Source organism: Schistocerca piceifrons, chromosome 2, assembly GCF_021461385.2.
Source record: "Schistocerca piceifrons isolate TAMUIC-IGC-003096 chromosome 2, iqSchPice1.1, whole genome shotgun sequence".
Lineage (NCBI taxonomy): Eukaryota > Metazoa > Arthropoda > Insecta > Orthoptera > Acrididae > Schistocerca > Schistocerca piceifrons.
This window is the reverse complement of record NC_060139.1, coordinates 731,544,042-731,688,220: the sequence shown is the minus strand read 5'-3', so window position 1 is coordinate 731,688,220 and position 144,179 is coordinate 731,544,042.

The window sequence follows — 144,179 nt, the reverse complement described above, 5'->3', positions numbered from 1 at the left end:
CCTCCTTCATCTGTTGTTCTTCTGCCCACTCTCTCTGCCCATCTCCTTGTCCCCCTGTCTTTGTTTATCTCCTCCTCCTGCCCCCTTTCTCTGTGCATGTCCTCCTCCTTCGTCTTATCTTCTCCTTTTCTCCACTTTCTCTGCCCATCTCCTTCTTCCCCTGTCTTTGTTCATCTCCTCCTTCTCGTGCCCCCACTCTCTGTCCATGACCTCCTCCTTCGTGTGTTGTTCTTCTCTCCCCTCTCTCTCCCCATCTCTTTCTCCCCCTGTCTTTATTCATCTCCTACTCCTCCCACCTCTCTTTATGAACTCCTCCTTCGTCTGTTGCTATCTCTGTCCATCTCCTTCTCCCCCCTGTTCTTGATCATTTCCTCCTCCTGCCCCATCTCTTTGTCTGTGACCTCCTCCTTCATCTGTTGTTCTCCTTCTCTCCTGTCTCTCTACCCATCTCCTCCTTCCCCCACTCTACGTTCGTTTCCTCTGCCTTCTCTATCCACCTCCTCTTCCCCCCCTCTCCGGCTTTGCGCCTTGTTTATTGGTGTTGCAAAGGAAACCTTGACTGGGAAGTGAAGTCACTTAAAATGAATGAGTAAATCGGTTGGGATCATTCGTATACGGAGTATGAAAGAGACGTCTCCAGCTGCTCGATCTGTAGCGACAGTAGGTTGAACGATATTATTTCGCATGGTTTTGATTTGTGAACCGGGAGAATTACAACGTTTCGGACGATTCAGCTTGCGTAGTAATATTTTCGTCATAAGCCAATAAATCATAAACACAACTTTCCTGTTTTCTGTTAAAACTGATTGTGAGGAATAAAAATAGACAGCCAATTGTTGTGCATGCAAATTTTGTTTCAAATTGTATATAAGAAGAAAGAATATATATATATATAAGAGAAAATTTGTCTTGTGATTTAAACGCACCTAATATCATAGTTAAAATTGACGGCGAAAAAGAGAACTAAATCACACGTTTTCACAGCATAGCACAGAATGCAGAAGCTTTTTTTTTTGTTTCACACTTGGTTTTAACAGAAAGCCTGTAGAGTATTTTTTGAAAAAAATATGCATAGGCTATATCTCTCTGAATGTTTAATAGAGTATTGTACAAAGCTAAGAAGTAACTTAATCAAGAACTTTTCGAGATTTTTGCCACCAACGTTGCCAATTGGTCATCCAAATTTTATTAGAGTATCGTGTGAAAATTTGAAATAAATCGCTCAAGAACTTTTTGAGGTTTCTGCCAACAACTTATCCATTTTGTATAGTTCACAGATATTTATACACCACGTATATTAAAAAATATGTGTTATATGTAAAGTGAATCGGTCGTAAATTTTCCGAGATTTTTGCGTAAAACCTTTCCCTTTTATGTAATACATATACACTGATGGGGAAAAATTCGTAACAGCAAGAAGCAGTTGTGCGACGTACACCAAAGTTGGTAGGCGTGTTTCTATATCTGAAAGACGATTAAATTGGATTCAATTTTCGTTCCACACACCCAAAAAATGAGATGATTCTCGTGGGTGTGGAACATGACAGAAAATATAACATAAAATATTTAAATATAATACTTACTACCTTGATCATTTGTCAGGAGATTGTCGAAATATGTGAATAAAAAGCCTTAAACTAGAACAGTTAATATTTACAGAATTATCACTCTGTCACAATGAACATTTTTATGCACTATTAATAAATTTATGATATACAAAATATCTAATCTTGACTGTTGTGACCAAGTGCTGTCAAAACTGAAATCTAACAGACAATTTTACTTAAGCTGGCTTAACAGTCTCTGTTAAGATATTCATATATAGAATAGAAGGAGTTGCATATCAAAAAGTCTTTCAAATTCTGTTTAAACCATGGTTTATCTGAAGCCAAATTTTGAATGGTTGCTGGCAATTTATTCAAAGTGTGTGTTCCTGAATATTGGACCCATTTGTGGACCAAGGTAAGTGATTTTAGGTCTTTACGTAGATTGTTCATATTCCTAGTATTGATACTATGTATTGAGCTATTGATTGGCAATAGAGATGTATTATTTATAACAAATTTCATTAAGGAATAAATATACTAAGAAGCAGTGGTTAGAATACAAAGTTCCTTGAACAGGTTTCTACATGATATTCTTGAATTTACACCACAAATGATTCTTATCATGCACCTTTGCACCCTAAAAACTTTTGCTCAGTCTGATGAGTTGCCCCAGAATATGATCCCATATGACATAATAGAATGAAAGTAAACAAAGTATGCAAGTAATTTTATATTTATACCCTACATCTGACACCATTCTCACTGCAAATACAGACTTGTTTCGGGGCTTGAGCAATTATGTGGTATGCCGTTCCCAACTGTATTTATTATCGAGTTGTAATCCCTGAAATTTGCCATTGTCAACCTCTTCGATCTGCATGTCTTCAAATGTTATACACATGCTGGAAGGAAATTTCTTACAGGTTCTGAACTGCATATAGTGGATCTTCTCAAAGTTTAACGACAGTGAATTATCTTTAAACCACTTTGTAATATCAGTGAAAATTTGATTAGCAGCTATTTCTAAATCTGCACTCGACTTGCTACTTATTGCAATGTTTGTATCATCTGCAAACAAAACAAACTTATCATATGCAATATAACAGATGAGAGGTCAAAAATGTACACAAGAAAAAACAGTGGACCCAAGATGGAACCTTGAGGAACACCACATGTAATTAATTCCCAGTCAGATGAAGACTGCTTACTGTGCAGCTATTTCACAATGACACTTTGTTTCCTCTTAGATAGATAAGACTGAAGCCATTTTGCAGAATTGCTGGTGACACAATAATATTCTAATTTACTTAAGAAAATACTGTGGTTCACACAGTCCAAGGCTTTTGACATGTCGTGGAAAATGCCAATAGCTTCTAATTTATTATCTAATGAATTAAGTACATTGTCACTATAAGTGTAAATATCTTTCTCTATGTCAGAGCCCTAATGAATCCAATCTCTGACTTGGACAATATATTATTAGCCATCAGATGCTTAAGGAGAAGCTTGAAGACAACCTTTTCAAATATTTTTGAAAAAGCCAGCAAAAGTGAAATTGATCGATAATTTGATTGTATCTCTTTATCCCCTGTCTTGTAAAGAGGCTTAACTTCAGTATATTTTAGCCAGTACGAAAATGTTATGCTGATAAGAGATTGTTTACACAATTAACTTAAGGTAGAACTCAACTTGCATGAACACTCTTTGATTAACTTCGTTGATATGTTATCATATCAACTGGAATACTTAGATTTTAAGGATTTTATGATGGATGCTACTTCTTTGAGAGATGTGAGTGTCATTTCCATTTTACTAAAGTTATTTTTAAAGACTGGTCTCAGATACTTCATTGCACTGTTCGCCAAACCTGATAACACCAAGCTGTCAGTAACAGAAATGAAGTACTTGTTTAAGAGGTTTCCAACAAGACATGCACTTGTTACCAAAGTCTCATCTATTTTTAGAGCTATCTGTTCCTCTTCCTTTTTCGCCCCACCTGTCTCCGTCTTCTCTATATCCCATACAGTTTTATTTTGTGGCCTGATGTAATTATCTTTATCTCATAATAAAGCTGCTTCGATTTCTAGATTACTTGCTTCAATATTTTGCCGTATTCTTAGTAATGCAGTATAATTTTAACACCAGAGTTGTTCCTAGATAGTTGGTACAGTCTCGTTTATGTCCCACATGATATATTTATTCCTTGTGTAATCCACCGTTTATTTTTTGACTTCTGTGTGATTTGAGTTACCTTTAGGGGAAAACAATTTTCGAAGTTTTTAAACTTCGTACAGTTCGCCTAAGAGTGCGCTAGTTGGGCCATTACGAGGATGCAAATCAGGTTAGCTATAAGATATATACACTGTAACAGCTGTGAGCTTTAATTACTTCCAGGTCGGATTTGATGATTTAATGTTAGTCAAGAATGCCTTTAAGGCCACAGAGACGTCATTATCAACACCCATTGCGTTTGAACAAGGTCGTGTATTGGGGCTATGAGAAGCTCTTGTCGGCCAGAATGTTTATCAGAGTAAAATTTAAAAATCTAAAGTAAATCGGTCAACAATTTTTCGAGATTTTTTGGTAAAAACGTTCAACAATGATATATATCACTGTTCCACCAAGAGCAGCAGTATCATGATTGAATTATTCCTCAGTGTTTATAAGAGCATGATGAAATCTGAGGTGTGTCTTGGGTAAAAACAAAAATGTCAGCACAATTTTCCATACGATGCAACAACAGCTTATTCTGTGGAGAAAATCACATTTGTAGCGCATCCTGTAGCTTTTTTATCATTGAGTTCCAGATATAACTATCACGATAAGGTACAAATGTATCTATATATCAAAAAGATAAATTCTTCTGTACCGATTGCCAGTTTAAATGTACGATGGGCTTTATAACAAAAAATCACTCCAATAGTAAGGACTTTGTGTTTACTCATTTCTAAAGTAGTATAAAAGGCACATGTTGTAAAGTTACTGTAATCCGTTCTGTTCTGAATTTAGTATCTGGCTGGGATGCATGAAGCAGAAATGAGAGCAGATGCTTCGATATTAATGTACCAATAGTAATTTCCGCAAAAGTTAACTATGATGAGAACAGTGGAGAGATGCCTCAGACATGAGTTAAATACAAGTTGATTCAGCAGCTACGCCTTAAGAATAAAACGGAGCTCATTTCAAATCAGTACAACTAGAAATCAACGAAGAATAAAAAACATGGTCTCACATGCCCTAGAAAAGTTTCCCCCTACAATGCACTGTACAGTGACTTGCGTGTTATTTATGTAGACACAAGTAACATACAGCAACTGCAATAAGTCTCAGTGTAGACCATATTGCAGCGGTTAGGGGCAGTGGAACTCGCAACAGCTGTTCTAGTAATTGCTTCACGATCTGTAAGCCCAATACTGTAAAATTTAAAAGCACATACTCTGATATGTGAATGTACTCTGAAACATTATATCTTTCATTCACTGAAGCGTTGTTCCGAACACTGGACATGCTATACAAACTGAATTCAGAGAAAACCATATTTGTATATCAGCTCGTTGTAAAAATTTGTATACAACGACAGGATCATCATAAATTAATGAAACCTCTAGTAGGAAAAAACGCAGCTACAGAGAAAGAAAACTATTTTATGTGCCCAAACCTAATAATAAGAGACTTTGCATGTTAGGCCATCATCTCGCGTAAAATGTTGCCGGACAAATGTTACAAGCGAGTCATCGCCCGATGAAATGGCAGAAGTGTGAAGTCAGGTGAGTGGAAGGGCCGTGGAGTAAGCTATACCTGTAACAACGAAAATAACGTTGAACACGACTTATGTGCACGAATGTTGTCTTACTGAAAAAAAAGCTATAAGAATAGGATGAAGACTGCTGTTTCGGTCTCTGCTATTACGTTTTGTAGATCGTGTTTAATTTTGAGCAACAGATTCGCTAATTATTTCCCTCTTAGTTCTACAGGAGGCTACACCTTGCATCTTGCTGTCCCATCCCCTAGTCTAGAAACAGTGAGTTGCGAGCGCGAGAAGCAGATATGAGACAGACAATTCATGTTATCGATATTGAAGAGGAAATCAGGCGAACGGCTCAGCGCTAGCTGCATCGTATTTACGACTTTACAGCCCTCTTTTTTGGCTCGGCTTGATTTACGATTCACGCCATCCCAAAGGTCAGAAGTGCTTCCACTAAACCATAAGCAATTTTTATCGTTTAGAGGGTTATAGCGCCTGTCGTAGATGGCAGTTCTTTTTCCAAGATATTTTTGCTCGGCAACATATCGAACACGTTGTCGATATCTAGGCCACGGTTCCCAAAAAAGTCAGGAGCGGGATGAGAGTGCCTATAGGCTAGTCTACAACAGTATAAGCAATTACTTCTAAATTAAGTTATATGAGTAGTTACAAGCTTTTGATTTTCACCTCGAAAAAACAAAGGCATATAATTAATTTTTTGTATGCAGGTACCTTGTGGTCATAATTAAAAAGCAGCTACTCACAGAGGTCTAGTGTGGGCTGTAATTATCTTATGGCAGCGAAACTTAGTAGGTAGGTTGATGCGTTAATGCGAAAGCGATTTTCGCTTTTTTTAAGAACATAGTATAATTTTATCCATCAGGTGCAAATCTGGCCCTCCAAAAGTAAGAAAAACGTATAGAAATGTTTCCACATGTAAAGGGTTAGGAACGGAATTGGGAAGGAAGTGGTCAAACACGTGAGAAAGGCATAATGTTGATTCTCTTATGAATCGCTACCTTTACAGTTTTTTCAATATAAGCACTGAAGACGTCGACGAGATGCTGTATCCGTAAAACGGGGTGATCAACAATTGCACGCAGCAGTTCTGGTGGAATCTGAGCTACGTGTTCTTGTATACTGACCTTCAAGTCAGACAGTGACCGATCGAGTTCCTGGTAAACGCGTTCTTTTAGGTATCCCCAGAGCGAAAAGTCAAATGGATTTAGATTAGAAGATCTTGGAGGTCATGCATCTGGAAAAGATCTGAAGATAACACGTTCGTGGAAAGTTAGACTAAGTAGATATTTCACTGCTCGAGCGACCATCTTGCACGGAAACTCTGGTACGGCGCGCCGCGGAATTTGAATCCCCGCCAGACGTCATGGACATCGAAGACCCCTAGAGGTCTCTGCACCATCGCGCCGTAAGCTGTGGCGGCGCACGCCTCGTGGCCTGCATTTAGTGTGAGGGCGCCACAATGGAACACGTGCTTCCAGCGGCCAATAGCGGCGTCCCCGATAGAGTATTTAAGCGCCTGCCACTCACTCAGCCAGCACTGCCACCTTAACCAGCAGCGCCTCCTTCCTTTTACCCAATGTGGCTTCCGGCCTTCCTTCTCTGCCGACGACCAGCTCCTGAACCTTACCAATTTTCCCTCCAACATAACTCCCGTCGCTCCGCTATTTTTGTTTCCCTTGATCTCCAGAACGCCTATGACCGTGTCTGGCATCCCAGGCTCCTCTTCAAACTCCAGACCTATGCTCTCCCCATCAACTTCGTCCGTCTCGTTGCTTCCTTCCTGTCCCATCGTCCCTCCTATGTGACTATCCACAATTCCAACTCCCGTACTTTCTATCCCTCTGCCAGCGTGCCCCAAGGTTCTGTCCTTTCCCCTCTCCTCTATCTCCTGTACACTGCTGATATGCCCAAACCTCCTGCACCTGTTCATCTTCTCCAGTTAGCTGCCTTCCTAGCCCTTTATCCTACCCTTCAACGGTCCCAACGTACCCTCCAAACCCACCTTGACCAATTCACCGCTTGGTGCAACCAGTGGTTCCTCTGTGTCAATCCCTCCAAGACCTAGGCGATCATCAAAGGCCGCACCACCCGCTCCTTCCGCCTCCATGATTTCTACCTCACTATTTATGGCCGTCCTATCCACCTCACTCCTACCCTCAAATACCTTGGCCTCACACTCGACCGCCACCTCACTTGGACTCCCCATCTCCTTACCATCCAAAACAAAGCTCACAACCACCTCTGCCTCCTGAAACTCCTGTCCAGCCGGACGTGGGCTCTGCATCCGTCCACCATCATTCACACCTACAAATGCTTGATCCGCCCCATCCTCTGTTATGCCAGTGTAGCTTGGATTTCCGCCCCTCTCCGGTTCTATAAAGCCCTCCAAATCCTCGAACGCCTTGCGCTCCGCCTCGCCTTCCGCATCCGCCTTCCGTCACCCATGCGCGTCCTCTACGACCTCATACCCTTCTCCCACGTTCTCCTTTTCCTTGAACACATCCGCACACCATATATTGTCCGCTGCCTTCATCCCCCTCACCCCATGGTGTCTCCCTTCCTCTCCACCCCCAACCAGTTGCCGCGCCTTTACCGTTGTGTCCAACCCTCTCTCCATCTCCACACCCTCCATCTCCTTTCCCAACGCAACTTCCACCATCTACCACTCCCGGATGATGAGCTTCGCCCTGACATCTACCCTTGCTACTAACTCTAACCCCATCTTCCTGCCTCCTCCTCAGAGCTCCCACTCCTCCCCCTCCCTCCTCCTGAGCGCCTTCCCCCTCCTACTCCCCCTCCATCTCTTGTGCCTCCTTTCAGTGTCTCTGCACTCCCTCCTGCCCTGTCTTCCCTCCTCATCACCCACCCCACGTGTCTTCTGCCTCTTCATGTACCCACTGATGCCCCTCCTCTCTTCATCCCAGCGCTTCCCCTGCTGCCCCTTGCTCTCCCCCCCTTTTCCATCCTCTCTGCCCTTTCCCTCGGCAGGTCCCACCTGGCAGTTTTATTCTTCGTCATGTGCTCGAAGTGGGTTTTAACTGTGTTGTTCCGGAGTGTTTTTACTACTGTGGCCGACTTTTAACCTGTGCATGTCCATTCAGTGTCTTCTCTGAGTTTTGAAGAATGGCCAACTGTGTTTTTTTAACTTTTGGTGACTTTTTTTAACTGTCCTCCATGAACGTCTCCGTGTTAGTCTATTTTTTACCTCCATTTTCTCCCATTATTCTGTTTTAAGTTCCCCTTTATCTCCTTATGTATGCGACATTTTATTCTTATTTTAAGTTGTCATGTCACTCGGCTGAAGAGCGACGGTTTGTGCTGCTGACAGCCCTCCCCTGCCCATATGGGGCAGGGGGATGAAATCACAATAAAGAAAAAAAAACTCAGCCAGCGAGTCTAATCTTGCGTATGTCTCTGGGCACATCGCCTCGCATTAGACAGCTTACGTACTTTCTTGTTCTGTGTACAAGTGGACGTGGTTATTAGGTTGCCTTCTGACTCCGTTGTTTCGATTTTGTTGTTGTTTGTTCTGTCCTTTGTTGATCATGTCCGCTGCAGGTCCCGCCACGCATTCCGTGACTTCAACCCCGCGACCGTTCCGGTCGCAGTTACAACAAAAACAGCGGTTTCCACACAGTTGTGCTACTCCAAAGGAGGAGTCACATACACCCTCTCGGTGTATTCATATCAAAGGAGAACGGACCAAATATAAAAGTACTTGTGTGTCCACATCAAAAAGTCACATACAGCGAGTGAAATGGTTCTTCAAGCACAAAACGCTATGTATTCACTGCACGCGGTAGTATAAAATGTGCCTCATCATTCCATGGAATACTGCCCGGCCACATGTCATGAACTTCAGTCTGTGCCAGAAACCGAAGAGCTAATTCAGAACGTTGCTAAGGATCATGATGTTTCAGTTCCTGCACCATCTGGATCTTCCGCAGGTGCCAGTGTAGACTAGATCGCAGAACGTCCCATACTTTGGATCAAGGGATGGACAATTCTCATGAGCCGGCCGGAGAGGCCGAGCGGTTCTAGGCGCTTCAGTCTGGAACCGCTCGACCGCTACGGTCGCAGGTTCGAATCCTGCCTCGGACATGGATGTGTGTGATGTCCTTGGGTTAGTTAAGTTTAAGTAGTTTTATGTTCTAGGGGACTGATGACCTCAGAAGTTAGGTCCCATAGTGCTCAGAGCCATTTGAACCATTTTTGAATTCTCATGACACTGCGGGAGCAGTAATATTAAACGGAGTACATGCTGCGTGCGCAACCTCGTCAATAATTTCCAACGGGATAGGACGCCTTTCTCTTCCAGGAGCCACACCAAGTTCACCCGCGTTTTATGATTTCATTATCTTTTTTAAACCATTTAATGACATCGGACCTCTCGTCAGGTCTTTCAGTCGAAGATTCTGTTAACGCGTTAGCATACCTGCAAAGTTTCTCTGCCATATGATAATTACAGTCCACAATGCACCACCGTCAATAACTGCATTTCAGTTACATTCAAGCAGTAAACGTGTGCAGTCCTGGTGCATATCGAAATGGACGCGTTACAGTACCTCAGCACGCCGCTAGAGGAACTAAAACAAAAGTGGGGCAGCCCATTGGCGGAATGGAGTATCGTGCGGCAACTCTGTTTCTCCATTTGAAGATAAACAACTCTGCAACAGTCCATGCTGACTAGCTGGGAATGTACGGCAACAATGCGCCACCATGTGACACTGTGGTGAGGTGTCGCAGACATTTCTAGTTCGATCAAGCAAGTCTAAATGACGAAGAACTAAGTGAGAGATCACCTCTCTGTGAAGAAAAATTTGTGATGAGATAGGGCTTTACAGCTGTCAAGTAATTGTGAAACTTCATTGAAGATGTCCATCAGCTGTTTACTTTTACGCTCACTGCTACCGGTTTCGATCAGTAGACCATTATCAAGCCGAAGCAAAGCGTTGTTGTGACAAGCTCGTCACTCTTTGCTTCGGCTTGATAATGGTATAATGATCGAAACTGGTAGCAATGAGCATAAAAATAAACTTATATTGGTAATCTACAATGAAGTTTCACAATTTTCTGTGAGGAACCGGCAATGACAACAGTAATGAAGTCGCTGGTGTTCGCACACCCGTGTATCAAAATCGTAGTGATACTGGATAAAGTGAAACTAGCTAAGGGTAATTTTTAAGGTGTGCTGCACAGGCTTCATGAAAGATGTTTTGATGTAAAATTAGCACGTGCTAAGAAGGCTTCTTATAATGTAGCTAGTTTCGACAGTGATATCATCGTCTCGCAGATTTAAAGTTTTATTACGGTGTACACCAAATGTTTACAATATCAAAAATTATTTTAAAAAATTAAAGTTGCTAGACGGTGACTTGAATGTCAAAATTATTGCAGAATAATAGAAAAAGTGTAGTAGCTTGTTTTGGTTTTGCGTGAAAATGTCAGTCGCGAATAACCTTGCACGACATTTTGAACATAAAGGCCGCCTCCTGCAGGGTCCTGCGACTGCTCGCATCCATTCGAAAAGCCCGCTGAACCGAGGCAGCAACGAAAATGTTTCAAATGTGACTGGCCAATCCAAGTGACTCCCTAACCGCCTGAAAACCTTGGACGAGTGCTCGGTGTATCACAGCAATCGCAAGACAAAGGAGAAAAGTAAGCAGTCGAAACAGCCAGAAAAGACAAAGTCCCAACTATCATCGAGAAAGGTTACTCTGTTTTCGGGAATACTGTGGAATATAAGTGGGTACTGTATGCAAAATGTGTTGCGAATAGAGTTAGTAGTAATGAAGTAATAGATTACAACGTCATGCCTGATACGGAAGTTTTACGGCACGTACAACTAAAATGTAGTAAGCGACATTTCGTTGTTTATGACGCGTATCTCCTGTACTGTGTGTCGTAGACTAGGTACATTTGTGGGCGTACAGAGAACAACTCATTGAAGTTTCATAGCAGTCGGATGAATGGTTTAGGAACGCATAGAGGACAAACATACAAAGAAACATTAATTTTTTTACATACCAAGTTACGTTAGGATACAGTGTGTTTGACATTTGGAAGACACTGAAAGCTGTTATAGACAAAGTGACGATATCGCTGGCCTCTGAAGCATCATTATGGATGTCCTAAGAAGAGCTGCACATTGTTCCAGCGTATGGTCGAGTGTTGTCGCAAAACATATGGTCGAGTGTTGTCGCAAAACGGATGAGTGTGCAACGATTCACAAGTTATCCGAGGTACTGGCTGCTGACTGGAATGAGTAGTTTTCGATGCTATCCAGTTGCACCTATTCTCATGAGATGCACTGACCCGAAGACATTGTTACCATCCAGGAATCGATTTTTGTGTTTAAGTAGCTTTTTCCATCATGCTGCCTGAAAAATCTTATTGGGCGACCTACAGCGTGACACTGTGGAACGCCTATGGATCCCATTGGCTAAGTCGCATTAACAATTGGTTTATATTGTGAATGAGCTCTCTACATGTCAGATTCGTATCCAACGGCGTGATTTGTCCTATTAACCATCATCCTAGAACGACAGCACAGAAACCCAGCCTTTACACCATTTTTTTCTGTAAGGGATGTGTTAGGACAGCAGTTTAACTTTCCTTCTCGTACTACCGGTTTGCCAAATACGTCGTCCACAATACACATGTGACATGTCTTTCCACGTCATCCGATGTTCGATTTGTTCCATCAGTCGATACAGACGAGCCTTGAGCCCCCATTGATTAGTCGTGGAAGGTATAGTTAAGACAAATGTCGAAAACCGTCTTTACAACCGGATGCTATAAAAGCCAGATGGTGATGTTGCCCCTCTGGTCTCCCTTACAAAATATTGGTCTTGTTGAATGAAATGTCTTTACAGGGTAGAAGTTACAAGAGAATGATACCGTAGGGCAGTCCTGGCCAATATTTGCTCTCCCGGAGGTCCTCGCGCTCCGCGAGTGCGGTCGACTCTACTCAGCACACCAACTTCCCCCACCACTACCCTTTCCGAGCAGATGTGCAAGTGAGAGGGCTGTATACCAAAGGCTGCACCTGCGGGAAACTAAGGAAGACGAATCTGCATCACAGCTCAACTACTTCTAAGAGTCGATAGCTGCAGCTTACCTTTATAAACAGCATTTTATCAATAGTGTTTATTTTTAACTGTTCCTTTCTTTTTTTTTCAAAGCAGTAACGTTTATTACTTCAGTAAATAAAATTTAGGCAGTGCTAATACTGTGAGCATAACTACAAAAAGCTTCAGTTACAGGAAACAAACATTAAGTTGCCATGCTTACACACTACCGGCCATTAAAATTGCTACACCAAGAAGAAATGCAGATGATAAACGGGTATTCATTGGATAAATGTATTATACTAGAACTGATATGTGATTACATTTTCACGCAATTTTGGTGCATAGATCCTGTGAAATCAGTACCCAGAACCACCACCTCGGGCCGTAATAACGGCCTTGATACGCCTGGGCATTGAGTCAAACAGAGCTCGGATGGCGTGTACAGGGACAGCTGCCCATGCAGCTTCAACACGATACCACAGTTCATCAAGAGTAGTGACTGGCGTATTGCGACGAGCCAGTTGCTCGGCCACCATTGACCAGACGTTTTAAATTCGTGAGAGATCTGGAGAATGTGCTGGCCAGGGCAGCAGACGAACATTTTCTGTATCCAGAAAGGCCCGTACAGGACCTGCAACATGCGGTCGTGCATTAGCCTGCTGAAATGTAGGGTTTCGCAGGGATCGAATGAAGGGTAGAGCCACGGGTCGTAACACATTTGAAATGTAACGTCCACTGTTCAAAGTGCCGTCAATGCGAACAAGAGGTGACCGAGACGTGTAATCAATGGCACCCCATACCATCACGCCGGGTGATACGCCAGTACGGCGATGACGAATAAACGCTTTCAATGCGCGTTCACCGCGATGTCACCAAACACGGATGCGACCATCATGATGCTGTACAGAGAACCCGGATTCATCCGAAAAAATGACGTTTTGCCATTCGTGCACCCAGGTTCGTCGTTGAGTACACCATCGCAGGAGCTCCTGTCTGTGATGCAGCGTCAAGGGTAACCGCAGCTATTGTCTCCGAGCTGATAGTCCATGCTGCTGGAAACGTCGTCGAACTGTTCGTGCAGGTGGTTGTTGTCTTGCAAACGTCCCCATCTGTTGAATCAGGGATCGAGACGTGGCTGCACGATCCGTTACAGCCATGCGGATAAGATGCCTGTCATCTCGACTGCTAGTGATACGAGGCCGTTGGGATCCAGGACGGCGTTCCGTATTACCCTCATGAACCCACAGATTGCATATTCTGTTAACAGTCATTGGATCTCGACCAACGCGAGCATCAATGTCGCGATACGACAAACCGCAATCGCGATAGGCTACAATCCGACCTTTATCAAAGTCGGAAACGTTATGGTACGCATTTCTCCTCCTTACACGAGGCATCACCACAACGTTTCACCAGGCAACGGCGGTCGACTGCTGTTTATGTATGAGAAATCGGTTGGAAACTTTCCTCATGTCAGCACGTTGTAGGTGTCGCCACCGGCGCCCACCTTGTGTGAATGCTCTGAAAAGCTAGTCATTTGCATATCCCAGCATCTTCTTCCTGTCGGTTAAATTTCGTGTGTGTACCACGTCATCTTCGTGGTGTAGCAATTTTAATGGCCAGTAGTGTACATTTATACACATTTCGATTTTAAAATATGTAGTATATTTGGTCCTGTGGTTCGTGATACAGTCAAAACATGGAACTATGCAGATTAAAATCTGTTAAACTCGAAATTTGGTGGAACTTCGTCAATTTCGTAACAGAAGGGAAAAACATTCTCGCACATGTCTTTAACAAAACACTGAACGAACTTTAGTGACTTGTTTGTGCAGTCGAGAATATTGCTCTTGAGGTACCATTTTAAAAAACTCTTGTAAGTTACTGGACTGGACAAACAGGTCGTCGAGCTGGATGGATCTACCAGCTCAAGTTGGAAGTAATGAGACACATTAGCAACCAAAAGCAAGAAATGCCTGACAGATAAATGGAAATCGGTGTTCATTCGTGGAATGTCGTGGAATCTCTTTGAAAACTCACAATGAAATATTTAATTACAAAAACTTAGTCCGTCATGTCTGGTCGACAAATGACTACCTTGAGTTGCAGAAAATGATCCATGTTAGCGACTTGAAGCTGATTTTTCCGTAGGATTTTCAAATAATTGGTGATGTTGGCCATAAAACATTTTTTCACTACTCTGCTTACCATTAATTCAGTTTTTTTCCCTAATGGTGAACTTAGTCCCGCCAGCATTCACTGTCGTTCGTCAGAAGACAAGCGCATCATACTGGTTTTCTGGCTGCTTTTTCGTCCGGAACCGCGCGACCGCTACGGTCGCAGGTTCGAATCCTGCCTCGGGCATGGATGTGTGTGATGTCCTTAGGTTAGTTAGGTTTAAGTAGTTCTAAGTTCTAGGGCACTGATGACCTCAGATGTTAAGTCCCATAGTGCTCTGAGCCATTTGAACCATTTGGCTGCTTTTTCAGTGACGTTCAAATGAGTGTTTTTCCAGCTCACAATAGTGTGATGACTTATTAAGCTCTTTGCATGGCGTTCAAACGATACGAAATGTAAGTGAATTTCCTTCCGGCATTAAACGATGTCACTTAAAAAAAAAGTGTAATTTAAGAGAAGCAGTGCTGTCAGCGAGCTACTTGTAATCTGATAAGGCGAATACTTTGCAGTAGTGGAGTCGTGCTATAGTTCTCATTTCCCTGTTCCTCCTCACTCTTCAGTCCCCCTGGCTGATGCGCTCAGAGCGTTAGGCAAGAGCGCCGCTGGAGCGCTATTTAGCAGTCCACTGCGGATACCTCTGATTAGTGCCTCTATCCCGTTCTATAATCTACTCAAAAGGCCACTTACCGCGGATTTTCAATAATAATACAAACTCAATCACGATTTTTTCCTCACCGTCAGTAAATTTATAGATGTGAATCATTAAAAAAAACATTTTTTTGCACTCTTTTAAAGCTGTGCTTCCCGCGCAATATAGTCAATGAAATTTCCAGAAGGTCTCAAATGCAATCCCATAAATGATATGCGTCTGGTGGTTGTCAGCCACGAGCGTTATCCTTTGGTCTTTAAATCGAATAGGTCCCTCCATTAATACTGTTCGGGTGCAGATATTCCGCGCACTCGGCGGTCTGAGAGCCGTGGGAGGCAGTGGGAGCGGCGCGTGTGAACCGGCGCGTGGCTCGCACCTCCCCCGCAGCCGGCGGCGCGCTGTGTGGCGGGCCGCGGGCATTCAGGCGCGCAGAATCGCGCCATTCCTGCTGGATATTGGCGCTGCCTAATTGTCCCGCGCTCGTCGCAGAGAGCGGAGAGGAGCTTTGCCAAATACAGTGCATACTGCCGACGGGAGCCGCGTGCATCTGTTGTTATTGTCAAATCAGCTAGATAATGTCCGCGCGGCTGATGCGCACAGCTGCTGAATTTTCCAGGTTTCACTTGTGCCGCAGTCGGGAAAGCACTTCCGAATTTCGTGCGTACACATGGCAGCAGCAGAGTGATAGCATACAGCCTGATGAAGATGAGATTCGCAATTCCGTTTTATGAAACTTCCCTATTGAAGCCCTAGATACCACATTCGTTCATAGGATACTTTAACAGTTAAAAACCTCGCTCTGTAGTGGCAGAATCGTTGACATGCGATGTATGGAATTATCGGAATAATTAACAAATATGAGAAAATCTTACCAGAGTGAGTCACACACGGCCTTAATCTGTACTTCGAGAACCATGACCTTTGGCCAGCGTCCCTTTATTTCAGAAATAACACACTTAGGTGACGAAAGTCATCGGATAGCAATATGCACATATACAGATGGCCAGTAGTGTACATTTATACACATTTCGATTTTAAAATATGTAGTATATTTGGTCCTGTGGTTCGTGATACAGTCAAAACATGGAACTATGCAGATTAAAATCTGTTAAACTCGAAATTTGGTGGAACTTCGTCAATTTCGTAACAGAAGGGAAAAACATTCTCGCACATGTCTTTAACAAAACACTGAACGAACTTTAGTGACTTGTTTGTGCAGTCGAGAATATTGCTCTTGAGGTACCATTTTAAAAAACTCTTGTAAGTTACTGGACTGGACAAACAGGTCGTCGAGCTGGATGGATCTACCAGCTCAAGTTGGAAGTAATGAGACACATTAGCAACCAAAAGCAAGAAATGCCTGACAGATAAATGGAAATCGGTGTTCATTCGTGGAATGTCGTGGAATCTCTTTGAAAACTCACAATGAAATATTTAATTACAAAAACTTAGTCCGTCATGTCTGGTCGACAAATGACTACCTTGAGTTGCAGAAAATGATCCATGTTAGCGACTTGAAGCTGATTTTTCCGTAGGATTTTCAAATAATTGGTGATGTTGGCCATAAAACATTTTTTCACTACTCTGCTTACCATTAATTCAGTTTTTTTCCCTAATGGTGAACTTAGTCCCGCCAGCATTCACTGTCGTTCGTCAGAAGACAAGCGCATCATACTGGTTTTCTGGCTGCTTTTTCGTCCGGAACCGCGCGACCGCTACGGTCGCAGGTTCGAATCCTGCCTCGGGCATGGATGTGTGTGATGTCCTTAGGTTAGTTAGGTTTAAGTAGTTCTAAGTTCTAGGGCACTGATGACCTCAGATGTTAAGTCCCATAGTGCTCTGAGCCATTTGAACCATTTGGCTGCTTTTTCAGTGACGTTCAAATGAGTGTTTTTCCAGCTCACAATAGTGTGATGACTTATTAAGCTCTTTGCATGGCGTTCAAACGATACGAAATGTAAGTGAATTTCCTTCCGGCATTAAACGATGTCACTTAAAAAAAAAGTGTAATTTAAGAGAAGCAGTGCTGTCAGCGAGCTACTTGTAATCTGATAAGGCGAATACTTTGCAGTAGTGGAGTCGTGCTATAGTTCTCATTTCCCTGTTCCTCCTCACTCTTCAGTCCCCCTGGCTGATGCGCTCAGAGCGTTAGGCAAGAGCGCCGCTGGAGCGCTATTTAGCAGTCCACTGCGGATACCTCTGATTAGTGCCTCTATCCCGTTCTATAATCTACTCAAAAGGCCACTTACCGCGGATTTTCAATAATAATACAAACTCAATCACGATTTTTTCCTCACCGTCAGTAAATTTATAGATGTGAATCATTAAAAAAAACATTTTTTTGCACTCTTTTAAAGCTGTGCTTCCCGCGCAATATAGTCAATGAAATTTCCAGAAGGTCTCAAATGCAATCCCATAAATGATATGCGTCTGGTGGTTGTCAGCCACGAGCGTTATCCTTTGGTCTTTAAATCGAATAGGTCCCTCCATTAATACTGTTCGGGTGCAGATATTCCGCGCACTCGGCGGTCTGAGAGCCGTGGGAGGCAGTGGGAGCGGCGCGTGTGAACCGGCGCGTGGCTCGCACCTCCCCCGCAGCCGGCGGCGCGCTGTGTGGCGGGCCGCGGGCATTCAGGCGCGCAGAATCGCGCCATTCCTGCTGGATATTGGCGCTGCCTAATTGTCCCGCGCTCGTCGCAGAGAGCGGAGAGGAGCTTTGCCAAATACAGTGCATACTGCCGACGGGAGCCGCGTGCATCTGTTGTTATTGTCAAATCAGCTAGATAATGTCCGCGCGGCTGATGCGCACAGCTGCTGAATTTTCCAGGTTTCACTTGTGCCGCAGTCGGGAAAGCACTTCCGAATTTCGTGCGTACACATGGCAGCAGCAGAGTGATAGCATACAGCCTGATGAAGATGAGATTCGCAATTCCGTTTTATGAAACTTCCCTATTGAAGCCCTAGATACCACATTCGTTCATAGGATACTTTAACAGTTAAAAACCTCGCTCTGTAGTGGCAGAATCGTTGACATGCGATGTATGGAATTATCGGAATAATTAACAAATATGAGAAAATCTTACCAGAGTGAGTCACACACGGCCTTAATCTGTACTTCGAGAACCATGACCTTTGGCCAGCGTCCCTTTATTTCAGAAATAACACACTTAGGTGACGAAAGTCATCGGATAGCAATATGCACATATACAGATGGCGGTAGTATCGCGTACGTAAGGTATAAATGTGTATTGCATTGGTGGATCTATCATTTGTACTCAAGGTATTTCATGCGAAAATGTTTCCAACATGATTATGGCTGCCGGCTGGGGTGGACGAGCGGTTCTAGGCGCTAAAGTCTGGAACCGCGCGACCGCTAAGGTCGCAGGTTCGAATCCTGCCTCTGGCATGGATGTGTGTGATGTCGTTAGGTTAGTTAGGTTTAAGTAGTTCTAAGTTCTAGGGGACTGATGACATCAGAAGTTAAGTCCCATAGTGCTCAGAACCATTTCGATTATGGCCACACGACGGGGATTAATAGACTTTGATTGCGGAATGGTAGTTGGAGCTAGACGCATGGGACATTCCATTTCGTAAATCGTTAGGGAATTCAATATTCGGAGATCCATAGTGTCAAAGTGTGCCGAGGATACCAAATTTCATGCATTACCGCTCACCACGGACACGCCGATGTACTTCGCTCAACGACCGAGAGCAGCGGCGTTTGCGTAGAGTTGTCAGTGATAACAGACAAGAAACACTGCGCCAAATATCGCAGAAATCAATGTGGGACGTGCGACGAACGTATAAGTTGGACAGTGCTGCGAAATTTGGCGTTAATGGAACAAGACAGCAGACGACCGACGCGAGTGCCTTTGCTAGCAAAATAACGTCGCCTGCAACGCCTCTCCTGGGCTTGTGACCATATCGGTTGCACCCTGGACGACTAGAAAATCGTTAGCTGGACAGATGAGTCCTTATTTCAGTTAGCAAGAGCCGATGATAAGTTTAGAGTGTGCAGCAGACACCACGAAGCAATGGAACTAAGTTGTCAACAGGGCATAGTGCAAGGGCTATGTTTACATGTAATGTGCTGGCACCTCTAGTCCGACCGAACCGATCATTGACTGGAAGTGGTTAATTTTAGCTACTTGGAGACCATTTTCTGCCATTGGCGGACTTCATGTTCCCAGACAACGATGGAATTTTTATGGATGACATTGCGCAATGTTACCGGGTCCTAATTGTTCGCGACTAGTTTGAAGAATATTCTGGACAGTTCAGATGAGTGATTTGGCAACGAAGATCGTCCCACATGAATTCCATCGATCGTTTATGGCACAAAATCGACAGGTCATTCGTGCATAAAATCTTATGGACGGCTATGGAGACAAATGGCTGAATATTTCTGCAAGAGGCTTCTAACGGTTTGTTGAGTCCATGTCACGACGAGTTGCTGCACTACGCCAGCCAAAAGGCGGTCTGATATAATATTAAGAGGTATCCCATGAGTTTTTTCACTTCAGCGTATGTTGTCATACTGAGATTAGTCACTGTAGATGTTGTCTTCTACTGCGGTTTTTGATCAACCACGTTCTCTGGTGACTAAGTACATAGACGTTCTAGACTTACGAACTCCACAAAAAAGAGGTCCAGAATGGTTCTCGGAATGCGGACCACGTAAAGAGTGACGCTGTGGCTCTTACAACGATTTGATTGTTGTATGGCGTCCACAGTATGTGAGCTATTGCGTGGGGTTATTGATCGTTAACGCACGGTTTCGCGCCAGCTAGAGACACGCAGTCAGGCCACTACATTTCGCTATATGATGTAAGATAGGCTTCAGCACCCTGTACCAAGGACTTCACTTCTACTGCCTCGACATCAGTAAGCAACTTCGTTTTTTCGACGGCAAGAAACCGAACCATATGGTGTAATCGTTGAAGCACTTGGTTCAGGAGATTAAAAGAGGTAGGAAGTCTTGTCTGTCTATCTATATTTAACGTTCGTCTGAATAACGTGTAGTGCTTAATGAGAATGCCAGTACTGTGCCTTTGAATAGCACACTCTCGCTTTGTAACCCCCCCCTACATCGCTGTTCTAACCAAACCCGTACGCCTTCTGTAGTGATTTAGTCGTCGAAGGCAGGTTAAACCCAAATCTTTCACAGACCGAGGTGCCGCAGTGGTAGGGCACTCGTCTCGTATTCGGAATGGCGGCGGTTCAAATCTCCTCCAGCCGTGCATCCGTCATTTTACCTAAACAGGCTCAGGTGCATTCCAAGACGGTTCCTTTGAAAGGACGTGGCCTGTTTCATACCCATCCGTCTGTGATTCATGCCAAGTGCTTCGTCTGTGACCTCCTCGTCGACTGGACGATAAATGCTAATCTTCTTACCTTAGTAATTTTTCTTCCCGGAAAAGGCAACATAAAAGTTGTTTGCAACAACATGTGAGGAGCGCACGCATTGTATCCACCGATTTAAACAATAATGGCGACCTATTACCCACCAAAGCCTCGTGATTTCATAATTTACTTTCATATGGTGTCACACTCTCGGTGAGTGATATTTCTAATCCGTTCCGACTACCAAATTGTTCTCGATTAAATTACATGAGTCAGTGCAAAGAAAGAACATTTCAGGAGGATGTACTGTACGGTAACATCGCTTTATTGTGTGTCATGTGTCAACGGCGAAGTTTGTCCAAACTCCAGTCCACCCGTGGTTTTCTACATTTCGACCGGTCCGCCAGTGTCGGCTCATTATTTGGTTCGAAAGCATGGTTTTTTGATAATTATGTCGCTCAAAAGAAACCGTCCCTTTTGCCAATGTGGTGTACTCATTTCAATACAAGAATTTTATTGCGTCTGATTTATGTTTTCGGAAGAGGGCGCTATCCGTATTTCTGTTTCAGGTCATCGTGCAATTGTGCAAAAAATACGATAAAACTTATAAGATTTTCCGGCATGTTGGTCCACTTGCATAGTTACTAAGACAAAGGCTAGACTGTCTTATATTCTCGTTGTGGCGTGAACTATTAACTACACTGTTCGCCATTAAAACTGCAACGCTATGAAATCGCCAACAAAAGCAAATTAGCACGAAATATTCTACATGCTCGAATCTTCAAATGATCAGCGTTTCAGCGCATAGTAAGGAGATGTACGCCATCGATATTCTGTATTTCTCGTCCAGAAATTGCATTCAACTGTTGCTTGTGTGCGAGAAGATTGTCATGCTCCGTATCGGAGTTCGACAGCGCCGTGATCGTGGCCTGTAGAGGCTGTGTTTTATCGTCTGGGATATCTCTGCTCAGACTGATCGGGTACACACGGCTGTGATATGCAGTACATTGGATCAGGAGGGCTTTGCAACATGTCGGCAGCCCAGTACGACCAGCTCCTGACAGGACAGACACTTGTTCGCTCCTCTGTGCGGGATCGTACAGCCGCGTCACGTACCTTGAGTTAGGTGAAGCTGTTCTTTCACAGGACAGCTCTGAAACAACCTGCTACATCTCACTAAACGTGCTTCTCATCGTGAATTGCGACCTCAGCGCTCTGCAGCGACAGTTCGCGGCTGCATAAGGCGCGTAAATCACACACTTCCTATACGAAAATGGACGGGCGTTAATGTCAGTTTGTTCGTGCGTAATACCCGTGCTGTGGATGTTGAATTGACTACTATTATTCTGAAATAACGCATTTCATAATATAGATTTCAAAATGGATATTCGTCTCCTAATTTCTTTTCAGTGGAAGAGGAGTTTCTTCCGAAGCTGCTTACCATCAGCGAAAAAGGCATTTACCGGAAAGATACAGCTATATCTACATCTACATGGATATTCTGCAAATCACATTTCATCGAACCTGCTTCACAATTCTCTATTATTCCAATCACGTAAAGCGCGCCGAAAGAACGAACTCCTGTATCTTCCCGTAAGAGCTCTGATTTCCCTTATTTTATCGTGGTGATAGTTTCTTCCTATGAAGGTCGGTGTCAACAAAATATTTTCGCATTCTGAGGAGAAAGTTGGCGATTGGAATTTCGTGAGAAGATCCCGTTGCAACGAAAAACGCCTTTCTTTTAATGATGTCCAGCCCAAATCCTGTATCATTTCAGTGACACTCTCTTCCATATTTCACGATAATACAAAATGCGCTGTCCTTCTTTGAACTTTTTCGATGAACTCCGTCGGTCCTATCTGGTAAGGATCCTCCAGAGCGCAGCAGTACTCTAAAAGAGGACGGACAACCGTAGTGTAAGCAGTCTCCTTAGTAGGTCTGTTACATTTTCTAAGTGTCCTGCCAATAAAACGCAGTCTTTGGTTAGCTTTCCCCACAACATTTCCTGTGTGTTCCTTCCAATTTAAGTTGTTCGTAATCGTAATTCCTAGGTATTTAGTTGAGTTTCCCGCCTTTAGATTCGACTGGTTTATCGTGTAACCGAAGTTTAACGAATTCCGTTCAGCACTCATGTGGATGACATCACACTTTTCGTTATTGACGGTTAACTGCCAATTTTCGCACTATTCAGATATCTTTTCTAAATCGTTTTGCAGTTTGTTTTGATGTTCTAATGACTTTATTAGTCGATAAACCACAATGTCATTTGCAAACAACCTAAGGCGGCTGCTCAGATTGTCTCTCAAATCGTTTATATAGATAAGGAACAGCAAAGGACCTATAACACTACCTTGGGGAACGCCAGAAATCACTTCTGTTTTAATCAATGACTTTCCATCAATTACTACGTACTGTGACCTGCCTGACAGGAAATCACAAATCCAGTCACATAACTGAGACGGTATTCGATAAGCACGCAATTTCACTACAAGCCACTTGTGTGGTACAGTGTCAAAAACCTTCCGGAAATCCAGAAATACGAAATCGATCTGAAATCCCTTGTCAACAGCACTCAGCACTTCGTGCGACTAAAGAGATAGTTGTGTTTCACAAGAAAGTGTTTCCTAAATCCGTGTTGACTCTGTGTCAATAGACAGTTTTCTTCGAGGTAATTTATAATGTCTGAACACAATATATGTTCCAAAATCCTGCTGCATACCGATGTTAATGAGATGGGCCTGGAATTTAGTGGATTTCTCCTACTACCTTTCTTGAATATTAGTGTGACCTGTACAACTTTCCAGTCTTTGGGTACGGATCTTTCGTCGGGCGGCTGTATATGATTGTTAACTATGGAACTAATACATCAGCATAATCTGAAAGAAACCTAATTGGTATACAGTCTGGACCAGAAGACTTGCTTTTATTAAGTGATTTAAGTTGCTTCACTAGTCCGAGGACATTTACTTTTACGTTACTCATGTTGGCAGCTGTTCTTGATTCGAATTCTGGAATATTTACTTCGGCTTCTTTTGTGAAGGCATTTAGGAAGGCTGTGTTTAGTAACTCTGCTTTAGCAGCACTATCTTCGATAGTATCTCCATTGCTACCGCGCAGAGAAAGCACCGTATGTTTCTTGCCGCTAACGTTCTTCACCTACGACCAGAATCTCTTTGGATTTTCTGCCAGGTTTCGAGACAAAGTTTCGTTATGGAAACTGTATAAGCATTTCGCATTGAAGTCCGCGCTAAATGGCGATCTTTGACAGAAGCTCGAAAATCTTGGGGATTTTGCGACTGTTTAAATTTGGCATGTTTGTTTCGTTGTTTTTACAACAGTGTTCTGAACCGTTTTGTGTAGCAAGGAGGATTACTCAATAGCTGCAGACACTATTTCTTCGAATTCAAGCTACGTCTGGTCTACACTTACATTATTAAGTTGGAAGAAGTGGGAGATTGTCTCTCAGGAAGGCTGCTTTTTTGAATAGGTATATTTTTCGTTTATTTTGGGAGGATTTAGGGGTTACAATATTCAATCTCACTACGACAACCCTGTGTTCACTAATCCCTGTATCCGTTTTGATGCTTGTTATTAACTCAGGATTATTTGTTGCTAAGAAGTCAAGTGTGTTTTCACAACCATTTACTATTTGCGTGGTCTCATGAACTAACTGCTCAAAATAATTTTCAGAGAATGGATTTAACACAATTTCGGATGATGTTTTATGCTTACCTCCGGAATTAAACATGTATTTTCGCCAATATATCGAGGGTAAATTAAAGTCACCACCAACTATAATCGTATGAGTCGGGTACGTGTTTGAAATCAAACTCAGGTTTTCTTTGAACCATTCAGCAACTTTATCATCAGAATTGGGAGGTCGGTAAAAGGTTCCAATTATTGTTTTATTCCGGTTGCCACCAATGTCCTCTGCCAATACTAACTCACAAGAAATATCTACTTCAATTTCGCACAAGATAAACTACTTCTAACAGCAACAAACACGCCACCGCCACCCGTGTTTAGCCTATCTTTTCGGAACACCGTTGGGATCTTCGCAAAAATTTCGGCTGAGCTTGTCTCCGACTTTAGCCAGCTTTCAGTTCCTATAACGATCATTGCTTTATATTAGCGCTTGGAGCCCTGGTACTTTCCCAACACAGCTACGATAATTTACAACTGTTATACCGATGGTTCCTGTATCTACATTCTTCCTGTGTTCGGCTTGCACTCTTTGTGGCTGAAGCCCTTCTCTTGTTTTCCCGAGACCCTCTAACCTAAACAGCCGCACAGTCCACGCCACACAGCCCCTGCTGCGCTTGTAGCCGCCTCCTGCGTATGGTGGACACCTGACCTATTCAGCGGAAGCCGAAACCCAACCACTCTTTGCTGGCCGTTATGGCCGAGCGGTTCTAGGCGCTTCAGTCTGGAACCGCGTGACCGCAACGGTCGCAGATTCAAATCCTGCCCCGGGCATGGCTGTGTGTGATGTCCTTAGTTAGGTTTAAGTAGCTCTAAGTTCTAGGGGACTGATGTTAAGTCCCATAGTGCTCAGAGCTATTTCATTTTTGAACCAACCACTCTTTGGCGCAAGTCGAGGAATCTGCAGCCTACACGGTCGCAGATGATTCAGGCCCTCCAGTCGGCTCTGTACCAGAGGTCCGCAATCGGTCCTGTCGACTACGCTGCAAATGGTGGGCTCTGCTTTCATCTTGCAAGCACGACTGGCAGCCTTTACCACTTCTGTTAGCCGCTCGAAACCAGAGAGAATCTCTTCTGATCCAAAGTGACACACATCATTGGTACTGACGTGGGGAACCACCTGCAGCTGACTGCACCCTGTGTCCCTCATGGCATCCGTCAGGACCCGTTCCACACCTGGAATGACTCCACCCGGTATATTCACGGAGTGCACATTGGTTTTCTTTCCCTTCTTGGCAGCCAAGTCCCTAAGGGGCCCCATAACGCGTCCATAAAACACTGTGTAATGACTGTGTCTACAAATATCGTTATTTGATTTTTAACTATCAAGAATTGTACCAAAACAAAGCAATTCTAATAGATCATCATTGTGCCGTAGCATCCAAACATTATACTTTCGTAACGCACAATTTATAACACTAAAAACATCAAATACACGAAACCTTTAACTCCCGATATGTAGTTTCTATCATCGTAGCTAAAACAATGCGTTTTCGAGAGATCCTCAATTTGCCGATGCTTTGAAACGGAGTGTATTTATATGAGACGTGTTCAGAATAAAAGATAGGAAAGAGACTGTGGGTGTAATTGTAGTATTTATTCAAAAACAATCACCAGTGGCCTGAACACGACTATCCGAATGTTTTACGTGCAGGAGGATTCCCTGTTACAGAATTCCAGTGGCCGTGACGAGAGCTAGTCCTCCATTGTGTTCTTCAGTTCGTCGTTCAAGTTGAAGCTCTCGCCTTCAAGATAATTTTTTTTAGATTACCATACACATAGAGTTGCAGGGTGACATGTCTGGGCTTTGGGACGGATGCTCGAACTGATCTCACTTCAACTTGACTAATACACTTAACGAGTATGTGACCCGGGAAGGCGTGGGGACGCGTGATATCGTCCAGCAGAATCATTCGCCCCGTCAGCGGGCTAGTCTATTTGCTCTCGATGGTGTGTCTCACAGTACACGTCACTGTTAACGATTTTTCCGTACTCGTGGAATTCTATGAGTATTGGACACTGGATGTCGAAAGAGACGGCGAGTATCACGTTGCCTGCTGGGGGAGGTGACACACGCGCACAACTATGTCGGACATTACATTCGCGTCCGTAGGTGTCTCACTACGTTATCCCAAAGCAACATACCTGAGTTTCTGCAGGTTTCGCTGTTACGACGTTTCGTACCTTTCCATTTGAACACTCCTTACACAACGTACTGTATAACAACAGAAAAAAGGAACACCACATACGTACTTCAATTGCATGCAATATGCCTGCTCTAAAGTTCTGCTCGTGACATAAAAACGATGTTGCATTTCACTGGCCACGTTCCTCTCCAGAGGGCAAAAATCAGCCGTGCGAAGTTGTTCACTTCACGCTTGGCAGTGTTCTGGAACGTGGAATTGCACCCATCTCCTCCTTTCCACTCTCTGTGTCCATTTACTCTCACCGCTCTCTTCTGCTCCTCTTCCCACCCTCCTCTCTGGCCTTGAACCTTGTTTATTGTTATTGAAAATAAGACTCTATAGTAGTATACGAGTCATATCAAGCGAGAAATATAAATTTCCTGTCTTCTGTAAAAACCGTCTGCGAGGAAGAAAACAAAACAGCACGTTGTTGTGCATACGATTTGCATTTAAATTATATCTAATGAAAAGGAATATAAACGGCAGAAACAATTTTCTAACGGTTTAAATGCCGTGCTAGCGCAGTTAAAACTGCCTGCGACAAAGGAAACAAAACTGCACATTTTTACAGCAGAGCACTTTCTTTCTCGCAGTCAGTTTTAACACAAAACCTGTACATTATTATTTTAAAAAATCATTCCGTCTATGTACGTCTGAACATTTAGGAAAGTAACGCTTGAAAGTGTATCAAGTACTTTAGTGGTTTGCTATTCAACGTTTCCCCGTTTATATTTAATGTTCATTTATACGCAAGCCAACCCCGTAAACTTCGTATGCTTCGCAATGACAGGTGTCATTTTGACTAAAATAATGGTTGGTGTGTTGATTTATACGCAAGCCAACCTCGTAAACTTCGTATGCTTCGCAATGACAGGTGTCATTTTGACTAAAATAATGGTTGGTATGAGGCCGCGTGATTGTAATAGGCCTACCCTAATGGAACTAAATTTCCGATGCTTCGTCCTACTTGCTGCGGTCCTCTTTACGGCAGTCAACCGCCCTGAAGAGCACCGCCGCAGGGCGGTCAGAACGTCGACAATGTAGTTGCTTTAGTGTTTTATAATCACAATTATTTTATTCAACGTTGTAATGCGTATGAAATAATAATGATACATAAGGCTTTAGTGCCTTGCTGCTGAAGATGAGTCATGTTGGAATGGATATAAATGTCCGTCTTAATCAATAATCGGGAATCGCATCTCGACGAACGAATTAGATTTGTAGAGAAGTCATGCAACAGCTGAAGCACGTTTGGACAGAAAATATTCCACTTAAGACTAATATAGCGCAAGAACGCGTTGCTTACGTAACTAGATGCCGCGAATGGGCCGGCCGCTGTGACCGAGCGGTTCTAGGCGCTTTAGTCTGGTACCGCGCGACCGCTACGTCTCAGGTTCGAATCCTGCCTCGGACATGGATGTGTGTGATGTCCTTAGGTTAGTTAGGTTTACGTAGTTCTAAGTTCTAGGGGACTGATGACCTCAGATGTGAAGTCCCACAGTGCTCAGAGCCATTTGAACCATTTTTGAGCCCCGAATGTCAGGCACTTCCATAAGTAACCAACAGAAGTCCAGTTAGAGGTAACAATAGCCCCGTTACGGGTAGCTTGCCGCGGCTCTGGAAGCAGGCGGCTCGCAGCCGGAAGCTGCCGGATGGTCGAGTGAGCGCAGGAAGCGCGCTCCGGAACACGCAGCGGGGAATTACTGCGGACCTCTGCCGCCTTCCGGTAGCAGCTGCACCACTCCACCGCTGCCTACTCGCTGCCCACGTCTCTGACCTAACGTCTTCTCTGGAACGCAGGTGATCCTACCCAAGTAGTATTTTGTAAACATGACTGTTACACTAATGATTCAGTAATACACTTATCAAAACTTGATTTCCTTAGAAATAGTATTGGTACATTCGTCCTGAAGTCTGAGTATGTTTCATCTGATTAACATTATCTTGCATGTCAGGTGGTAAAGGTTTGTCGTTGTTGGTTCTCCCAAATACTTAAATAATTTTGAGCAAACGTCGTCTAGTGAATGGACGTTATTTGAGTTTTGTTTATCCAGTGCTGTGTTAAATTCTTCTCACAGTATTGCACCTCTCATCTCATGTGCATCTTGTTCCTCATCCCTTTCCCTTACATTGCCCTTCTGCATATCCCTTCAACCTTTCCTTTTTGCTTGGATTTCGGCTCCATTCTCAGCTTTTAATACTGATATTGCTGGTTCTGCACTCCTAAAAAGTTTATTTAATTCTCCTGTACGCAGTATCTACCTTTCCCAAATTCTTGCACACATCTATAGTTCTTCATTACTCCACTAGCCAGTCCAGTTTTGCCATTTTGCACCTCTCATCAATCTTACTTTTTAGACGTCTGTATTCCGTTTGGCCTGCATCATTTGCTGCTTTTTTCCATTTTCTTCTTTCGCCAAACTCACTATCTCATCTGTTATCCAGGATTTTCCTTATTTTCTACCTTCAGTTTTCATCTCTCAATTCTGTTTCGAAATCCCTCAATTGTCACCGACTGCGGCGTAGAAACTTGGCAATGAAGGAAAAGCGTGGACACCCCACCCCCCTCCCCACGTTCGGCCTCAGCGACGCTTCAAATACAAGGTTTCAACATATGCGAAATAAGCGCAAGAGCTGAGAGCTGCACGGAGATGTAAAGTGGGTTAATAATGTCGTATTGTCACCTAATTTTATCACAATTCTGTCCAGCACCACCATGGACTTGTCACACGATGGGAAGCTCGTCATAGCCTCCTACCCAATTTTTTACCCTTCTTTTACCGCCTCTGCAATGGAGGTGCTCCCTGCCGCCGTTGGATAAGCAGCTGAGCAGCAAGTCGTATACTCCTAGCTCACTCATTTGTTACATAGTTTAATTCTTAATTTCTTTGCGTGTTTTTGGTACTTGCACTGTTTAATTCATAAATTTCGGGCGTATTATAGTATTTGAGAGTTGTAGCATCGCGTTTTAGTACCTGAATAGTGTATATTCGCGTAGTCGTTTGTCTACTGTTTTGTTTTGAACGGCCAGTGTCGGTTGGTCGCAGTCAGTGTGCTCCCTGCCGCCGTTGGATAAGCAGCTGAGCAGCAAGTCGTATACTCCTAGCTCACTCATTTGTTACATAGTTTAATTCTTAATTTCTTTGCGTGTTTTTGGTTCTTGCATTGTTTAATTCATAAATTTCGGGCGTGTTATAGTATTTGAGAGTTGTAGCATCGTGTTTTAGTACCTGAATAGTGTAATTTCGCTTAGTCTCCTTCCGCCGCCGAGCAGTGTCAGCAGTGCGCAAGTAGCAGCATTACTGCATTTACTAGGCAATCTTGTATTTTAATAACCGTTTAAATTTTGTCGATTTGTTTGCGCTCTCTGTAGATTAGTTCAGACGTTCTTAGCAAAACAGTTTTTAGCATGGATAGGGACTGCAACTGCTGTGTTCGGATGCAGGCTGAGTTGGCATCCCTTCGCTCCCAGCTTCAGGCAGTGTTGGCTTCGGTCACACAGCTTGAGGCTGTTGCCAATGGGCATCACTGTGGGGGTCGGGATGGGGGTTTGTCGGGGACGGCCAGCTCGTCCCACGCATCCCCTGATCGGACTACGACTGTGGTTGCCCGGGATACTGCCCGCATTGAGGCTGATCCCTCACCTGTGGTAGAGTGGGAGGTCGTTTCAAGGTGTGGCAGGGGGCGAAAGACATTCCGGAGGGCTGAACGGAAAGCCTCTCCAGTTTGTCTGACGAACCGGTTTCAGGCTCTGTCTCAGGCTGATACTGATCTTCGGCCTGACATGGCTGCTTGTCCTGTTCCAGAGGTTGCCCCTCAGTCTGCAAGATCCGGGCAGTCGCAGAGGGTGGGCTTACTGGTAGTTGGGAGCTCCAACGTCAGGCGCGTAATGGGGCCCCTTAAGGAAATGGCAGCAAGAGAGGGGAAGAAAACCAATGTGCACTCCGTGTGCATACCGGGGGGAGTCATTCCAGATGTGGAAAGGGTCCTTCCGGATGCCATGAAGGGTACAGGGTGCACCCATCTGCAGGTGGTCGCTCATGTCGGCACCAATGATGTGTGTCGCTATGGATCGGAGGAAATCCTCTCTGGCTTCCGGCGGCTATCTGATTTGGTGAAGACTGCCAGTCTCGCTAGCGGGATGAAAGCAGAGCTCACCATCTGCAGCATCGTCGACAGGACTGACTGCGGACCTTTGGTACAGAGCCGAGTGGAGGGTCTGAATCAGAGGCTGAGACGGTTCTGCGACCGTGTGGGCTGCAGATTCCTCGACTTGCGCCATAGGGTGGTGGGGTTTCGGGTTCCGCTGGATAGGTCAGGAGTCCACTACACGCAACAAGCGGCTACACGGGTAGCAGGGGTTGTGTGGCGTGGGCTGGGCGGTTTTTTAGGTTAGATGGCCTTGGGCAAGTACAGAAAGGGCAACAGCCTCAACGGGTGCGGGGCAAAGTCAGGACATGCGGGGACCAAGCAGCAATCGGTATTGTAATTGTCAACTGTCGAAGCTGCGTTGGTAAAGTACCGGAACTTCAAGCGCTGATAGAAAGCACCGAAACTGAAATCGTTATAGGTACAGAAAGCTGGCTTAAGCCAGAGATAAATTCTGCCGAAATTTTTACAAAGGTACAGACAGTGTTTAGAAAGGATAGATTGCATGCAACCGGTGGTGGAGTGTTCATCGCTGTTAGTAGTAGTTTATCCTGTAGTGAAGTAGAAGTGGATAGTTCCTGTGAATTATTATGGGTGGAGGTTACACTAAACAACCGAACTAGGTTAATAATTGGCTCCTTTTACCGACCTCCCGACTCAGCAGCATTAGTGGCAGAACAACTGAGAGAAAATTTGGAATACATTTCACATAAATTTTCTCAGCATGTTATAGTCTTAGGTGGAGATTTCAATTTACCAGATATAGACTGGGACACTCAGATGTTTAGGACGGGTGGTAGGGACAGAGCATCGAGTGACATTATACTGAGTGCACTATCCGAAAATTACCTCGAGCAATTAAACAGAGAACCGACTCGTGGAGATAACATATTGGACCTACTGATAACAAACAGACCCGAACTTTTCGAATCTGTATGTACAGAACAGGGAATCAGTGATCATAAGGCCGTTGCAGCATCCCTGAATATGGAAGTTAATAGGAATATAAAAAAAGGGAGGAAGGTTTATCTGTTTAGCAAGAGTAATAGAAGGCAGATTTCAGACTACCTAACAGATCAAAACGAAAATTTCTGTTCCGACACTGACAATGTTGAGTGTTTATGGAAAAAGTTCAAGGCAATCGTAAAATGCGTTTTAGACAGGTACGTGCCGAGTAAAACTGTGAGGGACGGGAAAAACCCACCGTGGTACAACAACAAAGTTAGGAAACTACTGCGAAAGCAAAGAGAGCTCCACTCCAAGTTTAAACGCAGCCAAAACCTCTCAGACAAACAGAAGCTAAACGATGTCAAAGTTAGCGTAAGGAGGGCTATGCGTGAAGCGTTCATTGAATTCGAAAGTAAAATTCTATGTACCGACTTGACAGAAAATCCTAGGAAGTTCTGGTCTTACGTTAAATCAGTAAGTGGCTCGAAACAGCATATCCAGACACTACGGGATGATGATGGCATTGAAACAGAGGATGACACGCGTAAAGCTGAAATACTAAACACCTTTCTCCAAAGCTGTTTCACAGAGGAAGACCGCACTGCAGTTCCTTCTCTAAATCCTCGCACAAACGAAAAAATGGCTGACATCGAAATAAGTGTCCAAGGAATAGAAAAGCAACTGGAATCACTCAATAGAGGAAAGTCCACTGGACCTGACGGGATACCAATTCGATTCTACACAGAGTACGCGAAAGAACTTGCCCCCCTTCTAACAGCCGTGTACCGCAAGTCTCTAGAGGAACGGAGGGTTCCAAATGATTGGAAAAGAGCACAGATAGTCCCAGTCTTCAAGAAGGGTCGTCGAGCAGATGCGCTAAACTATAGACCTATATCTCTTACGTCGATCTCTTGTAGAATTTTAGAACATGTTTTTTGCTCGCGTATCATGTCATTTCTGGAAACCCAGAATCTACTATGTAGGAATCAACATGGATTCCGGAAACAGCGATCGTGTGAGACCCAACTCGCCTTATTTGTTCATGAGACCCAGAAAATACTAGATACAGGCTCCCAGGTAGATGCTATTTTTCTTGACTTCCGGAAGGCGTTCGATACAGTTCCGCACTGTCGCCTGATAAACAAAGTAAGAGCCTACGGAATATCAGACCAGCTGTGTGGCTGGATTGAAGAGTTTTTAGCAAACAGAACACAGCATGTTGTTATCAATGGAGAGACGTCTACAGACGTTAAAGTAACCTCTGGCGTGCCACAGGGGAGTGTTATGGGACCATTGCTTTTCACAATATATATAAATGACTTAGTAGATAGTGTCGGAAGTTCCATGCGGCTTTTCGCGGATGATGCTGTGGTATACAGAGAAGTTGCTGCATTAGAAAATTGTAGCGAAATACAGGAAGATCTGCAGCGGATAGGCACTTGGTGCAGGGAGTGGCAACTGACCCTTAACATAGACAAATGTAATGTATTGCGAATACATAGAAAGAAGGATCCTTTATTGTATGATTATATGATAGCGGAACAAACACTGGTAGCAGTTACTTCTGTAAAATATCTGGGAGTATGCGTACGGAACGATTTGAAGTGGAATGATCATATAAAATTAATTGTTGGTAAGGCGGGTACCAGGTTGAGATTCATTGGGAGAGTGCTTAGAAAATGTAGTCCATCAACAAAGGAGGTGGCTTACAAAACACTCGTTCGACCTATACTTGAGTATTGCTCATCAGTGTGGGATCCGTACCAGGTCGGGTTGACGGAGGAGATAGAGAAGATCCAAAGAAGAGCGGCGCGTTTCGTCACTGGGTTATTTGGTAACCGTGATAGCGTTACGGAGATGTTTAATAAACTCAAGTGGCAGACTCTGCAAGAGAGGCGCTCTGCATCGCGGTGTAGCTTGCTCGCCAGGTTTCGAGAGGGTGCGTTTCTGGATGAGGTATCGAATATATTGCTTCCCCCTACTTATACTTCCCGAGGAGATCACGAATGTAAAATTAGAGAGATTAGAGCGCGCACGGAGGCTTTCAGACAGTCGTTCTTCCCGCGAACCATACGCGACTGGAACAGGAAAGGGAGGTAATGACAGTGGCACGTAAAGTGCCCTCCGCCACACACCGTTGGGTGGCTTGCGGAGTATCAATGTAGATGTAGATGTAGATGTAGAGGTACAACCACGAGGTCCACCTTTGAAATCACACGGATTTCTTCTTGGTGGACAAAGGAAACATTTCAGAAACAGCGTCGCTAGATCGATACGGAAAAAAACCCCTCAGGATATGGCATAAAGAGCGTTGACTTCCACACATTTCGCGGTCGATAACGACTGTTCGCAGCGAGATAAGCAACAGGACGACATTCTTGACATCCTTTGACGCTACTAACACCCTCCGGACGATTCACTCCGTCCCTAAGGATGTCATGGACCGGCAACCCATTGAATGTGGTCGCATCCCTTTCGACTGTAGCGCGACAGCGAGTTTTTCTCTGTTGTAGAGCCGGCCGGTGTGGCCGTGCGGTTCTAGGCGCTTCAGTCTGGAACCGCGTGACCGCTACGGTCGCAGGTTCGAATCCTGCCTCGGGTATGGATGTGTGTGATATCCTTAGGTTAGTTAGGTTTAAGTAGTTCTAAGTTCTAGGGGACTGATGACCACAGATGTTAAACCCATAGTGCTCAGAGCCATTAGAACCATTTTCTGTTGTAGAGAGCCCGTTTCAAAACCATTCGAAGAAATTTGAACGTGACCTATAGCACGGAAGGGTGTTTGTGCTGTTTCAGCTGTGCTGTTTCTGTCCCTCCTGTGATGCGATCACGGAGGAGCGCCATTGACATACGTGTGAATGAAACGGCAGTGGGTCCCGCTAAAACCATCCAGTTCGACAACACCCTCAGAGCCACCCGCTGACTTTTGTTGAGCACTTTAGAAATATATCTGAGACAATCACTCCACATTACCAGGCGCCGGGGTCGCAGGCAACCATTTCGACACCCCTCCGTTGAGAGGAGCTATGTCACTTAACTAGCGCTTGTTGGCCGCACGGGAATCTGAGAGGTGTCGAAAGTGATGCCTGCCACACCTGCACCAAATAATCAGTGCAGAGATACATTTTTAAAGTGTTCAGCAAAGATGTGCGGGTGGCACTAAGGGCGTTCCCGAACTAGGTGGCTTAGTGGGGTATTTTGTCATTTTATTCACACATGTGTCATGTCGCAGGTGCCCCCCGCCCCCGCGATCACGACACTGCACGGAGTGAAACAGGAGGGTTGTCTAATGGTTTTAAACGGTCGCTAATATTTCCACACTGTATAACAGATCAAAAACTGAAGTCGCGTTACACCCGAAAGTAGTACGATCATGTTCAGTGGGTTTGCAGGCTCACGATGTCTTTAGAGAGGGATTGAATCATTCGTGGGATGTCACCTGCGTCAAAGGTTGTCAAGAACGTTGTCTTGTTGCTCATCAGACTGCGAACTGTCATTTTCGACCACGAAATGTGCGGAAGTCAACGCCCCAAGGGAAGAGATGATTTCATTGTCGCATTTATGCCACTACCTAAGACCGCTTCGTGTCGATACTGAGCGGCGATGTGTTAGAAATGTTTCCTCGCCCCCCCCCCCCCCCCAATAAGAAAACCACGTGATTTCAACGGTGGGAGTCGCTTTTCTGTCCTCCATCGCAGAGACGTCAAAAGAATGGTGTGACGAGCTTCCCATCACGAGTCACGATCACGATGGCGTTGGGCGAAATTGTGGTGAATTTTGGTGCCGATCTAATATCATCAACCCACCTTGCATACACCTCTAACCTTTATTCGCAAGTGTCGACACCTGGCTGTTTGAAGCGACGCCGAGCCCGAGGGTGAAGTCGCAGGCCGCCACATTTGTTTTACCGTTACAGAGGAAGACTGTAGGCACCTTTGATTTAAATTTCAATCTCCTGCGTCGCGATGGGAGAAAATTGAGGGATTCCGAAATAGTGACCCTTTGTGTTGGACAGTGTATTTGTTCATTGCGACTTCAGTGGGCACGGAATCATCGAGATTAAACTGTGAATCAATGGAAACTTGTTATCTGGTCGTATGAATCACGTTTCTTGATACACTAGATCGATGGTCATGTCCAGATATACCGTTATCCAGGTGATCTGCACCAATGAACCACGCACCATGCACCACGCTAGTCTCGTGGAGACAGTATTACGTTATGGGAGGCATTCACATGATCTTCTAGGGCACCCTTTCGTAGTAATGCAAGGCACCATGGCAGCTGTGGACTACGTGAACATTACTGTGTTCCCCTAATGACAGTGGCATCTCCAATCACATTAACTGGCCTTGACACTAGGCCATATTCGTGCTACCGTGGTGTGAGAGGCATCATAGTGAACTCATTTTTATGTGTTGGCCATCAAATTTTCCTGATCCTATCCCAATATAAAAACGAGTTCACACTATCAGGTGCAGATCCGCGTCTATTAATTACATTTAGAGAACTGCGTGACCTTTGCGTAGGCGTCTGGTTGACGTACGTCTGGAATCCTACCTGATGCTTCTGGAATCAGCAGAGTGACAGTAAGTAAGTGGTCATAATATTTTAACTCACCAGCATATCCGCAACAATCTGGTGTTTCCAGATTTCCTCTATGTATACTACCTTCTTTCTAGATTTTTAACCCAAGTGTTGTCATTGAGTAAAAGATGACTTACGCTTTCATTCTTTTCCCACAGCCCAATTTCTCCTATTAGCATTTCTTGTTTTCCTCTCCTACAGTCAAATTTCAGTTCCTCATTGGAATTAAACTATCCTCTCCAATGACACCCTGAATAATTTATCTTTTCGTACATTTTTCAAAACTCTTCATCATCTGCGGACTTACTTAGCATAATTACATGTACTACAAAAATGCTCAAATGTGTGTGAAATCTTATGGGCTTAACTGCTAAGGTCATCAGTCCCTAAGCTTACACACTACTTAACCTAAATTATCCTAAGGACGAACACACACATCATGCCCGAGAGAGGACTCGAACCTCCGCCGGGACCAGCCGCATAGTCCATGACTGAAGCGTCGTAGACCGCTCAGCTAACCACGCGCGGCACATGTACTACACTGGTGTGTGTATTTTGGCTATTCTGATTTGATCACTATACTGTTTATAGTCGTTCATGCTCATTCCTATTTTCTTATTTATTGTTAGATCTACAGCTACGTTACCTCTGTTTGGTTTTTGTTAATAAACTTTCACTGACCGGACCAGCAATCCATTTGTTCCGGCAACAGCTGTTCATTAATTCTCGGCATTTCTGACTTCACCATATCCACATTTATTGTTGCATTCTCTAATCTACCTACCGGATTAAGGGTTCGAACATGCTACGCTCCGACCCGAAAAACGCTATTTTTGGCAGCATTATGTCCCCACCCGTAATCCCAATGGAAGACAGTCTTGCATCCGGACAGTTTTGTCCATGAAGATGATATTATCTCTGACCATACGGTAGATGTACGTACCCTCGAGATATGCAGCACCTATAGTTACCCCTTTATATCAACCGCTCGCAGAACCAACATAGCAAAAGCCGCATTGGGTAATGTTACAGGACCAGATCGCTCGTTGCCGCTCTCCAGAAACCATAGCGTAGTCTGTCTTCTTCACAGATGCCTCTCTGACGTAGCTCCATTGTTTATACAGCTATCTGTGTTGTAATTTCACGCAAGACATTGCACCATGGTTCTCGGACTCCTTAAAATGGACCACAGCTTCGTCGTGCAAATCCAACTGAGTGCGGTGTTGGTTGTAAACCTTACTTGTTGTTACAAGAAACTGTCTCCCGCAGTCCTTCAAAGCTTTCCAGCGATGGTGATAGCACTTGATTTTAACAACTTTAGCTTTGAAACAAATAACAATCGGTATTATACGCTGCACAACATTGTGTCGCGTAGTGTCGTACCCACTCTGCAGCTGCTAGTCGCCATGTTGTCCTTCGTGAAAAAAACCTCCCTTCCTGTTGTTCATTTATAGTTGACTGCTTGCAGGATCTTATACTAGACTGTAGCATCTTCTTCGTCCTTTTTTTGTGCAAAACGGCTGCGATAGAAATCGCCTAGGCCATGGGTGGTGAAACAATGGCACGCTTGGCATTAGTGACACGCGACCAAATAATTTGGACACGGCTTTAAATGAGTAATGCTTCACGTTTGAAGCCATGATAACAAAGTCCATCGTGTGCGGGTCATCGATGCAAAGGCGTCGTAGAAGAAAACAAATCATCGCTCATGCTCACTCGCTGTGTCACGGTGAACTCAAATGAATTAGTAATAATACACCGTCACGTGGATAAATAAAATATTTTACGATTTCTGTATAAAAGCACAGTGTAGTCATCTATGCTATACCATCAAACCATGCTTGTCTAATATTACTTAGTTCTTCATCTTATGTTTTTGCGTTTGCAACGATGTCCCTTGAGAGAGTCGCGTGAGCTATATTATGTCACCTGTGATTCATTGTCCTTCCAGTCAACACAGACTGTCAATCTAAGAAACAATGAGTCCCTTCTTGCAAGACTATCAGCAATACGGAATGGAAGGCATCATGTTGCTCTTTGAACTGCTTAGTATCACGCGTCTGTTTCATTGACGAAATAGCCTATGCTCCATGATACCTCATAAATCCATCCAGTGACATTTTTTCATATCGGTGTCTCGCAGATCATTCATCATTTTTCTAATTTTGGAGCTATTCTTAGGGAATTACTAAAACGTGATATCATTTTGAAAGTTCTGTAGCTGTTCTTTGGAAATCATAAGGGCAAGCTATACGAGAGTTTTCAATGAAAAATTCGTAATGGAGTTTCGGGATCCATATATTTTTATATGCTCTGCTATCTTGTTATTGTATATTTTTATATTGTGCTAGATCTTCCAACTAGAAGGCTGTTTGTTTGTATGCAATTCTTAGGCTAATGTATTGCTGCTGTTGATATTTGTTTGTCGAATTCACGTCAGGTGAATTTTTTTGAGCTGGATGTGGATCTGTTGGGGAGGGGGAGGAGGGGATAGGGAGGGAGGGAGGGAGAGAGAGAGAGAGAGAGAGAGAGAGAGAGAGAGAGAGAGAGAGTTGCAGATTATTTGTTTTTCCTGCTTCAGTTGCTGTACATTCCTTTTGACTTGGTCAATAATTTTTTATTAAATACATTTGTTCATTAAAACATTTTTGCATTCTTTAAACGTTGTTCGCGTTTTGAAATCCTAATCAGCTGTTAATTTATAGTAGAGGCTATTGCATGTTTCTGTATTTGTTCTGAGCGCCTCTGTTATGTCGATAAATATCGAGCAAATGTGCGTAGCGACCTTTTTTGTGCTCTTACAAGTCCGCCTTCGTAGCGTAGCTGTAGCTTTACCGCCTACCACGCAAGGGTCCCGGGTTCGATAACCGGCAGGGGACTGGGTGTTGTATGTCCATCATCATTGACTCGCAAGTCGCCGAAGTGGCGTCAATTAAAAAGGACTTGCAAAACGGCGGCCGAACTCCCCCGAATGGGGCCTCCCGGTTCAAAAAAATGGTTCAAATGGCTCTGAGCGCTATGGGACTCAACTGCTGTGGTCATAAGTCCCCTAGAACTTAGAACTACTTAAACCTAAGTAACTTAAGGACATCACACACATCCATGCCCGAGGCAGGATTCGAACCTGCGACCGTAGCAGCAGCGCGGCCCCGGACTGGAGCGCCTAGAACCGCACGACCACCGCGGCCAGCGGGCCTCCCGGTCAACAAAGCCATACGATCATTTTTATTTTGCTCTTACAGACTTTCAGAGTATTTCCTTTCGAAAAGCGTGCTGTTCTAGTCATTTCGCCAAGATGACAGGGTTGATAAATATGATCATGCGCGCTACGAGGTTGGTTGTTGTTTCTTCTCCTGTCTCTACCGTATATACATCACTGATAGCGGAGTTAGTGGGAGTTATTTACACTTGTACAAGGGGCAGTCAACTCAAACCGTGACCTATGGAAAAAAAATTAAGCAATTGCTCCTTACTTTCTGGAACGCAGACACGCAATTAACGTTCAGCGGTACGTGGACACTTTGAAAAAAGTGAAGTGCTCCCTCAAGTCTAAACGCCCAGGAATGTTGATGGACGGCCTCATTCTATTGCAGGATAGTGCCCGCCCACATGTTGTCATGGTCGTTTCGACTATGCTGCAGCAGTTTCGCTGGGAAGCCCTCAAACATCCTCCATACACTCTTGATCCCTCCCCACGCGATGTCAGAGTTTTAGAAGCTCTGAAGAAAGACATTCGTGGCCGTCGCTTTGCTTTGGATACGCACCTGGGTACAGTCGTAGTCCCGTTGACAATTGCAAACATTTTTCCATGGAGGGACTGACCGTCTTGCCTCACAGTGGGACATGCGTATTAACACTTATGGCTGTTATTACTTTCTTTCCATTTGTCTCGTTTTCATTTGACTGCCCCTCCATTATGTGCTACATCTAATTGCGTCTGTAGTGTTAACGTCATTTGCAGAATGGGGTCATAAATGATTTTGATTGTAGTGGTTTTTTTTATAATCTGTTTGGGTTATTTTTGGGTTGAGTTGGTGTACTGTACGTGTACTGAGTTTGTGTGGTTGCCGAATTCAGTTTTTGATTGAGTTTATTTGATAGTATATTTAGTGTGTATTCTGCGGCTCTCTAAAAGAACGTAACAGGCAATCTTTATACCCAGTAATTTGTTTAATCTGTATATGGTGTTCAAATGGTTCTGAGCACTACGGGACTTAACATCTGCGGTCACCAGTCCCCTGGAATTTAGAACTACTTAAACCTAACTAACCTAAGGACAGCACACAACACCCAGTCATCACGAGGCAGAGAAAATCCCTAACCCCGCCGGGAATCGAACCCGGGAACCCGGTCGTGGGAAGCGAGAACGCTACCGCACGACCACGATCTGCGGACTGTATATGGTGTACCGATAATATTTTTGGTTGGTTTGGCCTGACATGACTGTGGTTGGCAATTTTTGTGAAACCAGTCAAGCGAAGCGAGTTGCTGGTAGGCCACACGTGCATTTAAGAACTACTTGACGCGCAACATCTGTATAGCGTCCTTGTTTGGTATTATTCCATTTAGCAACTGCTAAAGTACACAATTAATTGGATATGTTTCCATTTGAGGCACATCACATTGCAGTAACGTAATGATGACAGTGATTTCACAATGCAGCTTCGCGAATATTTCTGCTACATAAAGACATGAAGATAGAAATTCACATAGGGTTACCACTGTCAGCCTGTGCTAACAAGAATGAAAGCAGGTAACAGCCTATATTCTATCTGATGTATACACATTCAATTTATCATCGTTTTCGGAGACGTGTGCATAGGATGGTCGGCTTTAGTCTATTGACAGCCCTGTGGTTAACCCATCAACGCCCGTCAGCAGTACATCGAAAAACACCAATGAGGCCCGAGCGTGCAATAAAACGCACATCATTTGTCAGCATTTATCTCTCTCCTGCAGTGTATAAAATATATTGAAGCTGTCACTGTTAGTTGTAGGATTTAATGAGTTCTGAAGTACTGAATTTAGAAACCCATTTTACAACGAACTTTTCGTGGTGCTTTCTGTGCAAGGAACATTATAACAGTATTTGAAAATCTTCTGTACATCCCAGCGTGGTGGAACTAACTACAATATTTTTCAACAGAAGTGCAAACGCATTAAAATCTTTGTGGATTACGATATTTGTCTGTGTGCATGTGTGGTACAATAGAATGTTAAAAGTGCTTATGCATCATGTATTGGGAAATGAGGTGACCTCAGTGATTAAGGAACGTTTTCGAATAAACTAATGGGTTCTTACACGTGTCTCCGTGTTTGCAATATTCGCAGTAGCGAAGTTCCTGACTCGTAGTATACAGGTACAAGTTTCGTAGAGTATGCATGTTTTGTATACTTTTGGCTTCGCTCAAAATTTTGCCAACTGGTCCTCCAGTGTTTTTTCAACAAACGACGAACTGTTAACTGAAAGTGTGCAGAACTTAAATCATCCATTCTTAGCCGCATTTTCTTCCTGCAATTGAATAAAGATATTAAAATTTGTCATTCGCTTCGCTTAATTGTTAAGATTTTACTGTTGTTTTTATGGTCGTCAGTTCGAATACTGGTTTGACGCAGTTCTCCACGCTACTCTATCCTGTACGAGCCTCTTCATCTTGGAATAACTACCGCTACTTACACCCTTTTAACCTGCCTACTGAGTTAATCTCTTGGTCTTACTCTACAATTTTTGCCCCACCACTTTCCTCCAATATTAAATCCATGATCCCTCGACTTCTCAGAATTTCTTGTCGTCAGGTTGTGCCAAAAATTTCTTTTCTCCCAAATTCTATTTGATACCTCCTCATTAGTTACGCGATCTACCCACCTGATCTTCAGCATTCTTCTGTAGCACCGCATTCTAAAAGCTTCTATTCTGTTCTTGTCTAAACTGTTTATCGCCCATCTTTCACTTCCGTACATGCCTACACTCTATACAAATACCTTCAGAAAAGAACTCAAATCTATATTCGATATTAGCAAATTGTTTTCTTCAGAAACGTATTTCTTCCCATCGGCAGTCTACATTTTATATACTCTCTACTACGGCCATCATCAGTTTTTTGCTGCCCAAATAGCAAAACTCATCTACTACTTAAAGTGTGTCGTTTCCTAATCTAATTCCCTCAGCATCACCTGATTTAATTCGACTGCATTTCGTTTTGCTTTTGTTGATGTTCATGTTGTAGTGTCGGTAGCTGGACCGACACCGTGATGTGGATTGCTGAAAAGGAATGCTAGACTAAAGCTGTAGCCGATAGTGCACGCACGGCAATAAGCATACGGGCGTGAAGTCTGGAACATAAAAACTTATGAATGAATAAGAAGAAAAGTATGTAGATGCTTTTTACTTAACTCTTAATAATTCCTTGGAATACATCTCTCTTGAATACTCGTAAGCTATAGGCACTGACACAAATGGCTCCCTGCCAGTTCGCAGCCATTAACCTAGCTGATGGCTATTCTGTCTCTCGGCTAATGAGAGAGAAAGGCTTCGTACAACTGGGCGATAGCTAGGTTCGCGTACAACTGGGCGGTAGCTTGGTTCTCGTACAACTGGGGGCGAGTCCACTCTCGTATCACGAGACCTGCCTTGGTGGTGGCGCTAGGTCTGCGATCACAGTGGCGACACGCGGGTCCGACATGTACTACATGGACCGCGGCCGATTTAAACTACCACCTAGCAAGTGTGGTGTCTGGCGGTGACACCACACATGTTATATTCTCCTTTCGAGATACTGTCCATTCCGTTTAGCTGCTCTTCCACGTCCTTTGCTGTCTCTGGCAGAATTACAGTGTTATCAGCAAACCTCAAAGTTTTTGTTTCTCCTCCTTGAACTTTAATTCCTTTGTTTCCTTTATTGCTTCTTCCATGTACAAACTGAATAACCTCGGGGATAGACCACGACTCTGTCTCACTCCCTTCTCAGCCACTGCTTCCCTTTCATGCTCTTCGACTGTTGTAAGTGACGTCTGGTTTCCGTACAAGTTGTGTATCACCTTGTGCTCCCTGTATTTTACCCCTGCTACCTTCAGAATTTCAATGGTTATATTCCAGTCGTCATTGTCAAAAGCTAAAAGCGTAGGTTTGCCTTCCCTTAACCTATCATCTGAGGTAAGTCACAGAGTCAGCCTTGAGATCGGATTCTACACGTTTTCCCATTTTTTTGTAAAAAGTTCGTTTCAGCATTTTGCAACTGATGCTTAATAAACTGATAGTTCGATAATGTTCGCACCTTTCAGGAAGTGTTTTCTTTATAATTGGAATAATTATACTCTTCTCGAAGTCTGAGGTTATTTCGCCTGTCTCATACACCCTGTACATCAGGTGTACTGCTCTCACAACGACTAACGAAATGTCATCTGCCCCGGGGGTCTTGTTTCGACTTAGGTCCTTCAGTGCCTTGTCAGAGTCTCCTCCCAGTATCATACCTCCCATTTCATGTTCATCTACGTCCTCTTCAACTTTTGCTGTATAACATTGCCTTCAAGATAATCTCCATTGAGTGGACCCCCTATATACTCCTTCCGCCTCTCAGTTTTCCATCCTTGCTTTGGACTGGTTTTCCATCTGAACTCTTGATATTCATGCAGCTGCTTTTCTTTTCCCCAAAAGTCTCATTAATTTTCCTGTAGCCAGTATCTATCGTTTCCCCTATTGATATATGCTTCTGTATCCTTACATCTGTCCTATAGTTATTCCTGCTTAGCTATTTTGTATTTCACATCAATTTCAATTTTTTTTTTCTCTCGTTCGTGTTCCCTTTTCTTTTGCCTGCTTCACTTGCTGCATTTTAGTAAGGATTTCAGTCAATCGTTACCTAGACACTCCTGTTGTTACTCAACTTATATTACTGTCCATATCTGTGAGAATATTCTTTTATTTTTTCGATATTTGGCCGGCCGGAGTGGCCGAGCGGTTCTAGGCCCTACAGTCTGGAACCATGCGACCGCTACGGTCACAGGTTCGACTCCTGCCTCGGGCATGGATGTGTGATGTCCTTAGGTTAGTTAGGTTTAAGTAGTTCTAAGTTCTAGGCGACTGATGACCTCAGAAGTTATGTCCCATAGTGCTCAGTGCCATTCGAACCATTTTTTTCGATATTTATGGTATTAATTATATGTCAGAAATGTGTTAGTTTATTTGCTATAGAACAAATAATGCTGTTAAGTGTCATGTCTGTTACTGTAAATTATTCTACTAGAGCGAAAATATAGATAGTTGTATTAGAAAACTGCATGTGTGTGATCAGTTAGATTTGTGGAGAAACCAGCGATGTGCTCATGCCCAAGTTTTGAATATGTGTCATCTTACATCGGAAGCTGATAGCTACTTTGTATTGAGTCAGTTCCTAGGCGCACAAAAGATTTAAATTGGCGGTTTATTAAACATGAAAGCAGAGAGTGTACCCTTTATGGAATTGAAACGTGGATGATTAATAATTCAGACCCAGACTCAGAACACAACAGTCTGAAGCAGAGGGTCTTTTACATCAATGCTGTAGCCCATCACAGCCGGAGGCGAAAGAAAAACTCTCTGGAAGTGCCATACGGGAAAGTTTGTACGTACACTCACTCCTGCAAAGTAGAGAGATGAACAAGGGCGAACAGCTTCTCAGCAAGATGGTGGGCTTCCTAATTAATGTCGGCAAAGACTGCACAAACTGTGAGATGCAGGAGGGACTCAGCTGTGATTTAGTCAGAAAAAGACGCGGTGGTTAAAGCAAGAAAGAGAGCACGCCTGGGCGACGAACTGAATCCACGGTTGCCAGGAAGCGAGCGTCTTAAGAAATCCGTCATCACGCTCTGTGAGCCGTCGAAAACAGTAGAGGTTCCTTATTATAAAGTTACTTGTGAGATACAGTTGAATCTGTATGAACTACCTGAAGAGCTTGACAGGTAACTAGAAGCATGCCGAATACTGCTGAAACGATGAAGAAGCCGGAAGTGCCTCGTGACTTCGATTTAAGAAGAAAGCAACTTCCAGAAACAGGAGACGTGATGGACAGCTGCACCAACTAAGGTTCCTCATTGCTAGCAACACGTAGTCGGTACTCTAATGTTGCGGAAAATGGAGGCACTTACTTAATTGCAAACGAACATGAAAACGTAAGGGCATTACCACTGCAAGTTACAAGTGTATTTTCTTTTAGCTAGCAGCACGGCTTTTTTAGTCCCTAGATAAAGGGACATATTTTTCATGGAAATCTAAAACAAATGCTATGATAAGTGAATTGTGGGGGGGACTGAACTATAATTTTTATGCTGAGTTGATAGGCTCCGCCACAGTTTTAATGCCGAGTATCAGATGCGTTTCGAATGACGAGAGTGAACAGTGTTCTCGAGGAAGTGATTTATTGAGATAATGTATGCGATTGGTTTCAACTTTTTAACTGTTTCAGTGATGGTATGCATGTTTCGTTTGCGTTGAAGAGCAATGGTCACGACAGGACGATTCATCAGTTAGTGATATTATCGTGTCAGTTTTATCGGTTACGCACATAGAATGTACTTTGCATGCTGGTGAGAAGACAGCCGTGGTTACACTGGGTACCTTACTGCTTTGAAATTGTCGAACGCCTGCTATATTTTCAAAGGAGTACCCTCATTATGTAATCGAATGTGCAAAATCCGCAGCTGCTATGGACTACATGTAAATTGAAGGTGGAGATGGGAAGAAAGGAATGTAAAGGGGAGGGATCACTGCTGTCATCTGCATTGAGACATCACGCGGAATCGGCGGCGAAAAGTGAAGATGTGTACCGGACCGAGATTCGAACCCGGGATCTTTTATCTGGTAAGCAGTACATATAAGATATAACACTCCTAATATATGAACATCATGTTAATATGAGCAGTTCTCTACCGACTTGTGTAAACATACCGCTATACCTAGAACTCTTAAGAATGTACATTAATAGCTGTATGTTTCCCTGATAGGGTGCATACATACCTTGACGTAGATTGAGTGAACAAACGAATATCGAGAAATGACAAAGGGACGACAAATATATCTGTCCAGACCGTCTTTAGTTAAAGCAGCCATTTCTAGACAGCCTCGTTGGCCGTCTTCTTCATCATAATGTTTGAACCCATCTCTCTCTGTCTGGCGCTCTCTCTCTCTCTCTCTCTCTCCGTCCGTCATACACGCTCTCTGGACACTAGACACATTTGAAACGGATAAGCTGCGCAACGTCTTTTTTTCACAACGATTATTTTCTGCCGGCGATAAAGATGTTTCAGCTGCAAGTAGGCTCTCGAGGCATGCCCCCTATCGGATTGTTGTGATTTAGGGACATACACAGGGTGGTCCGTTGATCGTGACCGGGCCAAATATCTCACGAAATAAGCGTCAAACAAAAAAAAGTACAAAGAACGAAACTTGTCTAGCTTGAAGGGGGAAACCAGATGGCGCTATGATTGGCCCGCTAGATGGCGCTGCCATAGGTCAAACGGATATCAACAGCGTTTTTTTTTAAAATAGGAACCCGCATTTTTATTACATATTCGTGTAGTATGTAAAGAAAAATGAATGTTTTAGTTGGACCACTTTTTTCGCTTTGTGATATATGGCGCTGTAATAGTGGCTGGCTCTGAGCACTATGGGACTTAACTTCTGTGGTCATCAGTCCCCTAGAACTTAGAACTGCTTAAACCTAACTAACCTAAGGACATCACACACATCCATGCCCGAAGCAGGATTCGAACCTGCGACCGTAGCGGTCACGCAGTTCCAGACTGAAGCGCCTTTAACCGCACGGCCACACCGGCCGGCCCGCTGTAATAGTCACAAACGTTTAAGTACGTGGTATCACGTAACATTCCGCCAGTGCGGACGGTATTTGCTTCGTGATACATTACCCGTGTTAAAATGGACCGTTTACCAATTGCGGAAAAGGTCGATATCGTGTTGATGTATGGCTATTGTGATCAAAATGCCCAACGGGCGTGTGCTATGTATCCTGCTCGGTATTCTGGACGACATCATCTAAGTGTCCGGACCGTTCGCCGGATACTTACGTTATTTGTGGAAACAGGAAGTGTTCAGCCAGATGTGAAACGTCAACCACGACCTGCAACAAATGATGATGCCCAATTAGGTGTTTTAGCTGTTGTCGCGGCTAATCCGCACATCAGTAGTAGACAAATTTCACGAGAATCGGGAATCTCAAACACGTTGGTGTTGAGAATGCTATAGCAACATCAATTGCACCCGTACCATATTTCTATGCACCAGGAATTGCATGGCGACGACTTTGAACATCGTGTACAGTTCTGCCACTGGGCACAAGAGAAGTTACGGGACAATGACAGGTTTTTTGCATGCGTTCTATTTAGCGACGAAGCGTCATTCACCAACAGCGGTAACGTAAACCGGCATAATATGCACTATTGGGCAACAGAAAATTCACAATGGCTGCGACAAGTGGAACATCAGCGGCCTTGGCGGGTTAATGTATGGTGCGGCATTATGGGAGGAAGTATAATTGGCCCCCATTTTATCGATGGCAATCTAAATGGTGCAATGTATGCTGATTTCCTACGTAATGTTCTACCGATGTTACTAGAAGATGTTTCACTGCATGACAGAATGGCGATGTACTTCCAACATGATGGATGTGCGGTACATAGCTCGCGTGCGGTTGAAGCGGTATTGAATAGCATAATTCATGACAGCTGGATTGGTCGTCGAAGCACCATACTTCGGCCCGCACGTTCACCGGATCTGTCGTCCCCGGATTCTTTTCTGTGGGGAAAGTTGAAGGATATTTGCTACGCCTGACAACGTGCATCAGCGCATTGTCAGTGCATGTGCGAACATTACGGAAGGCGAACTACTCACTGTTGAGAGGAATGTCGTTACACGTATTGCCAAATGCATTGAGGTTGACGGACATAATTTTGAGCATTTATTGCATTAATGTGGTATTTACAGGTAATGACGCTGTAACAGCATGTGTTTTCAGAAATGATAAGTTCACAAAGGTACATATATCACATTGGAACAATCGAAATAAAATGTTCAAACGTACCTACGTTCTGTATTTTAATTGAAAAAACTTACTTGTTACCAACTATTCGTCTAAAATTGTGAGCCATATGTATGTGACTACTACAGCGCCATCTATCACAAGGCGAAGAAAGTGGTCCGACTAAAACATTCATATTTCTTTACGTACTACACGAATACGTAATAAAAATGGGGGTTCCTATTTAAAAAACGCAGTTGATATCCGTTTGACCTATGGTAGCGCCATCTAGCGGGCCAACCATAGCGCCATCTGGTTTCCCCCTGCAAGCTAGACACAAGTTTCGTTCTTCGTAGTTTTTTCGTTTGACGCTTATTTCGTGAGATATTTGGCCCGTTCACGATCAATGGACCACCATGCATAAGCAAACGGAGCACCAGATCGTACCTTTTATTTCAAAAAGAGCTCTGCGCTTGCTGTTTAAATTACATGACGCCATATTTATGACCGACTAGTTTAAAATACTGACGCATGATTCCGGCACCTTTTGTGTCATTCATGCTCACACATAAGGCAATACTTGATTTTGTAGACAACCTGACTGCAACGTTACATATTTATGCTACAGTTCTTAAAATTTGTCGAATTTACGACATGTATCCGGCGCTGTTAATTGCCATGCGTGCTATCCGGACGCTACTTGGTACTGCCAAGAATTTTTCCTTGGTGAGAGTACTGGGGCGGGGTGCACTCAGTTTCGTGAGACTAACTGAGGAACTACTCATACTACCAGCAGCGGTTCCAAGGTCAAAACGCTCGACAACGCCCGCGAGAGCGGTATGCCGACCACGTGCTCCTCCATATCGCATTCGATACCGGCACTAGCAGAAGATGACACGGCGGTCGGTCGGAACCCGATTGGCTCGTCAGGATCAGAACGCGGAACTTTACCTATTGCCGGGACGTGTATCACCAGTATCATTTCGTTGCCGCACGTGTATGTCCGTCCTGTACCCACTGTGTACACCAGAGTCAGTTTGCAGTATCTGGGACTCAGTGGCGGAAAAGCAGGTATGTTAACTCGCGAAATCGGGATTCGTTTGATAGGCTGGGAGGGGGGGGGGGGGTGGAGCGGTGTTGATGTTGATGCCGTGCGCCCTCTGGGCAGAAATGATGTTTTCGCAATGCACTTATGAAGTCGGGAGTAAGAGATTCTTCATGATCGGGAACTGATACAACCCGGAAATACGTTTCTGTGCGGGAGCGTGGATTTTTGATTGAATCATTTCTGATTTCCTAGGAGAGTGTAGTTGTTTTGCGGGTTGTCAGAGAACTCAACTTAGGTCGTGCGGCAATGTAACTAGCAGGACGGTGATGTTCAGTAACGAGGCGGGCTTGGTGAAGTGTAATTCGAACCAGCAAGTTATATTTGTTTCGGTGATGTGTTCTGTATGAATTTTTCTCTATTGATTGTGAAACGTGACCCTGTTTTATATGCGTGGATGTAATCAGCGGATGAAGCAAGCGGCCAGTTGGTGTATGAACTGTTAGTGGTATACAGGCAGTGTTATGATCTCGGAATCTTTCTGAAATTAGTTACGTAGTACAGAGATGATAGTACCCGTGGTCTTGGGGTAGCGTCTTTGATGCATAATCAATACGTCTTAGGTCCCGGGTTCGATCCCTGCCACTGCCTAAATTTTGATAAATAATCAGCATTGGCGGCCGAAGACTTCCGGCATAAGAAGTCAGCCTCATTCTGCCAACGGCCTTGTCAAAGAGGGCGGAGGAGCGGATAGAGGTTCAGGGCACTCTCTTGTCCTAAGGGTGGGAAATTGCCCCTAAAGGCGGAAGAATCAGCAATGATCAACGACATGAGGATGCAGAAGGCAATGGAAACCACTGCATTAAAGACGCGTAACGTGTATCCACAGGACATGTGGCCTGTAATTGAAGAAGTGTCATGATGATCTCTCCATTGGCAAAAGATTCCGGAATTGTCCCCCATTCGGATCTCCGGGAGGGGACTGCCAAGGGGGAGGTTACCACGAGAAAAAGATTGAATAATCTACGAAAGGATAACGTTCTACGAGTCGGGGCGTGGAATGTCAGACGCTTGAACGTGGTAGGGAAACTAGAAAATCTGAAAAGGGAAATGCAAAGGCTCAAACTAGATATAGTAGGGGTCAGTGAAGTGAAGTGGAAGGAAGACAAGGCTTTCTGGTCAGATGAGTATCGGGTAATATCAACAGCAGCAGAAAATGGTATAACAGGTGTAGGATTCGTTATGAATAGGAAGGTAGGGCAGAAGGTGTGTTACTGTGAACAGTTCAGTGACCGGGTTGTTCTAATCAGAATCGACAGCAGACCAACACCGACAACGACAGTTCAGGTATACATGCCGACGTCGCAAGCTGAAGACGAACAGATAGAGAAAGTGTATGAGGATATTGAAATGGTAATGCAGTATGTAAAGGGGGACGAAAATCTAATAGTCATGGGCGACTGGAATGCAGTTGTAGGGGAAGGAGTAGAAGAAAAGGTTACAGGAGAATATGGGCTTGGGACAAGGAATGAAAGAGGAGAAAGACTAATTGAGTTCTGCAACAAGTTTCAGCTAGTAATAGCGAATACCCTGTTCAAGAATCACAAGAAGAGGAGGTATACTTGGAAAAGGCCGGGATATACGGGAAGATTTCAATTAGATTACATCATGGTCAGACAGAGATTCCGAAATCAGATGCTGGATTGTAAGGCGTACCCAGGAGCAGATATAGACTCAGATCACAATATAGTAGTGATGAAGAGTAGGCTGAAGTTCAAGACATTAGTCAGGAAGAATCAATACGCAAAGAAGTGGGATACGGAAGTATTAAGGAATGACGAGATACGTTTGAAGCTCTCTAACGCTATAGCTACAGCAATAAGGAATAGCGCAGTAGGCAGTACAGTTGAAGAGGAATGGACATCTCTAAAAAGGGCCATCACAGAAGTTGGGAAGGAAAACATAGGTACAAAGAAGGTAGCTGCGAAGAAACCATGGGTAACAGAAGAAATACTTCAGTTGATTGATTAAAGGAGGATGTACAAACATGTTCCGGGAAAATCAGGAATACAGAAATACAAGTCGCTGAGGAATGAAATAAATAGGAAGTGCAGGGAAGCTAAGACGAAATGGCTGCAGGAAAAATGTGAAGACATCGAAAAAGATATGATTGTAGGAAGGACAGACTCAGCATACAGGAAAGTCAGAAGAACCATTGGTGACATTAAAAGCAACGGTGGTAACATTAAGAGTGCAACGGGAATTCCACTGTTAAATGCAGAGGAGAGAGCAGATAGGTGGAAAGAATACATTGAAAGCCTCTACGAGGGTGAAGATATGTCTGATGTGATAGAAGAAGTAACAGGAGTCGATTTAGAAGAGATAGGGGCTCCAGTATAAGAATCGGAATTTAAAAGAGCTTTGGAGGACTTACGGTCAAATAAGGCAGAAGGGATAGATAACATTCCATCAGAATTTCTAAAATCATTGGGGGAAGTGGCAACAAAACGACTATTCACGTTGGTGTGTAGAATATATGAGTCTGGCGATATACCATCTGACTTTCGGAAAAGCATCTTCCACACAATTCCGAAGACGGCAAGAGCTGACAAGTGCGAGAATTATCGCACAATCAGCTTAACAGCTCATGCATCGAAGCTGCTTACAGGATTAATATACAGAAGAATGGAAAAGAAAATAGAGAATGCGCTAGGTGATGATCAGTTTGGCTTTAGGAAAAGTAAAGGGACGAGAGAGGCAATTCTGACGTTGCGGCTAATAATGGAAGCAAGGCTAAAGAAAAATCAAGACACTTTCATAGGATTTGTCGATCTGGAAAAAGCGTTCGACAATATAAAATGGTGCAAGCTGTTCGAGATTCTGAAAAAGTAGGAGTAAGCTATAGGGAGAAACGGGTCATATACAATATGTACAACAATCAAGAGGGAATAATAAGAGTGGACGATCAAGAACGAAGTGCTCGTATTAAGAAGGGTGTAAGACAAGGCTGTAGCCTTTCGCCCCTATTCTTCAATCTGTACATCGAGGAAGCAATGATGGAAATAAAAGAAAGGTTCAGGAGTGGAATTAAAATACAAGGTGAAAGGATATCAATGATACGATTCGCTGATGACATTGCTATCCTGAGTGAAAGTGAAGAAGAATTAAATGATCTGCTGGACGGAATGAACAGTCTAATGAGTACACAATATGGTTTGAGAGTAAATCGGAGAAAGACGAACGTAATGAGAAGTAGTAGAAATGAGAACAGCTAGAAACTTAACATCAGGATTGATGGTCACGAAGTCAAAGAAGTTAAGGAATTCTGCTACCTAAGCAGTAAAATAACCAATGACGGACGGAGCAAGGAGGACATCAAAAGCAGACTCGCTATGGCAAAAAAGGCATTTCTGGCCAAGAGAAGTCTACTAATATCAAATAACGGCCTTAATTTAAGGAAGAAATTTCTGGGGATGTACGTCTGGAGTACAGCATTGTATGGTAGTGAAACATGGACTGTGGGAAAACCGGAACAGAACAGAATCGGAGCATTTGAGATGTGGTGCTATAGACGAATGTTGAAAATTAGGTGGACTGATGAGGTAAGGAATGAGGAGGTTCTACGCAGAATCGGAGAGGAAAGGAATATGTGGAAAACACCGATAAGGAGAAGGGACAGGATGATAGGACATCTGCTAAGACATGAGGGAATGACTTCCATGGTACTAGAGGGAGCTGTAGAGGGCAAAAACTGTAGAGGAAGACAGAGATTGGAATACGTCAAGCAAATAATTCAGGACGTAGGTTGCAAGTGCTACTCTGAGATGAAGAGGTTAGCACAGGAAAGGAATTCGTGGCGGGCCGCATCAAACCAGTCAGTAGACTGATGACAAAAAAAAAAAAAAGTACAGGGATTTACCCATTAACTTCAGTGTAATGAGAAGATTAACCCTGTCTCGCAGGTTAGAGAGAGACTAACGGCCACTTTTCAAGCTGGTTTAATAGTGTAGTAGCGGAGAGGATGTATTCGGACCCATCAATAATCGTTTGATAGAAAATTTCGCGTAGTTTACCTTGCGCACCGCACGTGGTCTTAAGAATTCGTGACCTGTGGCCGCGATCGCAAGTGGAACTTCGCGCGACACAGTGGACGAAAGGAACGATTCAGTGTTATAAACATCAGATGTTGTTATTTGTCATGTTCATCATTACGTTTATGACGTTCATATCTCGTAACAACGAGTTAATTGTTAGCCACCATCAGTCTACCAAGTACTAAAGTGCGCCCCAGAATGTGCCGAAATTGGTAGTGCGTGGCCAGGAGCAGAGCAAAGCACTCGAGTTAGGTGCCTCAATCACAACACAGCGGGGCGTCGGCCCGGGGCGGACGAGCCGCCGCGACGCCGGCCACCAAATTGGTTTAGGATACTCGAGCCGCGGCCCCAGAGCGGTAATCTACTTTGCGCTGTTAGGGAGCGCTCCGTCGCGGACATCGCGGCCTCTCGAACGTCTCCCCACGGCCGGCAGTCACCGTAGGTCAACACTAGCGGTCTCCAGGCAGCAGCCTGCCCCACCGCAGCACCCCGCCTCTTTCAAAGGACACCCTCTTCACCGGCTACTACGTCTACAGCCGTGGATTTCAGACCCTATACTTGTGTCAAAAATTTAAAACTAAGGAACAAATAAGGGTTAGACGCCCTGCTAAACCCGCAGGTCAGGACAGGTGGTTTAAATTTTGGAAAGGGGCCAAAATAAGGGGCTGTCTGTTACACTCGAACATACAACTTTATTATTTGATCAAACATTACAAGAGCCCCAAAAAAAATCTTTTTAACACACTGCTTTAATCTTTGGGACTTAATTACCAGCTGAAAGCCACTTAAATTTAAAAACGGCTTAAGTTCAATAACTTAAAACGCAAGCATAATCAGAAGCTTACAAGGCAAAGCCTTATCTTAAAACAGTTCTTTAGTTAGGCTGAAGGCCCAAAAAGAATCAGACGCTTCAAGAGCAAACAAGTTAAATTCAAATCGGCTGATGGCCCAACACTTAAAATTCAACAAAATTAAAATTTTTTAAAATGTCAAAGGCCTTACGTGAAACAGTTCCTTGAACTAGGCTGAAGGCCTTAAGAGCAAAACAACTCAAACTCAAAATCGGCTGAAGGCCCAACACGTAAAATTCAACAACATTAAAACCTTTAAAATGCCAAAGGTCTTACGTGAAACAGTTCCTTAAATTAGATTAGGGGGGGGGGGGGGGTTGGGTTGTTTGGGGAAGGAGATCAGACAGTGAGGTCATCGGTCTCATCGGATTAGGGAAGGATGGGGAAGGAAGTCGTCCGTGCCCTTTTCAAAGGAACCATCCCGGCATTTGCCTGGAGCGATTTAGGGAAAGCACGGAAAACCTAAATCAGGATGGCCGGACGCGGAATCGATCAGTCGTCCTCCCGAATGCGAGTTCAGTGTCTAACCACTGCGCCACCTCGCTCGGTTTTAAATTAGGCTGAAGGCCTAAAGAATCTTACGCCTTAAGGGCAAAACAACCTTAATTTAAAAAAAAATCGGCTAGAAGTCATACAAGTACAAACAACAAGAGCAAATTAAAAAAAGGCAGTACGCTCAAGGTCGCCCAGATGTTCGAGGGTCGGCCTGGAATTCAAATACTAACGCTCGTTAGATGAGACAGGCAGTCGGGCCAACCATTCACGATCCGACGACAACCCAACCGACCGACATTCAACGGGCCCACCGACAAGATAACTTCCATTTCACCCGACCAGGGCACAACAGGAAGTTCAACGGAAGAACGTAGAAGATATTGGCGCCCACAACCAATCCTATATGGAGCTGTCAAACTACACACCGTGCTGGACAGCAACAACACGATGAGGAAACTACACTGCCTGAAATTTACGTCAGCGGCCGGGACAGGTAACCGGAACGGCCACGAGGTAGAAGGTTCCGCTGGTGCACTTCAGTTCACCGGAGGGTGGCTAGAATTTTCCAACTTAAAAACCACGTTGTTGCTCGCGGGAATATCCCAACAGCCGACAACGAACTCCAAACGACGGAATGTGGACAGTCTTGACTTGCTGGTAGATTAAATCAAAACTCAACTTTCGTGTCCAGGGTCGGTGAGCAACGGACTTCGTAGCAATGGGAACAGCCCCACACATTCCGAAACCGCGTAGAGACCGCCAGCGGCCCCGGCCAAACTACGTCCCGCGGAGAATACCTCCCTGCTCCACGCCAACCGACCAACCCCCAGGCCCGGAAACAGTGAAAGGATCAAATATACGTAGGCCGATGAGACGACCAACTGAACGACCTACCAACCTGTGCTCCGTCCCCGACTTCACAGCTGCTGCGTCTCGGCTGCACTTTTGGTCCGTCCCGAACTGACTGCCAGACACACGACGACAGAAATACTATTGGTCGCTCCCGAGTTGGTACGACAATGTACTTATCGATACGCGCTGTTGCTGCCGCTCACGGGCAAGTAAGGCAGGAAGTTAGTGACGCCAGTAAATGGAATAAGAAAACGAAGCGGCAGTACCATAATAGAAGATAACAAACAATAAATGTGATAAACGCGAGCCGTGAGCGGCTCAAAGGGTACAAAGAGTTTCAAAACCATTCATTCCACCTGAATGAAGACAAACACTAGAGGTGGAGTTACGCTTCGAACTAAAAGTCTGTCTTGGGGCCAGGTGTAAGTTGCCGATTCGTGAGGTTCCCGATGGCCAACACGCTCCCTCGATCGCCTACTCGTCCATTGCAAACAGTGCGTCAAATCGGTATGGCGATAATACCGCAACAAAAGGCTACTGCATTATCCATTTCAACAAATGCAGTTCAGTTAAACTGTGCCTCGTGATTTTCGTCGAGAGCACGGCTTTCCACTTACAGCCCAATCCATTCAATGATGGTACCAGCATTTCAAGACACTGTTTATACAAAGGGGAGATCCGCAGCCGGCCGCGGTGGTCTAGCAGTTCTAGGCGCGCAGTCCGGAACCGCGCGACTGCTACGGTCGCAGGTTCGAATCCTGCCTCGGGTATGGATGTGTGTGATGTCCTTAGGTTAGTTAGGTTTAAGTAGTTCTAAGTTCTAGGGGACTGATGACCACAGATGTTAAGTCCCATAGTGCTCAGAGCCATTTGAACCATTTTTTGGAGATCCGCAGAACGCCCTCGTGTGCTCAGTCAAGACGTAAGGCACAGGGACAGGAAAAAAATCATTTTATTTTATAGCCGAATTCGGTGCTACTTTTTACCTAATTCTTTGTCGATTTTGCAAATGAGGTATTTTTTGCTACTTTCGGCGTTTTTTGTCACATTAGGTGGTATTTTTTCCAAGTTCGGTGTTATTTTTTTGCCAAACTCGGTGCTATTTTTGCCAAATTTGATGCTATTTATTGCAAATTAGCTGTTTTGCCAAGTATAGTATTGGTTTCTTGTCAAATTAGATCTTGTTTTTTGCTAAAATTCACCATTTTTTTCCAGAATCGAAGTTTTTTGTCTAAAATCGGAGTTTTTTTGGCTAAAATCGGAGTTTTTTGGCAAAATCGGTTTTGTTATCTGGAAACATCTGTGCTGTTTCGTCGTCCCAATAATGTTCCTTACATCGGGATGAACTTTTAAGGTTATACACGAACCTCTCAACCTTGAGAAGAAGAAGTTAAACTGCAGTTGCAATATTCGGTTGTATTCCATTACGAATATTAATAAGTTTACGCCCTTAAAAGTCTCGTGAAAATCGCCGATTTCGAGATATTTCCCTAAAACCCACTAATTTCGTGTTATTTTCCGCGTTATTGTTTTGACGAATTTATCCTGTCTCCATGTAGCCATGGAGCCAGCCGAGAGTTAGCCTTCCCTCATTTTTCTAATGTGTTTTGCTGCGACTTCGTGCTTCAAACCAAACAAGATTTAGTTGCTACACGTCTTTCGTAATGATGATAAACAACAAAGTGTATAGATTGTAAATTAATTCTGGCGTGGAGAGGGAAGATAATGTCCTTTCATGTTTAGTCTTCATTGGTGAGGATAGATCTCATTTAAATGGAAAAGTGATCTGCCACGACTTAAGGGAAGGGAGAACTGAGCGGCCATATACCATGGGCGAGCTTCATGTGTTTTGCACTGTTTCGGGTTGCTTTCCTTTGCGCAAACGGCGGTACAGGAATCACGTACCTAACTGTGTTGAAGATCTGACATTGTCCTGAAACTGAAAATTTCGTGTTCCACAAGCGCGGAGCTCCACCGCACTGGAACCTATGCGTCATAGCATTTATGTAAGAGAATTTCTTTATGATGAACTGGCTCAGTGGTGAATCGGCCATGAATAGCACACTGATATCTAATTGCACCCCTGGCCTGCAAGGTCGGCTCATCTTACGGTTCTATATATATTGGTGGGGGGAGGGAGGAGGATTTTTGTGTAACACTCCGTGTCTGCGCCACTCCTTCCAACAACTTTGGTATAACTGCAGTGGCGAACGCACCAGTGGACAATGCAGTAACTCCAGACTCGGTCGAAAGAAGTGAGACGAGTTTGTCGTGCGTCCAGTGGTGGGTGCATTGAATATGTGTGAAAGGCAATTGAGAAAATTTGATGCCAAAAGGAGTTTTAAAAAGTACCCTAAGGTTTATGTGCATGCATGTAATGTATATGATCTTGTAAAAAAGGATGGTTCGTTTGAAAAGAAAAACTTTGTAGCTGCATTTGGAAGTTGAAATTTACGTTAAATTTCTGTCGACATTCATTTAGAAGATGAATGTAAAGTCGGATGAATCATTTTGAAACTCCATGCATCTCTCTCTTAAACAGAACATCTCTGTTTGCAAGCACTTTATTTAAACAGTTGGATTAGGCCTTAAAAAATATAACTTTTGCCTTTGTGAAAGTCCAAAACGGTTATGGCTAATAAATCTGCTTCTAACTGGAGATATTCTGATTTCCTATATTATCCTGCTGTTGCACAACGATTAGAAATCTCTACGTGGACAAAGTGGTTTACAAAACGTATTTCTCGAATTTGAAGAAAGAAGTGGTATAAGATAAGGTAGAAGCTTAACTATAACGTGTTGGTCTTCATCTTTGTCCAAAAAAGCTAATTGGAAAAATACTGAAAATGAAGTAGACATAAAAAGTCACGAAATGTGAAGGAACACTGCGTCATACTATTTCACAACACAGGCACTGCAATTACGTAATTATCGGCCGATACCGGCCTACGACGTACAAATAAAATGTCTCCCCTGTACGGGAAAATCAAAAATGGTTCAAGTGGCTCTGAGCACTATGGGACTTAACATCTGTGGTCATCAGTCCCCTAGAACTTAGAACTACTTAAACCGAACTAACCTAAGGAAATCACACACATCCATGTCCGAGGCAGGATTCGAACCTGCGATCGTAGCAGTCGCGCGGTTCCGGACTGCGCGCCTAGAACCGCTAGACCACCGCGGTCGGCACGGGAATATCATTACCGCAGTGGGATGTACAAGTGCAGGTGAGGCACACGGAGCAGGGCATATGGAAGTCTGCCCTGGCCGTGAATCGTGTTTGGCTAGCCGAAGCAGTTAAGCCGACCGTTCGCGTAAAGCAGAAAATCAGGATTCGAGTCCTGCTCCGGCACAAATTTTCACTGTCGTCATTCTGTTAAACAGCTGGAGGTGGTTTGTACTCGCAACTACGAATATATTTCATGTCGTGCAATAACTGATTTTCACAGCAGCGCGAATGCTCCAAATCTATGGGGCCAATTTAATGGCTTCTTCAGCCGTCTGGTTTCAGATGCTTTTTGCGACGCTCAAGTCATCATTGTGGCTGAGAACTTCGAAAAGGTAAAATGAATTATTGGTTCTTGTTACGCAACGTACTGGTCGGTTTTCTTAGTGAGTTGTAGCAGAAGCGTGTAAGATTATAGCAGTGTTGCATATGGTTAATGCCCTCGTCGTAGACTAGCAACTGCAGTGACAAAAGTAAGTAGCCTTTGAAATATTTTCCCATACGCGCTGTTCCTGAGCTTCCTGTGTAGAGTTTCTCCATCGTAGAATCAAAAAATATCTTCGACGAATGAGGGGATTATGGTATCTGTAAACGAGAAACGTGCGAAATTGACAACATATTTCTTATCTGAACCGATAAGATAGTTGCTAGAAAAAACGTACTGAGAACAGTGCAGATTATGATGTGTGATAAGTTTTAGTTTGTGTCTAAAAAAATTATCAAATTTATCACACTATCCTCATATGTAAGTAGCACATCTTCTAGCGTTTCGCATGCGAAAATTCTCCGTTTGTACAATAAACAGCAGACGCAGCGTGCAGCTGATCGTTTTTCTCGTCCTCAGAGATGCATTGCTTTGATGCCCACATTTTATCTGCAATGTCCGGCTGCGTCAAAGTGTAAAGGTAACGAGAACCCCAGGTGATGCATTTACATACAGAGGATGTGAGAGAATGAGCTAGTCATGCTTATGTATTGGTATTTGCTAATACTCCGTTTAAAACGTAGTCGAAAACATCGCCGTAAGCGTATTCCGTTGTTACAGACGAGCAGCGCCCGCAATTAACAAATGAAGTCCTCTCTGTTTGTGCTTTTCCTTGCCGGCAGCCATCTGCTCTGATCATCATCATTACCGCTGTGCTCTGCAAAGGCGCGCAAAACTGCATTACGAGTAGCCTCTGCCATTCCCAGCCTCAGATAGTACCCTCACGCATCTGTACTCTCTGGATATCATGCACTCATCATACGTGAGAAATCAACTTTTGCTCTTATGCACAGTTGTCTTTTGTCGCAAATTTCAGACGGGAACGTTAATATTAGTTCCCACAATGTAGCCACCTTGATGTATGTCGGCAGCCACAAACAATGGAAAATATAATACCTAATACAAGTAACTAACCTTGAACTAACGAGAAATTAACATTAATCAAGAGAAAATTTGTATCCGTAAGTTTTCAGAATCTTCACCTAAGTCCATCTTCCCGCAAGGATGAGGAACCATAATAATGCTCAGACTTGCTTACTTACCGCAAGAGAACATCACACGTATGGTAGGGATCCACAGATTCCTGTTACGATGCATCTCACGATTCTTTACAAGCACAGCATCAGCATAACAGAAGACAAACTACATTTTACAATGTTTATCTCTAGCACCTACTGATTCGTGTGGGGTAATAAGACTGCTAGCTTTTCTCATGTAATGATTGTAATTGCCTTGTATATTATGCTTCTTAGCACACGCCTAAGTTATTTGCTGATTACATTCATTAATTATAAACGTGGTAATGAGCATATAAATTTTGACGTTGTGGATTTGTAAAAGTGAGTTGCTTTTCATCCAAAGAGTATGAATAAATACGTCAGTACTCGTATATGTATAATAACGTCTTATTTTCGGTATCTGCTAGCTGTACAGCACCAGACGTGTAAGACAAAGTTCTAAATTGTTACAAATGTTCGACAAAGTATACGAAACTTCATCTCTTGCAACTGCTGCCTACATAATTTAATTTTACAACACTCTGTAAGTCTTTCTCATAATCAAGGTAAACGGGGAAGTCGCATTATTTGGTGTGACGTACGGCTGAAAAAGAAAAATAACGTTGTGCATGGCCTGAGAGTATTTGTTACTGTCCGCTGCTGTTAACGACTTTTCAAACTACTTTCTCATCGATAGCAGTTCTGTAATGCAGAATACAAAATCACATTACTAGGGAGAGTTATCTTCGTCTAACTGCTGGTGGCAGTCGTTAATAAATTATTATGCGCCTAATAGCCATTAAAAGATACAATGTTTTGTGAGAAATAAAGTACAAGCCCTGCAAAACAATAAATTTTATGAAATAAACGAGCCAGAAGTCGCCCTCACCCCCGCCACAAACACACACACACGTGGCTCATAAAGCAATAAATGAGCGAAATAAACGATATACAACACACACGCACACACACACACACACACACACACACACACACACACACGCTGGCTGGTTTCCATGTCAGCGTCGAGTTTTCAAATCCTGCCTTGAGCGTTGGACACAAGTCACAACGTCAATGCAGTATCTGCATGCGCAGATGAAACGTTGGCCATGGTCTTGCAACAGAACGGAGAGACAGGCAGAACCAACCATTGATAAGTTTACCACTCAACAGTTTTTTTTATCGTATGTATTTGGCCGCTAGCTGCCAAGCTACTTAGCCAATTACATTGTTATTCAATACATCCCATTTTCTTTGAAGTTTTTATGTCAATAGTGGATTTTCGATACATCCCACTATTTCGCATTTACATGTTATCACTACAAGTAACACAAACATGTAGACTTTCTTAGTCTTGTGCTAAAAGTATTAATAATTGGCATTAATCTATCACTGGAATAAGTTGTATGGGGTTCATCATGGAATTAAATAAGTAACTGGCCAAGTGATTAACAACGCATGCAAATGACTAATTATGAAATGGCTACATACAGTTTCTTTTGCTGGCAGCAGCTGCTGTTGTGCATTTGTGGAGTGTCTGAGGTATTGCGATGCTGTGGATCGGTATCCTCAAATCTTGGAATTTAGAGATGAATGTCTGTCTCTGGGACAGAGAATTTTTGCTGAGGGGTGGTCTCCATAATATATGGAGAGGTTAAAAATTTGTTTCTGTTCAAATGTGCAGGATAATACCGGTGCTCATTTCGGACTCTTTATGACTGATGTTGTATGTCTTTGTGAAAGTTTTAAGTTTGAACACCATGTTACTTTGGGAAAACGTTGTTGATTCCTTGAAAAATTTTGACTTTTCGTCATCTGCGCTGTATCAATTATCAAATACCCGTTTAGTTACAGAGGTTACGAAGTCTGTTTAATGAAGACGTACACAGAAATGTATTCCTTCTGTGATGCTACTCTTTCATAATTGGTGAACAACTTCTTAGTCTCTGATTCCAGAATGCGCTTTGACTCAGATAAGTTGCACTCCCTTTTACTTTTTCATACAATAATATATTAGTTACTGTACATCGAAGAAATAATAGTTGGTTTTCATGTCCTAAAACTGAAGTTCTTGTCTTTTAGAGATTATTATGAAAATATAATTGATATTATGCAGTGCATGTATCTGAGTGCCTGTTATTGCTAGATCCCCAGCCGTAAAGCTGCTTCGGTTTGTATAGCGGGATAGAGACATGAAAATCCTGTTGCTTCAATCGACTTAAGTACGTCAGTGTAATCGGACGATGTACGGAGTGATACTCAGGTTCTCGGTAGCAGAAGTGAAGAAATGCCTTGACTGATTCAATGTAGATGCTTTTTAGCAGGGGGTTTCGTACTCAGGTCTGAACATCGAAAGTGTCACATTATTCGATATGAGAAGAAGGAGTATTGTAGTTGATCGTAACAGGAAGCTAATAGGGGCATTTCTTTGCCGTGCGGTATATCCTTCATATTGATAATATCGTTGAATATCCGATGTCTCTGAAGAAGTAGATATAGTGTTATAGCTGCTCTGCGAAGTATAGATTTCTGAGCTAAAAGATGTCTACGAATTCCAATAGCACGATACTCGAGCAACTCACAGTTTTTACTAGTGTTGCAGTGAATAAGTCGTAAAAGTACAATGGAAATTTCTGCGAACTAATATCACGCTGACATAATTTCTCTGAGTGAACTGTTTGTGCACCTCAGGAAGGAAGGAAGGAAGATTAGGTTAAACGACTGGTCGACATCGAGGTCCTTAGAGACGGAGCACAAGCTCTGATTGTGTCAGGGAATGGGAAGGAAATCGGCTGTGTGCTTTCAAAGGAACCATCCCGGCGTTTACCTGGAACAATTTAGAAAAATCACAGAAAACCTAAATCTGGATGGCCTGACGGAGGTTTCAACCGTCGTCCACCCGAATTCGAGTCCCGTGTGCTAACTACTGCACCACCTCGCTCGCCGTGCACCTCAGTATTAATATATTTGTGAAAAGTTGCTATATGTGCTATTTAGGCACTAAGCACAGCAGTAATTACGGGGAAAATAGGATCACATCAATAAATAAATAAAAAAGCAATTACTGATTGGGTTTACACAAGCAATCTGTGCAACGAACAAACTGTAGAATTACTAAGAGTCTTATGAAATTAACTGACGCATTGGACACCGATTGCAAAGAGTTGCAACTAGTCATAAAGACCATATGGCACGAGTTATAACTGCATTGTAATGACCAACCCAACCTATAGAATCAATGCACTGGTCTCGCCACGCCACGCCTAATCATCGTGTAACTTCATGCCACGTAATATTTATAAGTTTTGATGGTAGAGAACACTATGCGATTGGCAAGAGCGGTAGCTTGATCTCACAGAGAACGGTCTTTCAATTTTTTAAGGCCTCGTTAGAAACAAGAATCTGAAGGAGGGAGTTTTCGATATAATATCGCCATACATAACAAAGTTTTCTTAAATAACTTTGGCGGCTGTTGTGGCCGAGCGGTTGTAGGCGCTTCAGTCTGGAACCGCGCGACCGCTACGGTCGCAGGTTCGAATCCTGCGTCGGGCATGGATGTGTGTGATGTCCTTAGGTTAGTTAGGTTTAAGTAGCTCTAAGTTATAGGGGACTGATGACCTCAGATATTAAGTCCCATAGTGCTCAGAGCCATTTGAACCATTTAAATAACTTTTGACGTGTTTTCTGTGTTCGTCAAAACACACGTTTTGTGTATTGCAATTATGACTGTGCAGCTTTTTCTATTATTGGACAGTAAGTCTAACCTGTATTTACAGATACACTTACTAATTCACAGAACTCACTTCCACCATGGCGAATGGCAGTAGTCAGCACCTTACTGTGATTAAATGGAATTTCCGAAGCATCAAAGCTGCACAGAAGTTTGTTTTGACTTAAGTGGCGACCAGTTTCGCACGCTAGTCCATTATCAAGCCATCCTGTAGAACAGACAATTAACATATACAATGCTTACGGTCAATCATAGTACAAGTACGTTTGGCAAGATGATTACATACCACGTAAGTCCTACCATAACACCACAATGCGTGTACGCTGGCCACACTACTTGTATCAGTGGTTAAGTGAAAGGTAGTATTTGCGTACGACAGTCCAGTGCTGCATGCAGGTGAGCATTGAACATCGTTAGGTAAACTGAGGGAGGGGGCGCTGAAGTGATGCACCGTTGGAAGGTGATTTGTTTTATTTTACGAAGTTACTTCATAACTGTTGCATATGACCATACATAATATCCATTTTAGCTTGATGTTAAAACACATTCACAAAATAAAAGATCCATGCACAAAAGAAATCTTGTGAACGCATAAGCGTCATGCGGGGTAGCGCCGCAAGTGGCCAGTCAATACAACACTAAAATGACTGTGTCGTACATAATGGAACACATTTCGAATTTTTTATATAAAAACATGAAATATCTAAGTCACTACGTAAAACGCAGCATGTACAGGTAGAATATTACGAACACTTCCGCTTCATACTTCGTAGCCCCACCAGTAACCAATCAGTAAAACAATAAATGAATGTAACGTACGTCATGACACGCAGTCCAACTTATTTAATCACATGAAGTTAAAATGTCCAAGATCACTTATGTAGGGGAATGACAACCTCATTACATTTTCTGTTGACAGTAAAACATATTCCAATGCATTCACTACCGTACGAACCTAAATTAATAAACACAAAACAGAACACATTCATTGCATCATTTATAGCGTTACGGCAATCAAACGTATAACATCATAGTTACAATATCCATTCATACGGACCAGAACCATGCCGCTAGTAGTACCCTATTAACAATCTTACAACCATTGTCAGAAAGAGAATGGGTCACACCACGCATTAAAAACGCTTATAGAAAGTCTTGGAGTCTGTTCACAGTGAACAGACTGATCTCACTTTAACACAGCATGGTGCGCAACGTAAACGATGAAAGAGGTCAACCCAGTTATCTTCTTCTAAAGACATGCCAAGACTTACACTCGTTTTAGTTTTTCTAAATTTTAGGCCCCCTACCTCAGTTTACCTAACGGCGTTCAACGCTCTCATAACACTGCTTTGTTGCATGCAGCACTGGACTGTCATATGCAAATAGTACCTTGCAGTCCGTCCCGATAGGTGAATGCTCAGCGTGGTGAACTGCCGTCCTAAGCGGCCCGGGTTCGATTCCCGGTTGGGTCAGGTATATTCTCCGTTCGGGGACTAGGTGTTGTCTTCATCATCATTTCATCCCAATCGGGCGCGCAGGTCGCCCAATGTGGCGTCGAACGTAATAAGACGTGCACCAAGGCGGCCGGACCTGCCCCGTAAGGGGCCTCCCGGCCTATAACGCCAAACGCTCATTTCCATCATTACCTTGCAGTTGGCCACTGATACAAGGAATATGCCAGTGTGCACACATTATGGAGTTAGGGTAGGACTCGTGTAGTATGAAATCATCTTGCCAAAAGTACGTTGATTGACCTTATATGTTGTATGTGCCGGCCGGGGTGGCCGAGCGGTTCTAGGCGCTACAGACTGGAACCGCGCGACCGCTGCGGTCGCAGGTTCGAATCCTGCCTCGGGCATGGATGTGTGTGATGTTCTTAGGTTAGTGAGGTTTAAGTAGTTCTAAGTTCTAGGGGACTGATGACCTAAGAAGTTAAGTTCATAGTGCTCATAGCCATTTGAACCATTTTATTGTATGTGTTTATTGTAAACAATACAGTGTGTTCTGCATGATGGCTTGGTAATGATTTAAATAAAAACGAACTACTGTGAAACGTTGTCGGTTTTGTAATTTCAGTGAATTCATAGAACGATGGATTATGATAGGAGTAGAAAGTGCAGTCCTGTACAGGAACTGTTTCCGCCGCGAGGAGCGGGCGCGGTTAGAGGCGCCTTATCACGGATTGCGCGGCCGCTCCCGCTGGAGGTTCGAGTCCTCCGTCGGGCATGGGTGTGTGTGTTGTTCTTAGCATAAGTTAGTTTAAGTAGTGTGTAAGCCTAGGGACCTCAGCAGTTTGGTCCCTTAGGAATTCACACACATTTGAGCTGTTTCCATTTCGCGAGAAGAGACACGCAAAATAATGTTTTCCACTCTGTATCACCGAGCGAGGACGATGCATTGGTTAGCAGACTGTACTCTCGTTCGGGAAGATGACGGCTCAAATCCGCGACCAGCCATCCAAATTTAGGTTTTCTCTGATTTTCCTAAGTCGCTACAGGCAACCGCCAAATGGTCCTGTTTAAGGGGCAAGGCCGATCTCCTCCCCCATCTTTCAAACAACTCAAGCTTTGATGCGTCTCTAATGACCTCGTTTTCAATGGGGCGCTAAACCATAATCTTCCTTCCTTCTTTTCCTTTCATTCGCGTCTGCCGGCAGTGTTACCAAATTAATTGTATGTTTACGAGGTTAATGGTTGCCAGTAGTACGTCAGATTTCTATTGACATCCGACACAGCAAACGCGGAATAAATGAACAAGTTGTTTTTCCACGTTAGTTGTTGTGACACGAAAAAAATATGGCTGCGGATATGGGATCCTGTCCCGATATTTAGTAACCCAGCATCATGTACGCATACTATATCTCGTTCACAGGAATTTTGAAACACTCTGGACGTTCAGCAAGTCGCTAAACAGTCTCAAACATCTACCGAATACCAGACTGAGATTTTCACTCTGCAGCGGAGTGTGCGCTGATATGTAACTTGCTGGCAGATTAAATCAGTGTGCCCGACTGAGACTCGAACTCGGGACCTTTTCCTTTCGCGGGCAAGTGCTCTATCATCTGAGCTACCGAAGCACGACTCACGCCCGGTCCGCACAGCTTTACTTCTGCCAGTATCTCGTCTCCTACCTTCCAAACTTTACTGAAGCTCTTCTGCGAACCTTGCTGGAGAGTTTGGAAGGCAGGAGACGAGATACTGGCAGAAGTAAAACTGTGAGTACCGGGCGTGAGTCGTGCTTCGGTAGCTCAGATGGTAGAGCACTTTCCCGCGAAAGGAAAAGGTCCCGAGTTCGAGTCTCGGTCGGACATACAGTTTTAATCTGCCAGGAAGTTTCATCTAGCAAATACACTCCTGGAAATTGAAATAAGAACACCGTGAATTCATTGTCCCAGGAAGGGGAAACTTTATTGACACATTCCTGTGGTCAGATACATCGCATGATCACACTGACAGAACCACAGGCACATAGACACAGGCAACAGAGCATGCACAATGTCGGCACTAGTACAGTGTATATCCACCTTTCGCAGCAATGCAGGCTGCTATTCTCCCATGGAGACGATCGTAGAGATGCTGGATGTAGTCCTGTGGAACGGCTTGCCATGTCATTTCCACCTGGCGCCTCAGTTGGACCAGCGTTCGTGCTGGACGTGCAGACCGCGTGAGACGACGCTTCATCCAGTCCCAAACATGCTCAATGGGGGACAGATCCGGAGATCTTGCTGGCCAGGGTAGTTGACTTACACCTTCTAGAGCACGTTGGGTGGCACGGGATACATGCGGACGTGCATTGTCCTGTTGGAACAGCAAGTTCCCTTGCCGGTCTAGGAATGGTAGAACGATGGGTTCGATGACGGTTTGGATGTACCGTGCACTATTCAGTGTCCCCTCGACGATCACCAGTGGTGTACGGCCAGTGTAGGAGATCGCTCCCCACACCATGATGCCGGGTGTTGGCCCTGTGTGCCTCGGTCGTATGCAGTCCTGATTGTGGCGCTCACCTGCACGGCGCCAAACACGCATACGACCATCATTGGCACCAAGGCAGAAGCGACTCTCATCGCTGAAGACGACACGTCTCCATTCGTCCCTCCATTCACGCCTGTCGCGACACCACTGGAGGCGGGCTGCACGATGTTGGGGCGTGAGCGGAAGACGGCCTAACGGTGTGCGGGACCGTAGCCCAGCTTCATGGAGACGGTTGCGAATGGTCCTCGCCGATACCCCAGGAGCAACAGTGTCCCTAATTTGCTGGGAAGTGGCGGTGCGGTCCCCTACGGCACTGCGTAGGGTCCTACGGTCTTGGCGTGCATCCGTGCGTCGCTGCGGTCCGGTCCAATGTCGACGGGCACGTGCACCTTCCGCCGACCACTGGCGACAACGTCGATGTACTGTGGAGACCTCACGCCCCACGTGTTGAGCAATTCGGCGGTACGTCCACCCGGCCTCCCGCATGCCCACTATACGCCCTCGCTCAAAGTCCGTCAACTGCACATACGGTTCACGTCCACGCGGTCGCGGCATGCTACCAGTGTTAAAGACTGCGATGGAGCTCCTTATGCCACGGCAAACTGGCTGACACTGACGGCGGCGGTGCACAAATGCTGCGCAGCTAGCGCCATTCGACGGCCAACACCGCGGTTCCTGGTGTGTCCGCTGTGCCGTGCGTGTGATCATTGCTTGTACAGCCCTCTCGCAGTGTCCGGAGCAAGTATGGTGGGTCTGACACACCGGTGCCAATGTGTTCTTTTTTCCATTTCCAGGAGTGTAGTTTCGATTTAAAAGCAAAGGATTCGAATGATGCATTCACTCTACATCTGAATGTTCGCTATGACTGAGGTTTTTTCAGAGACCAAGGCAAGAAAGGTGAGCATTGGTTTTCGCACCTGAAGGCTATGAACTAAGCTGCTCCTGACGGGTCGGCTGAAGGCTTAAAGCTCAAATTCGGTGCACACGTTTGTACTTATTGAAGGATTTTGCTTTACTTCGTAATTTATGACCCATCGGAAAGATTCATTCATATTTCTTCTTGATCAAGTACCTCCTTACAGCTCTTTTCCGCTTATAATGAATAGGTTCTGCTGCATTAAGAACGATACCTGTCGCACGGGACGTACTCGCCTTCGGTCGTCCCTTTTTCAGCAGGTGGCACTTTCATAGGCCGCGGTATATTGCAGTTCCAGTCCGTCTGTATGTCTACGTACAAGCAATAACCTCAATAATCGTGCGTTTGTTGATCAGATTCCACCGGCGGAACATTTAACGGCACTAACGAGTAGCCTTTGCGGTTCCTCTGGTTATTCGAGTAGAGTGAACGCATTGTTTCACCTGAGACTACACACACAAATAGGTGTGAATTACGATATCACGAACAGTTGGACACTATGAATGGAAGTGCACTCTGAAGAGCTGTTTTTGAGATGCCAAACAGACGGCTTTGTGCAACGAGACACTGATCCGACACTTCGGTTTCATTCGTTGTCTCTTAGCTACCTGATATCCTCGCAGGGATGAATTAACGACGCGCCGCGACTAGAGGGAAGGCTTAACAGCGCTTCGTGTCAATTACCTACTGCTTTTGCTATGCTGTTCTGTTAGCAATTACAAGTAGAAATAAGGAAGGCAAAAGAATCTAACTGACTCCGAAGTCGGTGTTGGGATAGCGGCAAATGCCTCTTTGTCGGCAATACTACTCGCTATTTATGTACCGTCCGCAGCTCGTGGTCTCGCGGTAGCGTTCACTCTTCCCGAGCACGGGCTCCCGGGTTCGATTCCCGGCGGGGTCAGGGATTTTCACCTGCCCCGAGATGACTGGGTGTTGTTGTGTCATCATCATCATTCGTCCCCATTACCGTCGGAGGAAGGCAACGGTAAACCACCTCCATTAGGACCTTGCCTAGTACGGTGGTGCGGGTCTCCCGCACCCATCTCCTACGCTCTGTCAAGAAGCATGGGACTTCATTGCCATTTATGAACCGTACTAACTTCATGTGCGTCAATATACATTTACACTTTCCGAATCACTGTAAGGTACACCGTAAATAGAACTTTTTACCGTACGGCGTATTATGTTTTCTTCTCGTTTCATTAGCAGGTGCCGGCCGGAGTGGCCGAGCGGTTCTAGGCACTACAGTCTGGAACCGCGCGACCGCAACGGTCGCACGTTCGAATCCTGCCTCGGGAATGGATGTGTGTGATGTCATTAGGTTAGTTAGGTTTAAGTAGTTCTAAGTTCTAGGGCACTGATGACCTCAGATGTTAAGTCCCATAGTGCTCAGAGCCATTTGAACCATTAGCAGGTAGAGGGTATGAAGAATTATTACTTGTATGCGAATGTGTGTGCTGTTGTCGCTGCGGTAGCAATTCGTAGAGCCCTGACAAATATTCTTACGTTACGCCATGAAATATATTCTTCGTATTCTATTAGTTGCTTTTCAGAAACCGTTACGCAGCTTTCTTCGAATGTTTGGCGGTTGCTGTAATTAAGAATCTTCGTTACATTTTCAGGTAGCCGAGGTAGCGTCCTTTCCGTGTGCTCGATGTTCCACATCAGCCCGTCCTGATGCGGATCCTACACATCTCAGCAATATTCGACGTTTGATCTTGATACTGTTTTCGCGGGAACGGCTCCAGTTGTGGCTGAGATAAGTGCTGCAGTGCTAACCCACTGGAGTCGCAGTCGGGAGGACGGTGGTTGAAATCCTCATCTGGCTTTCCAGAATTAGGTTTTCCATTCTTTCCCCCAATCAGATGCTGTAATGGGTCATTTGAAAAGCACACATATGTTTACTTCCTTCGTCCCTGTTCAATCCTAAGACGTGCCCCTTCTGTACTGACATCATCGTTGAGAGGACGTTAAACTTTTCTATCTTTTTCTCTAGTCTACATCTACATCTACATCCATACTCCGCAAGCCACCTGACGGTGTGTGGCGGAGGGTACTTTGAGTACCTCTATCGGTTCTCCCTTCTATTCCAGTCTCTTACTGTTCGTGGAAAGAAAGATTTTCGGTATGCCTCTGTGTGGTCTCTAATCTCTCTGATTTTATCCTGTTGGTCTCTTCGTGAAATATACGTAGGAGGGAGCAATATAATGCTTGACTCCTCGGTGAAGATATCTTCTCGAAACTTCAACAAAAGCCCGTACCGAGCTACTGAACGTCTCTCTTGAAGAGTCTTCCACTGGAGTTTATCTATCATCTCCGTACCGCTTTCGCGATTACTAAAAGATCCTGTAACGAAGCGCGCTGCTCTCCGTTGGATCTTCTCTATTATTCTATTAACCCTATCTGGTATGGATCCCACAGCGGTGAGCAGAATTCAAGCAGTGGGCGAACAAGTGTACTGTAACCTACTTCCTTTGTTTTCGGATTGCATTTCCTTAGGATTCTTCCAATGAATCTCAGTCTGTCATCTGCTTTACCGGCAATTAATTTTATATGGTCATTCCATTTTAAATCACTCCTAATGCCTACTCCCAGATAATTTTGAAATTAACTGCTTCCAGTTGCTGACCTGCTATATTGTAGCTAAATGATAAAAGGTCTTTATTTCTATGAATTCGCAGCACATTACACTTGTCTACATTGAGAGTCAATTGCCATTCCCTGCACCATGCGTCTATTCGTTGCAAAAAATGTTCAAATGTGTGTGAAATCTTATGGGAATTAACTGCTAAGGTCATCAGTCCCTAAGCTTACACACTACTTAACCTAAATTATCCTAAGGACAAATACACACACCCATGTCCAAGGGAGGACTCGAACCTCCGCCGGGACCAGCCGCACAATTCGTTGCAGATCCTCCTGCATTTCAGTACAATTTTCCATTGTTACAACCTCTCGATATACTACAGCATCATCCGCAAAAATCTCAGTGAACTTCCGATGTTATCCACAAGGTCATTTATGTGTATTGTGAATAGCAACGGTCCTACGACACTCCCCTGCGGCACACCTGAAATCACTCTTACTTCGGAAGACTTCTCTCCATTGAGAATGACATGCTGCGAGATATTTGCAGTCAAAGGCTACTAAATTTTGTTGAGTTTCATGAAGGGCCCACCTTTTTACTTCATTCTGCTAAGAGCTAGTTTCTAATGTTGGTACCAAATTTATGTGTTTGACCAAATAGGACAAGATTTTACTACTTTTTTTTAACAGTTTCCCCACAGAGAACTGCGTCATCCACGAAAAGTGCAAAATAACGGATAACACTTAACACCAAATTTAATACGCAAAATGAAGACGAATGGACCTCCTACACTTCCATAAGGTAAATCTGACATTAGTTCTCCGTTTGTGAATTTGTCTTTATGTAGCAGAGCCGGTTCGAGAGTATTTTTCCACACAAGCGACTTATCATTGACCCCCCTCCTTTCCCACCACACACTTTGAGCCAAGTAAGTGTCCGATACTAACTGTGATGCACACCGTATACAAATCTTGCACTTTGACCCTCCTGGCATCTTGGCGCCCCAATGCGACCGCTGCTAACTGTGACAAGTCATGTACAGAAAGCTTACAGTCGTGGCGACCCTCATAGCATGGAATCCAAAACGGCAACTTGTGTCGTTTGTTCCTTAAACCGACCCTGTCACGCAGTATAACATGGGCTGTGCATGTCACGAAGTTGCCAATGCGGTGCAATACCTGAATACTTTATCCGTGCATTCGAAAGTACGTTTTTCAGTATCTGTCGGCGTGTCCTCCGTTGAAATATCGATGGTAGGCAATGAAAACCTCTTAACTCCACTTTCATAAATTTTACGGGAGAAGCAAAAACGGTTTCATAGCAAATATGGAATTGATACAGATTATGTTGCTACATGTTTAACTATATATCAGAAGCCAAGTTATTGGCAGATTAGGAAAATCTATGCACTTTCAAATCTCTTTTTGATACGAGGTTGCTGTTTGCTGGATTTACGAAGTTTTCAAAGACAGATGGAGTTACGAAGTTTTCATTGTCTACCATCGATGTACCAAAAATTTAGCATCTTATAGTGCACCACATCACCTTAAAACTGGTAGAAGCCGACCTCAGGGAAGTTCAGTTTGGATTCCGGAGAAATGTATAACACGGGAGGCAATACTGATCCTACGACTTATCTTAGAAGATAGTTAATAAAATAAATTTAGACAGAAAAAGATACAAAAGTAAGACAACGAATAGCCACACTGTGAAATAAGTAAAAATATTCGCCAGTATCCCATACTTTGGCCCCATATGCAAAAAATCGCTAACCTTTAAAAAAAAGTGACAGTTGCATTCTCAACTAATAATAAGTTAGAAAACTTACTCATACATAACATAAAATCAAATACGCGAACTTGCAACAACAGTGGTATGTACAGAGTATCACGCCCCAGTTGTCTTGCCTACTATGTAGGGAAAACAGGCGGAAACTTCAAAACCAGTTTTCAAGAACACGTAAATGCTTTCAGGCTCAACCACTTTGAAAAATCAGTCATTGCACAACATATGTTGGAAACGAAACATGTCATCAACAGTGTAGAAAACAATTTGGTGGTACTACATAATGACGCCAATGGTTATACCCTAAATCTGTTAGAGAAATTGGAGATATAGCTCCAAAGAATTAGAAAAACCAGAATGTATGTTAAATGAACAAACAAATTTGACAAGCCACAATTACTTCAGTAATTTTAAGGACCTATTTTAATGTTATTTCCTGCATATGTCAACTGTTTAATAATTATATCTTTAGCACTACGAATAAATTCATCTTTGACCACACCATATACAAATCACCTGTGAAGTGTTTACGAACATGTGTATGCAAATGTGCCTCCTTAATGAAGTGATATGTGCAAAACGAAGGAGAAACGAATGTATGCTGGTGCTAAAACGTTAAAAACGCGTTTGTTGGATTATGTGGTAAGTTTACACTGTTCCTTTCTCCACTGTTTCGCACTCATTTTCTACATTTGACTTACGAAATTCATAACCTAACATCAGACTTTTTCGTGACAGGAATACGCATTTCACCTCATTCAAGGGAAAAAATAAAGCATGTGTTGAGACAAATTACTCCTGATGATGGACCCACAGGGTCCGAAATGCATCATGTACTTAATAAAAACCACGAAAAGTTGTGACTCAAAGCGTTTTTTGATTCATACCTCCAGTGTATAGAATACCGTCACGTTTGAAGCTGCAGAATATGGATTAAATAAAATTAAATAAAAAACTTATAGAAAGCTTTTGACATTGTTGACCAGAATACTCTCTATAAAATTCTGAAGGTATCAGTGGTAAAATATAGGGAGTGAAAGGCTATTTACAACTTGTACAGAAACTAGACAGCAATTATGAGTCTAGGAGCATGAAAGGGAAGAATGATTGAGAAGGAATTGGAACAGGATTCTAGGCTATCTCCGGTGTTATTCAGTTTCTACATTCAGAAAGCAGTAAAGGAAACAAAAGAAAAATTTGGAGAAGAAATTGAAGTTCAGGGAGAAGAAATAAAAACTTTGAGGTTTGCCAGTGTTGTGTACATAGTTCCGTGTAGTCAGCGCGTACACAACTTTCCCACTAGAGCGCACCCCGCTAAGCACAACAGCGCAGGCGCAGCGCTCGTCCGTCTCCGCACTACGAGTTGGCGCTGTCTTAGAGACGGACCAAATTCTGCTTCCGCCGATCCGCGTATTAATATGTAACGCAGCCAATGAGATTGCAGCTAACGTAGAACCTTTTCTCCTCGCGGATCACACTTGCGCAGTGATACCTGAACGCGCGAGGTATTATAACGAGTGCACAGACCTCCGATTAGTCAGTCTGCATTAGTCTGTACGAGTCTGCATTTATCTGCACTAGTCTGCATTAGTCTGTATTTGTCTGTATCAGTCTATAGTCAAGTTTCACTCTGCGCCTAATATGATTACCATATTCCTGTACATAGCCATGAAGATAAATGAATAGACACTTTGTCAAGTATCAGAGATATGTGAGAATACGATTAACGTACGAAGACCAAAGGAACTTCAGATTGTCAATTGTAAACAGCATTCAGAATCAAGTTACGTAATGTCTATATTTTTTATTATTTTAATAAATGTGTGTGAAAATTAATCAAGTTCTGTTTAAAGCTGGTCATCGTCAATCTGCTACTCTAAGCGTGCAAGTGGCATTTCTATCGTCTGACCTAACGGCAAAAGATAAACACGCCACGATAAGACCATGAGACGTATTGCTGACACTCGCCTACTTCGTTAGAGCGACAAGTCAAATAATCTGATGGTGTGTGTACTGAAGGTCTTACAGTACGCACACCACAGCCAGTGTAATTGTAATTCTGTCAGAGACAGGAAAGGACTTGGAAGAACAGTTGAACGGAATGGACACTGTCTTGAAAGGAGGGGATGAGATGAACATCAACAAAAGCGAAACAAGGATAGTAGAATGTGGTGGAACTGAATCAGGTGATGCGAAGGGAATTAGATTAGGAAGCAAGGCACGTCAAGTAGTAGATGATTTTTGTTATCTGGGCTGCAAAATAACTCATGATGGGTGAAGTGGAGAGAATATAATATGTAGACTGGCAACGGCAAGAAAAACGTTTCTGAAGAAAAGAAATTTAACGTTGAATATAGATTTAAATGTTAGGAAGTCTTCTCTGAAGGCATTTGTGTGGAGTGTAGTCACCTATGGAAGTGCAACATGGACGATAAACAGTTTAGACAAGGAGAGAATAGAAACATTTGAAATGTGTTGCTACAGATGAATGCTGATTAGATCTGTAGATCACGTAACTAATGAGGAGGTACTGGTTGAAATGGCTATGAGCACTATGAGACTTAACATCTTAGGTCATCAGTCCCCTAGAACTTAGAACTACTTAAACCTAACTAACCTAAGGACAATACACAACACCCAGCCATCACGAGGCAGAGAAGCGAGAACGCTACCGCACGACCACGAGCTGCGGGCAGAAGAATGTGGGTTGCAGTAATTATTCGGAGATGAAGAAGCATGCACAGGACAGAACAGCATGGAGTGCTGCGTCAAAACAGTCTAGCAGTAAAAGCCTCAACAACAACGGCAAATTTCAGGCAAGTGCTGTGTCGGCTGGAAACAATACCTGGAGGTAGGTTTCGATCGCTGCATACATTCCAGCACGTTCCTTGGCCTAAGACAGGTGGCTTTCCTATTTTAGCAAACTATATAAGCTATAAGCGGCTTGGAAAGAAGGAAAGCGTTGCGCCATTTACCACTTCAGCTGGTATATCAGTTCTCAAGACTAGGGCGCAAGTCCAGGAATTCGGAGCGTAGCTTGTTACAGAACCTTTGAAGTGCCTGTTTTTGCCATCTATTTGACTCACAAGCAGCGGAGCGCGGTCGCATCTGGAGACAGAGATTATAATTTTCGTTGAAATACTACAAACAACACTAGTCTTCTCCAACTTCTTCGTCAGTTGCTGGAACGATTCCAGAGAAGTGGGCTTTGTATCTACACCAGGATTCATCCCCTCCGTCTTTATTTACCATACGAACGGTATGCGTTTTATGCCTCCATCATAACCATCTACACTCAATTATTAGTCAGTTTCTGGAACGATTCCAGAGAAGTGGGCTTTGTATCTACACCAGGATTCATCCCCTCCGTCTTTATTTACCATACGAACGGTATGCGTTTTATGCCTCCATCATAACCATCTACATTCAATTATTCAGACAGAACACTGGCACAAAGAAAAGTATCATTGTGCAGTAATGAAAAGATTCTCTCAAAAATTGTGTCTAAAAAAACTTTCGGAACGTCTTTGAAGTGTACCACGCAAGTTTCCTTCTTTTCATCATAGCTCTAGGTGCAGGCTCATATACCGACAGCGCCATCAGAACTAAATATACTACCACATGAGAGCCCATTCATGCTGATTAAAGCAGTTGAGACAGAAATGAACATGTACAATTCTTGTGTGTGTGTGTGTGTGTGTGTGTGTGTGTGTGTGTGTGTGTGTGTGTGTGTGTGTGTGCGCTTGTATGTGTGGTTTAGGGATGCCAACGACTAGGTTATCGGCGCTGTACAATTCGGATGACCTATATAATTCAAGGCAGAATGACATATACTTGCTGTCTATCTCAAGTATGTCCCATAAGATTGCTGAGGCATACGTTCCTCTCTATTGCTATTATTTCTAAATAACAACTTGCTTGACGAATCTGTTCAATACGTTTGCAGCCTTTTCTGCGACGTGCTTCCGGTGACTAGTTTTTCATTTGTGGAGACAGCTCCGCCGGGAAGCAGCCCAATGTGCAGTACGTAATAGGGTTTCCGACTGCTGCACTCCCGTAACCGACATGTTTCCGCCCGCTTACTAATTTAATAACAGGTCGCGCAGCCGGCGTCGCTTCGCAGCCTGTTGCCGCGCTCTAACACGGCCTGCACGCTGTACTGCCGGCCGGGTCTGTTATCACCGCGCTGCTGTCTCTGCCCTAGCTTCTCAGCTTCACTCTGTTTCAAAGAGCGCAACTGGGGATGTGATGCGTGAGACAAAATACTGTGGAACCTGATGACTGTCTTTTGAGAGAAAGCCATAGGAATGTGGTGGAAGTGACTAAGTATGTTTTCGGACATAGCTAACGTGATTGAAAGTGCCGAACCATTTCAATGTATAAATACAGAATTGCCACGGCACTTTTCCTGATTAAATCCAGGAGTTGTGTAATAAGCTACATGTGTCCTTCATAGGGATCTTACTAAAATACAGTAAAGAACTGTATCTAGGCCCTTCAGGAACGCCACAAAAAATGGTTCAAATGGCTCTGAGCACTATGGGACTTAACTTCTGAGGTCATCAGTCCCCTAGAACGTAGAGCTATTTAACATAACTATCCCAAGGACATCACACACATCCATGCCCGAGGCAGGATTCGAACCTGCGACCGTACCGGTCGCACAGTTCCAGACTGTAGCGCCTAGAAACGCTCGGCCACCACGGCCGGCAGGAACGCCACAACTTTGAGGAATCATGATTCTGTTTTTTCCGGCATTGATACGAGAAATTCTGGCAGGCATATAGGATACGTTTTATAGGCGCGATGACTTTCAGAATTAAGTCAGTGTTTAAGTTTATTATTGTGTCAGAAATTAGCCCGTTGTTAGTCACTGTTACAGATGGGCGGCAATAAGGTTTTTTGGCAAAAATTTTATGTAAATTCAGCTGCGCAATATATATGTCAAACTCGTCGATGTGAAGCAGTGATACTTCGTTTGACTCGCTGATATAACACCATAAAATACATGAGTAAAAAAAGTATGCATGTAACAACGTTGCTATAGGATCATTATCTTCTTGATAATGGAAATTCTAGCTTTTACAACCTGTCGGATCACACCTGAATTCTAATGCTGTGTTCGTATGGAACGTGAATCAGTTTGCCTTGGCATCACAGGCTGGCGCTGGAGCTCCAGCCTCAAGTAAAACATCTTAGTTTAGTGGGAAACATATGGATTCGTATGTTCAGCACTACCAATGCAATTTGACAGTTAGTAGTATTAGCGCAAACTCGTGTAATCAAACCGCAAGGCAATGGAACTGTGTGGGTCTCGGGCATTTGAAAGAGCCTCCTGTGATTAAATAAACAGTGTAAAGTAAGTAGCAGTATTGCATTTAAATTTATTGCTAATCTCATATTTGTATCTGATTTCCAAATCAGTGATAAAATCCGTTACGAGCGTTAATCAATTTGGGCTTCAAACACTCGTAATAAGCTCTCAAAATTGTCGGCACAGCCTTTTCTTAGATCTGTGTTAACAAAATTACGTGCCTCCGCATTTCTTTGCAGTGCCCAGTTCTAACCAATGATCGGTTTTTTTCCCTGTCCGACCCATTATTAACTCCAGGAATGGCCCAGGTGTTCAACTTGAGAAACATTTGGCTGAATATTTGAATAGGAACTTCAAGCATCCCGTAAATTTCAGTATCTCAAATAGAGAGGAATTGATTAGCAAACTTTCAGCCTTGACAATCCCAAAGGGTACTTCCCTGGCTTCATTTGATGTAAAAATATGTATGCAAGCATCCCAACCGATCAGCTCCACGAAATAATAAGTGGTTCAAATGGCTCACAGCACTGTGGGACTTAACTGCTGTGGTCATCAGTCCCCTAGAACTTAGAACTACTTAAACCTAACTAACCTAAGGACAACACACACATCCAAGCCCGAGGCAGGATTCGAACCTGCGACCGTAGCAGTCGCGCGGCTCCAGACTGTAGCGCCTAGAACCGTTCGGCCACTCCGGCCGGCAAAATAATAAGTGAAAATTTAAAGAAAAATATTGGCAGACCATTAGAAGAGATAGAAGAGGTATTGCAGCTTCTCAAATTGGTATTCGGTTATAACTATTTTAAATTTGTGGATAGTACATACATCCAAAAACAGGACTTGGCAATGGGATCTCCTCTGTCTTATTGCCTTGCCAACATTTTTATGACGTTTTTTGAGCATAATATGATGGTAAACTTAAGCAGATACTCTGAAAGGATAATTTTTTGGGCTAAATATGTGTATGACATAATATTGCTGTATAACGGTTCTTTCCAGGGCTGAACGCTTTCCTAGGTAAGCTAAACAAAATACACCAGAGGATCCAATTTACTATGGAACAGAGCATTAATGGCGCCCTTCCCTTCTTAGATATATTGTTCAAAATCAGTGGGAACTCGGTTAATTTTGATATTTTCAGAAAGCCCACCACTTCCGACGTCGCGATGCATAGATCGTCTAATCATCCTTTGCAATTCAAAAAGGGCACATTCAGGGCTTTACTACACAGAATGCATACGTTCCCATTATCTCAAGAAGCCAGGGATCGGGAAGTTAAAGTAATACAGTTTATCGCCTTTTCGAATGGAAACGACGCGGATTTAGTTGGAAAGATTAACAGGGGTGTATTGCGGAAGATAAACATGAAACGTAACACTGCTCGCACCCCACCCACACCCGGAACTTTCACTTCCCTACAGCCAGCAAATAGCAGGTTAGCTATTGGGCGTAAATTCCACAGGATACCTTGCTGTGGTAACATTCTAAGCAGAATCGGCAAATGCCTAAGTTCTAAGGGAATAAATTCCTAAAAACAATGTACAGAAGTTCAGGCACAAGGAGACTGCAACATGGAATAGTTTCAAGTCGTCGGGGGTATGTAGTATCGCCTGTGATGATTGTGATGCGGAGTACATAGGCCAGACAGGAAGAAGGTTTGAGACCCGCTTTAAGGAGCACATCAGCGACCCAGGCTCAAAATCGGCGGTAGGTGCACATTTGCGGGAAACGGGTCACCATATCACCGGTATCCAGAACAATATGCGGGTGTTACACTTGGAAAGTAAGGGCAACACCCTTAATGTTTTGGAAGAGCTAGAAATCTTCAGACTTCTGAAGAAATCCCCTCTCTCCTCACTTAATGCCCAGACCGATTTGAGGTACAAGGGTCTTTTAGAAAATTTTGATTACTTAAACAGGTAGCTTTACCCCTATAGCTTACTTGTTAGTAGGTTCTGTCCAATATATTTTTATGCTTACTCTGGGCCTTACGCATTCAGAACCACCACATTTGTTATTCTTATGGTTTTAACTAGCTGCCCTTTTTTTATATTGGCCACCTACTATGGTTTTAGACTTTTTTTAAAAAATATATATATATATAAGGAATTGTTTATCAAATGTTCAGCACCCTCCACTCTTCACACCTTGTACACGTCATCCGGCCTCTGGCGATTCTCGAGCCACTGGGTGGGCCCTTTCGAGGTTTCGGCCAGTCAGTCAGGCCGTGTCTGCAAGCCGTGCGGCTCCTCTCAACTTGCACGGTATGTTCTGATATGTTTACATGGCCCTAATTCCGCTGTTTCTTCATGCTAATGTTCCGCTTTTCGTCGTTCTTGTTTATGGGAGTTTTATCTACATCGTATTTTATTTTTTCTAGGTCATTGCCGCTACCATCATTTAAATAATTTTTAAAAAAGACTTTTAAATTTTAACTACCGCTTTCACCAGATGACGGTATATTGGACGAGAATGGTGGTAGTGGCTACAGGGCAGTGTTCAACGTTACTATGTTATAAATAGTGTATGTGAATACTTTCTTGTTTCATTCAAAAAAACTGGCTATTTAAAAGTTAAATATACACCTCAGAATTGGAGGATCGAATAGTTTGTATGAGCTGTTATTATATTATTTTTTGTACAGATTACCTGAGGATGCACCCATAAGTGGTGCGAAATCTGTCGCAGATTCATACAGCCAGTGCGGAATTTTCTTTGGAAAAAAATGTCGAAGTTTGGCTATGGTTGCCTGCCCTACAAAACAACATGTTCATCTTTTGGTTTAAGCAAACCATCGTTGTGCAGCAGAATAATTGTACTGTGCAGGCATAAAATTTTGTTAAGTTCTGCTTGACGAGCTCAGGAGTAGTTTAGATCTGGGCTGGTGTGCCAGTCGTTATGTCAAAGCGTATTGCAACATATCTCGTAACAGGACAGACAAAAAAGAAAGCATGGCTGTGCTACATATCAAGACACTGTAAGGTAGCACATGCAAATCCGATCGATCTGAGCGACCCAGTCATTATTGAAATTACCACTGTGAGGCAAGGAGCGCTGACGGTTCCGCTAAACGAGGAAGAATGCACTCGTACTTCCAGAGCCACTACATCATAGGCGCAGGCTCGATCTTTTGAATATAGAGCCTTTCGGAGCTCAATAATAGATTCTGTCGTGCTGCCGTTGTGTCCATGTTACTAGGGCCAGTGAATGATAGTCTCTTGAGTTTCACGGAAACTACGACCTGCTGATTAATGATGGCCATCCTGCTAATTGCTGCCGGCCGGAGTTGCCGAGCGGTTCTAGGCGCTACACTCTGGAACCGCGCGACCGCTACTGTCGCAGGTTCGAATCCTGCCTCGGGCATGGATGTGTGTTATGTCCTTAGGTTAGTTAGGTTTAAGTAGTTCTAAGTTCTAGGGGACTGATGACCTCAGAAGTTAAGTCCCATAGTGATCAGAGTCATTTGAACCATTTTGCTAATTGCTTGCTGACACGAACACCGAAAGGGAGCATACCTGATGCCACAGCCAGGGTCTATCACTGCTGCGTATGATAAGATTGGTGAGAAGACAAGCCTCCTCCAATACATGGTTATGGCGGATGATTTGCAAGCTGCCATCTGTTCTTCATGACAACAGGCATCCTGGACAGAAGTCAGCAATCTCCACCTGAGACCATGACGTGCTGAGATCGCTGAGGTGGTAGCCGGCCGAGCGGCGTCTTCCTCGCTCCGCCACCGACGCCGGTACAGCACGCGGCTTTCCACTGACTCACTGACGAGGCATCAGCACTCCTTCGCGCCCAGTCGTGACCTGCAGCTCTGAAGACCGTTACGCTTTTCAGAACCCTTCTCGACCAATAAATGTTGTTACAGACATCGCTGGATCACTGACACCTCTGGGAATGCATTGCACCAGTCAGCCTCACTGTACGCTAGACCGCCCCCCACAACTAGGTTCTAGGCGCTACAGTCTGGAACCGCGCGACCGCTATGGTTGCTGTTTCGAATCCTGCCTCGGGGATGGATGTGGGTGATGTCGTTAGGTTAATTAGGTTTAAATAGTTCTAAGTTCTAGGGGACTGATGACCTAAGGACTTAAGTCCCATAGTGACCATTTGAACAAAGCCATCACAACGCGACCCCAGCACTCTGACGGCGCAATATCGGTGCCAGGGAGTGGCTGGGTCGCAACACTATTCATTCTTCGTGCCGAAATAGTACCAAATATCGAACACGTCATACCGCAACTGTCCATGATAAACCTATCACGACTGACTTTTCTTGCTCGGCTGAATGACGTCGTTCACGTTTCAGTCTATATGAACTGTCGACGACCCACGATTTGTGTGCTCACTCGAACCAATACACGACAACAAGTACGAAAGCGCGACATTCATTTGTTTCTACTCTCCCTCTCCTGTCCACTCCCCCCTCCTCCCTCCTCTGTGAAACGTAGTTTATGAGAAGGACTTTCCACGAAAGCAGACTCGACGCTTCAGGAAATTGCAATTACGACGACGTTCGCCTGAAGGGAACGTAATTTTAGCGACGCTAGGCCTGGACGCTCGTTTTGCTAACTCGCAGTTGTTCGTAAACCTCCCCCTGTGCGGAGAGTTGGCCGCTGACAGGTACGGAGCCCGGGGCCAGGCCAGGGCGAGGCGAGGCGAGGCCAGGCCGCTAAACTCATTTGGGACAGTAATCGGCCGCCGCCGATAGGCGACGCGCCTCTAATCGCATCAGGAGGCCCTCCGGCCGGAACGCGGTTAAGCGGCCCGCGTCGCATTCACTTTGTTGTGCGCCGCTTTAAAACTGCGCTAACGCCGCGGCCGCGGCCAGCTGTGCCGAGGGGCGCGCGCCCGCAGGGCTTCACTTCGCAGCCCGGCTCCGGGTTTTGCGCTGCCGTCTCGTGCAGATCACTACGTACTACATGCACAGAAAATCTTTCAACAGTTGAAGACGAGCTATGCATACTGCATTGGTGCCAATTTCAAAGTGAGGCAAAAAGCGATACATCTAATTTTATTTTACGGTTAGACGATAATAAAATCCATTCTTACGAGTGCCACTCCACAAATTAACAATTTTTGCACAAGTAAGACAGATAGTCTACAAATGTAACCTCATAACCTCATGTAGGTGTACAGCTCAGCGAATGCCCTACCGATTGAAAAGACAAAAAAAACCGGCTCAAACGGCTCTAAGCACGATGGGACTTAACAGCTGAGGTCATCAGTTCCCTAGACTTAGAACAACTTAAACCTAACTAACCTAAGGACATCAGATACATCCATGCCCGAGGCAGGATTCGAACCTGAGACCGCAGCAGCAGCCAAGCGGTAGCGATTGAAAATGTAGGCCTATCTCACACAACCTCCATAAATCACAACACACCTTATGGCAACTAAACCATCTACATCAAACTATCGTAATCACCTTTCCTCAGTTTGCGCTTAATCACACAATACTTAATTTTCCGTTCAGATTACGAAGTCATTTATTCCACTCGATAAATAAACCAGCAGAATTACGAGGGTTCGAACTTAAATTGTGGCAACTATTTATTCACAACCGATACAAAAGAGTTACGTGTTTGCACCTGTTACTGTCCCTCAAAGTAGTCACCATCGTTGGGGAGAACCCGTTGCCAGAAATGTGGAAGGCGTAGAATACCGTTAGCAGAGCCTGTTCTGTTGATGGTAAGAATGGAGCGGTCTACTGCCTGTCGAATCTCTGGAACAGTTCTGAAGCGAGTGCCACGAAGCCAAAACTGAAACGCCATTCCAACGAATGGCATCATTATCGGTCGCCGCGAAAGTCGAAAGTGCGTCAGAGCCACAGTATGATGAAAGTTATGGAGATTCTCTTGTACGATTGTGATGGTGTTCAAACTTCCTGGCAGATTACAACTGTGTGGCGGACCGAGACTCGAACTCGGGAGCTTTGCCCTTCACGGGCAAGTGCTCTACCAACTGAGCTACCCAAGCACGACTCACGACATGTCCTCACAGCTTTACTTTAGCAGGAGACTAGGTGCTGGCAGAAGTAAAGCCGTGAGGACGGGGCGTGAGTCGTGCTTGGGTAGCTCATTTGGTAGAGCACTTGCCCGCGATTGGTTCAAATGGCTCTGAGCACTATGGGACTCAACATCTTAGGTCATAAGTCCCCTAGAACTTAGAACTACTTAAACCTAACTAACCTAAGGACATCACACACACCCATGCCCGAGGCAGGATTCGAACCTGCGACCGTAGCAGTCCCGCGGTTCCGGACTGCAGCGCCAGAACCGCTAGACCACCGCGGCCGGCTCCCGCGATTGGCAAAGGTCCCAAGTTCGAGTCTCGGTCCGGCACATAGTTTTAATCTACCAGAAAGTTTCATATCAGCGCACACTCCGCTGCAGAGTGAAAATCTCATTCTGTGATGGTGTTACCCTAACGCATTATGTTCCTCCACAGCAGATCGTCAATGCACAGTATTACTGTTCGTTTTTGTAGCATCACCTGCGACTAGCTTCGCGAAAGAAGGGGCGACACTTTCTGCGCAACCCACCCATCATTTTGCACAACAATGCGCTTGCACATACAGCGCAAGCTGTGGCTGCATTGTTCAGTCGATGGGACTGGGCCGTCACTCGCTGCCGCGACCTTCAAACCACTGCAAAAAACTATTTTAATACGCAAGCCTTTAATCAACCTGCAGACCAGAGAATGTAGGCGCTTCGAGTAGACATTTCCTGTTCACGTTGACAATGCTGCTGTACGGTGCTGCCGGCTGCCGACAGTTTCAGAACTTTGTTTTTCAAAGGGTATATGGAAAACAGGCCATACTGTGCAAAACGGCCTGAACGCCTCAGACCACCACTGGGAAAGGACACCAGACTAAACCGTATACTGTTCAGTAAGGATAAGCCTCATATTATGTTATACTAAGCTAACCTAGATACCCACACATGCGTAAGTTTCAGAGAGATCCGTTAGATGCATTAAGTACGTTTGTGTCACTTAGATGGGTTCTTTTTGGGTTTTTCATGCCTCTGGCTCCCTGTACGCGACAGAGCAAACCTCAAGTACGGAAAAGAGCCTTGTATTTTTCTCTCTTTCAAATATTCCATTTCCATTTGTGTTTTTATTCTGTATGCTGGTTTGAGTGTCAGACCAGTGTGTTCCTCGTAGGTGAAGGGAGTCTTGTAGACTGTTAGGGCTTTCTTGCCAACGTAGGGCGGTTAAGTAGAAACACTTACCAAAAGGTGGACAGGGTGCTTTTAGGTTCATTTGAGCAGCTGCCAGAAAGCTACTTTCAAGCTAAAAAAAAAAAAAAAAAAAAAGCATGCGCAGCCACGATGACGTATGAATGCTGTGCTCGGCGTCGGCGCTGCTTGAACGTTTCTTGTACCACTTTTGTCTGGATTTTCGCTGCTTGATCACCTGTGGCGCTAACTGTCAACCCTCAGTTTAGTTTTCGCCCTGCTGGATTCCATCGTTACAACACGAAAAAACCACATTTGCCAGTTTTCGTATTACAGTCTGTAAACTGAAAAAAATGTCATGCTTAGATACACTGACACTTCAAAGACTTAACTTGATGTAGTTAAAATCGGTAAATATGTGTATAAAGGTGTTACCTTCAGTTTTCCTCTGGTTAAAGTTACGAATCAAGCTACTATTTAACACTGTACTTTATGAATCCTACGCTTGCAATTAATTAACAGTCGTAAAATACCTCCAAAAATCACTTACGACAAGTAGACTGTTGTAACAGCAGAAATGTGTTGCCTGTATTTTATTTGTGTTGGCAAGATTTGTATTTGAATTCCTCGCTGAAAAGGGCTATTTTTATAACCGCAATGTTTCTCTTGTTTGAACAAGTGTTTCTCATATCTCTAGCACTTCGATCATGGGCATTCAATTTTCTGCTGTTACCTCCAACAGACTTAGACGATCTCAATACGTAGACATTGCTAAGATGTTTGAAATAGGCAAATACATGGAAAAGAGGTATTCTGCGTGTGTCTGTTGGCTTTGTGCTGTTCATTGTTCATTTCTGAGTCACAACAGCGTCTGAGCCAGGTGGGGGAGCAACCACAACGTGTATTCTGCTATTAAACCAGACAAGCTGAGTCTCTGGTCAAATTTGTTACCCACTAAATCATTCTTAATTCTTGTTCTTAGACATTAGAGTTCAGGAATGTGGGTCTACATACAGCCTCTCGCATGCTTAAGCTCATGACTTGAAATTTTGCACAGGTTCATTTCCAGGATAGGTATACACCCACAGCAAAACTGAAGCTCAAGGAGCTGGATGCTCATAATCACTTGAGATGGAATGACCCATCAGTCAATTATGAAGAGCGGAACTGGATCGAAATAACTCTTATAATGTGTGGTCTAAAGTTTTGTTCGTTCTTTTATTAATGTAAGTTAATGAAACCAAGACAAAAGTGTATAAGGGTATAAAAATTGTTCACAAAATATATCGTACATATCAACAAAGAAAAATGAATTACACTGATAAAACACGGTATTATGCCAGTCTGTGATTTACCACGGCATGAAATTCTGTAGATTTAAAATGTAAACAACAAAAATTAAGGAATAACGCGAAGCCTACAGAAGGTATTGTAAAAGTATCGAAAAACATTGTACAGGGTTATTACAAATGATGGAAGCGATTTCACAGCTCTACAATAACTTTATTATTTGAGATATTTTCACAATGCTTTGCACACACATACAAAAACTCAAAAAGTTTTTTTTAGGCATTCACAAATGTTCGATATGTGCCCCTTTAGTGATTCGGCAGACATCAAGCCGATAATCAAGTTCCTCCCACACTCGGCGCAGCATGTCCCCATCAATGAGTTCGAAAGCATCGTTGATGCGAGCTCGCAGTTCTGGCACGTTTCTTGGTAGAGGAGGTTTAAACACTGAATCTTTCACATAAACCCACAGAAAGAAATCGCATGGGGTTAAGTTGGGAGAGCGTGGAGGCCATGACATGAATTGCTGATCATGATCTCCACCACGACCGATCCATCGGTTTTCCAATCTCCTGTTTAAGAAATGCCGAACATCATGATGGAAGTGCGGTGGAGCATCATCCTGTTGAAAGATGAAGTCGGCGCTGTCGGTCTCCAGTTGTGGCATGAGCCAATTTTCCAGCATGTCCAGATACACGTGTCCTGTGACGTTTCTCTCGCAGAAGAAAAAGGGGCCGTAAACTTTAAACAGTTAGATTGCACAAAACACGTTAACTTTTGGTGAATTGCGAATGTGCTGCACGAATGCGTAAGGATTCTCCACCGCACAGATTCGCGCATTGTATCTGTAGATTTCACCATTAAATAAAAATGTTGCGTCATCATTGAAAACAAGTTTCGCACTGAACGCTTCCTCTTCCATGAGCTGTTGCAACCGCGCCGAAAATTCAAAGCGTTTGGCTTTCTCATCGGGTGTCAGGGCTTGTAGGAATTGTAAACGGTAAGGCTTCTGCTTTAGCCTTTCCCGTAAGATTTTCCAAACCCGTCGCCTGTGGTACGTTTAGTTCCCTGCTTGCTTTATTCGTCGACTTCCGCGGGCTACGCGTGAAACTTTCCCGCACGCGTTCAACCGTTTCTTCGCTCACTGCAGGCCGCCCCGTTGATTTCCCCTTACAGAGGCATCCAGAAGCTTTAAACTGCGAATACCATCGCCGAATGGAGTTAGCAGTTGGTGGATCTTTGTTGAACTTCGTCCTGAAGTGTTGTTGCACTGTTATGACTGACTGATGTGAGTGCATTTCGAGCACGACATACGCTTTCTCGGCTCCTGTCGCCATTTTGTCTCACTGCGCTCTCGAGCGCTCTGGCGGCAGAAACCTGAAGTGCGGCTTCAGCCGAACAAAACTTTATGAATTTTTCTACGTATCTGTAGTGTGTCGTGACCATATGTCAATGAATGAAGCTACGGTGAATTTATGAAATCGATTCAATCATTTGTAATAGCCCTGTATTTCTGGGAAGAAAGATGGGTAAAAGAAACCATCTGTTCTGTTCAAGCTGTCAATACATTTGGAACAAAAGATTTTATTCCGTACTACTGACTAAAATACCGTGCTTAGACACCTTTAAATGAAAAATTACGAATTTTCATACGTACAGCGTTAGCAGAACCTTCATTATGTTATAAAAGAAACAGATATCAAAGAATACGCCAAGAGAATCGGAATTTCGTAAGCCACACTAAAAAATATAGTTCGGCTTAAACAGTACATTCGTATGTTCATATCCACATTGAAGTACTTGGTATTAAACTTTCCAGTGTGATTTCCGGGATGCCAGTTTTCTTGGAATGTGCTCTCATGTTTGGTTGTTTATTTTGGCGTAGAACGTGATCTGTTAATGCTACATTCACAAGGACATGAAATGTGCACTTGAAATTGAACGAACAATTGAGCTTCCTGTTAGTGTGGAATGAAACACTGTGTTTAAAATAAATTGACTGCCTCAGCGGAAAAGAGCAGTTCATTTCAGTTGATTAATAAAAGACAAGCTTTTTTAACAAATTGACAAACTTCATTGTCCTGCAAGTCGATTAATACTGTTAATAACGTGGAAACAAAAGCAGATCGGAAAACTGAAACCAACAGCATATTATTTTTCGTCTTCCACAGTTACTTGACTATTTTTTAATTCACTTGATAACTCTGTCATAAAAATTCATTATGTATTTGTTTGACGTGAGAGCTGTATAGAAAATAAAAATAGAAAACACAAAAATAACGAACCATAAGCACAGGTCGTGTGGAGACTATCCACACTTCGTCTCAGACAGCTCTGCGCGTACACAAATCTAGCAGATTGGGTGCGGCAGAAAAAATTTTCCCGTAGATTCTGGCTACTTCCTACTCACTGCTCAAACAGCTAACAGCCACAGTTCCAGTTGTCAGGAGCGGGAGAAGGCATTGCTCAAACGCGACTTCAGCTCTGTGCATGCGCGTGAGCCCGTTGGCAGCTGCTCAGACAAACCTTCCACCGGGGGTCGAACCGCACAGTAACCGTGGGTTCGGGGTGGGACGGCAGTGGGGTGAGTGAACTGCTGTAGCCTGTTGTGGAGTTGTAAGCCACTGAGGGCTTTGGCGGGATCTTCGTATACTTTATTTTTTATACTAAGGTTTCTTGTTTAGAATATTGGGAGTAAATTTACGTTAGTTGTATTGATCATTACTTCGCATGAGCGCAAGTGTATCTGATTTTTACATGAGCAGTACTTTGTTTATAGATTTTTTGGCCACCACGTGATGTGTAAGACAAAGGAACCAAGCTTAGTAATTTTATCAAGTTGTTTCATTATCAACGCTTTAGACATCTTGAAGGGGTCTATTTGTGCTTAACGCAGTTTTGGAATTTAAATTTTCCGATTTTTAACGGACTTTGTAATTGTGTCTTTGTTTCAGCAACGTTTCCGTGTGATCCATGTCTGTTGCTTCATAAGTGTTCGCACCTTCAGTGCTGGTCTAGTATGCGGGTGACTTTTCAATAAGACATGGCCTTTGTGGTTAAATCGATGGGTTTCGTGTGTCTTATATTCGTCAGTGTTCTATCATGTGTTTACTACATTATTTGGAGGTGTCTATTCGTATTCACTATTGAATTGTGCTAAATTATCTTCATAAAAAGAACACCTGTTCCTTTAGTTAAATTCTACCTGTTTTTCTGATTTACAAGATAACGTATTTTCGTGATGATTATTTTTGTCTACCTATGTACTCATCCAGCTATGCTAGGGTGTGCTATAGCTTTATGTAATCGATTGCCCTCTTTCCTACACATGTCGCGGGATTTTATTAATTTTACGAATTGGAGCGGTTTTCTTCCCTATTCATTGTGATGACTTGCTTCTCTGCCCAGTTTGCAGTGGTTTCAGTAGATACGGTGGTTTGGTAACTTGTCTCTTGATAAATCTACTTTATGAATCCATGTGTTGCCTTCCCTGCCCTCGGTTTAGGATCCACTGACCCCAGTTTCTGTTTGGTATGAACGGGAGTGCGCGTCCGTAATTATATGTTTATAGTTGTTCTTTTATGAGCGCAGTTTATTGTCCTATACAGAGCTTTGGCTGTCTTATGTCGATTTTAATTTCTATTGGAACTGAAAATAAATTTGGTTCATGAAGTCTTAAACACTAGATCTTGTACTCTGCAAGCCACTTCCCATCGTGATTCATTCCCCCATCGTGATTCATTCGGACGCTATTGATGTGCGGAGTACTTGGCCTAAATTTAAATAAAAATACGTTCGTTTCTATTGCTTAAATGAAAACCGCACGTTGAGAAAACTTGATATACTGCCAAAGACAATGGATTTGTCCCCCAATAGACACAGGATATGTTACAGAACTCAGAAATAAAGTTCAGTTAAGTGACAACAAGCAAACGGCGTGTTTCACTAAGCTGCAGAGCTCAGGATAAATTAAATTCTTTAACCAGAACCCAACAGCTGTCTTTAATGTTGACAGAATGAGTGTGAGAATTATCATAATGCCAAATTTTTCCGTGTAAATTCTCTTTGTTTTAGGAGAGTTGCGAATCGTTTATGTATTTCTGCTGTTCACATTTTCTCTTTGATTTTCAGAATCGAGAATTCTTTTCTTCCCTTTATGTGCCACAGGCAGTTCTTGCGCACAAGATGGTGTGGTCTGGAGGCATCCACAGTAATAGTCTTTTTAACTCTCTGCAGTAAAACGAACAGTCTTCCTCCAAAATGAGACGCCTCGCATCTTCTCAAGTAATTTTAGTGTACAGTAAGCTTTTCCATTCCGGGTACGACCCAATATACGGACGAGTATATAGTCCCGCCCATAGATGAAATGTAAACATCACAATGGAAATGAGCGGCGTCTTACCCTCCAGGCATCATCTCATGAAACTGGAATGGCCGAACTTTATTAAGGGGGAACGTCATTACTGGAACCGGTCGTATGTTCTCAGCTGGGTTCATAAGCTGTTTTGGAAAATTAGTGAAAATTTTGTAGAAATACATTTCTTATCACCGGTATTCATATGCATATTTATGGATATTATCTCAGCTAAAATTTTGTTTCTATTGTGCCGTCCAAAGTTATAGTTTTAAAGTAAATAATGTGCTGAAACAGCCAATGTAACAAGAAAGATAAAATTGGTTTTCAGGTTTTCCGAAGACATAATTATAAGGATTATTTCTTGACCGCTGCAGAGAATCTGTGATTTATAGTTGCAGAAGTGCGTGTCAGGGCTGACAAGTATTCCTGTGTTAATATGCCTGAAACTGTGCCGTATTTTCATATATTAGTCTCTGATAACTGGCGTATTACTACTTTGCAGCGTTCCTCTGCTTCCAGCAATCAGTGATCTATACGTATAACCGCGTCACGATTAATCTCGATCCTGTGACCTTTGACATGCAGCTATGTAGTCTATAGTAGACTATCTTGCAGGTTCGTGTGTGAAGGGCAAAGGGAAAAAAAAACACTGTTCCACGAAGAAGGTGTCTCAATGCAATTAACTACTGTACACTAATGTATATTTACCGGAGAACTGTAGCCAAAAATTAAGAAATAGTGGATGTGAAAGAGACACATTTTTGTAAAGAGAGTAAAAAAAAACTGGAAAATCTCTTTCACAACTGGAGAAAAATCACCTTGGAAATTGTATACACGTAGCTACTACATTTGTTGAACGAGAACGTGACGTTCTCGTTGACGTGATTCACAGTTCTGCATGATAAAGTTAATGAGTCTGCGATCTCCCCAAATTAAGACTCTTCATTCGTAATATCGCAGGACAAAGTATGACACGTTCACGATGAGCAGGGCCCTCCGTTTATCTGTAGCTCAGTTGTCATGTCCCATACAAACGACTGATTCTGTGACGAGTACTGTGAAAAATGCACGTAGAGCTGATTGATTCGGACTTCGGTGGAACGTTTCACGAAGAGTATTCGGGGGTATCACTTTTCCTGTAGTTGTAGCAATGGCATATCGCAATTGGTATGATGTGACGGTACCTTCCTTTCACGCGCGTAACAGCAGTGATCGTTCCTCGAAGAGCATGAAAGCGTTTATCAAAGCTTGATTGGACATACTGCATGCCGGGTCCGTAGCTACAAGCCGGTACCCCGCACTATCACAAACGGGCGATCAATAAACGTGACCTGCCTCGAACACCGAATGGTCCTCCATCTCCTTCCCTCCAGTAAAACGATGCTACGCCGTCACACACACGTGTACATCTACATTACTGGCAATCTGTGTACTCCTGACACTTCTTGCCTTTTCTGTTCCATTTCGCTATTGGTGGGTGGGAAATCCGGCTGTTCGTAAGTGATACTCGAGTATCGTGTGTGCGTGTGTGTGTGTGTGTGTGTGTGTGTGTGTGTACGCGCACACGTGGCTTACAGGTGCTTATGGGCGCCCATAAAAATATTAATAGCAACGAATCCGGTTAAAATGTCGTAATATGAGTAAGAATAAGTCTTACGCAAATGCACGCTCTCTTTCCCTATCTCACTCACGATCATGCTCACATCCACACTAGCTCACATCCGTTAGGACTACGTAAAAGTGGAAGGATGTTCTAAAACGGGCAATTAAAGCAGATGGAAGATAATAGGAAAGCTAGAATAATTACATAAGGAGATATTACTGGCTGATCACTCAAAAAAACTTTGATCAGCCAGCCTCTCTAATACCACATTAAAAACTTCTGCCTAAAGGTTTAGCGAACAATTCGGACATTTAACTAGACTTTAAAAGTCGTACCCCTTTCCCCCTTAGGTGTCATTGTCAGTCAAAATAAAGAGCAAATGTATCAGGAAACTAGATGCTGCCGTCTGGTATGAATATACAACACAGTCTACTAAAATGTGGCGCACCGCGATCTGTACGCCACTAAGCATCGCACACTGTAGGGTACTATCGCGGGACAACAACCTATCCGTCATAGGACTGTGTCCTATGTGAGGACGAGTGAGAAGGAGCTCGTCCCGTCTGCGGGGCTGGAAGGATGTATCCCACGAGATTTTGTCATTATCATGTTTCCCCGAGATGTGTGTAGGAGGAAGCATTATGTTGGTTGACTTTTCTGGGAAACAGAAAATGACACCGTGATTGAGACGTACAGTTGTCTGGTGTGCACAGCTGCCTGAAATGGTTTGTGGCGCCGCTGGCTAATTATTTCTACACTACTGGCCACTAAAATTGCTACACCAAGAAGAAATGCAGATGATAAACGGATATTCATTGGACAAATATATTATACTAGAACTGACATGTAATTACATTTTCACGCAATTTGGGTGCACAGAGCCTGAGAAATCAGTACCCAAAACAACCACCTCTAGCCGTAATAGCCGGCCGAAGTGGCCGTGCGGTTAAAGGCGCTGCAGTCTGCAACCGCAAGACCGCTACGGTCGCAGGTTCTAATCCTGCCTCGGGCATGGATGTTTGTGATGTCCTTAGGTTAGTTAGGTTTAACTAGTTCTAAGTTCTAGGGGACTAATAACCTCAGCAGTTGAGTCCCATAGTGCTCAGGGCCATTTGAACCATTTTTTCTAGCCGTAATAACGGCCTTGATACGCCTGGGCATTGAGTCAAACAGAGCTTCGATGGCTTGTACAAGTACAGCTGCCCATACAGCTTCAACACGATACCACAGTTCATCAAGAGTAGTGACTGGCGTATTGTGACGAGCCTGTTGCTCGGCCACCCTTGACCAGACGTTTTCAATTGGTGAGAGATCTGGAGAATGTTTTTTCCAGGGCAGCAGTCAAACATTTTCTGTATCCAAAAAGGCCCGTACAGGACCTGCAACATGCGGTCGTGCATTATCCTGCTGAAATGTAGGGTTTCGGAGGGATCGAATGAAGGGTAGATCCACATCTGAAATGTAACGCCCACTATTCAAAGTGCCGTCAATGCGAACAAGAGGTGACAGAGACGTGTAACCAATGGCACCCCACACCATCATGCCGGGTGATACGCCAGTATGGCAATGACGAATACACGCTTCCAATGTGCGTTCACCGCGATGTCGCCAAACACGGATGCGACCATCATGATGCTGTAAACAGAACCTGGATTCATCCGAAAAAATGACGTTTTACCATTCGTGCACACAGGTTCGTCGTTGAGTACACCATCGCAGGCGCTCCTGTCTGTGATGCAGCGTCAAGAGTAACCAGAGCCACGGTCTCCGAGCTGATAGTCCATGCTGCTGAAAAAGTCGTCGAACTGTTCATGCAGATGGTTGTTGTCTTGCAACCATCCCCATCTGTGGACTCAGGGATGGAGACGTGGCTGCACGATCCGTTACAGCCATGCGGATAAGATGCCTGTCATCTCGACTGCTAGTGATACGAGGCCGTTGGGATTCAGCACGGCGTTCCGTATTACCCTGCTGGGTCCACCGATTCCATATTCTTCTAACAGTCATTGGATCTCGATCAACGCGAGCAACAATGCCGCGATACGATAAACCGCAATCACGATAGGCTACAATCCGAGGTTTTATCAAAGTCTGAAACGTGATGGTACGCATTTCTCCTCCTTACACGAGGCACCACAACAACGTTTCACCAGGCATCGTCGGTCAACTGCTGTTTGTGTATGAGAAATCGGCTGGAAACTTTCTTCACGTCAGCAAAAAATGGTTCAAATGGCTCTGAACACTATGGGACTTAACATCTATGGTCATCAGTCCCCTAGAACTTAGAACTACTTAAACGTAACTAACCTGAGGACATCACACAACACCCAGTCATCACGAGGCAGAGATAATCCCTGACCCCGCCGTCACGTCAGCACGTTGTAAGTGTCGCTACCGGCGCCCACCTTGTGTGAATGCTCTGAAAAGCTCAACATTTGCATGTCACAGCCTCTTCTTCCTGTCAAATTTCGCGTCTGTAGCACGTGATCTTCGTGGTGTAGCAATTTTAATGGCCAGTCGTGTAGTTCCTGCAAACTTCTGTCATGAAGACCGCTATAGTTAGAGAAAATTTCGGCGATTTACATGTGGGTACTGAGGTGAGCATTATGAGCTTGCCTGTTATCGAACGCATTACTGCTTTCATCATAGAGGCCACGAGTCCCAAAGACATGAGACAGCTCCGCCTGGTTCTCCCTTACCTCCAAGCCGACACATTCGCTCGGAAAATAACCCGAGAAAATTTCAATTGGTGCCGCGTTTATTATGTTTTCCTCGTCAACGGTACGAATGCCTTACGTAAAGGATGTCTTGCTGCCTCTGTCGTTTCAACACGATTAGCGCACAGTGTTAAAGTGAATGCGTAAGCAGTGTGGTCCTCGCGGTTGTGGACCGTGGAGCTGCTGGGCAGGGAGGATTACAGCGACGAATTTGTGACGGTGCGGAGCGTTTAGCCGGCACGGCCGGGCTGTTATGAATAGCTGCGTGGCCTGGCGGGCCCGGCGCTCCGTGGCTCGTAAAGCTGCGGTCTGGCCGCCCCCTGCTCCGCCGGTTTACTGCCGCGCCGCGCCGACACGGCCGCCCGTTTTAATCCCCGCGACGCAAGTGCCGGCCGCTCACACGGAAATGCCTGCCCCCGCGCCCCCTCTCTCCTTCGGCACGCTTCCTCTCCCATGCTACACTACAGTTTGCACACTGCACGTTGCCAGAGGCCGCCTGTCCCTTTCTCCGATGTCTACCTGACTCTGGTATACGATAGTTTCCCTCTCCCATTCGCCCCCTCATCCAAATTTCCCTCCCTCTCTCTCTCTTTTTCTCTCTCTATGTCTCTCTCTCCACAACCTCCTATAGAAGTCACATTATCTGCTGACACTCCACACGCTTAGGTGGCAAAAGTCATGGGATACCCTTCTAATACCACATCTGACCTTGTTTTGCGCCGGCCGCTGTGGCCGAGCATCTTAGGCGCTTCAGTCTGGAACCGCGCTGCTGCTACGGTCGCAGGTTGGAAACCTGCCTCGGGCATGGATGTGTGTGATGTCCTTAGGTTAGTTCGGTTTAAGTAGTTCTAAGTCTACTTCACGCAAACACCGCTGCTCTCGATCGTTAAGTGAGGCCGTCAGCCACTGTGTTATTCGTCGTGACAGGTTACTCCTGAAATTTTTGGAATTCTCGGCACACACTTGACACTGTGGATCTCGGAATATTGGATTTCCTAACGATTTCCGAAATGGAATATGCCATGCGTCCAGTTCCAACTGTAATTCCACGTTCAGAGTCAGTTAATTCCCGTCGTGCGGCTTAATCACTTCGGTAACCTTTTCCCGTGAATCATCTGAGTACAAATGGCAGCTTCGCCAATGCACTGCACTTTTATATCTTGTGTACACGATACTATCGCGATCTGTATACGTGCATATCTCCATTCCATGACTTTTGTCACTTCAGTGTATATGCCAGTGTAACAACATCACTCAAATTTTTCCATATATTGGTCGTTGACTTACAGCCAAAGGAAAACCTTCGCTAATGTTATGTCAAGGATTATTCCTTCGTCTCCTTTAAGGGAAGCAGAGAAAATCTGTTATTAGTGACCGACAGAGCGCGAGGTCTGGGTTTGCGTCTTTGATTAGTGATCAAAACGTCACGGGTCTGGCTTCAAACCCAGCCTCTGCTTAAATTTTGAGTAAAAATCATCAGCAATAGCGGCCAAAGAATTCCGGTGTAAGAAGTCACCTTCGTCCTGCCAACGGCCTTGTCAACTGCCCCAGAGTAGAAGAATCAGCAGTGATCGACGACACTGAGGATGCAGAAGGAAATGGAAACCACTCCATTAAAGACACGCAATGTGTATCCTCAGGACATGTCGCCTGTAATTGGAAAGGTGTGCTCATTATTTCTCCAGTGGCAAAAGACTCCGGATTAGTTCCCCATTCGGATCTTCGGTAGGGGACTGCCAAGGGAGAGGTGATCATGAGAAAAATATGATACAACCAACGACGGGATAACGAGTCGCAGCTAGGAATGTCGGAAGTTTGAACATAGTGGGAAAGCTAGACAATCTGAAAAGGAAAATGCAAAGGCTCAGTCTAGATGTGGTGGGTGTGGTAATGTGAAACTGAAAGAAGATAAAGATTTCCAGTCAGGCGAATATTTGGTAATATCAACAACAGCAGAAAATTGTATAACTAAATTAAGAATCGTTATGAATAGGAATGTTTGGCAGAGAGTGAGCTGCTGTTAACAGTTCAGTGATGCGGTTGTGCTCATCACGTTCGACTGCAACCCAGTACCGGCAACCGTAGTTCAGGTATACATGCCTATGCCGTTAGCAGAAGTTAAGGGATAGATGGTTCAAATGGCTCTGAGCACTATGGGACTTAACTTCTGTGGTCATCAATCCCCTAGAACTTAGAACTACTTAAACCTATCTAACCTAAGGACATCACACACATCCATGCCCGAGGCAGGATTCGAACCTGCGACCGTAGCGTTCACACGGTTCCAGACTGAAGCGCCTTTAACCGCACGGCCACACCGGCCGACGATTCGAACTGGATTACATCGTGGTCGGGAGGAGATTCTGAAATTAGATGTTGGAACAGATTTAGACCCAGATCACAAGTCAGTAATGATGAAGAGACTGAAGTTTAAGGGAATCGTAAACAAGAATCAGTATGGAAGGTAGTAGGGTATTGAAGTACCGAGAAATAATGAGACCGTTTGAAGTTCGCTAAGGACGTTGATACTGCGGTAATCAATACCACAGCAGCAGGCAGTTCAGTTGAAGAGGAGTGGACATCTCTAAAAAGGAGCATTACAAAAGTTGGAAAGAGAAATATAGATACAAGAAAACTAATGGAAGGAACACTTCAGTTGCCGCGTGGGATTAGCCGGGCGGTCTAAGGCGCTGCAGTCATGGACTGTGCGGCTGGTCCCAGCGGAGGTTCGAGTCCTCCCTCGGGCATGGGTATGTGTGTTTGTCCTTAGGATAATTTAGGTTAAGTAGTGTGTAAGCTTAGGGACTGATGACCTTAGCAGTTAAGTCCCATAAGATTTCACACACCTTTTTTTGAACACTTCAGTTGATAGACAAAAGGAGGAAGTACAAGAATGTTCAGCATAAAACGGGAATACAGGAATAAAAGTCATTTAGCAGTGTAATAAATAGGAAGGGCAGGGCAGCCAAGACCAAATGGTTGCAGAAAAATGTGAAGAAATCTAAAAAGAAACAGTTTTTGGAAAGACGGACTCAGAATATAAAAAGTCGGAACAACCTATGGTGAATTTAAAAGCAAGGGTTGTAATATTAAGAGAGCGATGGGAATTTCTGGAGGAAAGAGTGAACAGGTGGAAAAAGTGCATTGAAAGCCTCTTTGTGGGGGAGGATTTGTCTGACGACGTGATAGGAAAAGCATCTGGAGTGGATAAGGAAGACATAAGGTACCCAGGATCAGAGTCAGAATTTAAAAGAGCTCTGGGAGGCTTGAGATCAGGTGAAGCAGAAAGGGTACATAACATTCCAGCAGAATTTCTGAGGGAGTGGCAACCAAAATGACTATTCAAGTTGGTGTGTAGAATGTATAAAATTGGCTACGTACCATAAGACTTTCGGAGAAATGTTATCTACACAATTCCGAAGAAAGCAAAGACAGGTTGTGCGAAAACCATCGCGCATTCAGCTTAACGTCCCATGCGACGAGCTCCTGAAAATAATAGAGAAGAATCGAAAAGACAGCTCAGGATCTGGTACCTGTTAGATGATGATTAGTTTGGCTTTAGGAAAGGTAAACTAGCAAAGAGGCAGTTCCGAGTTTGCTCTTGATAATGGAAGCAAGACTGAAAAAAAAATCAAAACACACTAGTAGGATTTGTCGGCATAGAAAAAGCGTTTGGAAGTGTAAAATGGTGCAAGATGTTAAAAATTGTGAGAAAAATAGTATTATGTTACAGGGAAAGACGGGTATTGTACAGTATGTACAAGAACCGAGGTGGAAAAATAACACTGGAAGAGCAAGAACGAAGTACTCGGATTAAAAAGGGGAGTAAGACAGGGATGGAGTCTTTCGCTCCTACTGTTCAGTCTATATGTGGGAGAAGCGGAAATAAAAGAAGAAATCAAACGTGGGCTTGAAATTCAAGGTGAAAGGATAACAGTTATAAGATTGACTGGTAACATTGGTATCCTCGATGAAAGCGAAGAAGAATTACAGAACCTGTCTGATGAGTACAGAATATAAATTGAGAGCAAACCACGAGAAGCGAAAATTAATGAGAAGCAGACGAAGTGAAGGAAATCTGCTACCTTGACGGACGCAGTAAGGACGACATAAGAAACAGACTAGCACAGGCAAAGAAGGCATTCCTCACCAAGAGATGTCTTCTGATGTCAAACGTAGGCCTTAATTCGAGGAAAAGATATCCGGGATTGTACGTTTGGAGCACAGTATTTTATGTTAGTGGGTCATGGACAGTGGTAAAACCGGAACAGAATAGAATTGGTAGTGGTTGAGGTATGGCGCTACAGAAGAAAGCTGAAGGTCAGGTAGACTGGATAAGGAATGAGGAGGTTCTGCGCAGAATCGGCGAAGAAAGGAACATATAGGAAACGTTGAATATAATAAGAGACAGGATGATAGGACAGGTGCTAGGGCATCAGTGATTTACCTTCCTTGGTACTGTAGAGAGCAGAAACTGTAGAGGAAGAGGGAGAGACTGTAATACTTCCAGCAAATAACTGAGGTCGTGGGATGCAAATGCTGCACTGAAATGAACTGGATGGCGCAGGAGGGGAATTCGTGGCGAGTCACATCAGCTTTTGAAAAAGGTCAATGTGTTGTTTGTTTGTCTAATTCACGTCAGATGAGTTTTTCTGAGCCAGCATAAGTACTGTGTGTGTGTGTGTGTGTGTGTGTTTGATAATGGCGAGAAAAGGAAGAGTCAAACATGTAGCCATTTCCCAAATGGCAGCAACGAGACCGCCAGGCTTAACGTTCCCATATGACGGACGGGTCACCATCAACTGAATCACATGCGCTCACTTCGTGAGGCACTGCGGAGAAGTTTGGTTTTTAATCCAGGGCACTGCCGCAGATTCTGTTGACCAGTAGCTTTACGTCATCAAACTTCCTCCCCTTGACGGCAAAATATTAGCGATGGAAATTTTTTCCACCACCAGGCTTCGAATCTGCTTGCCTACAAGTTGAGCACCAACGCACAGGCATTAAAAAACTCTGCTATGCAGCACTGGAACTAAGCAACCTGAAAACTGTATCAAAATTCATATAGTAGTTCCTCAGAGCAGCCTGAACATACGGACAGGAACCGTGCCGTGGAACTCTGTGTAATTCTGTATTCCAAGAATTGGAGCGTCTATGGCCATTTCTCTAGTTACGTTTACACTAGAATCAAGTAGACCATATGGGGGATTTGCTTTTATGCCAGAATTGTACTTCCGATATCCAACCATAAGAAAAAAATGGTTCAAATGGCTCTGAGCACTATGGGACTTAACAGCTATGGTCATCAGTCCCCTAGACCTTAGAACTACTTAAACCTAACTAACCTAAGACAGCACACAACACCCAGCCATCACGAGGCAGAGAAAATCCCTGACCCCGCCGGGAATCGAACCCGGGAACCCGGGCGTGGGAAGCGAGAACGCTACCGCACGACCACGAAATGCGGGCTCCAACCATAAGACACTTCATTGTTTTCTTCAGGAATTGTCAACACTAGGTTTTTTGCTGTTTCCGTAAATCACTCTAGATCGATGCTGGCATGGTTCATTTACTGAGACTACTGTTTCTTTCCTCACTCATCTGGCGTGGTGCTTCAGCCCTAATGGCCTCGCTGTCAGTGAGAAATAAACCATCTTCCATCCCGTCACTGTGAATGCATCATAGATTTATGTTTTAGGACAAAGCTAGTAACCCCCGGATTGCTTAAAGAATCGATTTCCAACGTATAAAATAGCCTCAGACGTCAGATTACTTTAAAAATGAGTTAATGTGTTAATTGGATGTTAAGTATGTAAGAGAGAAAAAGTTTAGAGAAGAATTATGTTTAAAGGTTGTTGGAAGTTGCTAAGTGCTGTCATTATGAAACAGTAGATGAATTTAGTCTGTGTAATTTGCGCTCCATTTTCAGCAAATGGAGAAGAAATAAAAACTTTGAGGTTCGCCGATGACATTGTAATTCTGTCAGAGACAGCAAAGGACTTGGAGAGGCAGTTGAACGGAGTGGATCGTGTCTTGAAAGGAGGATATAAGATGAACATCAACAAAAGCAAAACGAGGATCATGGAATGTAGTCGAATTAAGTCGGGTGATGCTGAGGGAATTAGATTAGGAAATGAGACACCTAAAGTGGTAAAGGAGTTTTGCTATTTGGAGAGCAAAATAACTGATGATGGTCGGAGTAGAGAAGATATAAAATGTAGACTGGCAATGGCAAGGAAAGTGTTTCTGAAGAAGAGAAATTTGTTAACATCGAATATAGATTTGTCAGGAAGTCGTTTCTGAAAGTATTTGTATCGAGTGTAGCCATGTATGGAAGTGAAACATGGACGATAAATAGTTTGGACAAGAAGAGAATAGAAGCTTTCGAAATGTGGTGCTACAGAAGAATGCTGAATATAAGATAACTAATGAGGAGGTATTGAATAGGATTGGAGAGAAGAGAAATTTGTGGCACAACTTGACTAGAAGAAGGGATCGGTTGGTAGGACATGTTCTGAGGCATCACGGGATCGCCAATTTAGTACTGGAGGGCAGCTTGGGGGGTAAAAATCGTAGAGGGTGACCAAGACATGAATACACTAAGCAGATTCAGAAGAATATAGATTGCAGTAGTTACTGGGAGATGAAGAAGCTGGGTTCAGGATAGAGTAGCGTGGAGAGCTGCATCAAACCAGTCTCAGGACTGAAGACCACAACAACAACAACACCATTTCAGCAAATGATAGTTTTTTCACATGTCTCAGAGTTTAAGATGTCGTTTCTACTAAACAGTGGCTTAAAATGCTGTAATTTTGTTCATACTTTCAGTGGCATATATGGATACCATCTGACCGTATGCAGAATATATTGCGAACAGAGTTAGTAGTAAAGAAGCAACAATCTGAAACGTCTTGCCGAATGTTGAAATTTTACTTCAAGAACAGCGAAAGTAAATAGAAAAGTACTACAGTAAAAGACACGAACATCATAAAAATCAATAAAGACAGACACCTCCTCCCTTTCCAAGAAACGTTTCATTACGCAAAGCACTCACACTATATAAACAGTTATTCAGTGTCCAAATAAATATTGGAAATGCGACTCTATGAAATAATAAAAAGAAACTTCCCCTTTTCCATCCTTCGGCCTCTCATTCTACCTCACGTCTCATTTTGCACCTACTATTCACTCATTCACTCCCCACCCCCATCCCCCCTACCTACTCAGAGCTTCGATTATCAACTCCTGCACTACTACTTCATTATACATTAAGTAAATACATAGTTACGTAATTAAACCGAATAACATACAAATGGCGATATGTGGAAAGGAAAAGGAAAAGAAAGAAAAATAACCGATTTTAGATAAAGAAAAACTAGTGGCTAAGTTGGCGACATAACAGAAATCACGCGGTACATACTAGGCCAATAGAAAGATACCAGTAAACAGTGATAGTAATAAATTGTGTTGAATGTAACATAAAAAAGCATAGTTCTGCAATGCATTGAGGGATTAGGCCAGAATCAACAGTGCCAAACGAAGAAGCAACACAAAAATGTACAAGAGGACGGATTCTCCTGATGTGAGCGCAAAACCAGGGATGAAATCAGAAATATTCCCAAAAATTAGTAATAAACTGATATTTATTAAATATGAAGAAATATTCAAATATTGCTACTTCTTGTGGCATGTCCAGCACACGTATTAAAAGTCCTCTAAAATAATAAAGTCCTGTGACTGTGCCATGGCTATGGGGCCTAAGTATCGGAGACGACGGACGAACACTGCAGCTTGCAGACTCGGCAGTAACTGGAGGCTGTACGCGACTCTGCGCACTGCGGAGAATATCCGCCGTAGCTCAGCGCTCCTGTATTTAACGAGGCGTCGACCAGTCGCTGTCCACACACGTAAAGCGCATGGGATGGCAGCTGCGGCCTCTGGCGGAGCTCAGTATAGTTCGCTCTGCCAACCCGTACAGCTGCTGCGCTACGAGTGTTTCGAACGCGGATTATCGATTGTGGTGCGGTACTCTCTGGAGTCGCGAGTACCGTTACCACAAAAAGCAGAAATATCTTTTATTAGGGACAATGGATGATGCCTTATTTGGGTAAAACGAAACGCGTTGGCGACAATAACACACGTTTTCTTTTAGTAGCGAAGACAGAATAAAATACCCCTAATTATTGTAAAGCAGCCATGGATAATGTAGCCACACAAATTAAATGAAATGATCGTACGGCATTGTTGGTCGGGAGACCCCATGCGGGGTGTTCGGCCTCCGAAATTGCAGGTCCTTTTTAGCTGACGCCACTTCGGCGACTTGCGAGTCAGTGATGATGAAATGATGATGAAAGACACACAACAGCTAGTCATCTCGAGGCAGAGAAAATCCGTAACCACGCCGGGAAACGAACCCGGGACCCCGTGCGCGGGAACCGAGAACGCTACCTCAAGACCACGAGCTGCGGAGAGCCACACAAATGAAGAAAGTGTAGTAAGCGATAGGCTTTCTTTCTTTCGTCGGGGATGTTAGCGACAAAAAGTCTCATAATGGTTTGAAATTATGTCCACAGTTTGTTGGCAGCCGGTAAGTGCTCTCGTTCCCAAATACTGGACGATTATTTTGCGCTTAGTGAGCTATGCTGCCTCAAGACATACACACGGTTTCCGACTGTAATACTTGGATTACTGTTAAACTTTTAACACAAGATTGTAGCTCCTAGTGAGTAGAATGTGACAGCATTTTAAATCTTTAAATTCGCTGAATAATTATTTGAATACTAATAATCAAATTTTTGTTGCCTCTGGAAATCTTTAGACAGGCAACCTTCGACTAGGGTCGTGATCCGTGAACCATGAACCCTTAACCAGGTTAGTCATTTAGTAATATACATTGTCTTGCCATAGATCTTGTGCGATCTACGAACAGATTTACGAAAATTTCTCATGTTACCTCAGGTGAATTACTCGGCAGTAGAGTGACTTCGAGCAAGCAATCTAAAATTAGGACTTTCAGATGATTACAATGACAGTGTCTCTTGACAGGTTTTTCGGCAACAGTGACCTATGAAATATTATTCAACTGTGGAATACATATGCAGGTTCTGAAAATGGTTTGTCGTCTGTTACTGCGACTAACATCCACTGTGAACGATAAACACATCTGACCTGGCTGCGCAACTGTTCATTCAGGCACATGTTAGTTTGCAGTAAGTCCTCCATTCCAGGAACCGGCCGGCCGGAGTGGCCGAGTGGTTCTAGGCGCTTCAGTCTGCAACCGCGCTCCCGCTACGGTCGCATGTTCGAATCCTGCCTCGGGCATGGATGTGTATGATGTCCTTAGGTTAGTTAGGTTTAAGTAGTTCTAAGTTCTAGGGGACTGATGACCTCAGATGCTAAGTCCCATAGTGCTCAGAGCCATTTGAACCAGAGAACCGTGTTCAGACCCGTCGAACCATTGAGATTGTATGTCAGTACGTCGATTCTCTGGTAAGCTACAATTGGAACGAGGCTCATTTAATTGCAATTGCCGACACCTCTACTGAATTTTCTATCTCCTCACAGCAGTATACCACGTTTGACAGACTGATAGAAGTAGTGCGCTTTCTCGACGTTGTCGTGATATTCTAACGCAATAATGCCTGGTCTCATGTTGCTTGGACAAAGAGGTCTTCCGTAAACAGGGGACATAGCCCGTTAATTGATCTCTGTGTCCACGCAATATATCGCCAGCTGAATGAATGTGTGACCTTTTTGTTCACTGTTCGGCAGAGCTCGAACTTGATACTCTCACTACGAACAGTGGACATCCATGAAATGAGCGTAACGAACGAGGTAGCACAGCAATCAGCACACTGGACACGCAATCTGGATTCAATTCCGCGTCCATTCATTCAGATTAACGTTTTCTGTGGTTTTATTCAATCGGTCTGGCAAGTTCCGGATGGTTCTTTGGAAAAGCAGTCGTCCGATCTCTTTCCCGTTACTTCTATGGAACGAGCTTGTCCTCAGTCTCCTATCAGTTCGTCGTCCATGGGATGTGAAACCCTAACCTTTCTTCATCCTATCGAAGGTGCATGGCTATCTAATAAAAGTCGTGGCACGTGGAAGGCCTTGTTTCAGAGAGTGACGGCATCACACATTGCCATATAGAACCTACAAAATTAATTTATTCCCTGACATATTTAGTTTCACTGTTTTAACAGACGTTAACGTAACACCGTCAAGAAAATTACTTGACAAAATTAACGTGTAGCGAATCATATAGTCACCTTAGTGCAAGACGCATAGTCAACGCTAAATTTGATTCTACCGGAATTTGGGGGATCTTCGACCTTCACATGAATCATTTATTACATAATTATTTTGCATCTCTGTATAATGTGTCAGACTTAGCTGGTTTCGAATTTTTCTTTTTCTTGACACTAAACGAATGTTTACGTGGCAATTGGTAAATTCTACAGGCAGCAGGAATCGAAAATCTGTCTTTTCTGCGTCTCTGCTTATTATTTGGATTCAACTAACTACCGTATGTAACTCATAATTGTTTCGTAGGCCGAAAAACGGCCAACGAATTAAATCAGTGCCGTAAAACATTCCAAATTCTGTGCTCATCTTTCATAATTACTTTGAATCATTCGTAATGCATAAAGTTAAATTTTCGTCTTTGAGTTTCATACCCCAATGCATTTAAAGTCCGAAATTTGATAAACTGATTTAACGTAATATACGAAGTGATTTTTATTGTGTACACTGCTCTAAAAAGACGGTACTTGCAAAGAAATAGTGGGAGTTTTTTCTTTAGAAGACTAGAAATGAATCAGAACATGACCAGGGGAATTTCTCAAATTTACATAAATTAGTTTTACATTACGAACGAGCTCATGTATGCTAGTTAGCTGCTTCAGGGCTCTGCGATGTGTGATTAGCATTTGGAAATTAACGGCTCCTGCGCTGTTCGCTGGAATATGAACGCCCCGGCAAGTCGAGAGTTATCGCAGTGCCGAGCACAACCTGTTGCACGGGCCCTAAATTCAGATTCGCTGCACATTATTCTTTTACGTCACGATGTTCCACCGGCAGGCGTGTACGCCCATCTGCACACATAAACACCGTAGCTCTCTTTGTTCCTGTGCCAGCCAGTGGAGCTTTTCCTTGTGCGCAGGTTTAACAATTTAGAGTACTTACGTTCTCTTGTGACACGTTCCATACTGTTGGAATCGGACCTCTCTTTTTACGCACTGACCTGTAAACAGAAAGGCAGAAATAAAGTACTTCACTGAATCGGTACGATCTTGTATTAAAGGAGGTAGGAAATAAGACAAATGGAGGCTGAATCGGTACGAACTTGTATTAAAGGAGGTAGGAAATAAGACAAATAGAGGCAGTATCATACAATGATGAGCCAAAACATGCATAATTGCGTATTTAAACACAATACAGCAGCGACTCAGCGTGGAGTGGATTCGACTTGTCCTTGTATTGTATTGTATGTTAACCGGGGACCTAGAAACGACGGAGAGGCTCCGTCCCACCGCAACCGCAGTAGTCCGCAACCCCACGATGACTACCGCAGTCCACTTCACCCCTCCGCCGCCCCTCACCGAACCCAGGGTTATTGTGCGGTTCGGCCCCCCGGTGGACTCCCCAGGGAACGTCTCACACCAGACGAGTGTAACCCCTATGTTTGCGTGGTAGAGTAATGGTGGTGTACGCGTACGTGGAGAACTTGTTCGCGCAGCAATCGCCGACATAGTATAACTGAGACGGAATAAGGGGAACCAGCCCGCACTCGCCGAGGCAGATGGAAAACCGCCTAAAAACCATCCATAGACTGTCCGGTTCACCGGACCTCGACACAAAGCCGCCGAGCGGATTCGTGCCCGGGGACCAGGCGCTCCTTCCCGCCCGGAAAGCCGTGCGTTAGACCGCACGGCCAATCGGGCGGGCCGACTTGTCCTTGGTATGTTCCTGGATGTATCTGACACCAGATGTGAAAGCACAGATCACGCAATTCTCGCTGATTATGGGCACTTGGTTTGTGGGTACGGATCTGGCGCCAGATAGTGTACCAGATGTATCCCGTCGGCTCTAGAACAGCGCTGTTTGGTCGGCAAGACATCAGCGTGAGTTCACTGTCATGCTCCTCAAACTGCAGCCCGATTTTGATCTAGTAACACGGACTGTTATCCTTCGCCGTCGGGGAAGACATCAGACATGAAGGCATCCAGGCAATCAGCAATAATTTTCACGGATTCCTCAGCTGTCATGGTGCCTTCGATTACTGCCCCAAGTTTCATGGAAACCGAGCTTAACGCCCCATATAGCACACTACAGGCCCCACCGGCCTTCGTCTGTGGCGCGGTGCGCATATTTCGAGCAACCATTCGTGTGAATGACGGCCTATCCTACCCGACCATCGATATGGTGTAACAAGAAATGTGATTCATCTGACCACGCGACACGTCTTCATTGATCCACGGTCCAATATTAAATATCCCCTGCCAACTGCTATCGTAGCTGACTATGTTGTTGGATAAGCATGGGGAAACGGAGGTGTCGTCTCCTGCGGAGCCCCAAGTTCAACACTGTTCTTCGAAACACTTTCGCTTCCGGAAGTGTCGTGATCTCTCGCCAGATCTGCCACAGATCACAGCCTGTCCTACTTTACAGAGTGTGCAAGCCTCCGACCTTCTCATTCTGTGATGGGGCGTCGACGTTCAACACATTGTCGCTTACTCGTGATTTCACCATCCATCAACCTTTTTCCGTAAGTGCTCACGACAGCAGCGCGCGAACACCCGAACAGCTTCACCGTTTCTAATGTACTCGTTCCCAATGCGTCTGTCTATGTACGGCCCCTCTCGTCGTCAGGATGAGTCCGCATTCGTCTCTGCTCCTTACGCTTTCCTTCAACAGGACGTGTTTCTCATCGTGAAGCACTTCAGAAGTGGTGTCCGTCGTGTTTGCTGCACGCTCTGAAACAACCAGCTACATCTTATGTTACCTGCTCCGCAACGTCATTTGAGACCACGGCGCTCTCCAGCGGTAGTCTACGGTACCTAGCGCGTAAGTCACACAGTTTCTTTATGGAAACGAACGCTCCTAAAATAGCTGCGCTAACTCTGTTAGAGATTGTCGAAGAAAATCAGAGCAAATCGCGAAGAAGAAAATGGTTCAAATGGATCTGAGCACTATGGGACTTAACTGCTGAGGTCATCAGCCCCCTAGAACTTAGAACTACTTAAACCTAACTAACCTAAGGACATCACGCACATCCATGCCCGAGGCAGGATTCGAACCTGCGACCGTAGCAGTCTCGCGGTTCCAGACTGTAGCGCCTAGAACCGCTCGGCCACTCCGGCCGGCCACGAAGAAGATTCTGGACTTGAACAGCAGATTATACATACTAGCAGAAATTATTCGATAAATCAACTGAATATTCAGCCCATTTTCGGTTTTAAATTAAGTATAGTTAAACTGTAGTGTCTTATGGCAGTCTGCGGATCCATATTCTCGATGCTGCATTGACTACCATCCTTCTGAAGTAACGTACTTCATCACTTAAATTTCAAGAGAGCGAGAGTCGTTTCGTAACTGCATTTGAATGGAAGAGGAGGATTTTTTCCAAGCTGCTGACCTTCATTGCAAAGGATATTTACCGACAAAATGCAGACATGAAGGAGTCCATAAACCCAAAGGATATAAAGTGCCGCTCAGCGACAATCTGGAGTACATCGGTTCCATTTTCCCGCAAGATATCACGAAGCTCTTTCATGCACGTCTCATCACCAGCTATTTCACGTGGAGTGACAACTTCTACAAACAGCTGGAAGGCGTCGCCATGGCTAGTCCTCTTAGTCCAGCGGTGGCCAACTTCATCGTGGAACATTTCGAAGCACAGGCACTGGACGTAGCACCTTGTAAACCTAAGGTGTGGTACAGATACGCTAATGATACCTTCGTCGTGTGGAGCCTTGCTGAAGAACAGTTCGATGACCTCCTAAGACACTTGAAGAGCCTCCATGCCAATATAAAATTTACCGTGAAGGTAGAAAAGGACAAAAAACTAACAAAAAATTACCATTTCCAGATGTTCTGGCCACAAGGGATGGTGAAACCTGGGACACAGCGTGTACCGAATACCGACACACATGGACCGATACCTGCACAAACTTTGAAATCACCACCCGAACCAGAGACGCGAGCAAGAGGAATATGTGAGCCGCAGCGCCTCAGACGCGAAATACAAAATTGTAAAGTCTTCTGAGGGGTAATGGAAACTCCACAAGCTATATTGGAAGTATAACAGAGTCAAACTCTCGGCGAAGTGACAAATCAGAAAAAGAAATGTCGGGCTCGGCCTCTCTGCAATACATTCCCAGAGTGACGGACAGAATCGGCCGTATGTTGCGCAGCCACGGCTTTAAGACTATTTACAAACCGTCAAAGAAGATCAAAGAGTGTCTCGTTTCGGCAGAGGAGAAAAGGAACCCACTTGCAATGTCGGGAATGTACCTCATACCATGCACATGTGGAAAAGTTTATGTTGCAATGGCTGGACGATCAATCAACACCAGAATCAGAGAACATAAGGGACATTGCAAGTTGTGGGAGGTGGAGAAATCGGCTGTGGCAGAGCACGCGCTGTGTGAGACGGACCACGTAGTAAAATTCGCTCGACAAGGAAGTTCTGGCTATAGAGAAGAACTGTCACACTCAGTTGTTCAGAGAAGCTGTAGAAATACATAAACACGAGTGAACCTTCAGCAAGAAAGAAGAAAGCCTCAAGGTAAACGTATCCTGGCTTCCCGTACTGCCGCGAACTACCGTCGCAGGTAGTAAGAGAACCGCACCGGAATTAACTGCGGAGAAGCCCTTGGACGTTGGCGCGCCAGGTATATAGAGTTTGCGGCCGCGAGCTCGACTCCAGTCCACCACCAGCAATGGAGGGTGAAACTTCGACAATGCCATTCGTGCTGGCGAAACGTCAGAAAATTCATCAGACGAACGTCGGCCGAAGAACCCGGGACTGAAGCCAACAGGCAGTTTGTCAACAAGTGACCACGAAAGCCTTAACAATTTTATAAGAGGTATAAAGTTTCATAACAGCAAAAACTTCCAGTATGTAACTCGCGTTTTCTTTCTGTGACAGACTAGCAGTTACGTTAAGATTTCTGGCCATTGTTGACACATTCCAGTCGTTGAATTTGCAGTAAGGATTGCAGCAAATACATTATTTGTGATCCAAATGGCTCCAAGCACTATGGGACTTAACATCTGAGGTCATCAGTCCCATAGACTTAGAACTACTTAAACCTAAACAACCTAAAGACATCACACACATCCATGCCCGAGGCAGGATTCGAACCTGCGACCGTAGCAGTCGCGCGGTTCCGGACTGAAGCGCCTAGAACCGCTCGGCCACCGCGGCCGGCAACGTCTAGTTAGCACATCGTAGTTGGGGTCTTGTCTATAGAGGAATGTGCCTGTCCTACTTTCATGTAATGGAATCACATCGATAGTTAACCACTTTTACCCTTCTCCCTGAGCAGTCCTATCGATTTCCATAATCTGCATCACTGAAAGCTTGCTTTTCAGCCGAGGTCGGGTAATCAGCACCAGTTAACTTCAGCGTATTCCACTGCACTTCCGTCGCGTTAACAGCAGTCCTTCTTGCTCCCTCTCAAAACACGACACTGGTAAAGGATGTCTCACGGAGGATCCATACAACGACACTGACTTTTAACAGAGTGCAGTAAGTTTTCGATTCGGTACATTTACGAGGAAATGAGTGGCTAGAAAAGTACTTTGATGTGTCGATCATGTCTTTGTAACCGTTTGCATTGTTGGGAACACAACCAGTGCGCACTAGGGAATGTGACCTCCGGGAAGGCCTTGTTAATCAGCTCATTCACGTGTGCCCTCGATGTACAGTAATTTTGCTGGAGAATACCGCGAGGAGGTCATGATTTCGGCTCCATCGCTTTGTGTCTTTCCAGCAGTGGTTGAATACTATTTAAACGTTGACGTTTCACTGTAGGTGCGGTGACGTTCCTATGTCCTATGGAAACGTCACGAGTTCGAGAAGATTACCCGTCGGCGATCGGCAGGATTACAGTTTTGATACAGTTCAGTCAAATGAAGTAATCGTCATTAACATAGAAGCAAGTACCGTCTATCAACTTGAAAACAACAGTGTTCAAAAAAAAAAAATGTTCAAATGGCTCTGAGCACTATGGGACTCAACTTCTAAGGTCCTTAGTCCCCTAGAACTTAGAACTAGTTAAACCTAACTAACCTAAGACATCACACACACACCCATGCCCGAGGCAGGATTCGAACCTGCGACCGTAGTGGTCTCGCCGTTCCAGACTGCAGCGCCTAGAACCGCACGGCCACTTTGGCCGGCCAACAGTGTTCATTGAGCAGCTTTTATGCTGACTAGTTTTGTTACAGCTTGTTTTTGACACTCCATTTCTGGCAGCAACTTGCTTTTAAATACCCTTGTTTGTCTCGGTCCTCTGTGGCACTTCACAGTGATGTCATTAGTCCTCTACGATACATCTCCAAACATAACAGTCATGCGAATGGTCCACGACCATTACAGTTTTAGAAATGTTGATAGCAGTGGTTCGGGGGCTTTCGATGATTCCTGTTCCCAAACCAATTTTCCGATTTGCTTTACCCCTCTGAGCAGTGACCGAAAAGCTTACCGACGCATTGCTAGTCCCACTCTACACCTGGTTCGCCGCTCTACATGTACATCTACATACATACTCCATAAGTCACGTATGGTGCATGGCGAAGGGTACCTTGTACCACTACTAGTCATTTCCTTGCCTGTTTCACTCTCAAATAGAGCGAGGGAGAAACGACTATATGCATACCTCCGCACAAGCCCTAATTTCCATTATCTATCTTCGTGGTACTTGCGCGAGAAGTACGCTGGCGGCAGTAGAATCTTTCTGCCGCAACTCCAAATGCCGGTTCCCTAAATTTTCTCAATAATGTTTCGAGTAAAGAACATCTTCTTCCTTCCAGGTGTCTCAACTTGAATTCGCACAGCATCTTCTTAATATCACCTTTTGATGGAGCCTAACGGTAACAAATCTATCGGCCCGCCTTTAAATTGCTTCGATGTCTTCCTTTAATCCTGTCTGGTGGCGATCGCAAACACTCGAGCAGGACTCAAGAATGGTTTGCACTAGTGTTCTAGAGGCGGTCTCCTATTCGAAGAAATCACACTTTCCTACAAATCCTCCAATAACACGAAGTAGACCGTTCGCCTTCCCTACTACATCCTTATTTGCCCGTTCTGTTTCATATCGCTTTACAACGTTACGCCTAGGTATTTAATCTTCGTGTCTGCCTTTTTGGCAAAAATACTCTCGTAGCATTCTTGATTTATTTATTAACTTTAGTAACCACCTTCGCTACGTGGACATTAACACTAATCCCTGTGTGTAGGTAAGATCCTATGACTCACGTCGTGAGCCATGTGTTATATTCCTTACATGTATATGTTATTCGACTTTCCGTGTTTCGCTCGTGAGAGAAGGATATGCATGTTCCATCAACTTTGTAAAACTAATTTTATGACAGATGTTGCTTTTTGTAGCATGTCGTATTGTACGGAATAAATATCTGCTAGTGAATGATTGCAGACGCTTCCCACGATTTCAGTTAATATGAAACAATGAATCTTGATGCAGCTGGCCTCTTAAAATACTAGCAATAGCCGTGAACTACAGAGGAAAGAGAGTGTGGAGTAGCAAGGTATGACAGCAGCGAGTATGCAGTACACTTCTGTTGCCAATCTAACTGTAAAATGACTCCCCATTACGAGAGTATACCTTTCACCAACTAGCGGAGGACATACCACTGGAAGACTTCGTGACAGATCAAAACACTTATGCGGACCAGAAGTCGAACCCGGACCTTTGTCTGTTTTGGACAATTGTCTGAGCAACTGCGCCACCTGAAGTCTATTCACGATATACCATTCAGCTTCCGTCTGTTTGTACCTCTCCTCTACCTAATTATATTGCTTTGAAGTACAAATCCGGATTACTTTCAGGATTGGTAGTGAGGTACTTGAGATCTGAGATGCGATGTATCATTGCGCGAGTCAAGGAACCGTGCCGCTGCTGGGAAGATACGAAGCGATACATTGGTTAATTTCGTTAGATGGAGAAAGTCAATCTGGTTGACGCGTTGTAACCGTCCACTTGTGACTGACACTGGCATTGCCTTTTGCATCAGCAGCATCTTTCCCTTTGTGAAACAAGGCTCCTCGGTGTTAAAGGTCATCCTGCACTTACGCAGTACTTCTTTGCTTACATGGAACATATTGTGAAAACAAAAATAGAATAAAATTTCGGCCTTAAAGTCTCGTCGAAAAGAGAAATTTCATGATGTGGACTACGTAATACTTTATCGACGCTGGTATCTTCATTGTGTATTGTATTGTATTTTAACCGGCGACCTAGAAATGACGGAGAGGCTCCGTCCTCGCCGCAGCCGCAGTGGTCCACAACCCCACTACGACTGCCGCAGTCCACTTCACCCCTCTGCCGCCCCACACCGAACCCAAGGTTATTGTGCGGTTCGGCCCCCGGTGGACCCCCCAGGGAACGTCTCACACCAGACGAGTGTAACCCCTATGTTTGCGTGGAAGAGTAGTGGTGGTGTACGCGTACGTGAAGAACTTGCTTGCGCAGCAATCGCCGACATAGTGTAACTGAGGCGGAAGAAGGGGAACCAGTCCGCATTCTCCGAGGCAGATGGAAAACCGCCTAAAAACCATCCACAGACTGGCCGGTTTACCGGACCTCGCCACAAATCCGCCGGGCGGATTCGTGCCGGGGACCAGGCGCTCCTTCCCGCCCGGAAAGACGCGCGTTAGACCGCACGGCCAACCTGGCGGGCTTCATTGTGTAACTTACTGTAGAGGAGAAGTTCTTGTTTTGGTGTCACTTACACAGTATATACCGGCTTCACAACGTAACACGAAATGTACCTGGAATCCGAGGTCCACTCATCAGCGAAATAATTTTCAGTCGATAAACGGGAACAGTTTCACTGGAGGCGATCGCCCGGTGCGTCGGTTCCATTCAGCCCTCTGCTGCCCCCGCACTCTGCCCGCCCCCGCACACGAACCACGCAGGCGGCTCCCGCAGCGCCCCTGCGCAGTTGGCCAGCAGAATCGTGTCCATTGTTGCGCGCCCGCGTGCTTGGGTTCTGCGGGGATGCGGAGGCGGCGGCGGAGTCGTGCCCTATCTGCCATCTGGCCGCCCCCTCGAGGCCGGCGGTGCTGGAACACCCGCCCCCTCCCTCCACCTGTCCACCTGCGTTGGCGGCCACGTCGTCGCCACGACACATCACGCTGCTGTCCCATCATCTACTTCACGCGTTTGTAGCCTTCATACTCAGTTGCCTAGCAGTTCAACGACATACGAAGATGTAATGATGGGTTCGGTGAAATTCCACAAAATGACATGTTCTCATAACGACAGTACTTATGAGTACTTCCGTCAGGCGTATACGGATAATGCAATCGGTAGCCACAAAAGGCAGGGTTCCAGGTCCAAGCCTCGATCCAGTACGCGGATTTATTAGAAGCGTATACTCAGTTGATGTTGTGGTTTTCATTCTGAAGACTAGTTTGACAGAGGCCTTCATTCTAATCAGTCCTGTGCAAACCTCTTCAGCTCTCCATAACCACTGCAACCTACATCTGCATGAACCTACTTACAAGAGGACCGTACGATTCGCATCTCACCGATATAATTCGTGTTGAAATGGTATGTAGAGCACTACTAGGAGCCGTCCGCTGTGACCGAGCGGTTCTAGGTCCAAGCCTCGATCCAGTACGCGGATTTATTAGAAGCGTATACTCAGTTGATGTTGTGGTTTTCATTCTGAAGACTAGTTTGACAGAGGCCTTCATTCTAATCAGTCCTGTGCAAACCTCTTCAGCTCTCCATAACCACTGCAACCTACATCTGCATGAACCTACTTACAAGAGGACCGTACGATTCGCATCTCACCGATATAATTCGTGTTGAAATGGTATGTAGAGCACTACTAGGAGCCGTCCGCTGTGACCGAGCGGTTCTAGGCGCCACATTCCGGAACCGCGCTGCTGCTGCGGTCGCAGGTTCGAATCCTGTCCTGTAACCAGGGGTCAGTGAGGTTAGTTAGGTTTAAGTAGTTCTAAGTCTAGGGGACTGATGACCTCAGATGTTAAGTCCCATAGTGCTCAGAGCCATTTGAATCATTTGAATTACTTGGAATTCAAAATGTGTACACAGGAAGACGCAACTCTCAAAAGTTTTTGAGAAAATAGAATTTGAAAATTATTAGCGTGCTTATGCTGAATGCTTTGTAGGACCGATATTGTTCACGGAGTCAGCAGGTGAACTACACTCATGCTCATAAATTAAAGATAATTGCAGAATGTGGTGCCACACAACGTGGCACTACACAAAACTGGCGCTAATAGCATAGGAACATAGGCAACACAGAGGACACAGATCTGTAAGTCCATGATATTGGTGATAAGTTGAGAAAACCGTACCGAAACACATGTGCTACAAAACGCCACTGTTTCCTGCGCATGTACCGCAACATCAATATGGGATATGATCACCATGCACACGTACAAAGGCCGCGCAACGGGTTGGGATACTCTGGATCAGATGGTCGATTAGCTGCTGGAGTATAGCCTCCCTTTCTTGCACCAGTGCCTGTCGGAGCTCCTGAAGTGCCGTCGAGGTTTGAAGACATGCAGCGATACGTCGACCGAGAGCATCCCAGACGTGCTCGATGGGGTTTAGGTCTGGAGAACAGTCAGGCCACTTCATTCGCATGACATCTTCTGCTTCAAGGTATTCCTCCACGATGGCAGCTCGGTGGGGCCGTGCGTTATCATCCATCAGGAGGAAGGTGGGACCCACTGTACCCCTGAAAAGGCATAATGACGTCCCGATACACCTGACCTGTTACAGTTCCTCTGTCAAAGACATGCAAGGGTGTACGTGCACCAATAATAATACCACCCCACACCATCATACCACGACCTCCATACAGGTCCCTTTCAAGGACATTAATGTGGTTCCTGGTTCATTCCAGATGAAAACCCGTGAGAATCGATGTTCAGACTATACCTGGACTCGTCCGTGAACATAACCTGGGACCACTGTTCCAATGACCATGTACAGTGTTCTTGACACGAGGCTTCACGGGCTCTCCTGTAACCAGGGGACAGTGGAATGCACCTTGCAGGTCTCCGGGCGAATAAACCATGTATGTTTTGTCGTCTGTAGACTGTGTGTCTGGAGACAACTGTTCCAGTGGCTGTGGTAAGGTCCCGAGCAAGGCTACCTGCAGTACTCCGTGGCTGTCTGCGGGCACCAATGGTGAGACATCGGTCTCCTTGTAGTGTTGTACACTGTGGACGTCCCGTACTGTAAGGCCTGGACACGTTTCCTGTCTGCAGGAATCGTTGCCATAATCATGAGATCACACTTTGTGGCACAAGGAGGGCCCATGCTACGACCTGCTGTGTTTGACCAGCCTCCAGTCGCCTTAGTGTTCTTTGAACCATTTTCAGCACACAGTCACCATTAGCAAGTCTGAAAACGACTGCACACTTATTCGCTGCACCGTACTCTGACATGCACCAACACACCTCTGCGTATGTGGACTGCTGCCAGCGCCACCTTGTGACGACTGCATGTTAAATACACCGCATGGTCATACCCTGAGGTGAATTAAATCCGTAAACCGCCCACTAGAGCGTTGTTTCACCATGTATCAACATTATCCTTAATTTATGAGCATGAGTGTAGTAAGCGCTTGGTTTCATAAACGCGAGGCCTCTACTACTTTTTGTGATGTACCTGCATCAATATTCTGCGCTATGCTTTGATACCTCCCCCCATGAACCATGGACCTTGCCGTTGGTGGGGAGGCTTGCGTGCCTCAGCGATACAGATAGCCGTACCGTAGGTGCAACCACAACGGAGGGGTATCTGTTGACAGGCCATACAAACGTGTGGTTCCTGAAGAGGGGCAGCAGCCTTTTCAGTAGTTGCAAGGGCAACAATCTGAATGATTGACTGATCTGGCCTTGTAACAATAACCAAAACGGCCTTGCTGTGCTGGTACTGCGAACGGCTGAAAGCAAGGGGAAACTACGGCCCTAATTTTTCCCGAGGGCATGCAGCTTTACTGTATGGATAAATGATGATGGCGTCATCTTGGGTAAAATATTCCGGAGGTAAAATAGTCCCCCATTCGGATCTCCGGGCGGGGACTACTCAGGAGGATGTCGTTATCAGGAGAAAGACAACTGACGTTCTACGGACCGGAGCGTGGAATGTTAGATCACTTAATCGGGCAGGTAGGTTAGAAAATTTAAAAAGGAAATGGATGGGTTAAAGTTAGATATAGTGGGAATTAGTGAAGTTCGGTGGCGGAGGAACAAGACTTCTGGTCAGGTGACTACTGGGTTATAAACACAAAATCAAATAGGGGTAATGCAGGAGTAGGTTTAATAATGAATAGGAAAATAGGAATGCGGGTAAGCTACTACAAACAGCATAGTGAACGCATTATTGTGGCCAAGATAGATACGAAGCCCACACCTACTACAGTAGTACAAGTTTATATGCCAACTAGCTCTGCAGATGACGAAGAAATTGAAGAAATAAAAGAAATTATTCAGATAGTGAAGGGTGATGAAAATTTAATAGTCATGGGTGACTGGAATTCGGTAGTAGGAAAAGGGAGAGGAGGAAACGTAGTGGGTGAATATGGATTGGGGCTAAGAAATGAAAGAGGAAGCCGCCTGGTAGGATTTTACACAGAGCACAACTTAATCATAGCTAACACTTGGTTTAAGACTCATGAAAGAAGGTTGTATACATGGAAGAACCCTGGAGATACTAAAAGGTATCAGATAGAATATATAATGGTAAGACAAAGATTTAGGAACCAGGTTTTAAATTGTAAGATATTTCCAGGGGCAGATGTGGACTCTGACCACAATCTATTGGTTACCTGTAGATTAAAACTGAAGAAACTGCAGAAAGGTGGGAACTTAAGGAGATGGGACCTGGATAAACTGAAAGAACCAGAGGTTGTACAGAGTTTCAGGGAGAGCATAAGGGAATCGGGGAAAGAAATACAGTAGAAGAAGAATGGGTAGCTTTGAGGGATGAAGTAGTGAAGGCAGCAGAGGATCAAGTAGGTAAAAAGACGAGGGCTAGTAGAAATCCTTGGGTAACAGAAGAAATATTGAATTTGATTGATGAAAGGAGAAAATATAAAAATGCAGTAAATGAAGCAGGCAAAAAGGAATACAAACGTCTCAAAAATGAGATCGACAGGAAGTGCAAAATGGCTAAGCAGGGATGGCTAGAGGACAAATGTAAAGATGTAGAGGCTTATCTCACTAGGGGTAAGATAGATACTGCCTACAGGAAAATTAAAGAGACCTTTGGATCTAAGAGAACCACTTGTATGAACATAAAGAGCTCAGATGGAAACCCAGTTCTAAGCAAAGAAGGGAAAGCAGAAAGGTGGAAGGAGTATATAGAGGGTCCATACAAGGGCGTTGTACAGTTTAATAAGCCACAGCTGCAAAATACTAACGCGAATTCTTTACAGACGAATGGCAAAACTGGTAGAAGCCGACCTCGGGGAAGATCAATTTGGATTCCGTAGAAATACTGGAACACGTGAGGCAATACTGACCTTACGACTTATCTTAGAAGAAAGATTAAGGAAAGGCAAACCTACGTTTCTAGCATTTGTAGACTTAGAGAAAGCTTTTGACAATGTTGACTGGAATACTCTCTTTCAAATTCTAAAGGTGGCAGGGGTAAAATACAGGGAGCGAAAGGCTATTTACAATTTGTACAGAAACCAGATGGCAGTTATAAGAGTCGAGGGGCATGAAAGGGAAGCAGTGGTTGGGAAGGGAGTGAGACAGGGTTGTAGCCTCTCCCCAATGCTATTCAATCTGTATATTGAGCAAGCAGCAAAGGAAACAAAAGAAAAATTCGGAGTAGGTATTAAAATCCATGGAGAAGAAATAAAAACTTTGAGGTTCGCCGATGACATTGTAATTTTGTCAGAGACAGCAAAGGACTTGGAAGAGCAGTTGAACGGAATGGGCAGTGTCTTGAAAGGAGGATATAAGATGAACATCAACAAAAGCAAAACGAGGATAATGGAATGTAGTCGAATTAAGTCGGGTGATGCTGAGGGAATTAGATTAGGAAATGAGACACTTAAAGTAGTAAAGGAGTTTTGCTATTTGGAGAGCAAAATAACTGATGATGGTCGAAGTAGAGAGGATATAAAATGTAGACTGGCAATGGCAAGGAAAGCGTTTCTGAAGAAGAGAAATTGGTTAACATCGAGTATAGATTTAAGTGTCAGGAAGTCATTTATGAAAGTACGAGGTGCGGCTAGAAAAAAACCGGACTGATGCTGGAAAAAACATTTATTTACAATTATTTACAATTTCATGTTATCTCCTTCAATGTACTCTCCTCCTCGGTCTCTACACCGCTCCATACGAATTTTCCAGTGTTCATAGCAATGCTGCAGATCATTTTCGGTAAGTCCATACATTACTTCCGTCGCTTTTTCTTTTACTGCTTCAACAGTCTCAAATCTAGTTCCTTTCAAAGCTGACTTGACTTTAGGGAAAAGAGAAAAGTCACAGGGGGCCAAATCAGGTGAGTAGGGTGGATGATAAGATGGGAATGTTGTGTTTTGCCAAAAACGTCTTCACTGACAACGCACTGTGAGCTGGGGCATTGTCTTGGTGAAGGATCCATGACTTTTTTCTCCACAAATCGTTCCGTTTTCTCCGTACTCGCTCACGTAGGGTAGCCAGGACGCTAATGTAGTAATGCTGATTCACTGTTTGTCCCTCTGGTACCAAATCAATGTGCACAATCCCTTTGATGTAAAAAAAAAAAACAATCATCATTGCCTTGAATTTCGATTTTGACATTCGTGCTTTTTTTTGTCGTGGAGGATCAGGAGTTTTCCAATGCATCGATTGGCGTTTAGTTTCGGGATCGTAAGTAAAAAACCACGATTCATCGCAAGTAATAACATTTTGTAAGAAGGTGGGATCACTTTCAATGTTTTCCAGGATGTCAGAACAAATCATTCTTCGGCGTTCCTTCTGTTCAATTGTGAGACACTTTCGAACCATTTTTGAACACACTTTGTTCATGTTGAAACTTTCATGAAGAATCTGCCTAACACTTTCCTTGTCAACTCCTGTTAACTCAGACACTGCTCTGATTGTTAAACGGCGATCTTGTCGAACAAGTTTACCGATTTTTTCAATGTTTGCATCAGTTTTTGCTGACAATGGTCTGCCAGTGCGAGTGTCATCACTGGTGTCTTCGCGGCCAACTTTAAATCGTTTAAACCACTCAAACACTTGTGTTCGCGATAAACAATCATCGCCGTACACTTGTTGTAACATTACAAACGTTTCACTTGCAGATTTTCCTAGTTTGAAACAAAATTTGATGTTAACACGCTGTTCTTTCTGTACAGTCAACATTTTCCGACGCACAGACAAAACGTCAACTACTTAAAACAGACGCCACGGGCAGACTGAGTGCAGGAGGCAGATGAAACTCGAGCAGTAGGCGGAGCGAGAGTCACGTGACAGGCCACGCGACTTTCAGCCTTATTGCATTCGTTTTATTGTTTCACCAGTACTAGTGCGGTTTTTTTCTAGCCACACCTCGTATTTGTATGGACTGTAGCCATGTATGGAAGTGAAACATGGACGATAAATAGTTTGGACAAGAAGAGAATAGAAGCTTTCAAAATGTGGTGCTACAGAAGAATGCTGAAGATTAGATGGGTAGATCACATAACTAATGAGGAAGTATTGAATAGGATTGGGGAGAAGAGAAGTTTGTGGCACAGCTTGACCAGAAGAAAGGATCGGTTGGTAGGACATGTTCTGAGGCATCAAGGGATCACCAATTTAGTATTGGAGGTCAGCGTGGAGGGTAAAAATCGTAGAGGGAGACCAAGAGATGAATACACTAAGCAGATTCAGAAGGATGTAGGTTGCAGTAGGTACTGGGAGATGAAGAAGCTTTCGCAGGATAGAGTAGCATGGAGAGCTGCATCAAACCAGTCTCAGGACTGAAGACCACAACAACAACAACAATGCTTTGATATTGTGTGACAACCGAGAAGCGTTTATGACTGTAAAGCACGTTTGTTTTGCAATAGACACAATGAAAAAAATCTATGGACATGCAAAAATTCGTCGTTCATTACATCTGCTGTTTGTCGCTATAACTACAGTTTTCTTCAATTCCAGACTCTTTAAGAAAACACTTTCTCTCCTTTTTTCATGTAAAAGATAAGGAAAATAGTAAACGAATTATTAAATACTGATATTTTGCACGGTCAAAAAAAATCTGTTGTTGAAATTGCATGGGAATGAAAAAAGAAACAGAAGTGAGATTCGGTACGGACACCTCACTCTCACGCAGTATCATCCTGATGCGTGCAGTGATACGTAGGTTAAACTCTATTCTTATCGTAAATGTAGATACATTAATATAAATAAATGACTACACTGATGATCTGACTGAAAATTCTCGTGTATCCTTTCTTCATTTCCAATCTCTCTCCTTTTATTTTTTTTTAAAAAAAAAGAAAACTTTTTCTCCTTTTTTTCATGTTAAAAACTAGGAAAATAGCTAACGAATTATTAAGTACTGATATTCTTCACAGTCATAATTAATCTGTTGTTGGAATTACATGGAAATTAGAAGAAAAAACCAGCAGTGAGATTCAGTTCAGAGAGCTCACGCTGATGCAACCACGCGCTTACTCGCTCAGCTGCGTGAACACTAGCGGCGTACAAAGCATGTAGTATGAGGACGCATATAAATTTCAAACTCGATTTTCACAAAAACGTTTCTGAGTTTCGTCTTCCTGTTTGCGTATGTTGAAGTCCTAGTCATTTCCTACACACTCTGTCAACATGAATCAAATAGGTGAGTGGCAGTTCGTTCTGTTCCTTGTTAGTGTATTATAGACGTGGTCTCCATCTACAATTTCACAACCCCCCTCCCACCCCCCACCCCTCTCTTTCTCTCTCTCTCTCTCTCTCTCTCTCTCTCTCTCTCTCTCTCTCTCTCTTTCTTCCTTCATTACGAAATAGATAAATCTTTGATGTTTCAGGATATCCCTTATCAATCGATCCCTTCTTTTAATCAGATAATGTCAGATTTATTTTTCCCCAGTTCGATTCAGTACCTCCTCATTTGTTATTCGACGTAATCTTCAGTATTATAAAATATGTTTCAAAACGTTCTATTCTGTTGCTGTCTGAACTCCATGTTGTTAACGTTTCACATCCGTACAAAGCTTCACTCCAGACAAATATCTTTCGAACAAACTTCTTAAAACTTAAATTTATACTCGATGTTAAAAAAATTCTCAGAAACGTTTTTCTTGCTGTGGGCAGTGTGCATTTCGTATATGCTATACTTCGGCCACCGTCAGTTATTTTTTGCCCAAATTAAAAATCTCATCTACTAGTTTTACTGTCCCATTTGCTGATCCTATTCCCTCACTGTTGCTTCATCTGATTCGAGTACAGTTTGTCACCCTTGTTTTGTCTTTGTTGATATTCATCTTATAGCATCTTTTCAAGACAATGTCCATTCCGGTCAGCTGATCTTCCAAGTACTTTGCCAGTTTTGACTGAATTAAAATTTCATCGGCGAGTCCAACAGTTTTAATTTCTTTTCTCTTACCTTTAACCCCCTTTTAAATTTCTCCTTGGTTTCTTTCTCAGCTTGGTTACTCTACAGATGCACTGATATCGAGGACATACAACATCGGTGTCACTGCCTTTTCAACTACTGGTTCCCTTTCATATCCCTCGACTCTTGTAACAGCAGCGTGCTTTTCGTACAAGCTATTGACAATTTCTCGATCCCTGTATTTTATCCCTTGCACCTACATAATGTAAAAGAAAAACTAGAGAAGTATTTATCTGGTGGTGTAACTTGTACCAGAAAACTGTATACCTCGCCAATGAACTTTCTTCTTGTTACGGTAGCGCAACCGTTGGCGTGTGGGGTGCCAAGACATTCTACTTCACCGCATTGTTTACACCCACCTACATATCAACCTACACTTATTATGACTGTTAGGTATCACCAATTGGTGACCTACCAAACATCCTTTCAGCTAGACACAATACCCGGACTCCATTTGTGCAGTTAACAGTATTTCAGCAGCAAATTCTAATTCGGGCTAAACTAGATGCACAGCGCATAATATAAGTTATTATGCAAGAATTTACCGTCTGCATGAATTTTTTAAGAAAGAAGCACCACTCACCCAAGTATCAGTAATGAACTTCTAGCCGGCCGAAGTGGCCGTGCGGTTAAAGGCGCTGCAGTCTAGAACCGCAAGACCGCAACGGTCGCAGGTTCGAATCTTGCCTCGGGCATGAATGTTTGTGATGTCCTTAGGTTAGTTAGGTTTAAGTAGTTCTAAGTTCTAGGGGACTGATGATCTCAGATGTTAAGTCCTAGTGCTCAGAGCCATTTGAACCAATGAACTTCTGTAAGATGATCGATTCGACTATGAACGGTATCAGATCCAACATACATATTTTTTCCTGATTGGTGAGACCCTTGGGATTTTGAGTCTACAAATTATTAGTTCCAGAATTTTGTTAGACCGTTTACAAGTTACAATTTTTTACCAAGTATTTGCATAATAGTACGTTAAGACAGATAATGTATGCAGACACACTGCATTCTAATGTGCGTTACTAGGAAACACTGCAGCCACTTACCCATTGGAACTGTGACCTTTATAAGATAAACGTTTTTCATTGTCTTATAATAATGCACTATGAAACTGACAACATGAATAGCGATGTATGTTATATATATAAAGGATAATCAAATGGAAAAAACGCACATAGAAAAAGTAAGAAAACTGTTTATTATTTCAAAAGTTATGGTATAAACTGTTAATATATTTATCCACTGTGAGACAAGCCGGTCAGTGCCTTCATGGAATAATGTTTGCGGTTTTCTACAGAACAGTGATTGTTCCCAGGCGTGCACTTCATCCAAAGCAAATCGACGGACACGAATGTCTTTCTTCAGGGCGAACCCACATGTTAACGAGGTTGTTTCGACGACGCTGTAGAAGTTTTGCTGAGAAGGCCAACCACATCCTCCATACAGTTCCGATTTCTCCACATGAAATTTCCATATTTTTGGAGCTGTAAAGAAAGCCATTGATGGTCGTTGATCTGCTTTGGACGAAGAGGTGCACACCTGAGTACTAGCAAGGTAACCGGCAACGTTTATCCATTTAAGATGTTGACCGTCTTGTCTCACCGAGGTATAAATTTATTAACAGTTAGGGCTATTACTTTCGAAATAATAAACAGTTTATTTACTTGTTTTCCATCTGCCGTATTTTCTTCTGACTGCCCTTTATAATAAGCTAGATTCGTTTATTAAATTACTGGTAGCCGTAAAATATCTGTCAGCTTCTAACGACACACATCAGAAGATTAACTGATTTTGAAACAAATTTTACTTTGCGGAAATGGGAGATTCAGAATTTTAGATTGCGCGTCATACTTTTGTTTCATTGTTTTTTTTTCCGATTTGTTTCGCGGCTAAACTGTGAGTACAAAGATAAAAATATCTTGAAGCTTAATAAATGTAACATATATATACACCGCTGTAATTTGACAAGGAAATACATTTCAGTACAAAACTAAATCAGCCAAATGCCCTATGTACCGCATTACCACTGCAAATTGCTGGTGCTGATTTGCCTTTTGACGCCTAGATTAGACAAACAAATCACAATTGCTAAATTAATTAACATACTAGTTATCGTAACAAAAATCAACTGGCCGTCTCAACACATTTACGAATATCATTGTCCCCGTACTGCTATTTTCTGTCTTTAAACAACGGGTACAGGGATTAGAGGTTTTTGTATCGTCGAATCTATTTCGAAGTTTAGAGGCAACGCCCTTCTTCGATTAATAAGACAAAATTCAGAAGGAAATATAGTTAGAGTTGCTCATCTTTTTATTTCCTTCGGTTTTGCTGTATGGAAAAGTACAAAGTATATTCCCTGTGTCCATAAGGATAACCACGTACTACATGTTTCTAAAACATGTTACAGTATTTCTTGTTCGGTAATTCAGCGTTGTCTTGTGAGCTTTAACCTAGGTTTCAAGACTCCAACAGCTGACAACTGCTCACTTCGTCGCATAAAAGATGCACTAAGAAAGGAAGATTTCTGCTGTTGACTCAGTCGCTACCGTAAACCCTATTTTCGTTTTAAAGATATAGTATTTCCGACATAGGATGAAACAGTAAGGGGCCCAATGGATAGAAATTATGAGCTTTACAGTGAATCTTTTATGCGCTGATAAGCAATATTAAGGACGAAAGAAACTTTTGCATGATATGCCACTGCCAAGCAACATAGCCTGATGAAAGTGGGACCATACATAAAGAGAAATACCACACTGTAGTACAGAAAGGAACTGAAAGAAATATGCAATGTGACGAATAGAAACGACACTATTATTCAAAGACAATACCCTAAAGTCACCGCGATTTATAATGGTCCACTGGATATTACAAAGGCTGGATTTGGTCCTTCATGGGGTGCGTGCTCACCATGGGCAGCAGTGAACTCTCTGCAAGGTGGTAGGGCACTACAGACCTCCACCATTGCGGTTGACAACTATTCGCCGAACGTCCTCTGGTTCCAAGAGGTCCTCCACCTGCAGTGTTCAATCCGGTCGCGCACTGTCATCCATAAAAATTAAGTCATGTCCGAATACACCCCTGAAAATGCGCACGCGGGGAAGGAGTACAGCGTCACAATAGCCTTGACCGGCGAGTGTATCGCATTCTAAAAAAAATGGTTCAAATGGCTCTGAGCACTATGGGACTTAACATCTATGGTCATCAGTCCCATAGAACTTAGAACTACTTAAACCTAACTAACCTAAGGACATCACACAACACCCAGTCATGACGAGGCAGAGAAAATCCCTGACCCCGCCGGGAATCGAACCCGGGAACCCGGGCGCGGGAAGCGAGAACGCTACCGCACGACCACGAGCTGCTATCGCATTCTAAGATCTGGAATTCAGTACGTCTATGTAACATTATGCCTCTTCACATCGTAACACGTGGACCATCAAAAAGATTGTGTTCGATAATGTTTCCAAACCGCGACATATGAGGGTACGTCGATAGTCATCACTCAGACTGAATCTGCTCTCATCCAAGAAGAATACGCGACCCCACATCTCGTTGGTCGAGTCCATACACTCTTGGCACAATCTGTCTCGCCGATGCGCGGGTGTCTACGGAACACAACGTACTTCTCGTCGGGCAAAGAGACCACCGTCATGTAGTCACACCGTGAGATTGCGTGCTGTACAGTGCTGTTAAATGTGGTTGCAACTGCACCAGCTGATTGGTGTGGTTCCCATCTTGTTTGTTGCATATTGCAGCGGTCATTTGCTGCTGCTGTAATTGACCTTGGTCGACCACCTCCTCCGCGGGCGCTGATGACCACGCAGTTGAGCGCCCCACAAACCAAACATCATCATCATCACCTCCTCTTCATCGGGCAGCAGTGCCTGCGGTTTGGAACGCTCCTCATGCACGGGAAATAGTGGTGTGAGCAATACCAAACCCCTGAGCCACGCTCATTACTCTTCGTCCTTCTTCCAGTATCCTGATGACTCTTGCCCGTGCGAAGTCATTCTGCTGTTACCTCCGGGCCATGTTCTAACGAGGAACACAACTACACTGCACTGTAACTGCTCGCTGGTTGATATGTAGTGTCCCTTCAATTGCGTAAGAGAAGTGACAGGGATGACAAAATAGGAAAACACATAGACACAAAACCACTCCGCCATCACACACAGAGACATAAATAAGGAACAGAAGTCGTCGGAACTCCCCCTACAATATTCATGGCCTTTTCGCAAAATGGCGTAATGTTTTGGATTACGAACAAGGTGCGAAAGTCCGACGAAGTGAGTATGTGAAAAACTACTTAACAGCCTAGTACACACCAAAACCGTATCCACAACACTACCGAAATTCCAACTGTATAAAAGCTGACATTCATAAATTCACGTTTTTGTATTTGTTTACTAACAGATACTCATACAGTTGTTCAAAATGGTTCAAATGGCTCTGAGCACTATGGGTCATAACATCTTAGGTCATCAGTCCCCTAGAACTTAGAACTACTTAAACCTAACTAACCTAAGGACATCACACACATCCATGCCCGAGGCAGGATTCGAACCTGCGACCGTAGCAGTCCCGCGGTTCCGGACTGCAGCGCCTAGAACCGCACGGCCACCGCGGCCGGCTCATACAGTTGTAGATGACGTGATGTATGCCGAAAAATACGGCAAAAAAACAACCCATAGAAAATATGCCGGAAACAGTAGCAGCAGTCGTAAAAACCATGCTGTGTTGTTAAGTAAATAAGGTATTACGAAATTATTCACAGAAAACAATATTTGGTTCCAGACAATACACATGTAATAACATTTTACAGTGTTTTTGAGTACGTTATTTTTGCATGGTTTCGAATTTAAGAATCCACTGATGATGGCGATATTGTCACTGTAACTAACTAAATAAATAACAAAAGTGTTTTCCATCAATGCGGGCCCACAATCCCACATTGTTGCCTCGTGATGTGTGGCCAGCTCCATTTGTCGCTATAGTTTCGCTGACCTCACGCCACGTGATATCCAAATTTCCGTGCACAACTGGGAGACTTCTGGCAACATGTTCACGCATTTTCATTCGTTTCCACTAAGTAATTAATTCATAATGTTACTTTATCTATCTCGTTCTTTAGTTTTGCAAAGAAACGCGTACAACATATATATAATCAACGGTCATGCTGTTGGCGGAAACCTTGAATTCGCTTCACAGGGTTTGAGAAAGACAACGAAAACCTCATTCTGAATAATCGGAAGGGGATTTACAATATACTTCTCCTAATTTTCATGCCTCAACTGGAATCTTGTTTCTAGTGAAAAGTAGGCAACAGTATAGGTTCTCGTGAACGTCGGACACGCATTAACATTTACTTAGCTTTGTCAAACAACAAATCGTGCTTTCATACTTTAATTACATCACAATTAACACTATTTTCGTTGCTCTTCAGCTCTGTTTTATGGTGTCTTTTTAAAGAAGACTTCTTAATCTGTACTTTGTACCCACCGAAGAGAGCGTAACGAAGAGTGCTTCGTACCAAAATTTGCGACATTGTTTTCTCCTGTTTCAGTCGCGTATGGGGAGAGTGAAGATTGGCTATGTGTGTGTCTTCGCGAAATTCGCGATCGAGGCGGCAGTGTTCTTGCATATCAAATTCTCCGAATACCTAACTAACTAACCAACTAACTTACTAATGGATCACTGGATCAGGCCCTGAAGACCTGGCGAGGCTGGCTCATTTTTTTCGGTATGGACGGGCAGTTGGTCAGCACTCCTCTGTCCCAGTCATTGTCTGCTTTTCGAATACTGAAGCCGGACTTTGATTTGAAATAGATGCCCTGAAAAGGCTGAGCGAGTCCCGTTTCAGTCCTCTTCAGTGGAAAATCCCTTGAGCCCTCAGCATGGGAGCCAGACACGCTGCCCGCTGAGTTATAGGGGCTGCACAAATATCTGCCCTCCAGAGTTACCCTACAGGATTTCGCTGAAACATCAGCCTTGCTGTGACCGCGTTTCAAGTGTCCTCAGCATCTTTCATACAATTTCGTTTAACCTTCACTGGTGTATTCTGATAACAGCAGCAAGCGTCTAAATTTGTTGCAGTTCTGCAATCACCTGTCAACGGCTCCAAACGCATGTACAGGACATTGCAGTGGGCCACGTTGTGTTCTCTGTGTAATTTCCTTCACGTATCGACGGTATTTTCTCAGAATCCTTCCAACTAACCCATATCTTCCATTTGCCCCCACTGCTATTTCAGGTGTTCGTTCCATTTCATGCCATTCTGTAGCATTACGCATAGACGTCACTGGCTCCAGAAGTGTATCTCCATTCCTGTATTCGGAAGCTATCAGGTTATTTCTCTTTGGTTACTTGTTTGTCGTTCTGCACTCCAACAATACTTTCCTATACTTGGTGACCAATCGGAGGGTCCTGTTGACCCTCTTTGGTAAATAATTTACGTATACTCGTATTAAGAACATGAGCGATTGTATTACACTTCGCTGCTGCACATGCCATGTCTCCTGCAGTAAAAATTCTTCGACCCAAACATGTGTTTGTGAAGATGCTCGGTGTAGTCCTATCTTGGTTACTTGTCGTCAACGTCGTACTGAACGCTCTACAAAGAAGTAATAAATACTATTCGCTTACATAATCTATTGGATAAAATGGTACAAGGAACAGGAAGAAGCAAGTAAGTAAGTGAAGCTAGTATCCTGAAAAATGGTTTTGCAGCTGTCCACTTCCCGGTCTGTTCCTCATTTTACATAAAAAACTGTTTTTGTATCAAATTTTCTGCGAGTGCCAGAGATCAGTGAATAGGAGTTATCCTTCTGCCAAGGTAGGTTGCACTTGGAACGAGCGAGGTTCACATCCTTGTCAGGCCACCCACGTTTCCATTTGCCATCGTTTTCCTAAAAAAATAAGTAGTGGGGCAGTACTGTTCCTAGGCAATTTTTATTATTTGGTTTTTATGCAAATGAGGTACCCCCTTCTCCCAAGGTCAAGATCAAGGTCACCCTCTCCTCCTCCACCACCATCTCTCATCACCCTCAACCCCCCCACCCCCACCACCACCACCACAACCTCTCCTCCATCCCCTGCTTTCAAGCAATTGACAGCCTGGTCGTTTCCTGCTCTCCTTAGTGTCAGGTCAGGAGTAGTATCATGCTGGTAACTACCCAATTACAGAGTGATAATTGCCAATGATTCAATATCACTACCATTCTGTAATGATTAAAACTGAAGGTGCATTATCATGTTGATTGTGGTATAGTGGTTCTAAAATGCTCTACTATAATGAGTAAATTTACATGGCATATCATAGACACCAATTATTCCCTATTTAAATAAATGTTGTCGAAAATTGGCCATCTATATTTGCAGACTGAATACATACAACAGACATTAGTTAAACAATACAAAATTATTTGTTACTTGAAATCAAAAGGTTAAAAAAACGCGTCCTCCAAAAACCGCATCATATTTCGCGTAAATAATGACATAGAAAACACTCCCGTCCGCTATGTTACGCGTAGGTTGAAATCAAAAATGCCGTCATATTTCGCATCATAATAATCGACAAAAGCACTGAGAGGTTAAAATATCGCCTCCCCAAAAATTCACGTTATATTTCTCGTAAGTAATAACACAGAAATCAGCCGGCCGAAGTGGCCGCGCGGTTCTGGCGCTGCAGTCTGGAACCGCGAGACCGCTACGGTCGCAGGTTCTAATCCTCCCTCGGGCATGGTTGTATGTGATGTCCTTAGGTTAGTTAGGTTTAACTAGTTCTAAGTTCTAGGGGACTAATGACCTCAGCAGTTGAGTCCCATAGTGCTCAGAGCCATTTGAACCATTTGAGCCAACACAGAAATCACTCCTGTTCACTGTGTTACGAGTAAAACACACACACACACACACACACAATGCGGAAAAACGTATTTGTTCGAGGAATGGAACTCCAAGAGAGCGTTCGTCGTGTTACAGTGCTGTCGGCCACGAGTCTGCGATCGCTGGTAATCTGATGACTTGCGCGGACGATTCCGTTTGCAGCCGGCAATCAAAATGATTTCACCGGCTTCTCCACCACCATTCGTCACCTCCCCCGAGGCCTGATGGAGCTCCCGCCATCCACTGTTGTAATTATCTACAGCAGTCCATCACAGGTGTCGCCATGCGAACGGGTCGCCACTGCCAACTCCAGGAAGCAAAAACTTAAGAGATTTCAAATAGTGACATAGATGGAGAATTTAGTCCCGCTCTAAGAATTCCGCTCCGTCTGAAGGGTCAGCACATCACGCAGTCAGTGAATTTGTAATTCATTATCGCAGTGGTCCCTTGCTAGGCATACTACTAGGTGGGAATTTTTTTGAAAATTATCCGCTCTCACACATATCCTGGGATGTCGACTCTACTGGTGTTTGCGAATACATCCGTTATAATATTACGACGTTCACAGATGTGACAGGACGTGATTTCGCAAGCTACAATCGAATTTCCCGCCTTCTACATGGTTAGTAGATTCCCCCAATGAGTCATTTTTAGCTGCCCGTCACTGAAATGCCGATTCATTCTTGCAGTGGCCCCTCGCTCGGCGTAGTGTTAGATGGAGAATTTTTTTAAAAAATGTCTGCTCTGGCACATTCGTGAGATGTCTGCTCTAATGGTGTTACAAGCCATCCAATTATAGTGTTCTAACATTTATACTCGTGTAAGTGGCGGGGAGTGATTGTACGATCTTTTCTGGGATGCACTGCAGTCTCTAATCGAATTGCTTGCCTTCTGGATGATCAGCGTCGTTTATAACTGCTTGTCACTGTTACTCATTATCGCGGTGGTCCAGCGTGTGGAGGCGTGGTTGTGTGGCTGTGACTGATCACACGCACGGATGGAGTGGGGAGGGTGCAGGAGTTGTATCTGTGCGTCAGTGACTAAAGACAGCCGCTGGAGGGTTTGTTGCTTCCCTAGACTTAAACTGGTGAGCGTTTTCGCGTAAATAGATTATACTGTTCTGCACTGTGAATGTTTGTATTCGTGTCTAAATTTCATCACAAATTTAATAGCTTAATTCTTCTCAGTATGACGCTCTTATTACGATGAACGAAATATCTACATGGTTTAGTAAGTGCGTACATCCAGTTTCTCATGTCTTCGAAACTTTACTTGCGTTCATGGCTGTCGCAAATGTATGCTTCCATGCTTACCACGGTCTCTGAACCATTTTTTCCCACAGCCTTTTATGTGTCCTTCCACGTCATCTAGACTCTGTGACCTTAATGTGGATTCTGAAGCCCTCAAGAGAAGAAGTAGCGTGTTTTGCCAGACTGGCAAATGCACTTATCCCCCATTAATACGTAGAAATCCTATCAATATTAATACTAGAAGCACTTGGTACATCCATTCTAGAAATTTTGAGTGGATATGAGAAATAGTGCTGAACTTCACAAGGTAGGTGTTAGACACATACAGTCCACGTGTTATTTTTAACTGCCTCAACCATAAATACAATTCTGTATTTATGTGATCATATTCAGCACGTACCTGAACTTCATATTATTGTTACATCATCAGCTGATTGCCGTATTCCTTCTGTATGGTGAAATACATAGTATCATGTACACTATGTGAAACAGTTCACTTTTTTTTTAAAGAACATACACTATGTGCGGTCTCGAAATCCAGTAGCTGTCACTACTGAGGCGTTTACATGATGATGTCGGCATCATGCGAGGATTGATGGAGATTACACACACGCACACACCACACACACACACACACACACACACACACACACACGGGCGCACGCGCGCGTAGGGAAAGCTTGCTTGTGATTGGTTATTAGATTAAACCATGATGACATGATGAAAGCTTCTTATAGGATATTACTTGACTCTGAAATGTATCATATATTTATCAACGGAGACTTCACCCCATACATTTTCCAGCAAGAAACATTGCATTAAATAATTCCCTGACTGGGCCAAAATCTCAAAGAAACAAAAAAAGCTTACAGTCTGTAGCAAAATATCTGCCAATCTACAGTATCCACCATCACCACCGCTTCCATCACCACACGAGCGCGTCATACTTCTACAGCGCTAGCTGGTAGCCTGTGAGTTCACCAGTGCAGCTATGTCTTATATTAGGGCTTTCAAATCGGAGCTTGTCTGAGCCTGTCGGCTGAATTGAAACCAGTCGGTCGAGAGTAGCCAAACTGGATGAGTCTGTTAATTCGAATTATAAAAATGATTTGGAGTCAAAGTCCAAATTGCACTGTCTTAGTCTCTCTCAAATATTAATATTCCACAGATGAAAAACGGAAGCAGACCACAACTGTGATCAGCACATATGGCTGTGTTACTAGTAGCTCATGTTCTAATCTCAGTGAATCCCCTTCCCCTACATGAATTTAATTGGTGTTTGGACATATACTACAATACAATGATGCAGATATCTTTACAGAATTATATTGAAAGCATTCACAATGTCACGGCAATGTGTCTAGGTTTGAATATCTTTGCAAAACTTGCAGCCCCTATTGCTTACCCCATCTGCTATTGACTATTTTTTCCACATCAACTACCTAACTCACTGAGCTACAGTTCACAGGCGTGTGCAGCTAGGAGATAATCGCAAACGAACATGTCAGCTGTGTGTATGACTGAATATATAAATTCCCCACTTCAAGCCTGATAAGCAGATTGAGTGCCATGTAACGGTGCGATGTCGCTCTTCAGTCATTCCTCTGACAGATTTTTTCTGTTATTTTCCTGTTATTTTTTTGCCACTGTCGCTGTCTGCCACAATCTTTCATCTTGAGACGTTACCTTGTCGGCTGTGTGTAATTTTAGATTATTTCTCTACCATTTGTTTACTTATGAACACAACCGAAAACATCTCATTGAAGAGCAAAACAAACTCGTAACAATGAATTAAATTAAAATAAAATACATAATGTGGTTAACAGCAGTACGAAGCAAGTTTTTCGTAACAGTCTCGGTACTCGCACTCAGCCACCGCGGCCACTGTTACTGTGGGCAGTGGCACGGCGGACGCGGAGAGGAATCGTGGAGCAGCCCACCCCGTCACAGGTGAGACATTTACGTTTGAGCCGGCGTTGTTCGCCGCTGTGGACGCCCCAGAGGACAGCGCCACCAGCCGTCTGGACGGCGCGGCGCTGCGGTACACTGGGTCACCGTAATTCCTTCATCGCAATCGCTTGTGCTGCAAGGAGGTAATGGACAGCCGGGGAGTTTCCGCTAATTAACTAAGTAATTAACCAGTCCACGCCCCTCTGGTCTCCACGGTCTCACCACCTACTCCCTCCCCCCCACCCCCCCACCCCCGCCCCACCGCATCCAAGCATCCCAGACCTCTGCCCCATTCCCCAGTGGCCACAATTAGTTCCGACAATCCTGCTTCATCGCCCACTGCGCCCTAAACAGATTGCAACGTCAGCAGGCCCTCCGCTACCGTTTCCACAACCACAGCCTTAGCTACGTCTATTTCCTTCAAATAATTACGCGTCCATTTCGTCCCCGAACTATCGTACAGAACTGCATTGTGTTACAGTGCTGCGAATAACTGTAATACGAGGGGCGTTCAATAATGAACGCAACACATTTTATTCTCGGCCAATGTCGGTTGAAAAATGCGGAATTTATTGTGGGACATCGTGGAATATTCCCGCTTCAGCCTTCAACCTGTACGAAGTTCCGATAGGTGGCGGCACGATACGGAACCTTCAAAATGGCGTCTGTAACGAAGGTGCGTTCCAAGCAGAGAGCTGTCATGAAGTTTCTTTTGGCGGAAAACCAGACCATTGCAGATATTCATACTGGCTTGCAGAATGTCTACAGACACCTGACAGTGAAGAAACGCAAAAAATGGTTCAAATGGCTCTGAGAACTATGGGACTTAACTTCTGAGGTCATCAGTCCCCCAGAACTTATAACTACTTAAACCTAACTAACCTAAGGACATCACACACATCCATGCCCGAGGCAAGATCCGAACCTGCGACCATAGCGGTCGCGCGGTTACAGACTGTGGCGCCTAGAACCGCTCGGTCCCCCTGTGTGGCCTGAAGAAACGCACTGTGAGTCGTTGTCGTTGGACGAGCTGTGGCTCCTGTAATGTTTGAACGTGCGGACACTCCCATTCGAAGTGATCGACTGATCCCAATCGAATACTTCGTTGCTCAATTGTACGTCGCTGTTGGTAGTGCTGACACACAAGTCCACCAGCTGGAGGTTCCTCGCCGCCTAACGGAAGACTATGCGGAGCTTCCATCCGTTTGGCCCAATGAAGGGTGCACTACGTGGACGGTGGGGAAGTTACTGATGCAGCAAGACGTTGGCTTTGACGTCGGCCAGTAGAGTGGTATCTAGCGGGCATAGAGATCCTCCCAGTATGGTAGCATAAGGTCGCCATGTTGAACGGAGATTATGTTGGAAAAAATATATCGTGGCCAAAAAAGTGGGGATAATGACTTGTATCGGAATCATGAGTAAAACCAATCTTCTTTCAGAAAAAAAGTGGTAAGTTACTTATATATCGCCCCTCGTATTTGGAACAAAACAAATTTCTAAACCAACCGATTCGTCATGCACCGCTTTCGCTAACACAGCCATGCAGAACAGGTTTAAAAACTGGATCAGTTCCTGGAATAATCTGCAAATACGCTTCATTCATTGTCTTATTGTTGTCACCAGAAAGAAGACGTCACCGTGTAGGGATTCTTGCGCTAAAAAAGACGCTATGCAGTATATCGTGTAGTCATACCACTTGAAAGCTTCAGTAATTACCTCAATCAGTCACAATGTTTGTGCGTTATTATTTACATCTGCTGTTGGCAACACTCTTCGGGCTACTGGTATTCGTCAGCAGGCGTCAAAGGTACACAAAACATGTAAGTGCTGTGTATGTTAACGAAGTGTTATCTACTAAAGTAATCTCTAGATTATTTTTCACTTACGAAGGTCTGCGTTGCAGTCTTGGCTCTCTTACCTCAACATATATCAAAAACAGGACCTTTCCTACCAGCTATATGTGCTGGCCCATGAATATTTTGCGGGGTATTTTGTCAGCATCTCCCTGGGTGTTTGTCCTCAGACAACTGATATCTACATCCACTCCACTAGCCACCCTATGGCGTGTTGCGTCAGGTACCGGTAGTACTTCTCTTTCCTGTTCTATTCCCGGTGGTGGAATGGCTGTTAGTAGCACCAGTGTTAAGAGTGCAACCACTCGCGAATGAGACAGGAACTGAAACTGAGGGCAGCAAAGCAAAAACTGAAATGCTTAACTCGGTTTGAATATGTTCTTTACAAAGGAAATCCTAGGAGTACATCCCCGCCGGCCGCTGTGGCCGAGCGGTTCTAGGCGCTTCAGTCTGGAACCACTTGACTGCTACGGTCTCAGGTTCGAATCCTGCCTCGGGCATGGATGTGTGTGATGTCCTTAAGTTAGTTATGTTTAAGTAGTTCTAAATTCTAGGGGACTGATGACCTCAGATGTTAAGTTCCATAGTGCTAAGAGTCATTTGAACCATTTTGAGTACATCCCCAATTTAATCTCGTACCGCTGAAAAAATGTGTGAAGTAAATGCCAGTGGCGTTGAAAATCAGAGGAAATCGTTAAAATTAAATCTCCAGGGCGCGAAGAAATTCTTATCAGATTCTATACTGAATTTGCGGCTGAGTTAATCCCTCTTCTAACTATAACATATCATAGTTTTCTCGAACAGAATACCTTACCTAGTAATTGACAGAAAGCACAGGTCGGACCTGTTTACAAGAAGGGTAGTTGAAGTGATCCACAAAATTACCATCCAGTATCCTTGACATCGATTTCTTGTAGAGCCTTACACCCAAACCTCCAGATGTTTGGTAGCGATCTGAGTGTCTGACATCTGGATATTTGGGTGTTAGAACGCATTCAGACCTCAAACATAACGAAAAATCTCGAACAGAATGACCACTTCCATGCCAGCATGGATTCCGAAACCGTCGATCATGGCGAACACCAACTGACACTTTTCTCACATGACGTACTGAAAGCTTTGTATCAAGACAGTCAGTTAGATGCAGTATTTCTTGATTTCCGAAAAGCATTTGACTCAATGCCACATATGCTCTTATTGGCGAAACTACAATCATCTGGGATATCAAGCGAAATTTGTGACTTAATTTGGTAGGAAGGACACAGCATGTTATCTTGGACGGAGAGTCGTCGTCAGATGCAGAGGCAACCTCGGGTGTGCCCCACGGAAGTGTGTTGCGACCCTTACTATTTGTGTTGTATATTAAAGATCTTGCGGACAATGTTAATGGTAACCTCCGGCTTTTTGTAGATGATGCAGTTATCTGTAATGAAGTACTGTATGAAACAATCTGCATAAAGATCTTGGTAAGATTTCAAAGTGGTGCAAAGATTGACAGCTTGCTTTAAATGTTCAAAAACGTAAGGTTGTGAACTTCACAAAACGAAAAAAACGTATGACAATAACATTAATGAGTCACAGATGGAATCGAGCAATTCGTACACGCCTGGAATAACACCTGGTGGGGATATGAAATGGAATATTCACATAGGCTCAGTCGTGAGTAAGGCAGGTGGTAGACTTCGGTTTATTCGTAGAATACTGGGTAAACGCAATCAATCTACAAAGGAGATTACTTAAGAATCACTCGTGCGTCCCACTCCAGAATATTACTCAAATGCGTGGGATTCGTATCAAATAGGACTAACAGGGCAGCACGAATGGTTGCAGGTTTCTTTAACCGTGCGGATGTGTCTCAGAGATGCAGAGGAAACTGAACTCGCGGACTCTTGAAGGTAGACGTAAACTATACCGAGAAAGCCTACTCAAAACGTTTCAAGACACGTCTTTTAGTGATGATTCTGGGAATGTACTGCAAGTCCCTACTTATCACTCACGTAGGGATCTTGAGGACAAGATAAGAATAATTTCAGCACGCACAGAGGCATTTAAACAATCATTCCTCTCGCGCTTCACTTGTGAATGGAACCTGAAGAAACGCTATTAAGTGGTAAAATGTGACATATTCTCTACCATGAACTTCACAGGGGTTCGCAGAGTATAAACGTAGATGTAGATGTATGACGCGGACTATTTTATACTGTTGCTGTTGCATTATTTCGCTTCTCACTATTTTTACACTATCTTTAGAGAAACTGGACAATATTTTTATGTAAACGAGTGTTAATAGTCATGGGAAAAATTTTCGGAAGATGATGTTAGTAAGGAATAGCCTGATTGTGTCTTAGAAAAACTGATAAATGGATTCCAACTGTTTTGATTGTTTAATTGACTAATAGTGTTTTTGGATACAGGGCATTATTTCCTAATAAAATTTGCTAATATATAGTACTGACAAGACTCGCCGTTATTTGTTTGTTCACACAAATGATAAACAAATGGGACTAAGAAGTACTGGTTCTAAGCACTACTTTTGGAATATTTTATGGAGAACTGAACAAAATCTGTGCGTGTTAGGCTTAGATGTGAGTAGCGCACATAGTCACTCTGTATTTTTGCTAGATATTACATCACCATGCAGGCTTTATGCGCTTTGGTTTCCATGTTTCACTAAGCTTTGTTTTACAAAGTATTTTTCTTATTCAGTTCAATTATATAGCTGCATTGGCACGAGCGAAACTAGTAAAAGGGGGAGGGGGGAGGGGAGAATAGAGCATTTAGTGTATATATTTCTTTGACCACTACAATGTGACACACTATACTTCACGTATGAAGAGTATTATTCCAACTGAATATAACATTAGGCGCCACAGAAAAATTAACTCAGGGCTTCGGATTTCGATTTCAGTAAAATGTTAATGTACGTTGTACCAATCTCACTTAAGAAAAGGAATAATATTAGTGAGTAATGTGCATGGAGTTAATTCGATGGCTTCTTTGTGAAGTGTTAATGCATTTATGCATTTTAATGCAGTTAGGCCTACTAAGTACTAGCACTAACCACAAGACACTCAAAATATTCAAGCACACTTATCGCGGGCAAGTGCACTCCGCTGCAGAGTGAAAATCTCATTCTGGAAACATCCCCCAGGCTGTGGCTAAGCCATGTCTCCGCAATTTCCTTTCTTTCAGCAGTGCTAGTTCTGTATGGTTCGCAGGAGAGCTTCTGTAAAGTTTGGAAGGTAGGAGACAAGGTACTGGCAGAAGTAAAGCTGTGAGTACCGGGCGTGAGTCGTGCTTCGGTAGCTCAGATGGTGAGCACTTGCCCGTGAAAGGCAAAGGTCCCGAGTTCGAGTCTCGGTCGGGCACACAGTTTTAATCTGCCAGGAAGTTTCATATCAGCGCACACTCCGCAGCAGAGTGAAAATCTCATTCTGTAAACATCCCCCAGGCTGTGGCTAAGTCATGTCTCCGCTATATCCTTTCTTTCAGGAGTGCTAGTTCTGTATGGTTCGCAGAAGAGCTTCTGTAAAGTTTGGAAGGAAGGAGACAAGGTACTGGCAGAAGTAAAGCTGTGAGTACCGGGCGTGAGTCGTCCTTCGGTAGCTCAGATGATGAGCATTTGCCCGCGAAAGGCAAAGGTCCCGAGTTCGAGTCTCGGTCGGGCACACAGTTTTAATCTGCCAGGAAGTTTCATATCAGCGCACACTCCGCTGCAGAGTGAAAATCTCATTCCAGTTTTGTCCTTTTTAACCAACTTCTGTATGCTGCTAAATATACAGCGTTTTATTTAAAATCACAGTAGCTGCTACTGTACGTGGTAAATAAAGAATTACGAATATTAACTTAACTGGGCTTTTCCAGTGCTGTCACTTGTTGTAAGCCACGCTTCGATTTTGTGAACCATTTACGAAATAATGTGGGTATTCTCGTTTCGTGGGACGCACTGTACATAAAAGTATCTGTGGTTTAACTACAGACTACGAGAAGTGCGCCAGATGGTACCAAAGTCCTGTCTTATATGATTCGCTTACAGAAAGCTTTCGCTCACTTTCACATGAATAACACAAGACGCAAGCATACTGCGTCGCAGGGGGCAACGGCGTGGCGACAGGGAGAACATCTGGTCATCCATTAAATTAACGATGCCAAATATGTTCATAACCATGCCGTCCCTGCACCTATTAAATGTAGCTGATGAAAGGAGAAAATGTAAAAACGCGCTAATGAAGCAGGCAGAAGCGAACACAGACGTCTAAAACGCAAAACTGGCAGAGTGTTAAAATGACAACCGGGAATGGCTAGAGAATAAATTCTGCGTAAGCTGTAGAACATCCATAACTGTAGAAAAGTTAAAGGGCGCTCATAGGAAAATTAAAGAAACCTTCGGAGGAATGAAAAGTAGGCAATTGAATTTCAAGACTGCGAGTGTCCAACCAGTGCTAACAAGGGAACCTCCCCATCGCACCCCCCTCAGATTTAGTTATAAGTTGGCACAGTGGATAGGCCTTGAAAAACTGAACATAGATCAATTGACAAAACAGGAAGAAGTTGTGTGGAACTGAGAAAAAATAAGCAAACTATACAAACTGAGTAGTTCATGGGAAGATAGGTAACATTAAGGACACTGGGAGAGCGGGAGCTCCGTGGTCTCGAGGTAACGTGAGCAGCTGCGGAAAGATAGGTCCTTGGTTCATATCCTCAATCGAGTGAAAATTTTAATTTTTTATTTCGAGTTTATGTGACAAACTCTTATGTTTTCATCACTTTTTTGGGAGTAATTATCACATCCACAAGAAAACCTAAATCGGGCAAGGTAGAAGAGTCTTTTTACCCATTCGCCAAGTGTACAAGTTCGGTCGGTCGACAACATATTCCTGTCATGTGACGCACATGCCGTCACCAGTGTCGTATAGAATACATCAGATGTGTTTTCCTGTGGAGGAATCGGTTGACCTATGACCTTGCGATCAAATGTTTTCCGTTCCCATTGGAGAGGCATGTCCTTTCGTCTACTAATCGCACGGTTTTGCGATGCGGTCGCAAAACACAGACACTAAACTTATTACAGTGAACAGAGACGTCAATGAACGAACGGACAGATAATAACTATGCAAAAATAAAGAGAGTAAAATTTTCACTTGGGGGAAGACTTGAACCAAGGACCTCTGACTCCTTCATCTGCAGCTGCTCACGCTACCACGAGACCACGGCGCTCCTGAACCCGCAAGTTCCGTAATGTTGCATATGTGACCAATGGACTACTCAGTTTGTATATTTTGCTTATTTTTTCAGTTCCACACAACTTCTTCCTGTTTTCTCAATTGATCTGTGTTCGGTTTATCAAGGCCTATCCACTGTGCCAAGTTATAACTAAATCTGAGGGGGGTGCGATGGGGAGGTTCCCCTGTAAGCAGAAGGAAAAGTTGAAAGGGTGGAAGGAATACGCACAAGGGAAAGAGACTTGAAGACAATATTATGGTGTGGTAAGAGTAAATACATGAAGATGTAATGGATTTGTGATTCTGGGAGAAGAATCTGACGGAACACTGAACCGCCTTTGTCGAAACAAGGCTCCTGCAGTAGACGACACTTATTCAGAACTATAAAAACGAACCCTGGGAGAGCCAACGATGACAGAAATTTGTATGTCGTATGCAGGATATATGAGGTCATTAAAACACACTCACGCTTCAAGAATAATTTAGGAAAAGAAAGTCGCTGACGGGTGCAAGTATCACGGAACCATCGGCTTAATATGTAATGGTTGCAAAATACCAACACGAATTACCCGCAGAAGACTGAAACCACTGGATGAAAGCCGAATCTTGGGAAGGATCAGTTTAGATTCCTGAGAAATGTTGGAACGCACTAGGAAAATGAGACTCTGGAAGCAATGAAGACGTAATGAATAGCATGGGGAAGGAAAGTGCTTTGTGGCACAATTTGACTAAAAGAAGGTATATATTTATAAGACATGTCTTGAAGCTGAAGGTATACTTAATTGGTAATGATAGGGCTGAAAATTGTGAAGCTGTCCCACGGACTGAGTACGATAAGCATATTCAAACGAATATAAATTGTAGTATTTGTTCAGAGATGAAGATAATTGCATGGAGAACTGTATTAAAACAATATTGAGGGACTGAAGATAACAACAGTAATATTTCTATTTGTAAACTGCTGTCATTTATTTGTAAGATTAAAAGTTTGCACTGGTCCATAATGCACAGGGAAATGGGTATGTAATGTTCACCGTATACGTGGCCATGGAACATCGAAACGCAAAAAAGTCTTCGCATGCTAGTTTCAGGTCTACACTGGACAATGTTAATTTTTGTACATTTTGTTGCACTCATTGTTCAAATGAAATACGCGCGGTGTGCCACTCTCTAGGTGACAACCTCTGAAATTAAAACAGAAAAGGAAAATAAACAGCTGCAGCTGTATCATGGAAGTTACAATCTCACATCATGTGTAAAAATTTTTAAAGCGCATGGTGTCTTCAGCGACAGTAGAAAGCTTAACAGGTGCTGCGCCCTCATGCTCACTCCCACTGTCGAAATAAACAACAAGCAACTGTGAATTCAACAACATGGTCTAAGGGCAGTTAAGATATTCAATGCACAGACATTCGGAGGAAGGGCACTAAAGACGAAACGTTCCCGAAGTGACAAGGTCCCGGAAACCACCCGTGATGCAGCGTGTGCTTGGTTGATTTGGCGAAGGAAACAAACAGCGAGATCATCGGTCCCATCGGATTAGAGGGTATGCAGACGGCCGTGCCCTTTGAAAGGAAGCATCACGGCATTTTCCTGAAGCGATTTAGTGAAATCACGAAAACCTAAATCAGGATCGCTGGATGCGGGTTGGAACCGTCGTCCTCCTGAATGCGAGAGCAGTGTGTTTAAACACTGCGCCACCTCGCTCGTTGGGAGCGTATGTCCAGATGACATTTTTTTTTGTTTCAAGTTACCTTCTGTGTCACCCACCAGAATATCTACGTTTTCTCTTGGAACCTCGTACAGGCAAAGTCACTATACGAGGGCGTGCTGCATAGCAATTCCTTCTACTTTTTTACGTGAAAACTCTGAAAACTTTTTAAATAAAACAATCGTTTTTAACAATTTGCGTCTTTATTCAACATGTCTACACATTTACTTCTCAAAATAGTCATTCTGGCGACAAACTCATTTCTACCAACGAGAGAGCAGTTTTTGATACCGTCGCTGTAGAATGTTTGACTTTGTCGACGGAGCCACAACCTCATGTCTGCTTCATCACTGCCAAAGTGAAGTCGTCGAAGGTATTCTTTAAGTTTTGGAAACAGATGAAAATCGAATGGGGCCAAGTCAGGACGGTACGGAGGATCAAATAAAACTACGTGACTCCAGAGATATTCTCAAGTCTCAAAGATCTATGATGTGTATATGCAGACTGAAGCGACGAATGAAAATTTATACCAAGGCCAGGATTTGAACCTAGGTTTCCTGCTCAGTATGCGGTGCGCTAACCACTACGCCACACTTGCACAGTGACTTTGCACAACTGCACGGACTACCCTAGCACGTCTCCATCCTCGGGCGAAATTCACATTCACGCCTCAGCCCACTTGGTATTCCCCCTGCACTCGAACAGCACTACAGAAGCTCTCCAACTGTACTGGAATAGCACCTGCCTTGCTGCCTCTAGAGACGTCCATAATTGCGAAAGTGTTGTCGGTGCAGGATTTTGTGCACGAATTAATTCTCGATTATGT